Raw genomic sequence first — 144,179 nt, 5'->3', positions numbered from 1 at the left:
AAACAAACATATTTATAAAACAATGTCTTTTACTGCTCGGAATAGATAACAAAACAGATTTATTAACAGTATTTGCAATGTCTATGTTTGTCCTGCAATTCCTGATCACCGGATGGAATGATTTGATTCGAACGATTAATCGAAATATCTATATAGCAAAAAGACCCATACCATGTAATCTTTAATTCATCTTTTATGATGAAAATGATATATGGTATTTGCATTTGGAAAATGTAAAACCAGAGTTTACTCTCAATTTTGGAACTCAAGTGATCAAAAATCGAAATATCGTTATTTCGTAATAAAAACAAAAAAAAAACAAATGGCAAAACTTATTTCGGCACTGCCCTTTTTCGCTTCAATACACGCAATGATGTATGAAGATTGCTGTTGTTGTTGCTGTTATTGCCGCTAGAATTATCATTATTGTTGTTCTTCTTATCAAGGTTGCCAGCGAGAGTAGGATCGTAACGTTTGTTGTTATTGGTCACCGCAGTAATCCCTCCACTAGCAGGATCAAGCTTCATTCTTTTCTCCTGGCTTGATTCGTCGTAGCCTGAGTCATTTTCGGTCAGCCAAGGCAAACTGCGCATTTCCTCAATTGACACGCGTACATCTGCAGGCCGCATAATTTGTTTAATCAAATACTTGCACTCATCACTGACACAACGGTCCTTCGGGAAGGTGGGTCCGGCAGATACTTGCTACAATGGAAAAAAATCAAAATCATACATATGCCCTTTTCAGCATAGTTGTCCCATTCGTTAAAACACCAAGCTGAGAAAAACGCAGTTGAAGATTTTTTTGTCCTTGGGCTTTTATGGATGGGACAACATAGTTTTGGAAATTTTCTAAACAAAGTAGGAAACTTTTCGTATAAATTGTAAAGTGATGGTACTTAACAATTGATTCCAATGTCCAAAATGTCCAATGCTAATGGGACCGTTATGCCGCACAGGGCAGTCAATGTACTACCAATTCGATTGAAACTTACCTTGATAAGAAAATTAACATTATTTACATTGGCAAAAGGCAGTTGACCAAAGACCATTGTGTAGAGCACTACCCCAGCTGCCCAAATGTCGGATAGCTGCGGCTGATATGGAATGGATTTCAGTATTTCCGGACTGGCATACGCATGGCTACCGCAAAAGGTCTTCGATAGGACTGGCTTCATTTTAGAACCGACCGCAACTGATTGCATGTTTCCTCTGGCAAACCCAAAGTCAATCAACTTAAGCGTAAAGCTTCCATCGAAGACAATGTTCTCACACTTGATGTCACGATGAACGACTCCCATACTGTGGATGTATTCCACGGCGTTGAGAAGTTGACTGAAATATGATCTGGCTCGCTCTTCTGCTAGATATTTTTCTTTGCGTATGAGTTGCAGCAAGGAACCTTTTTCAGCATACTGCATCACGATGTAATATCTGTAAATGGACAACATAAGATATAATAAAGGATTAGGTACGCCGTTTCTCAGTATACGATATAACCCCAAGTCCCATGACACTGAATAACATAAAACCATAACTTCGACGACTAATTGACCTTGATTTCCTTTCCATTCAAATAAGACAGTCATCAGCAGGGTTGAAAAAATCACCAGCATTCATTATGAAATGAATGTTTCATCCATAGTGAACTTTGATGAATTTTAGTTATTTTTTTTCAGCACTGATCATACGTTATACATACGGACGTTAGGCATAATGGACGTTAGGCATAAAGTCATTAGGCATAATGGACGTTAGGCATAATATACGTTAGGCATAATGGACGTTAGGCATAAAATACCTTGCTGCTGTGCAACTCTAGAAACCTGCTTAACCTGTAAACCTGTAAACAATGCTTAAATTAGGCTTAGCGTTGAATAAAAAATCATACAAGTTAAACAAACATAGTTTATTTAATAAGCACAGTTTGGAATCCATTATTTATCATATCATAAGTGACGTATCTACATATTTACTTAGATCCATGATTAGTAGCGATAGTGGTTAAGTAATCTTACAATGAAAACGCAGCTTAGTTTTGAACTATATCTTGAAATCAATCGCATCTAGAAATAAAAAAATCACACACTTGTTGTAATATATTCTTACACACATATTGCAAAAGTCAAAGAAGAAAAGGTTTTCCTCAAAGAACAGCTCATGAAACAAAGAATGGTGAATTCTGTGATTTTTCATTCAATAACAAAAAAACAGCCAAGGTTGAATAAAATATGATGCCAAAGAACAGCTCATGAAATCAAGAATGGTTAATTCTGTGGTTTTTCATTCAATAACAAAAAAACATAGCTGCTGCTTCCAGGATTTCCTGCCATACTTTTCGATACAACGATTCTGATTTTGTTGTCATCAGAATGAAAACTAGCGGAACCGTCTGCTGATGTGAGGGAGCGATACTTCCATGAACCAAGGTAGCAAAGACTCATTTCAGCTAAAACAATGTTTTTCTAAATTATGAAATAATTAGATGCCATGATAAAATTTTGAATTGGTAGGATACAAGAAGAGGTTGCAAAGAATGTGTTTGACATATTAAACCTGTTTATTTCACTTCATGAGAGTCAAAATCAGCGATTTTTCACAAACTCACTCACTCACTCACTCAGCGATCAGCAAATCGCTGATTGTGACTCGTAGAAAGCAAAATTTACAGGTTTTATGTTTCCAACGCATACTTTGTAACCTCTTCTTGTAAGTTACAAGTAAAACATGCCATCATACCATCTTTTGGTTTTATTATTCCGAAAAACATTATTTTAGCTGAAATGAGTCTTTGCAACCTTGCCATGAACAGTGACGAGTTGCCGAAACAAACAAGGAACTGTGGCAAACGTACCATCTGTAACCCAATACTTTGCCTGTCCAAGACGTCGTTCATGAGTTCCAAAAATTAAGGCTCTTTCATTATTGTCACCGAAGTCAGCAATCAATAGACGGTCTCCATTATCATCCTTCTGGAATTCATCCGGTAGATTATGCCTAACGTCCATTATGCCTAACGTCCATTATGCCTAACGTCCTTTATGCCCAACGTCCATTATGCCTATCGTACATTATGCCTAACGTCCGTATGCCTAACGTCCGTATGCCTAACGACCGTATGCCTAACGTCGTGCACCCACCGAAAAGGCCTTGCAAGAAAGCTGATGCCAGCAACCACACGGAAAGATTGCTTCAGAGTAATCCGTTCTCGGCACTCCCCGAAGAAGCAGATATAGATCCAGTTGAGAAACAGAAAAAAGTGCCCCCACTGTTCACCACGACGAAGGAACTCGCGTTGCTCAGGAATGAGCTGGCTAAAAATCAAATCCATCCGCTCTTCAAGCTGTGCAGCACGGGGATCAAAATCTTGTGCTCGACGCTGGCGGATTACAACGCTGTTGGCACTTTTCTTCAGCTGAACCGGTACACTCATGACGTCCCTGGGAGTAAACCACTGAAAATGGTGATCCGTTGTCTTCCAAATCTTCCTGTTGCGGAGATTAAAGCGGAATTGGAGCACCTTCATCTGCAACCAATCAACATTTTCCCATTGCGAGTGCACTTCAATAAGGACTCTACCAGTGTGGCTGCTCTGCGGCAGATTCGCGCGCTGTTCAACATCGTGATTTAGTGGGAGCAGTATCGCCCTCGGCACCGTGACGTGACACAGTGCACTAATTGTCTGGCATTTGGGCACGGTACGAAGAATTGCCACATGAAGGCTAGTTGTGGCAAATGTGCTGGGGCTCACAATACTACCCCCTGCCAGAAGAAAGGAGAAGCTGAACCTAAGTGCGTGAACTGTGATTCCAACCATCTGGGCAGCGATAGGAGATGTCCCAAGCGAGCGCCCTTCATCCAAATCCGACAACAAGCTTCCACGAGGAACCAACCTGGTCGACACCGCAATAATCGTGCTCCTATTGTCAACATGTACACGTTTCTAGTACTTCCGACTCGTCGTATGGTCCCGAACCTAGCACCGCTTCCACTGAACCAGCGCCCCCCGTTGCGAATCCAACATCAGATCAAGCGGGTCCCAGCCACCGTTCAGTTCAGAATCGCCTCACTGCCGCTGCGGCCCAGCCGAGCCATGGCTCTACTGCCCCGGGATTATCGTACGCCCGTGCTGTGTCAGGTGAGTCAGAAGACAATTCTCCACTCACAAGCGACGAACTAGTGATCCCCGTCACTGAGGTGATCATAATCTTGCGCACCACCAAGACACTACCTGAACAGCTTCGTGAAGTTATACCCCTCGTGCAAAAGTATGGACCGTGAAGTCATCAAAATAATGGAACGCTTGCTCGCTTAAGAACAAAATCATTGAGATCGTTGATTTCCTCAATGAACATAGCATTGACATCGCCGTCATCACCGAAACACACTTGAAGCCGGAGTTAAATGTTCACCTCCCCGATTTTCGGCTCGTAAGGCTAGACCGGACCAGCTCCTGCGGAGGAGGACTGGCTATCGCATTAAGGAGAAATATTGGCGGTCGGCTGCTACCGAGTTTCCAGCTGAATATGATCGAAGCGGTGGGTCTGAAAGTCTCCACTCCTGTCTGCCCTATAACCATCATTACGGCCTACTGTCCCAAACAAGTCACCATCAGATCAGGGACGGGTCGGCAGCAGATCTGCGGAGAGACATCATCAGGCTAACTCGACGCCGTGAGAAGTTCATCATCGCTGGCGACCTGAACGCCAAACACCAGACTTGGGACAACAGTCGACGCAACCAAAACGACACAATCCTGAACGACGACCTGCAAGAGGCTCACTACACCATAATAGCGCCGGACTCTACCACCCGCTTGAGCCGGTCTGGCGTACACTCCACCATCGACTTCTTCGTCAGCAACATGGGAGACAACATCTCGCAACCTGTGACCCACCACGAGCTGAGTTCGGACCACTATCCGGTGGTGGCCGATGTGGGCTCATCCGTCAACCGATTCCAAGCTCCCCGACGCAGCAACCATCGCGTCAGCTGGGATCAGTTCCAACAGTGTCGACTCCACTGTCCTTCCGGAGACGCCTGAAGACGTTGACCGGTGTCTGCGTTCCATCGAGGAGGCGATATTCCGGGCCAGGGAACAACACGTGCCAGTGTCCAGACAGGTGAGCAATACTCTATTCGAAAGCAATACCAGCGTTCTGGCTCTGGGATCCGCTCTCTCCTAGATTGTGCAAAACCCTTTTGGAAACTAATCAAAATCCTTAAAAATAAGCCAAGACCCATTCCACCACTGACCCCACTGGATAATCCCGGCGACTCAGTGATTCATCTGATAACTCCTGAAGAGAAGGCTGCCACGATAGGTCAACACTTCGTCAGCTTATTGGAGTGTATGGCGCAGCGAAATAAAACACCACCGATTAGGTAAAGAGAACAAATTCAACTGAAGTTTATTGCAGGTAGAGCACAAAAGATAATACAAAAAATGGCACGTGATGTTTATGTCTACACACGGCAGGGTTGCCATGCCATCACTCCTCCTCATCACGAGCTGATCGAAGACCAATCCTTTCTCGCAGCATCTCCAACTTTACACGATTTAACGGCTTGGTCAGGATATCCGCAAGCATATCTTCGGATGAACAGTAGGTAACATCAATTTGATTGTGTTCGAAAAGGTCCTTTACAAAATGGAATTTAGTATCTACGTGTTTCGAACGTTTTCCGCTGGGTTGGCTGAGTAGCTTGATGCAACTCTGGTTGTCCTCAAAGATGCATACAGGCTTTTCCATCGGTTCATCAAAATCTCGCATTAATTTCTGCAGCCACAGTAACTCCTGGCAGCATTCGGCCAGTGATATGTATTCCGCCTCGGTTGAAGATAGTGCCACACAAGGCTGCTTCCTTGCGCACCACGATGTAAGACCACCACCAAGGCGAAACAGGTATCCAGAGTTTGACTTCCTGTCAGCAACGTTTCCGGCCCAGTCGGCATCGGCATAACCTTCCAGTCCTCCAACTTTACCTCCCAGTTCCAGTTGCAGACCACTAGTTGCTTTCAGATAGCGTAGAGTCCTTTTTGCTTCTGTCCAGTCTGTAATCGTTGGTTTGCTGACGCAGCGTCCAAGTATTGAAGCGGTGATTCCAATGTCGGGTCGTGTATTGACGGATAGATAAAGCAGACCGCCAACAAGACTCTGATATTTATCATTAGTCGGTAGCCTTTCCGCCTCCTCCTTCTGCTGAACATATCCCGGATCCATTGGTATGCGCGATCCTTTAGCATCTTCCAATCCGAATCTTGCAGCCATCTTGTCGATGTAAATCTTCTGATTCAAACAGAATCCTTTCTCAGATTTGGTAACTTGAATCCCCAAGAATTTTTTCACATCTCCTAAGGTTGTCAACTGAAACTTGCTGCTCAACACATCCAGAATTTCTTCATACTCCTCCTGGCTGCACGTACTGATCAACATATCATTGACGTACACCAATATATACGTCTTCTTCTTCTTCTTCTTCTTCTTCCCATAACGAACATAAAGGCATGGATCAGCTTCCGAAGGTTTGAACCCCATCCGCTTTAGAGTCTCATCCAGCTTACGGTTCCACATGCGGGCCGGCTGCTTCAATCCGTATAAACTCTTGCGAAGCAAACAAACCTCATCACCTTCCACGCCTGGTGGTACCTTCATGAAAACGGTTTCCTCCAGGTCACTGTTCAAGTAAGCCGTTTTAATATCTACGTGTTTTACCTCCATATCACGACGACTTGCGATGGTCAACAATGTGCGTAGCGTAACTTGCTTTGCAACTGGCGCGAATATCTCGTCGTAGTCCAGGCCGAATCTTTGCGAATAGCCTTGGGCTACTAGCCTCGCCTTGTACCTGGTGATTCTTCCTTGTTCATCCAGCTTTTTCTTGTATATCCACCGGCATCCTATGGGCTTCTTCCCCGGTGGTAGCTTGACGAGATCCTACGTGTTGTTGTCGTGAAGCGATTTCAACTCGTCCTTTATAGCGGCCATCCACTGCTCACTTTCAGCACCGGTTATAGCTTCCTTGTAACGCGGCTCGTTCGATTGTAGACAGACAAACTTACCGCAGGCCGCAAAACGTTCCGGCGGAACACCCTTGTTCATTCGCATAGAACGTCGCACTTCTCCGTTGGATTGCTCATCCTCAACTTCACTAAGCTCCTCCTGAACCGAACACTGTAGTATTCCTCCGAAAGTTCGTCGTTATCGTGAGCATCTTCATACGTGGTGGATTCCGAGTCATCCTCAAATCCTAAGAAATCTTCCTCTTCTTCATCCGATACAATTCCTCCTCCTGGTGCATTATACGGCTGGCATTCGACATTCCCGGATACGCATGAAAGTGGTGATAGCTCCAAAAACACGTCGTTTTCGAACTGATTTCCACTGCTCGAACCCTTCGCTTCTCTCGGAGGAAGGAATTTTGCATCACGACTAAAAACAATTTTGTTATTGCTCGTGTCTACGAATCGCCACGCCTTATGTTGCGATGAATACCCGATAAAGATCATCTTCACCGCCTTCGAATCGAGTTTGGTACGCTTTTCTTTAGGTACGAAAACATACGCCTCCACTCCGAAAACTTGCACCTTTCCGAAATCTGGTTTCTTGCCGTGCCACACTTCGAATGGCGTTAACTTGATTGATTTAGTAGGTAGCATATTCTGAAGGAAATTTGCCGTATTGACAGCTTCCGCCCAGTAGCGATAGTGCATGCCAGTATCGATTAGCATGCAGCGCGCCATTTCAACCAGCGAACGGTTTTTCCGCTCGGCGACGCCGTTCTGCTGCGGGGTGTAGGCAGTTGTAAACTGCTGCAATATACCTTCTTCTCTCAAAAACTTGATCAGCTCGATAGCACGGTACTCGTTGCCTTGATCCGATCTTATAATTCTTGGTGATTTTCCAAATTGTGTCTTCATACACTGCACGAAGTTCTTGATTGCGTCAACTGTTTCTGACTTCTTGTGCAGGAAATACAGCGTAGTGTACCGACTGAAATCATCGATTAGCGTCAAGAAATATTTATGCCCACCTGGAGTGACTGTGTTCATAGGACCACACAAGTCACTGTGCACCAGGTCAAGTACGCTTTTGGATTTTATTTTAGCCTTTCTGGGAAACGGGAAGCGAGCCATTTTCCTTTGCAGGCAAGGCTCACAGGTAAAATTGTGTGAACCGCTACCTACCTTTATTCCTGTTGCCAATTGCTTACTCTCGAGGATACGAATTGCCTGCCATCTCGGTGTCCCAGTTTTCGGTGCCACTCGTGGATACAATGTTTTACACAATTCTGCTCCGACGATGCATTCGCTCGTTCCACCATTCGCAAATGGTAGAGGCCCTTGTTTCTAGGTGCAACTGTAGCAACTCGATCTCCGCTTGCTACTATGCATCCCGTTTCGCCGAACGTGACTTTTGCTCTCTTCTGCACCAACTTGCTCACTGACACAAGGTTCATGTCGAGATTCGGAACGTACAATACTTCACTCAACACAACCTTCTTCTGTGTCGCATCTTCACCATAGCACAGCAGTTCGCAATTTCCGACCCCTTTCACTTCGGCGTTCTTCCCGTCAGCTACTGTAACTGACTTCGGAGTGTTCGCGCGCGGTCTGTCCAACGTTTGGAAATAATCTTGATTAGCGCACATATGTGAACTCGCGCCCGTATCAATAATCCACCCGTTTACCGAACTAGCACTCACGCAAAACAAGAAACTGTCCTCTTCCGATTTAGTAAACTTCGCCCTCGCCACTTTACGATCGGATTCACCGGAGCTTCGGACGTTTTCTTTTTGATTCTGCTTCGCGAGAAGTCTGCAGAATCGCTTCTTATGTCCCACTTTTTTACAATGGTGGCACACTATGTTCTTCTTTATTCCTTCCGTTTTCATTACAACTGCATCTGCTGGTGTTGATTCCTTCCGCTTGAGAACTTCGTTGATAATCTTGCCTTTGACCAGCTCCAAAGTCAATTCCTCATCCGAACGATTTTCCAGCGTCGTTGTGAGAGCATCGAACGAACTAGGCAGGCTTCGGAAAACGAGAACCACTTGCAAATCGTTCTCTAACTTGGTTCCCGCATTCGCAAGCTTCTCAAATAAATCTTCGAACTGCTGCAGGTGCTCAACGATATTATCTCTCTCGTGGTACTGAAGGTCACAAATCCGCTTCAGAAGTTGAACCTTGGAAATCAGCGTCTTCTTCTCGTGTTGCTTCTTCAGGTTGTCCCACACAGCCTTTGCGGTTGTAGTGTTCCGAATATGGCCGTGTTGACTCCGAGTCATCAACAATCCGATAGTCGCACGCGCTTTTTGATCTGCTTCATCCCAAGCAGTCAGCTCAGCCGCATTCGCACCGTTAGCCGCCAGTTCCGGCTTCACACCCGGCGAGACGTACTTCCATAGACCCTCTCTAACGAGCAGAAATTCCACCTCGAGCTTCCACGAATCATAGTTCTCATTGTTTAACTTAACAATGCCCGTTCTCTCCATTTTCACTAGCAAATTTCCGACTCACTCGCGAAAAATACCAAGCTTTTATTTTTAGGCATGTACTAACGCGCACGGAAAAACAAAATGGCTAACACTGGGCCCATAACCTATTGGAGTGTATGGCGCAGCGAAATAAAACACCACCTATTAGGTAAAGAGAACAAATTCAACTGAAGTTTATTGCAGGTAGAGCACAAAAGATAATAGAAAAAATGGCACGTGATGTTTATGTCTACACACGGCAGGGTTGCCATGCCATCACAGCTCCCATAATCTCGGACAAAACATTGTCCGCCCCCACGAAGCTGAGGTTGCTGAAAACGCATCCATCAGATTCCTAATATTTTTCCCGAGGAATCCGAGATTACGGCTGACGAACTGTTTGCCTATATCAAATCATCTAAAAACATGAAGGCCCCAGGTTTCGACAACATCCTTAATTTGGAACTCAAACACTTGAGTTCCACATTCTACAACCATCTGGCACTGATTTTTAATCTGTTCCTCCGACTTGGCTACTTCCCCTCGTGTTGGAAGTCAGCTAAAGCCATACCCATCCGGAAACCTGGGAAGGATCCGTCCTCCCCTTCAAGTTATTGACCAATCAGCCTTATATCAGGGTTATCAAAACTGTTCGAAAGAGCAGTCCATCACCGGCTCCTAACATGTGCCAAAGAAAACAACTTGTTACTCAAGGAACAGCTTGGTTTTCGGAAAGGTCGTTCGACCGTCCACCAGCTGACTCGAGTAACAAACATTCTCAGACGGAACAAGTCTGTGTCGAAAACATCTGCCATGGCGTTATTGGACGTTGGAAAACTGTTGGACAATGCCTTGCATGATAGCTTGGTGTTCAAATTGCAGCAGGACGGTCTTCCAATCTTCCTAGTGAAGATAATTAATAATTATCTATCGGACAGGACGTTCCGAGTCTCTCTGAATGGCATCACATCGGATGCTTTCAACATCGGTGCCGGGGTTCCACAAGGAAGTATCCTTGGCCCCATTTTATTCAACCTGTTCACCTCCGATATGCCGGCTCTTCCTGATTGTGGATCGTTGTCTCTGTTCGCAGATGACACATCCATCGTCTACAAGGGTAGGGTCATCGGAGCTCTGACTGCCAAACTTCAGAGAAGCCTGGATGTCCTGTCTGAATATTTCGACAGCTGGAAGATCCGTATCAACGCGGCAAAGACCCAGGTCATCATCTTTCCATACTCTAAATCTCCCAGACTTGTTCCGTCGGAGAATAATAAGATCTGCCTGAACGGCACAGTGGTGGAATAGTCGAAAGAGGTGGTCTACCTCGGCTTAACACTAGACAGCAAGTTGATTTTCAGGGAGCACGTTGATAAAACGAAAACCAAGTGTAACATCCTGATAAGATCCCTGTATCAACTCATCAACAGGGGCTCTACCCTGTCCCTGAAAAATAAGCTTGCTGTCTACAAACAAATCATCCTTCTCGTAATCGAGTACGGTATGCCATCACCTCAAACTCCAAAGGATCCAGAACAATCCTTAGGATGATCCTAAACAGTCCCCCGCGAACTAGAAATTCTGAGATCCACCTCCTGGCTGGAATTCAGACATTAGAAGAACGGAGAGTGTTTATCCTGGAAAGGTTCAGACACCTGTCTGAGATCAACTCATCAGATCATACGTGATCTAGCACGTTAGGTTAAGTTATACTCGTAGTTAGGTAGGTTATCACTGTTTTCAATTCAAACATTAAAGACCTCCCAAGGGGTATTCTGTAGATTAGTAGAAATACGTGAATACGTAAATTAGAATAACAAATTAAACAAAGATGAAGAGCCTGATAGGCTAATCAATTAAAATGTTCAAACAATGTAAAATCATAATTAACAGAAACAAACGTAATTTTACTACTAGTTCAAGTTTATGTTGTACATGGGAATTCCATAGGCCATAATAGGAAGTATAGCCATAACTGGTACAACTACCCTCCGACCGGTTTTCGAAAAAAAAATGTATGATGCCAAATTACTTTAAAATGCATCGGACGTCGAGATCTGGTGTCATCTAAAAAAAAAAACATTCTGCAATTTCTTCACCCATTCCAAAGGTACTGAAGAGTCAAAAAAAAAACTTCGTCAAAATCTCATTCATGTTTTCGTTTTTTCGTCAATGACAAAGATTCACCTGATAACAAAATTCACCTTGACAATGACTATTAGCTCAAATTAGTGACCAAATCAGAATTTTGAATATCACCGTGCATTGTCTCTTTTTTATCTCTATCGTCAGATTTTGCAACTTTTTGCATGTCTTATTGAGATCTTGAAATATGACCTAAGCTAGAGATTTTAAATTATTTTATTACATATTTTTTTCCAGGATTTTTTTGAGGATTCATAAACGAGTACTTTATTTTATAGGTTTTAAAACTTGACCGCCAGGTGGAAATAACATATTGTTGTATTTTGTACAACGCCGGAGTGCTCGTGTAACAAAAGTTGGCACGAGTATTTTTTTAATCTTTATTATAGGATTTTTAGCCTAAGGCTAGTTCATCTCTTTTGGCACGAGTACTGAAAGTTAATATTATGACAGTTATTTCTACAGCCCTAGTAAAAAAAACATGACGTGTTGAATGCCAAGTGATGATTATATGCTATGTGCAAATAGTAGCTGTGCATTAATATTGCTAAAAACAAAAATATTTGCACGATTTTTGCTTGTACTTATTACAAGTAACTACCCAATTAAAAATAAAAACGCCCTATGGAAGTATTTCAAAGCGTATTCTTGAACTGGATGTCCATAACGCATCAGTGTTAAACACTGGCCAGCCTGGGGAGTTAAAACATGTTATAAACCTATCTTGATGAGCTTTTTCTTGGCGATAATTATTATAACATGTTATAGCTCTGCAGTCTGGACAAGGCACCACACTCATGGACGGTGCATATTTCACTTTCTGGAGATGCATTCAGTTTAAACTTATGATTTATGCGTGTATTTTGAACCTTCACATTTTAACAAGAACATTCTAATGAAAAAAATGTGAACCACCATATTGAAGTATCACGTATTAGATGCTCGAGGTGATTTAAAATAATATACAAGTAGTTTGGAAATAGTTGTGAAAAGTTTTAGGACCATATTCTTAAATGTTCCATACCTAGCCTCCCACTACAAAAAAAATGTTTAGTCCCAGAAAGTAATTTTTGACAAAAAAAATGCGAGATCTCGACGTGTTATGCATTTTTTGGTCATTTTGGCTGTGTTCCATTTGGTGAATTTTAAGTCAAATATGACACTTTACCTAGGGGAAGTACAACTAGATCTGAAGTAATATTTGATGTAAAAATTGCTCAAATTGGTAGTTATTATAATTTTTAGTATAAATATTAATTATATTAACTGTCAAGCGGAAAGCTTCAAAGTAAAAAAAAAATAACAGTGTAACTTTAACGCATACACTCAATGACGTTGCACCGTTGTTGTTTATGTTTACTGCAGCTTTCTGTTTGTCATAATTGTTGCCTAGATTTTCGTTTTCGATAGCTCTGATCGATTTCGACTTCGGCTTTTCATGATAAAAACGGTACTGGACGTTCCCCCAGCAACAAATCTCTCTAAGTTGCATGCTCATGGCGAATCGAGCGTAATACAACCACGGAACCATCACTCAATTCCGTTAACAGGGGCGGCGTTGTCAATCGATTCAAGTTCCATCGGAGAACAGCACATTGGTTCACAGACGATTCGTGGAAATTAATCCCTGGGAATGGCCGATTATGTGCACTGAGAATAGCTACCAAAAAATGCCGAATTTATGAAAACAATGAGTGGATTTTAGTGGCGCGGTGGCCAGCAAGATCACAAAGGAATGACTTGCCTCTCGTGTGGAATACATTTTTGATTAAACGAATGTCAAATGTACACTTAAAACCAAAATAGTCAAAAACAAACAAAAAACAACTGTCAGACTAAGTATAAGATTCGCAAATATCACACATATTAAAAAATTTAATATTTCCACCATCGGTATTGATACTGATACTTGGAGCTGTCCTTCCCCTAGCACTTTACCAATAAATTAAAATGTTCGAAAATCCCTCTGCTGTTGATTGGCCGATTTTCGAGAAGGTGTTTGTCAAAATTGATTCCTTGTCGGTCAGAAATAAGTTTGGCGGAATAGCAGGATTATTTGAAAAATTTCCATTTGTTAAATTTAAGTGAAAATTCACCAAATGAAACACAGCCTTGGCATAAAAAAAACCAATCCGAAAACTGAAATTTCATGACGATTTTGCGCCACCCCTAAATCAGCCGGATGACAGTCCAATACAAACGTTTAAAAAATCATGATCCATGACGCGCTGCTTTAAGTAAAGCCCTACAGTAAAAGTATGGACGACTGTCACCACAAAACTGAAAAAAGCTGTTCCAATCGAGCAAAGCGATGCATTTTGACGGTTCGATTGGAACAACTTTTGACAGACGTCCATACTTTTACTGTAGGGCTTTAGCTTTAAGTGGTTCCCTCATAAAAATAATGCTAGTATGGAATATCATAAATGAAGGTGAAACAGATGACAGTCGAGAATAAGTTATTATTGGATGTCGATGGGCAAAAAACTATATCCAGATGTCAAACTTGGCCAGGTTAGATGGTGTCCGCGGATAACGGCCCACAAAAATAAAAGTTCTAATTTTTCACGGGCCAACCTCCAGTGTTGGAAAAGTTCACCAAAACTCACTATGACTCGCGAACTTTTCCCTTGGTGAACTTCGTGAAATATCGCGATCTTTTCCAACGCTGCCAACCTCTATATTTGTTCCTTTAGGTGAGAAAACTATGCTCTATGGTTGTAAGATGAGCTGGCGCATTTAGTTTGATTTTGTATGGGGAATTTGGATAAAATACATTCCAAAATGACACCCCTACACTCTTTCGATCATAAAAAGGTTTCCTTATTTTCGATTTTATTCAGATTTTCAAAACTTGTAGTTCAAACAATGAGTAAAAACTTTGCTGCAAACTGCATCATGAATTCAGTTAGCTTTATTGAGATATTCGCTTTTGAATATGAACATTTCAACCAAATCCCCCTGTTACGTAAAAAAAATGATGAAACATTCAGAGAGTGGTTATATCACCTAAATACACGAGTTGGAATGTTGACCTTTTTTAATGGGACTCTAGTTGATACGTTGCATAAGTTGCTTGTATTTTGTTGCAATAGGGTAGAGAACTACTTCGGCCTAATCGCAATGGCAATTGTTATAAATGGAGCGCGAGACATGCAGATGGATTTGGATGCGAAATTTTTCGTAGATTAATTCGCTTTTATGTGACGCCCCCTAGCATTCGAAGCTGTTCATTTTGAACCGGCACACTAAAATATTCTTGTACTTCTCCACCCGGCGCCATACTAAAAATCACCAACTGTATACACTGTATACACACTAAGATTATTTCACTGAAATCTGTGAAATTTTACCGAAATCTCAACAGCTGAACGTTCGGTAAACAGTTCGGTGATTTTTCACAGATTTCCTGTAATTTTTCACCGAATACCTGTGAAAAATTACAGGAAATCTGTGAAAAATCACCGAACTTTTTACCGAACGTTCAGCTGTTGAGATTTCGGTAAAATTTCACAGATTTCGATTAAATAATCTAAGTGTGTACACTTAGAAAAAATTACCGACTTCGGTAATTCATTTACCGAATTCTCAACAGCTGAACGGTCGGTAATGTGTTCGGTAATCGAGAACATTACCGAAAAATCTGTAAACTGAATCAGCAAAATTAGCTGTCAAATTTACCGAACGATCGGTAACGTTTACCGAAAAAACAAGCTTGATTTGCAATTGATTTTACCGGAGAACTGTTATTTTGAAGTCGATATGGAAAATGAAAATTACCGAAAAAGAAAAAAAAGATACCGATTTTTTTAAAAGTCTACCGACTTAAATTTAATTCGCTTTAATATTGTTTCAATGTGTTTTTCGGGTTTTATCAATTATACAAATTAAATACAAATACTCCGATGAATATTTTTGTTAAGTTCATTCAATGATGTCTCTGATTCACGGGTAGAACTTGCTTCATTGCATTAAGTAGGCATTTCATGACCGATGAAAAGGGTTTCCCCGAGTGGATCGTTTCCCTTCGTGGTACTTCCGGCTGGAACAAAGCTTTCAAGTGGATGCTTTTCAATGATATGGCGTTTTAAAGAATAGAAGTTTTTTTATCTTGCATCACATTTTTGATATGTACAATCAAAAATTGTGTTTGCCGGTATAAAATCTTTCATTTTTATGTGGTTATTGATGAAAAAACAAGCAACAGCATTGGCCATCTGTAACAATGGGTATTTATTTAGATAACGAAATATCATTACTTACGGAAAATATCTACGAATCGCTCATCTTGGTATTGCAGCTGGTCCATAACAGCCTCCATAATTGAACTTTTTATTTTTCACAAGTTTCCACTTACATTTTTTTTTTAAGAAGGTCGAAAATCACGATATGGTGAATTTGACGTTTCTCGCTGTGAAAACTACCGAACTCGGTAATGGAACGGTTTGTTTACCGAAACTTCAGTAAAATATTTCACCGAAGTCAGTAATGAAGCTGATTTACAGATCTGCCGGTAATTTTTTTTACCGTTTTCGTTGAATTGAAATGAAATCACCGAAATTCGGTAATTTTATTTACAGTTTTCAGCAATAGAGCGAGAAAATACCGAAACATCTGTAATTTTTAGGATTACCGATCTAAGACGGTATTTTTTTTACCGAACTCAGGGTCTCTGTTTAAGTGCATATATCCATGGATATATCCATGCTGCACTGGCTGCATATTGCTTGCTGTTTGTCCAAGCTGTTAACCATCAGCTTTAGAGTTGAGTTAAGATGACAATCAGAAATTTGGTAATTTAGATTTCGAGCATGATTCTCGCGCAGCGAAACATTTCTGATGGTTCTTTTGATGACCAACAGGCTCGGTTTGACCATGGAAAGTCTTGTACTTTTTCTTTGTCGTTCTTACTAGAGAGTTGTAGAGAGTTCAAAATATTGGGATGGGCGATGATGAATTCTTGCTGAACATTGACGCGGCTTTTTGGCACCCGCTTGAGAGTTTCGTAAAGTTGACGTTTGATTCATTGTTTTCAAAAGCAGGTACAGTAACCCTTCTGTTTATGCGCTAGGTGGTATCGTACACCCACCGCTATTTCTCTGCTGTACTTCAACCAATTACGCTGATTTTTTGTACATGATAGGTGTCAACTATAATCCAGATATCTACAGTTATCTCAGCTACATTGCTTGAAGGACAGTCGAGAAATAGATGCGTGGACAATACCACCCACCGCATGTATGGAGGGGGTGCTGTTTCTAAAGCAAGAATGTGTCTAAAGTTATGATTAAGATTTTTCACGGTTCTCCCAACAAATTCCCCGTTTTCTCGGGTCACCCTGGCGCTAAAGGATACTGCTAATTTCCCAACCCCGTAACATGCCAACGTAATAGTTTCTTTCCCGGTTCAACGTCTAAATAATCCTTACCTCAGGGTGGTTTCGATGCATTCGTGATACCGGATCAAATTCACGTGTTTAAGTTTCGTCACCAAATCGATCTCCCGCGGGAGAAACTTGGTCAGAACATCTTTGCTAGCTTTCTGCTTGGAAATAACCTTCACTGCAACGGTTTGATTATGCGTTTTGCTGAATGCTTTCTAGAAACGAAAAGAAAACTTTTAGGTAAATATATATATTTATTGATACGAGACACGAAATCTCTTATTATTCCACTATTTACCATGACGTTGGAAAACGCTCCGGTTCCGATCATCTCCTGCACGGTGTAGCCACTATTTTTCATCACAGACTCTTGACGTTTACGCTGATCTTCATCGTCGCTAACAGGCGATTCCGTCCGCAGAGCCAACTGAAGCTTCTTCTGAGTGTTTTTGGTCTTGGAATCCATTCTAGGACACGCACCAAAGTATGGAAATTTTGAAATTCGACCGAAAAATGTTTCACTAAGGATTTTTATTTTTGCAGGATTTTCTATAATTTTACAGCATTACGGAAAAACGCTCTATGACCTCGACTCAACAAACTATATCTACGCCACAGAAATGTCCGTCCGTTTCGTGAGCAGTGCTGCCTACTGCCTAGATTTTTATCAAATTCAAGCCAAACATTGCATAAAGTCATAAGTAACACAATAAACATCCCAGCACGGAAGGTTAGTCTAACATGAGTCTAACGTTAGTCTAACACGTTAGACCATTAGACTAACATTTGGTCTAACGTTAGTCTAATGTTCGTCTAATATTAGACTGATATGACACATTATGTTAGACGTTACAGCTCTTTTCGATCTAACATGTTAGTCTAACGTGAGACTAACGTTAGACATTTTTTTGTATGGCTGGTTAGACGACGTTAGACCACCTCTGTGGTGGAATTTATGCTCGTTTATTTACACTCTGCCATCCGAGCACGAAGTTTGACACTTCGCTCTCGAGCGAAGTGTCAAACTTCATGATCGGATAGCATCGATGAGCAGCAGAGTGTAAATAATCAAGCAGCAAAGTTATATTCCGATATTCATTTTGGTAAGAACAATTTGTATTCAAATCTTTTGAATATTCACAGGTTTTTTTTAAATTATAAACAGGAACCTGAGAGAAGTTTATGCAACGTCCTGTGGGAAGTTCTTGCAACTTTCTGCAGGAAGCTCTTGAAATTTCCAGCCGGAATTTGTTGCCCTTTCGAATGGGAAGTTCAAGGCATTTTTAATTGGCAGCATCTCCTGTATTTAAATGCTGAACCAACAAAAGTTCTTCAATAACAGAAGGATATCCCCAATCACCTGGAGTGTATTCCGGTCGAGGTTTGGAGCTTGGCTGCAGGAAGTTGCGAAAATGTTCCGTAAGAAGTTGCAAGAACTTCCCGTAGGAACTAGCAAGAGTAGGTTCTAGGATCATCTTACGGGGAGCTCTTGGAACATGCTACGGAAAGTAGCAGGTACTTTCTATGGAAAGTCCCTATAAACTTCCTTTTTAAGTGCTTTAAAACCTAATCCAGTTTCAGTTGCTGTTTAATAAAATGTTTTATTTTTAATTAAGAAAGTTTCTTTTGGTTACCTACATTGATGACGTCTTATGTTAGCAAAGAGATTAATAAACTAAATATTCCGACTTTTTACTTATTTTCTTAACCAATACAGCGTGGAAAAGCGCATATTTTTTTATAAAGCCACACTTGTTAGGGGAAGAAAAGACAAAGATCGTCTGAGTATCATTTTGTTGATGCTGTTTTTTAACTCTTTATTTGCTCCAAATTCCAATCAATTTGTTGCGTATTTCACATCAAACTGGACAAATATGCGCATTTTCACTCATTAAAAGTGAGATTTTTCGTCTAACCGTCTTAGTGTCTTCGGTGCACTTATTTCTAATGATGCAAGCAATAATAGCTCATGAGACACCAAAACGATTTGACGGAAACGTGCACTTTATCACACTTTTTGCATTTTTCGGGCAGTCCAGTTTTAGATGCAATTAGCAAGACATGCATTCAAGCTTTAACCTAGGTGCTCCTGCTCGTAGAGTAACTTACCAACTTATTTTATTATGATGTGTGTCACACATAATATGTTATGTTGTTATATATTATATTACTGAGTTACTGGGAAATTCTTAGATCTTCTGGAAAATACATTAAAATCGAAGAATTAATAAGAATTTCGTTTAACTTCTGGGAAATTCGAAGAACTTCTGTATAATTCCTAGAACTTATGAAAGATTAGTAGAAATTCTGAAAAGTTGGGAAATTTCATAAAACTTTTGAAAAAGAATAGAACTGCTGCGAAAAGTGTGGAATATCTTGAAAGTTCGTAGCGCTTCTGAGAACATCATTAAACTTCAGAGAAATATGCAGAGTTTTAGAGAAGGTCGCAAGGAAGTTTTTTTTCGTAGACTTTTAGAAAAATTTGCAGAACATCATGAAAATTCGTAGAGTTACAGAGAAGTTCGTAGATCTTCATACACGGATAGAAATCTCTTTATACCTTTTAACAAATATCTATTGCTGATTATTCATAAAATGTATAAGTCAACTAATAAGCAGACGCCTTGCGAAAAGTTAATGAAGATCATGTGTCAAATGAAATATATAAGCGGTCACACATACCTTTTATGTATTCTTATAGGACCTATGTGGTTTGTCTTATGGAATATATAAGGCTGATGTTTTGGGAAAAATAATTGATTTTCGTTTCGTGTATAAATTTGTATAATTTCAGGGAAGTCCGTTAATTTTCAAAGGAACTCTAAGTACTTTTGGGAAGTTCGTGAATCTTCATATACATTTTCAGAGCTGCAGGGAAGTCCGTCCACACTTAAACAGTATTTTGATGATCAGTATTTTTACTGGTCTTGATGTACAGTAAAATGTTCATTTAACTGAAACTTCTGTTAAAAACTATGAAATACCGATATACAGTATTTAAAAACTGTAAATCTGTAATGAATGGCAAAAAGAATTGAAAACAACAATTTAATTTACTCAATAAGTAATTAAATTGGTTGCTTTCGATAATTCAGAGAAGTTCGGTAAAAAATACTACCGAAAAAACGGTATTCTTCAAAATTTTACTGTGTTTTAATTAAACTGTTACTCTTAATTACCGAATTCATTTTGTAAAGTCTGCAGCTGTAATATCTTATTCGAAAAGAAAAAAAAAGTGGGGTTGTGTACAAGACACGACCGCATGGTTGACGCAGACTACGTTAAGCTGTGTAGTGAAATTCTCGTGCATGTTTTCTAGATATTGATTTAAAATACAGTAGAAATAACCTATGATTTCGGTCCTATGTACATATTTTGGATTTCCTACTCAGTAAAACTTGGTTAAATTCAGGACCTCATAAAAATGCGAGTACATATTTTTGGTTCCTAAATTACTATCAGATATGAGTAAAACTTTCTTCAGGTGATTCATTGAAGCATCCAACAATGGCTGATATTCCCTATCACTTCAAGATTTCTAGGACATAAATCTTGGACTGTTGTGACATCACTCATGAAATTGAAACTCCTTGTGTACTGGACTGCAACAAAAACGTGAAGTTCCAGTTTCTTTCCCTAATAAAAATTGTATGGTTAATTTGCTTAACGACGTGTTCTGGGTATCATCCAAACCATTTATGGAATAGTTCAATGATTTGGGTTATCGTTCGTTTATGGTTATTTTTTATTAGGGTTGTTATAAGTTTTGTGAGAGCTGATATCTGTACTCTTGAAATTTTTATGTGGTAATGTGATCAACAGCAATTCAACTTCAAAATGCTAAAGATAAATGCACAAACAAAAACGGAGTGCACAATTTTGCATCAATGTTATGCAACATTTTATAGTTGATCGAGATGATATCAATTAGCCATGAATCCCTCCAATAAGTTCTCGGTACATATTTTATCTACCGATTGAACAAATAAAAAAATACTAAGGTTGTGTTCCATTTGGAAAATTACACTTAGATTTGACCAGAATTTCAGAAGAATGTGTTTCAGAATTTTTTTCAGTAGCCGCATCCGGTTCGTCATGGTCTGCCTCTGAATAGTGCGTCAAGTTTGGATGAAAACACGTATGTAGAACACAGCACGCCTCACATGAAGAGCATCCAGTAGGCATCCAGTTGCTGCGTATTCATTTAATTGATTTGTATCCAAACTTAAAACGAAATAAAAACAAACCAAATAACTGCATGTACAGTTTCACTGTACAAATCGTGTGTTCCGGAAGGTCAATTATATGATAAAGTCGGGTTTACTACTTTCGTCAGTTGTCTTTTACCGAAAATTTGTTTATCAAATTACTGAACCATGTAATGAATGAAGGTAATGCAAATTGTTGATGATTTGATTACTGGGTGTCCCGCAAATCAAAAACCCAGTAAACTTCAACGACTCCGGTAATCTAAAATGAATGTGCAGGGAATTTATATATATCCAGATAAATTTTAAGAAATTCTCAGATCTTCAGATAAAATTGATGAACGTCAAGAAAGTTCATATAAATTAGCAGAACTTAAGAGAAGGCCATAGGGAGGCTCGAAGATCTTCAAATAAATTTGACGAACTTCAGGGAAGTCTGTATCTCGAGAGAAATTTGCAGAACTTAACTGCCCATAAAAGCATATCAGTCCCATCCGGAAAAACAGCAAGCCGAGAAAAACGCTGTTGAAAATGTATCTATCCCTAGACTCTAGTGAATGGGACAACCAAGTTTTGGTATTTTTTTTACCATATTCTCTTAACAAAACATGTGACTTTTAGTGCACAGTGTAAATACAGATAGTTTACAATGGATTCTTATAGATAACTCATTTCTGATAAAAAAAAAAATCCATATGGGACTCTTATGCTTTTATGGGCAGTTCAGCGAAGCTAACAGATCTTCAGGGATGCCCTAATGCAAAATACCATTCCCGAACCATAACCCATAATTATTGAACTATTCCACAAATGGTTGGGATGATACCCTAAACACGTTGTTAAGGAAAATAACCATACAAATTTTATTAGGGATTTCATAGAACTTTAGAAAAGTTTGCAGAGAAATTTTATGAACATTTGGGAAGTCCGTGAATCTTTAGCAAAATTAAAAGAACTGCACTGAAGTCCGTAGACCTTTTGAGAAATTTGAAGAATTTCAGGAAAGTCAGAGAATTTTGTAGGAAAGTATGAAGAACTTTTGGAAAGTTCATATGCAAGTTCGTAGAACTTCAGAGAAGTTCGCAAGTAAGTTCGTAGATCTTCTGAGAAATTTGAAGAATTTCAGGAAAGTCAGAGAATTTTGTAGAACCCCAGGGAAGTCCGTAAATCTTTAGAAATATATGAAAACTTCAGGGAATTTCGTAAAACTTAAAAAAATAAAAATAAACAGAAGTAGTTTATGAATCTTTAAAGAATTTTGAAGAACTTCAGGGAAGTCCAAAAATCTTCAGAGAAATTTGCAGAACTTTAGGAAAAATAAAACTTGCAACTTCAGGGAAATTTGCAATGCTTTAGAGAAATTAGCAGGGCATCTCGTAGATCTTCTTAGAAACTTGCAGAACTTCAGGGACGTCCATAATTCTTCAGAGAAATTAGCAGAACTTCAAATTAAAAAAAAAACATCAGGGTAGTCCTTGAATCTTCAGATAATTTTGAAGAACTTCAGTCTGGACATCTTCAAATAAATTTTCAGAATTTTAGGTAGATCTGAGACCTTTAGAGAAATTTTCAGAACTTCAACCCTAATAAAAAAAATACCATAAACGAATGATAACCCAAATGATTGAACCATTCCACAAATGGTTTGGATTATACCCAGAACACGTCGTTAAGCTAAATAACCATAACTATTTTATTAGGGTTCGCAGAGAAGTTCGTAGATTTTCAGAGAAATTTTAAAGGCTTTTGGGAAGGCCATGAATCTTCAGAGAAATTTGAAGATCTGCAGGTAAGTCAGATCTTAAGATAAATTTGCAAAACTTCAAGGAAGTTCACAGATCTTCAGATAAATTTGAAGAACCCTAGCGAAATTTACACAACTGCATCTTCAGAAATATTTGCAGAACTTCAAAAAAGTCTGTTAATCTTCTGGGAAAATTGCAGAACTTCAGGAAAGTTTTGCTAGAGGGAAAAATCAGAAATATTAAGAGAAATTTTCAGAATATCAGGAAAGTTCGAAAATCAATAAAAAGACAAAAACAAAAACCCGACAAGAATCGAGGAATTGATAAATTACTTTCGAACGTGGAGTTTGAAATTAACGGTTATTATCATTTTTCTTGTTGTTAGTCAGAGTTGTTACATACCGCAAATTATCATATATCCACTACAAAATGTTGAAAATGAAAAAAAAAAGAAAATTTCTGAAACGACATGCAAATGCTAAGTAACATTAAAAAAAGGGTTACTGAAAATTATTTGAATAAAAATTCCTGTTTACTTTGCCAAAAACTTTCAACATTTTTGGCTATGATTGTAAGCATACATATTAGAAAAAGATTAAAGTCTAACTATATTTAACTATTTCAATAAAAATGGAAGCAAAAATATAAAGTGTGACAGGTTACAAAATACTTTTAACGTTCAGGAATGAAACAAACCAGGTAGCTTCTAAAATACTTAAATTAATCAGACTATTTGTAAAACTACCCACGTTCATAAAAGTACTTCAAAATGTGCTTAAGTTCTCAAAAGAATATCTTCAAACAAATTTGGAAGTTCTCATGAGAATTTAGGTTCAATTTTATTTAAAAAAAAACACATCTTCATTTAGGAGTGGCAAAGACAGGTATCTTATATGTAAAAAATAAATTTATCTAATTATTTTTTTAAACTACCCAACTTCATAAAACTGCTGGCCTGAAGTTATCAGAAGAATAACTTTTGACAATCCTGGAACCACTTATGAGAATTCAGGTTCAATTTGATTTAAAACAATATTTCATTCTAGAACCACACTACCGTTCATACTGGCGACATCGCTCTGATGATACAACGAAACTCTACTCCAAGCTCCTCCCCTATTTCTATCCTTGGACAATGTACCCCTCTAACCTCGAGAAAGCCGCGAGTATTCGGCCCAACTCCTACTAGACATTGAATTAAGTGAATTATGTTACAAACAAAGAACAATGAATTACCGGCTCCGTAAAGCTAACGCGATTGAGCCTTACAAATAAACGAACTAGATAAAAAAAACTATTTCATTCAGGAATGGCAAAGACGGGTAGTTTATTAAACAGTTAAATATTTTTTTTCTAATTTAGCTGTTCATTGAGAAGGTCATTACCTTCTAGGAAGATCTCGAAGTGTTCAAAAGTTCTATCTACTTCACATGAAAAAAATAAAATCCTCCGGAAGTTCATGTATGTCTTTGAGCAGGCAATGTTTGAAAGTTTTCGGTGGTTCTTGGAAGCTCTTGTAAGTTTTCTGAAACTTGCACTTATTAAAATTTTCTCGGAAGTTCTTCCAACTTATCGTAGGTTCTTAGATTTTGTTAAAAGTTTTTGGAACTTCACTGAAATTCTTGATATTTCCAAAAAGTTCTTGGTATTTCTTGAAAATTTATTATGCTCTTTGACATGTCTTAGCTATCTGAGAATCTTGTTAATTAATAATTGGTTGGAAGTTTTTGAAACTTCTCGGAAGATAACTTGCAACCAGAAGTACTTGCATATCAAATATCGTAATGTTGGTGTAGTCGTTGTACTCGTCAGAGCTGTATGGTATTTTGTTGTAGTTCGTAAAGTTGAGCCTCTCAACTCCGAGGGGGTGTCACGAACGATCTCATCCACGTAGCAACATTGTTTATCGTTGTTCATGATGATACGGCCGTACGGACTGCGTGTTAGCCCATCGCTTCACACTACCACTCTTATACACGTTACGAAACACATCATTGACCTACAAGAATAGTGCTCATTAATAAGGAGTTGCAATTCAAATGTTCCAACTAGATCGCCTCACCTCCGTCAATTATGTTCAATTCCACTTTCCAGATCCCGGTTTTGACGCCGACGTCAACGAAGATCAAGTGTCGTGTACGTTATTCAGGTTAGGTTGTTAGAAACTATCACTACTGCATGGTGCTAACAAGTTTCTGAGTCACTTAATTGTTTCTGACTTTATTGCTACCATTAGTAGCGTCACCTCCATTCTGAATCTATCCGCCATATGGAATCTTAATCGAGAGGGTTCTTCGACTCGTCCCTCCGCTGTAGCTGAAGCATTTTCGAAACATTCTATCGTTTATAGTTGACTCATGTTGTGGTTCCTGTGTATCCACCATTGATAAAACTGGGAAACTACGGTGGTATTGCTCCACAATTTCGCCTGTTTAATGTCGTACACAAACTAGAAGGAATTTAATACCACCTGAAAAAAGGAAAATTTAGGATAGGATCTACTATCCTGGAATAAATAAAAACTAACCTTCTTGTGAATTTCTCTTCACGGTTTAGAATTTTGTTCTCCGTGTTAATGACCGGATCCCGGTTTCGACGCCGATCAGTAGCGTAAATACGTCGTCGCGACACATGTAATGGAAGTTTACTGACAACATCGGAGATTATCTCGACGAGTAGGTTAGATTCTGCAAATAATCAGAGGCTATTATAGAACATCTTCAGAACTAAAATCAAAATTACCTTTCAAAGAAGCACACAACACAACAGAAGTCCATTTGCACCCATAACAATTATTCCCACCTTTCCCTGCACAATTGATACTGACGGCTGCTGTTGATTAACACCCAGCACGTCTAAAGGACCGAAAGGACTCAAAACAGTCAAGTCTTCCACGAAAATCAAGATCCAGCCCATAGTTTTTGAACATGATCCGCACTGAGCTAGATGATACAAGATTGCTAGACTTTCCTTTTTGTGGCGGTGACGAATATACTTCAATCAGTTGCGGAATTTGAAGAACTGCTCAGCATGTCGAAAAACACACAAGGAACGATTTGCGTTAAAAACAACAAGTGGCCTTCCACACAGTTGTTCATACACGACCGGCCGTCTACGAATTGGAAAACTCAAGTCAATACAGATGGAACATTACGAAGGCTTCCCATTCCCACACTGCCCATAGGGAAACTGGCGCTCGTCATTAGGCAGGTGGTCATCGACATTGACGTTCTAATTACGATTAATTACAATCCCCGCACGCAATATGTGGCCCAGCCGAGTGAATCTTTCGATGCGAATATTTTTATTCTGTCACATCTGGTTTCTGGTAGAACACTTTGGAGAAGAATTCTGCGGTCCCATTACCAGCGTCAACTTACCGTATGAAACAACGTCGATCCTCAACGGAATGATTTTGTACTAGCTCCACACTCTCCTGGGGGCAAATCAACCAAGCATGTCACTATTTCCAGACGTAGCGTCTTCTCCGTCAAGTTACTCTCCGGATCCCACAGAAATTTCACCGTATCGTCTAGCACCAGATCAATGTTTTCAAGATGTGTGCCGATTTCCTTTTTTGCTGGGAACTCTACCGGCGGATACACTTCTGTCTCTACCACGTCCAGGTAAAACCATAAAAACACTCAAATTTTGAACAGCATCAAAATAAGAACGTATTTCGACGAATCTCGGATTGTGCTGGACGTAGTCTAGTTTCGACGGACAAAAGAAAACAATGTTTATCACTTGATTTAAAACATTTAGGTATACCGAAATAAACACTTCGAATGATTTCCCGGCGCCGGCATTCGCGAACCAATCACAAACCTGCTCGATGAACATTTCAAAAAGTACTATCTGCTTTGATCGATTATCTTCATTGTCTTTCTCTTTAGATAACCAATGCTATGCAGACAGATGCCGCACTTTTTTTACCATATAGTTTGATAAATGAGATTCTTATCTAGCGTCCAGATTTCCAAATACAACAGGGAAAGGTTTTGCAGCTGAGTTATTAACGAAAGAAAATCGATGAATTCATATAGGATCTTTTGAAATGTTTATTTAGAATGACAGTATTCGAGCATAAATCGACCCCACACACCAAATTTAAATCGCTGAATATCAGCAAAATTTTGCTGATTTTAGACTTGATGAAAGATCAGCAAACGTTCCAGCAAAATAATGCTGCTGAATTTTTCAGCAGTTCCAACTTCTGTCAAAATGACAACCTTTTACTGAAAATCAGCAATATTTTTTTACTGATCATTCAGCAATTAAAAATTTTGACATTTGGCTGCATTTTGCTGATTAAACAATTAAATTCAGTAAATCGAATTTGCGTTCACTGTATGAGCTTCCAGCTTCTGTAAATATACGAATAATAAAGATAAAATCGCCAGATTCCTTTTCAAGTATCGTTTATTAAATATAACCAGTGTCCTTACCTACATAATTTTATCTATTTGTAGTTTTTTTAGCTCTTCCCGAGGCTCTTCCTCCTCCTGCGGTTTGAATGGTGGTGTAAGAATGCAAAAATACTTGCAAATGTGATGCTAACAGTTTGACAGCTCTTTTACTGGGTGTTAGTTTATGTTAGCTGATGTTTTCAGTAAAAATATCGTTTGCTGTTTTTCAGTAAAGCATTGGATTGCTGGTCATGATCCAGCAATCCGTTTTACTGATATTGAAAACTTAAATTTGGTGTGCACATTCACCCCGATCGACTCGAGTCATGCAGATCGATCATCATGGTAACGTCTAACGTTGGTCTAACGCTAACATTTTTCCTTCTGGGATAATCGAGCAGTTATCTCAATTCTCGATGAACATTTCAAATGATCCTATCTGCTTTGATCGATTCTCTTCATCGACTTTCTCTTTTTATAACCACTGCTATGCAAACAGATTTCGCGCTAATTCTACCACATAGTTTGATAAAGGAGGTTTTTATCTAGCGTCCAAAACGTCAAATACAACAGGGAAAGGTTTTGCAGCTGAGTTATTGACGAAACAGAAATTCGATGAAGAGAATCGATCAAAGCAGATAGGATCTTTTGAAAAGTTTATTTAGAATTGGCGATGGCAGCTCCCCAAAAGGAAAAATGTTAGCGTTAGACCAACGTTAGACGTTACCATGATGATCGATGAAAATGGGTGTGTAGGTTAAAAATGAAATGTAATTTATTTTGAATTTGGAACAAATAAAGAGTTAAAAAAAAACGGAAAGGGACACAATAACTTTATTTTTAATTTTTAATTCTAATACCTAATATAATATACCTATAATAAATTATAATTACAGGAACCAGCGCAGGGCTGAAAGTCTCCTTACACACCCATTTTTTATTGCTGGAATTCAGCAATATTTTGCTGGATTTTGCCGAGCTGGAAGTTCAGCAATCCATCCAGCAAAATACTATTTGCTGAACCACCAGCAATTAGGCCCAAAGTCAAACTGACAGCACTTTGTTCAGCAAGAAATGTTTTTGCTGGAAGCAGTTCAGCAATTAATTTTGCTGGAACTCGATTCAGATTTTTGGTGTATAAAAAAATATGATTATTAGTCGCTTTCGAGGCTTATAGCGGTCATGTTGACATCGTGGCTGTTGTAGTGGGTTGATCCGGATGAAGAAATAATAGTACGATTCTTTAATTTAACTTTGACTGTTCGCTTTTATTTCCAGTTTTTTCGCCTCCTGTTTCAAACTCGCGTCCTCTCGCTACCACTCTCCCATACCCCTTCTCTCTATCTGTCTCCTTCTATCTTACTCTCTCTCTCTCTCCTGTAAAAGGTCTTTTCTCTTTCATGTGAACTGTTTCTTCTCAGGACCCTACAGCTGTCTTCATTCTCGATCTTTTCATTGGGGATCGAACGATCGATTTTGGACGGGGGTCCATCGGTTTGAACGTTGACCGGTTACTGGCAGCCGGATGGATGCTAACGGCATTGCACGTTGTATTCGCTGGTACTTCCAGTTGAGTCTCAGAAATCGCTCCTACCAGCTTTGTCGACCTCGTTTGGGAAGAACAGTCTTCATTTTCAATCTCCGCTGTGGATTTTGCCTACGTAAAATCGGAAACGAAAAGGTTACAATTTTCATTAATTAAATTAACAACCATTTACAGTCCCACTTCCATCTTGTTTAAATCCAGGTCGGGGTTTGTCTTTTTGTCGCAACCGATAGCTTCTAGATTAAGTGGAAGATGAGCTGTAGTGTCGAAAAAGACGATATGTACGTACTTTGCATTCATACGGGGAAAATTTACTCCCTTAAATTCCTAACCACTCACCTGAATATAATATTTCTCTCCGTTTTTCATCATTGCCTTCAATAAAAAAAAGAGGGTCGCACAATCCGAAGAACATTACCAATCGATGCTCACGTTTTCGCACTTGATCCGGATTGAACTTGCAACAACTAAAGAATAAAAGTTGAAAGCTAATAGCCATGACTTCTTCAAGATGCCTTTTCTTTAACCAAAACAAATCGTTTCAAATTGTAACTGTTATTGTATTTTGTTTCCAGCAATGGTATAATTGTAAGATATTCAGCGTGATAGGTGTAACTTGTTGTTAGTTGTAGTTGGTGATACAAATTGCTGTCTGCGTATAAATATTTCAACCAGTAAATTGTTGCGGTGATTGAAATAGGAAATCCGGTCTGCTTCAACCTGCTGCAAGGCTTTGCTTATTGTAAACTGTCCCTTTTGCCCTTTCGTAAACTGGGATATACATTGATAGAAACACGTGGTAATCCTATTTAAATCCTAGGTCGTAACTAAATCATTCTCCCGGTGTATACATTCTAACAAGGATATGCGGTATACTAAACGCTAGTTGTAATAAATAGTGTACAATCTATATTTACACAATGTTAAACGTAAAGTATTGACGTGCGAAAACTTATATACCGTCAAGTGCCATAATTCTGCTCAACGTCTAGTGTATCACGCTTCTTAGTTTTTGACAAAATTTAGCAGTATGTTGTATAAGTATGAGTGAATAATTCCGCTCTACATATCAAACTCAATTAAGCAGTTGTAGCTCTTTTTTTTTTAATTTTTCAAAACTGCGCAGAATTATGTAAATTTACGGTACAATAATCTTACATAAGTCAAGATAGTACATTTTTATTTTCACAATAGGAAAGCCAAAGCGAAATTTAATAAATTAATACCTGACGTAGTTTGTGCCAGTATGCTTTCTAATCGCTATCATAATTGATACGTATCTAACTAATTGAGAATCTTTGTAACGCCTCGGTCCTAAAATTATGAGTTTTTAGAGAAGCAGTGCTTGATTAAAGAAGAACCAGAGAGAGTTTTAGAGCTGGATTTAATTTTGAAGCTATAGTAGTTCAATAACTTAGGTTATCCTGGTTATCGTAATGGAGCCACTTTTGTAGTACTGAGGAATATTGATGATCTGGTTTGTGTGCCGACCCCGCGATGGCTGCCGTAGGATGTTAACAATTTTACCTATAAAAAAAAAACAAAAAAAGTGCAATCGTTAACAATTGCAGGACAAACTCGAAACTCGATGAAAACTAACCAAGCACATTCAACGTGTGGAAGTGTTTGTGTTTGAAGTTGATGATCTGTCGAAGGTTGGTGTTGGCGTTCCATCGTTTAGTGATCTCAGCAGAATTGATCGGTACCACTTCAGGAGTGTCGGAGAATGGGTCCAACTGGAGAAGACAAATTGTTAGATGAGTGACATACAATCGTTTCAATTTAAGGATCAATCTACCGGATAGTACTGCACATCCAAAGGCTCGTCGCAGCACGATTTAATAGCTTCGATCAACTTCCTAAAGTTGCAATCACGTTTCGACATGTACAGCAGGAACTGGGGGATGTTCATTTTGCCCGTATCTACCGTGTACCTCTCGTTGAAATATTGCCGTAGGACGTCCAGGTTTGGAGCGACTCCGATTCTAGTCTGTGGGGTGGATTAGTATCAGCTAGGCTTCTACGATTATGTTCATACCCGATATCAATCAATTTGTCTTAAGCCGAAGGCAACATATCAGAAAGTGACGCTGACTGATATAAATATAAGGTATGGAATTAAGGTGGCAAGTAAAAGTTGAATAGCCCGGAGAAGTTTTCAACCCGCATGATTATCTAGACCGGACTGGGAATCGAACTCATCGCCTTCGACTTACTAATACTAGACGATTGTACGACTTTTCCCCGAAAACCAGTTCCCCGAAAACACTTTCCTCGAATGTTTTATTCCCGAAATACGATTCCCCGAATGAACCAGTTCCCCGAAAGGAACGTTTTCCCGAAAACTATTTCCCCTAAAGAACTAGTTTTCGGGAAAGATACAATTTACACTGTGCGATCTATTTAAATATGATCCTTGGGTTTGTTACAACTTATCTATATGAAATTGAGAAAAATATCTTTGCTGAATATTGATAAACCGAACAAAGTCGTTCAACACCCTAGATAAAGTTTGTGGTTATGACTTGTTATGACATTTGGCGGTTTATCAAATTGATATCTGATTGTAATGAGCATAAAGACTGAGCTTTGATATAAAGAAGGGAAAATTGCGTCAGTTTCATCAAATCTTTCGCTGGTTAACTACTTGTATCGAACAATACCACAATACACATATCAATGTGTGTCGAATTAAAGTGGACTCTACACGACTGTTTGTATTGACAATAATCGTATTGTCAATGCATTTTATATTGACGTCAATACATCGGTATTGACAATATATCTGTATTCACATCATCAATATTATTGTCAATACTTTTAAGTATTGACAATATTTCTTACCGTGTGGGGTTCGCTTAAGACAATAGTTTGACTTTCGTTAAAACTACATGTAAAGGTCACACGCTAAGATTATTTCACCGAAATCTGTGAAATTTTACCGAAATCTCAACAGCTGAACGTTCGGTAAACAGTTCGGTGATTTTTCACAGATTTCCTGTAATTTTTTACCGAATATTCTGAAATCGGTGTATGGTGTTTTCTTCTTGCTCCATACAATTTTGGATTCGGCCTATAAGGAGTCGCAAATTGACTATAGCATGTATTGCATGGGGACGCATGGTATCTTTTATTTATTAGTATGGAGTTTTTTAACGTTCGTACCTATCCAACACACACACACACACATACATTGTATGCAATTAGCTCCATGGAACATACCAAGTTATACGTCAAATAATCAACTAAGATAAAAAGAAGGAAAAATTCTTGCAACAAACTAAATTTTCGCTTCTTTGTATCACAGCTCGTTCTTTAACGTTTTGAAGAATAAATATCTTACTAATTTATAAAACTGATATCTACCCAACAAACAATTGCCTATTGAAGAAACGACTTCTTGACGATTTTATTCCACTTCATGCTTAATAATACTTGTACTATTTTTAATAATAACTTCTGTTCAGGCTTTGTTCACACAAATCTGGAGAATTTATTCAACCACAACATCGAAATATTTGGTGTTGAATAAGGTATGTCTAGAAAGCTTTTATTCGACTTACAAAAGTTGTAACAGAGCTTATTCGATCAAATTTTTGATTATTCAGCGTTTATTAGACATCTGTACTTCCTTAAACAGCGATGGTATAAAGGTGTATATAGACGCTTGATTCTCATGTGAAACAATGTTTAATTATTACATCATTATACATTTATTAAACGATTATTCAACTACAGGATAATTAATCCGAAAATAAGAACGGCACGAGCAGGGTTATTCTCGTTAGTGATTGTTGTGTCACATTATTTCTGTCGAATTTATCACATACATACATACACACACATGTCGTTAAATGGGATTTGAACCATGACCTTCCGATCACCAGCCGCTTGCCTTGCCATCTGAGCTATCCTAAAATACATCATATGAGCAGCTAAATAAGCAATAAAAGCTTGAATCTGAAAACCTATCAGCACTTCCAGCCGTAACTCTAGCTAATTCAAGGAGATGTGAGAATGATTAATTCATTCATAGTTGTTTAACATTAGACCAACGTTACCTCTCCATCTCTCTAATTTCGATGGAAAGGATGTTATTCTTTTCTATAGATCTATGAATTGGTTGCCGTGAGTGATACGATTTATGATTACGATTTAATTTAATTAGGAGTAGAACATAAGTAAAAAAAAGGATTGAGGCTGGGATTGAACTCGCGACCTTCTACTAACATGGACGCATAGTGGTATAAGAGCTATTATGCTGACTGTATTCACCTTTATTCAGCAATATTGTTAAGCAATGCAATGGAATCTAGTAATGGAGCTAGAAAACAATTATTAGACGTATAATAAAGCATGTTATTAAATCAATTGAAACATTCGGATTAAAGCGTCAATGTATGTGCAAATTACACTTATTCAGTATGTTATTAGATCAAACTTCTGGTGTTGAATCAGGAAGACAGTCATCGTTTGTATAGATTTTAATAAGTATATTAATCAAATCAGAGCAATCAGTGGAATAAAGGCGCATCATCGATCTCAATGAGATTTTCTGAGCACATAATTTGACAACCCGTTTTATTCAGCATTGTACACTGTTATAAAGCATTTATTCAATCTATATGCTTATTTGTGACTCTGAATTGTTTTTGGGCAGTGTTGTGGAATAATGAATCTAATACGTCATTTATAAAGCATTTGCAAAGCATTCAACTAAAACATGGACGCATAGTGGTATAAGAGCTATTTTGCTGACTGTATTCACCTTTATACAGCAATATTGTAAAGCAATGCAATGAAATCTAATAATGGAGCTAGAAAACATTTATAAGACGTCTAACAAAGCATTTTATTAAAGCAATTGAAAACAGTCGAATTAAAGCGACAATGTATGTGAAAATTACACTTATTCAGTTTGTTATTAGATCAAATTTCTGGTTCTGACAGTCAACGTTTATAAAGCTTTTAATAAGTAAATTAATCATATCAGAGCAAACGGCTTAATAAAGGCGCATCTTTCGATCTCAATGAGCTTTTTTCAGCACATAATTCGACAACTTGTTTTATTCAGCATTGTACACTGTTATACAGCATTTATTCAATGTGTATGCTTATTTGTGACTGTGAATTGTTTGTTTATAATCGTAATCAAATTAAAAAAAAACGAGCCGTTAGGGGCCATACATTAATTATGTCACGCGAAATTGAGGCAAAATTAATCAATCACAGATTTCTACACGTCCCTCCTTAGGGCGTGACATAATTTCACCCCTTATACAAAGAAGAAAAATCGTTGTTTGTTTCAAGAAATGTTCCTTCTTTGTAGCACAGCTCGTTTCTTAACGTATCGCATAATATCTACCCAAATAAAAATGTTATGGTTAATTTGCTTAACGACGTGTTCTGGGTATCATCCAAACCATTTGTGGAATAGTTCACACATTTGGGTTATCGTTCGTTTATGGTAATTTTTTATTAGGGTATCTAATTGGTTTCATCAAAGAGATATCATTTTCCTTTCTTTGTATCACGGCTCGTTCTTCAATTTTATTTCAATGAGGTATCGCTTTGATAAATTAGTAAGATATTTATTCTTCAAAACGTTAAAGAACGAGCTGTGATACAAAGAAGGGAAAATTTTGCTTGTCGCAAGAAATTTTCCTTCTTTGAATCATAGTTCATTCTTTGACGTATAATATGGTATGATCCATGGAGCTAATTGCATACAATGTGTGTGTTTGTTTGATAGGTACGACCGTTAAAAAAAACTCCATACAAACAAAGAAAAGATATCATGCGTCCCCATGCCATACATATTAGTCACATGGCGACTCCTTATAGGGTGAATCTAAAATTGTATGGAGCACGAAGAAATCAATATGTGTTGAATAAAGACAAAAGTTTGACTTTCGTTAAAACTACATGGAAAGGTCAAAAGCTGCTGAAATAGGATTACACCGATTTCAGGAGCTTGACCTTTACATTTTGTTTTAACGAAAGTCAAACTATTGTCTTTATTCGACGCACATTAATATGTTTATTGTGGTATTGTTCGATACAAGTAGTTAACCAGCGAAGATGCGCAGATTCGGGGAAATAATTTTCTGGGAACTGTGCCATTCGGGGAATTGTATTGCGGGGAATTGTATTTCGGGGCAATAACTTTCGGGGAAAGTGTTTTCGGGGGACTGGTTTTCGGGGAAAAGTCGTACAATCGTTTGGCCGAAACGCTACTGAAATGTTTCGAGATATTGTTGTTAGCATTTTGCCAATCAGTGGTTTCACCTCGTTTCGGCTTGAGCAGTGCTACTGTATTTTTCCATTGGATTCTGGCAATGCTATTAATCTTATTGATATGTCGTCTTTGATAAAATGATAAAACCTAGCTACTTTTAATTGATTGTTGCTGCTTACCAGAGCTTCAATGATCGTCAGTTCTCCGCAATTCATAGTGTATATCGTTACTGTGTTATCAGCACAAAGCTGCAAAATATACGAAGATTAAATAATCCAGTCAGTTATGCAATTTTACTTAAACATACCTCTTGCGCGAAATCATCTGGCATTTCCTGTTCCCTCTGCTCTGCCTCCAGCTCGACACACAGATCTTCCATACTCTTTGATAAGCCCATGCTCGGTGGAGTTGCCTTCAGCTCGTTGATTTTATTTAATGCTTGCAGTACAATTTGCTCCGCTCGGACGCTCATTAGGTCCGCTTCCGAGTTGCTCGTATTCAACGACTGGGCCACATCTGCGAAGAAATCCCCCAAGTGCGTGGAGTGTCCTCCTGCTGCCCCGTGCTGAAGATTTCTCGAGTGGCAAGACCGACAAACTTTCTGCCGACTCAAGTCCTGTTTGGTCTGCATAAGCAGACCTTTTTTCTCCGTACAATCTAGACAGCACGTGTCCTCGTCATCATCAGCGATATACTCGGAATCATTGTAGTAAGGATACTGATATCGATAATCCATAGCACCGCTCCCTTCCGTGCACAGTTTTAAATCCAATTTAAGATTTTTAGAATTCCCCCTCATTGTCGGTTTGCTCGGTCCAGCCAGGTCGTAGTCATGTGCCTCCATGGTGGATTGCTGAGAATAGGTCGGAAGTTTTTTGGGAATCGCTCCAGTTTTTTTCATTTCTGTGGGCACCGTAGATACAACGACGGTGGCGGCTCCATCTGGTTCATCTAAAGGCTCACATTGCCTCCGACTTGGCGAATCTCTGCCAAAACTCGGACTTTTGAGAGGCGATTTGACTATATCTTGCCGAGAAATCCTTTCCACGGGTAACGGTGCAGGTTGAAACGAGCTGGCATCAATTTCCGGATGTTCAAGAAGATTTTCCAATTCCGAACTGGGTTCAGGGTCAAAGTCCATTTCCAAAAAATCAGTCTCATCGTCCGCGGGTTGCTCGCGATATTCTAGTACTGCCGGAGCATTATCGTCTCCTCTGTAGGCGTAGATGCAATCATCCGAGGCAGATCCGTTTTCATCGTCGGAGTAGATATTATTCGGCAGCAATATGATTTCCTCGATCAAACCATTGTCGCTAATGTAGGAAAGGTTTCCGAGAGAATTATTGTCGGAATCACCGTCCAGATCAGCTTCTTCGTTATTCAGTGACTTAGCTATTAGATCTTCGTTTGCGTATGGATCTTCCCTTGATAAATCTTCTCTTTGTCCATTGAGAAAGGATTCTTCGGATTCCGTTTTCGGAACACCGGCGACCGCTACATGTGTTGAGGATTCTGAAATTATAAAATAAAGAATCTGGTTAGTCAACGAAACCACAGACTTGATCTCCATCCGGTAAAGCATATGATTTAAGTACCGGGCCCATTGCTGCCGATGCGTACATCCGTATCAGTGCTCTTCTGTAGTGGCACATTTGCATGCGGCATTAGGTTCTCCTGCTCGGCAATATTGTTATTGTTGTTGAACTGGTTCTGATACTTGAAGGCGGTCGCCTTCGGTATCGCACCCTTGTTTACACTCCCGGTTTTTGCACTTGGCTGCTGGTAGCAATAATTCTCATTGTCGTTGTTGTCCATCATAGCGAGCATGCTAAAGCTAGGGACTCCCTACTGACCAGTGTCAGCGTGTTGTACGTTGATTGTGATGTAATATGAACTTCGTATTCTAGCAGCACCATACAACCTCCATTTGATCTTGTGTTATCACTTTTTTAGTTGTAATATTTTTATTCATCAGACATGGACATGCCACAGAATTATTCCTATGGAATCACTGTATTCCAACATTTGAGTGCAGGACCAACGCGATTTGTACCACAATAGCACCTTTTTCAACTTATGTATGTCCAAGATACCGAATTTAGCACTTTGTTCACCAAATAATGCTATTTTAAGAGCAAAAATTCACAATATTTTGACGTAAAATTCACATCGCTGTGCATCCGCAGTCATTTTAGTTCTACTTTTTGCGTGTTTAAGTTGTTTATCTGTCAAAATGTCAAAATGCATTCGGCTAACGATGCGGTTTCGGTGATGAAAGGGATCACTTCAACCCCTGATGCAGTTTGTTTGCTTAGATTTTTATTTATACAGTCGACATAATATTATTACCGACCCAGCAGGCGTCCAATTCGAAAAGACAGTTTACACACGGCAACCAACAGAAAAAATGGACTACCGTGGAGAAGTTGAACGAGAATCCAGAGGTGAAAACATTAAATATTTGTGTTGTATTGTGATTAGTGTTATCACGAGCTTTTGTGCCTATCATCTGTACTCGCAGAACAATAATCAAGCGGACCAGATATCCGATTTGCAACGAAATTTGGAAGATCTAATGGTAAGAAGACAACACACAGCAAAAAAAAATGTAATATCGATCGATGCAAGCTGATATATAAAATAATGATGTAATAGCAAAAAGCAGATACAATATTACATCAATGGATGTAATTTTGTTCGCAAAATCGATGTACATCGTGCAATGTGATATTACACAACCGATGGATTGACCTGGTTGCAGCAGTTTCGATGTAATATTCAACAACATTTTTTTTTTTGCTGTGCAGGCATGTACCTGTTTTGCTTTAAGATAAGAAGGATTTGTAATTTTTATTTAATTCCACTACCTTATTTGCTTATCCTTGACAGATACGTGTATTTCATATAGAATGTGCAGACTTCTTCAGTGTCTTGTACAAAGGGCCCATGCATTAATTATGTCACGCTAAATTGAGGAGATGTATTGCTTGTCACCACCTACCCCACCCCCCTTGAGCGTGACATAATATATGCATCAACCCTATACTGATAAAATTTCAAAGATTGTTTTTATGTGTCTCACACATGATTTTTTGCAATGTGATCAACAAATGATATCTATGTGTCGGACACATACTTAATATGTGTGCACATTAAAGCCATGTGTAACCACACATACTATTCATTTGACTCATAAATTCCAATGGCCGGATTCTGTTTATGTGTGATCACATCAAAATCATATGGAATTTCACATGGAAATTCGTCAATAAAAATGTGTGATTAAAAATTATACAACCATGATGCAACCATACCTTCAATTTCAGAAACATATATTTTCACCATATGGAGTTTCATCAGAAGAATCTACAAGCAGTAACCAGCATCATATTACTAATCGCAACTTTCGAGGCCAAGTGATAACTGAAATTCAAGAAGCTCGAAAAATTATAGACGTTTTGCAGACCCGTGTGGATTTCCTGGAAAAGATCAATTTCGACCAATTCGGAAGAACCGATTACGCCTCGGCTGACCTGGGTGGTAGAGTGATCAGTGTGATTCCAAGTCAGAGGAGTTCTCAGATATGGTCTTTCATTGAGCGCGGGTTGGGTATAGGCAGATTTAAAGTGACGAACAAACATTGCTGTATCATTCAGGTAGTTTTTTTTTTACTAAACGATTTCTTTTGGGTTTTTTAACTATGAACTATGTCTTTCAGAATGACTGCACAGGAAATTGTCAAGCATTTTATGGGTCATCAGCTGTTATAGTAATTAAGCTTATGGGGAAAGTTTTAATAGATGGTGTAACAGTGGAGCACACACCCAGAAGTCCTATTTCTGACTTGTCTAGTCAAAGTGCTATGAAGAAATTTTCAATATGGGTAATTAAATTATTGCTCGCATTTTGAACTTATTTTCATATGAATTATATTTTCAGGGAACAAATTCAGATTCCACAGGTTCTGACGATTTTTTCTTTGGAAATTTTGAATTTGACGTTCTAGCAGATTTTTTAGAAACATACAATTTTACTTCAATGTCATCGGTAGCATATCAAAAGCTCAGGATAAGTGTGCTGTCGAATCATGGAGCAGATTATACTTGTATTTATAGGTAATTTATTAGACAATATTTTTTCCTTGTATTTTATTTTATTAAATCATTTTCTATTACATTGCCGTTTCAGGGTACGAGTTCATGGTACGCTGATTCGTGAATAATTTAATTTATTTTAAAACTTACTGGTTTATCAATTAATGGCCCCAATGATATTTACTTATTGAAAATACACTTCATAGTTATTTTGCTTAACAAGGTGTTCGGAGTATCATCCAAACCATTTGTGGAATAGTTCTATCATTTGGGTTATCTTTCGGGTATAGTATTTTTTTTATTAGGGCGAAATAAAACTACTCAAAATTTTAGTTCTTTTATCATACATTTGGGTTTAGTATCTCACTCGCACTCTTTATTGTATGTATGTATGTATGTATTTACAATCCCACTCCCAATGCCTGGCAGTGGAAATAAGGTGATCTAAGAGACGTTTCTCAGTGGAACTGACAGCTAGAAATCAAGAGTGTGTGAGTGATCTGGTGTTAATGGTGCTGAATGTAAACATAAACAAAGCAGAAATTCATATGAGAATAAACTGCCAGTTCTACCGTGATCTGTCAAAGAACTTGGTAAACAAAAAATTCAGCTGATCGCAACTGTCTCGTGGACAGCCTTATATGGATAAAATCTTCTTGCAATCATGTCATATGATTGCAAGAAGCTTGAATCCGGGAGTTAAAAGGTGACAATTTAGATTTTACTTAGTTGGTATGATTAAAACACCCTGTTCTCCTAGTTTGAAGTAGTCAGAACTAGAAATCGATGGTAGATCTTACATCCCTTAACGTAACACGAAAAAGTGATCTACCCACATTACGAGGCGTCCATACTTTTACTTAGATTATTTTAGTAGTGCCTCGGTCATTTCCTTAAGAAAACTGTTCGGTCTGGGAAGGCACTTTCCCTTTCGGCAGTGGACTGTATCGGCAATGATTGGTGGAGGAGGCAAGCGTCGATCTAAATCGAACTCTTTGAGCTCTGAAAAGAGCTGGGGGTGGGTTTCAACGCTTGCTCCGAACCAGGGATGTGTGCTGGGTAATTATTCAAACGGCGAACGGCTACGCTAGTAACTACTTCATTTCTCTCCTCTTTCTCTCTACAAAGGTTTGCTTTCTTCTGCTGCTGATGCTTGCTCGTGGCCGGTCAAAAGGAAACTGAATTCAGTTTGCTTTTTTTTTTTTTTTTAGTTTAAATGATCTTTATTTTAGTTTAACTTGGACGATTACCATATAAATTTTTACTAAGTGATTTAATTGCTTTCTTCATCTTTAGGTATGGGCAAAATTCAAAATTTGTTTTACAGAATTAGTCCTAGACTTAGTACACGGTCGACCACCTTGGTGGGATTGGTTTGTTTTGTTTTTAGAATTTGAAGAGAAACTACTTAATACTACTATTTACAGCTTAAAACTAACCTACTCTACTATATACACTTAACCTACTATGTACAAATTGCTTATTAAAGCATGTTCAGAAAGATTGCATTTTTGAATAAATTTAGTTGTCATATCATCAATTTTGGAATCTACTTTGGGAATTTCTGCCTCTTGATGGAGGTCTGCTATTCTTGTGTCGAATGGACGATCTAGGATCATCCTCAACACTCTATTCTGTGCAACCTGGATTTTGTTCCTGTGGGTCTGAGCGCACGATTCCCACACCGGGGCGGCATAGAAGATCGCGGGGGCTATGATCTGTTTGTAAACAGCCAGTTTGTTTTGCCTTGAGAGGCGGGATCTGCGGCAAATGAGCGGATACAAACACCTAACCAAGGCGGAGCACTTAACTAGGGTTTTCTCTATGTGCGAGCGGAACAGGAGCTTCTCATCGAACAACATCCCGAGATAAGTAACATCAGTGGACCACTCGACCCTTGTACCATCCATTATTACGGTACAGGAGGGAGACGGTTTAAGTTTTAATGATTGTCTGTGAAGGAACATGATCGCTTGGGTTTTCGAGGCGTTGATTTTGATTTTCCACGTGGTGGCATAATCAGTAAAGGTGTCAAGGCATCGTTGGAGCTTGTTCGTAATTTCACGAGGCATCCTACCCTTGACAGCTATCGCGGTGTCATCTGCAAACAGAAAGAACACGCAACCGTCTCCTAGAGGAGGGATGTCCGACGTGTAGATGCTGTAAAGCAGTGGTCCCAGCAGACTCCCTTGCGGAACACCTGCTGGGATCGGAAATTGTCCCGAAAGGGAACTATTCAACGACACCCTGAACGACCTTTGCTGGAGATAGTTACGGGTGATTTTCACAAGGTATGGTGGAAAGTTGGAGTTACAAAGCTTGTATATAAGTCCGTCGTGCCAGACATTGTCAAACGCCTTTTCGACGTCTAACAAGGCCATGGCTGTGGACTTGGATACAGCTTTGTTACTCCGGATGTTATTCATCACCCGCACTAGCTGATGATTGGTGGAATGCCCCTTACGGAACCCGAACTGTTCCGGAAGAAGAATGTCATGTTCCTCCACAAACTTGTTTAGTCGGCTGAGGATCAATTTTTCGAACAGCTTGCTCAGCGCTGAGAGCAGGCTAATCGGTCTGTAGCTTGACGGTAGTGAAGGGTCTTTCCCAGGTTTGCGGATCGGGATGATTTTTGCCACCTTCCAGATGCTTGGAAAGTAGTGCAGCTCCAAGCATCTGTTGAGGATGGCAGCCAGCAGCGAGTGCACCCTCGGGCTGAGATTTTTCAACGCTAGGTTGAATATTCCGTCAAACCCGGGAGCCTTCATGTTTTTACTATATTTCAGCGCTGAGCAAATTTGTTCCTCTATAATCCGTTCTTCTGGAGGTACGGCACAAGGGGAGGTATCTAACGTCTGGACGCACTGCACAACCTGGTTCTCGAGTGGACTTGGGATTGTAGAGCCAAGCAAATGCGACTGGGCAATGTGCTCCCCAATTGCATTGGCCTTCTCTTCGTTGGTGATAAGCCGTTCGTCATTGACTCTAAGTGGTGGAATGGGCTTGGGGTGAGACTTCAGCACCTTGGCAACCTTCCAGAATGGTCTGGAACGGTCGTCCAGGTTCTGAACGAGCCGCCCGAAACTCTCGTTCCGGATTGAGACCATTCTGGAAGCGATCTGCCGATTCAGATCGACCATTTCGTATTTACGCTGCAGATCCCCAGTCCGCTGAAACTGGCGTCTACGAACATTTCTGAGCCGAATCAAGAGTTTGGTGTGGGAATCAATTGCTTGAAACTTACCCCTCACAGGAACTCGTCGAACGCACTCTTCGTCAGCCACGGATATGGCTTGATGGAGACCCTCCAGGGCCCGGTCGATGTCCTCCACTGTGTCGAGCGGTGGGTTGTCGTCGATGTGGCGGTCGACCACGCGTCGAAACTGGACCCAGTTGACTCGATGGTAGTTCTTCCGCTGGCACGGTGCAGGGGCCACGTTGTAGCCCAGCTCGGTCAGCACCGGTTGGTGGTCCGAACTCAGGTCGTTGACGGCAACCGGCTTGGCTAATCTGGTGTTTGCCAAGAACAGGTCCAGCGTCGATGGGTTGCCCGTCGGTGATGTGAAGGTTGGTTCGTCCGGAAACCAGACGGAATAGAGACCATGCTGGGAATGGTCGAATAGCAGGCGGCCGTTCTGGTTCTGCTGGTAGTTCCGCCAGGCCTCGTGCCGGGCGTTCAGGTCCCCTCCGATTACGAAGCGGGCATTGGTGCGGGTTATGATGGCAAGGTCGTTCTTGAACTGCTGTGCTGTACCATTGCTAACGGTACATTGCCGGGGGCAGTAGACAACGATGAACCGGACGTTTCCGGTCGATGTTTCCACCTCAACGCCGACGGCCTCGATGATGGAAGTGCGGTAGTGGGGTAGGGTGCAGTACTTGATGCCTTTCTTGATGATGACCGCGACACCGCCCCCCCTGGAGCTGGTGCGATCAAGCCGGACAATGCTGTGGTCGGGCAGCCAGAAGCTGTCACCGGTCTTGAGGTGGGTCTCGGTGAGAAGGCCCACGTCGATGTCGTGCTTGCGGAGGAAGTCTGCAAGCTCAATGTTTTTCGCCCCTACGGAGCGAGCGTTCCAGTTGGCAATCTTTATGGGTTCACGGTCCATAATTAGCGACGAAGGAGATGATAGCTTGGAGCTGTTGTGTTCTTGTTGCGCAGGTGCGCTTGATGATGATGGCCTGGGCCAACAGTGTGACGATCTCATCCGTTGACAGCGGAGAATCGTCTGTAGCTTCACCGGTTGTACCGGCCAATCCCGGAGCAGGGGGATCCGTCGATGGCCCGGAGGCTTGACCGGGTACTGCAGCGGCAGCCAACTGGGCAGCAGCCAACTGTTGGTTGAGCGGGAGCGGCGGCAACACTGGAATTGGCCGTGATTGGACCGGTGATAACGGAGGAAAGTTCTGCGCGTTGTTTTCTGGAACCTTCTTGCGACCGGGCTGGCTGTTGGACGAGGCCTTCTTCCGGATCTCGGCGTATTCGGTCCGCTTCGGACAGGCCTTACTCGTGGCCTTGTGGGCGGCACCGCAGTTGGCGCATGTGGGAGTGGCTTCCTCGATGCTGTCGCAGTTGTCGATCTTGTGGTTTTTGCCGCATTTGATGCAGCGGCTGGCCATGCGGCAATTCCTGGTGCCGTGCCCGAACAATAGGCAGTTCGAGCACTGAGTGACGCCACGGTGGGTGGGTTTATACCGCTCCCACTTCACTACGATGTGGAACAGTGTGCGTGTCGTCTGGAGATCCTTCACGGTTGTGGAGTTCTTCTCCAGATGGACCAGGTAGAGCTGGTCACGATACTTGATGGCCTTGCTGCGGGTCATCTTGTGGACTTCGACCGGCTTGAGGCCGTTCGCCTTAATCTCGTCCATTAAGGTGGTGGTGTCCATGTCGTGGAGCCCGCGCAGCACCACTTTCAGCGGCTTGGTGGCCTCGATGTCGTGGGAGAAGTACTCCAGCTTCATTCTGTCCAAGAGGGCCTGAACTGCGTTGAAGTGTTTTTCGGCCGGGACCATCAGTTTGTAGCCTTCCGTGCACCGTTGAATGGTGCAGCGAAGGCCCTGCTTAATGTAGAAATCCAGCTGCTCCCATAGCCCGGGAGGGAAGCCCTTCACATAGAAGGGTGGCAACTTAACTTTTTTCGGCACCGTCTCAGGGTCCGACTGCAGCTGGGCTCCGTTCTGCAGGGCGGAGAACGGATTGTTGCTCAGCAGCTTTTTTGCTGCTGATACGGTGGCGCTGCTGTCTTCAGGTCTGGGTCGTTTAGTTCCGGGAGGCCCCGGCTGCGGGTCCGCAACGCCTGTCGGGATGGGCAATGGGGTTTTCTTCTGCTTCTTCTGGGCTGGCTCGGTGGTCGCGCCGTCTCCTGGGAGAGTCTGTTTTCCCGGTAAACCGGCACTCGCGTTACCGCGCGATTTCTTACCCATGGCTGGGTCAGCGAGAGCGTCACTACACAACGCGGAGCTAATTCGACTTGCGAACGAACGAACAAAACTAGAGAGAATTCAAATCGACTGAACTGCTCAACAGTCTGGCAGCGAATGATGAATTCAGTTTGCCTAATGGGTGCCACTTTTATAGGAGCGCGCTGTCTGCGCATGGTGATATGGACGTCGCTGATTGGTTAGTGTTGTTTGTCGCTGTTCGTCAGCGGCGATTGTCAAGATGGTTGGTTCACTTTCGGCGGAGACGGAACAAAAACAAGAAAAACTTCTCGAATATGATTGAAATCGATGAAAATTTTACTCTATCTAGGAGTATTCTAATAGACTGAGTGAAACCTCTATTGGCGAATCAAAGCGAAGCCAAAACTGGTCATGCGACACCAATGTGCCTAAGCCACGCGACGCGACTCATGACATTTTTCTGCTGCAAACTATGTAGAAGTATTCGACGCTACATGAGCAAAAAGAAATATAACTTGGTGTCAAAGTGGAACCACTCACCGCACTTCATTTTCCCTAGACAGAACCATGTTGCAGTCCTGCTCAGAAAATTGCACCATTCGTCTTTGGTTGCTGGATACCTGGACTTGGTGACCGAACCTCTGTTGTGATCAGTCAGCTCTCACCTTTAAGGCGTTGATGTATGCTTCTTCCACATCAAGTTTAGCTACGTTGAAACCGAATCAAGTGATACGCATTTTTAATAGAAATTAAACGGTCGATTCAACCTCTGGTGGTGAATAGGAAAACGTCAAAAAGAGTGTTGTGAGCAGATTTTTTGCCGTGAGACATAGGAAGCGGAACACTTTTTCGATTTTCTTGATAAATTGATTGATCTGAGATGCTTCAACACTTGGTCCACAGTTGAAAAATTTAATTCTGTATGATCTGTGCAAGGATCCTCCTGGTGTTCAGGAATATGTTTGTTGAGAAAATGGAAAATTATTATAATGCCTTGGTGGTTATGATCATCCGGATTTCTTGTATGTGAATAATTTAGGTGCAAATCAGTTCAGATGTGTGGAAAATCATGTAGTTAGACAATTACTGATGGAAATTGGCAAGATTTTCAATGAAAAATGCTGTAATTTGCGTTGTAAAAAATCCTTATTTTGATGTAAACAAACGGTTTGGTTGATGTTTCCTCTCGAACTCGCCTGATGGCGCACTCTACATTGCTGGTGCATTAAAAATACCTATTGGCAAATCAAAGTTGCCACTCGTGGAGAATAGAAGAACTATGAGAGTGATGATGGTTTCAAAATTTTACACGGTGAGGTATACGAGTGCAATCTTAAAATGCTTTTATTTTGCAAATGGAGTATTTTATTTAAATTACCGGTAATCGAAGAAAGTGCGCATACCTAAATTATCGGTAATCATGGATTACCAATAATTAAAGTTAAATATTACCTAATTTATAGTAAAAATAGCCTATTTAAAGTAAAAAGTAACAATTTTTATCGGTAAAAAATACCGATAACTTTTTTACCGATAATCGTTGCTAAGAGTGTGGGTCAACCAGGTGAATAACGATTTAGCGAGACTTTTAAACTTTTTCACGGAACCGAATTTTGTTCATTTAAATCAAAAATATAAATGTTCATTCTATAAACATATGATTAATTCAAAATAAATTAAAAACATGTTTGCAACAAAAATATATATGTTTGAATTAAAGTCAAAAGCATGTTTATTTCAACAATATAGAATTTGGGTAAACGATTTTTAGCGTGCCCTGCCTTTTTTTTCCTTCTTGTTTTCATTCGGAAAAAAATGCCCCAATCAACTGAAAACGGCCCGCAACAAAACCGAAATCATGGATTCGGAAACCCACCTAGGTAAGTGTCTTAATAAAGTTCCGGCTCGATAAAACCGGAGGAACCCCAGCGGTATCGACGTCGCTCTCTCGTTTCTGATGCCGATCCTTTATCATCCTCCTCCACAACTGACGTTGAAAGAAAAACGAAAATCCTAAATAGATTTTGAATCTATTCCGGATCCTCCAGTCCCCCCTCCTTGAACACCGAACGTAGAAAGAGGCCGGCATGAGGACCAGCGTTAGAAACGACAAAACGACGCTGATATCACAAAGTTTCACTGGTTTTACTGAACTGAAACTTCCGGACACTCACCCCGACGGGTCCCCGCATCTCGGACCAGGACCCAACATCCACAGCTTACCCATAATCGCACCCGAAAAAGAGCAGAAGCTTAGATGCAGATCGTTTTTTCATCTCTTTGCAATCCATTTTTTTGCTTTATCCTGCTAATATAATTTAAAATTAAGTATGTTTCTTTCAAACATATAAGAAGCATGTTTAAAATAAACATATTTATTTTTGTTCACATACTTGTCAAACCAAACAAAAATATTCACGTTTATTTTCAACACGAATATTTTTAAAATAAACGTAACATTATTGTTGTTTTAAACATTAATATCACATGACTTCAAACATGGAATACGTTTGAAATAAACCTTGTTTATTTTTGTGGCCAGAACAAACTGAGTTTACGTTTAAATTTACCTCAAATATTTTTGGTTCAACGATAATTTTTTCTGCGTGTGTGTTAAATCAATGGGCGCAGTCGTACGGCCATAAATAGAAAGCAGATGGTATAATCCCATTCTGCGAAATTATCCTGCCACACACAATATATGAGTTAACAAGTGAAAGAAAAACTTTCAAACCAAAGATGTTATTTTTGTTTTGAATATTTTAATTATTAAAGGTACGAAGTTTTGCAAACTTTTTAAATTAAAAGTGAATAATTTTTATTATAACAATTTTTGTTCTTTGTGTGTATCTAGCACACATGCATCAATGAACGTTTTGTATTCCCACTAATCTGTTTCCCTCTTGCTCGAACTCGTTCGATTTAAATGGTGCAGTAGTGTGTGCCGATTAAACGTCAAAAAGCTCTATTTTGAAGGTCTGCACAGCCAATCAAATTTGAGTTCAGTTTACTCATAAATCGCAAAAAGTGCAGGTACTCAGCGATGAGTAAATTTGCCTCATGTTTTTCCAGGTTTTTTCCTGGAAAAAATCCGGAGTATGAGAAAAGTAAAGATTGGATTCTCTCAGTCTATTGGTAGTACTCCTAGACTTAGTAAAGTTTTCGTCAATTTTCCTCATTTTCCGGCATTTTTTGAGGATTTCTACAGGAAAACATGACGCAAATTTACTCATCGCTGCCCGCATAAATGCAAACCATTACTTGACTTTATCAAAAATTGTTTAAAATTGTTTATAATCCTTGCTAAACTTTAACTGAAATGGTTATGAAACTTTACATGAACGTTTGTGTGATAACGGCGCCGGTGGTGTAGTAGTAAGCGTGATTACCTCTCACCCCAGCAGGTCTGTGTTCAATCCCAGTTGGCGCCGCCGGGATGTTCTGAGGCATAATAACATCTCTGATAACGGGGAAGTAAAGCCGTTGGTCCCCGGTTCATGAGTTGATGGGTCGATAGGTAGGGTCCAGGTGTGGGAGCTGCCTTCCTGGCACGTTGGTAGCATTGGTGCTCAGCACGGAAAACAAGATCGACGGAAAAAACAAACCAAAGGAAAAAAAAAAACACCTTATGTATTATGGTTTTTTTTAAGTGAACCTTACAAATAATGGGTTGCTAAGAACCATTATCATTCCAAATTCTTGTTTTCTCCATACATTTTTGGAAAAGGAACTATATTGGAACCTTTTTCTTTATGATTTGAGAACTTTAATGGTTATGGTTATGGGAGTCAGTAAGGGCCCATGCATTAATTATGTCACGCTAAATCGAGCAAAAAATTACCACCCCCCCCCCCCCCCCTATCGTGACGTTTTTCCTATACCTAATGCATTGCTTGTCACAAAATCTTAGACCGCCCCTCCCCCCTTAGAGCGTGACATAATATATGCATCAACCCTAAGGTCTACAGATGGTTTTGTAACATCGATCAAAGTCCACATAAAGTTATGTGGAATATATCGCGAATTGGTTGCCTATAAATTAATGATAACTAATTCGTGATATATTCAATGTAAAGTTGACCGATAATACAAAACCATCCATGGATCTTACAGACTACCATGACCATTACCACTAAAGTTCTCAAACCACAATTAAAATGGTTATATAGTTCCATTTCCGAAAATGTATGGAGAAAAGCACTATTTGGAATGGTTCTTAACAACCCATTATTTGAAAGGTTCACTTCCAAAAAACCATAATACATAAGGTTGAAACTTTATCACACAAACGTTCATGTTAAGTTCGATAACCATTTCAGTTAAAGTTTAGCAGGGATTATAAACAATTTTTAATTATTTTCGGTATACCCGCATAAACTCGAACCATATAACTTGACTTTATAACGTGCGGGTGAGTTCCTGCACTTTTTGCGATTATGAGTAAACTGAGCACACATTTGGGTGATCTCATTGACCGTGAAAGTAGCTCGTGTGCAGGAAGTGAATCACGACTGTTGATTGCGCTGTCAGACTGTTGACCAATCATAACAGTCATTGATTGATGACGGCTGAAGAAAATTGAAATCTTTTAGTGTAGAAATCGTCGTGAGTAGTTTTGTGTATTTTCGTTGATTGGGAAACATTTTTATCTGCAAACTGTACAATTCCGAGTGTTTTCATGTGAATAAAACGGATAAAACCTAGTTAAACTATGGTGAACACGATGGAGAACTCGTATGCCACAATGTCAAATATATCACAGCACAGCGAAAGCTTCCCGATGCCAGGTAAGGGATGGTATTTTTCCTGCTCCCTCCCCCTCACGATCCGACAGACCTGTGGCATGGAGGAAAAAGATGTCTGGCAAAACAATGCAATGAATGTCATAGGCAGCTTTCTTAGTAATAATTCTCTTCTAGTTGTGACCCCAAAGTCGATTGGGAAATGCTTGCAGGGTCACCCAAATGAAAATCGCACAAAAATTATCAAATAAACCAGACGTGTATTATAAAGGTGATTTTGAATGATTGATTACGTTAATAGTTAGTTTTTCAAGAATCGCTCTCTCGATTGTTGTCATTGCCTTTCATGCTCGATTTGTATTCGTATGTACATACGTATTTCTACAGACTGCCAAAAATAGAATCCATTCCCGTCATTCACGGAGTTACAGTTAATTCATATCCACTAAACAAAACAAAAACGGTACCAGCCAGGAGGCAGGGTGGAGGAAGCAAAATAAAAACTTCCCCGTATTATTCACGGTACGCCTTAATAATATGCGCTCTGCTGGCCCAAAGTTAGTATATACCTCATTTTCTCTTTCTGTTCTACTGGCGTGTTTTGTGGAACGGAAGAAGTGGGCTTATCCGTGTGCGCATTATTTATGGTTTAAAATTAGTCGATGCCGCATCAATCGAGGTTTTAATCCATGAATGACGACAATTTGTGAACAAAGACTACATTCGTGAAATGCCTGCCTAGTTCTGTCGGGATTTTTTGAGATTTCTCCCAGAAGATTTTGAACTAATGATTATCGCTTTCATTTTAGAACTCACTCCAGAACAACAGAAGCTGCTTATAGAGTTGAGGCGAAAGAAACAGGAAATTTTATTGGAGATACAGGTGAGTAAAATACATTTTCTTTAATAAGCTATAATTTAACAAACCTGGAGTCATTTCTTTCACTTTCATATATAGAATCTTGATGAAAAAATTCTTATTCTATTGTGATTTGATCTTTCAATTTGATAAAATAACTAGCAAAGTTAAATAAAATTCAATTATTTATTGCAACGGCGAAGCTTAGTACAAGCTACTAAATCTTATTGTAAATATTACATCATTTTGATTAAATTGATCACAATGTGTCTAGTAATAGCAGTGCTCAAATCTATGACATAAATACTGATGCGAGACATTCAACATATGATTTACTATGATAATTTTTTTTTATTATTGTGTCTGAATAATAATCCCATGCGACTTTTCATCACTTTTGAGTTAACCTCACGCAAAGTGTGTATTTTTATCGTATTTTCAAAATCACGCTGAAAATGACAATTTTTATGGAGAACATGCATGCAAAACAATACCAAATCATGTAAGTCCGATATTAAAAGTAGGGTAGGACCTGGTAAGACGGCCACCCTAAGCTGAAAGTATAATTCAACCAAATATATATGAACATGTGGCAATAAATTTAGCCAATATTAATTTTTAGATTTCAATGAATTTTCGTTTCATCAGTGGTGCAGCACTTTTCTGTAACACTGACGTGATAGAATAAAAATCTAACAGCTTAAAAAAGGCATGCTAAGCACTCTAAATCCCGGGCTAAGATCGAAGGTCTAATTTAAAGTTTGCTGAATTTCTTTCACTAATTGAATCTCTCAGGTCTGAAGATTTTTTTTTTAATTATCGGACAGGTTTGGACTGAAGGTTCTCAAAATGCTATGCCGTTTCGCAGTCTTCATCAGTGTCATTCCCACTAAAGATTATCAAAAACTTAACCCCTTACCACCGATAAACCGACATGAATGACCATGCTTGGCATGCACAGTTGTACACAACAACTACTCATTTGTTAATAACTTTTTACTCAGTTGTTGAAATTGGTTTTTTCTTCAAAGTAATAGATATATTAGGATCATAGTTTACTGTAGATATGCAAAGAGTAGGTATATCTTAACAACGCAATCAAATGCAGTTTATTACTAGAATTACAATATACATTTTTTCGTATGTATAACAAGCTTAAACTCTATTCTATCCACTGCTTCAAAAAGAACTTTGTTTCGTCAACTGTGTGCAAAGTTATTAGCAAATGAGCAGCTTGTGACCAAAACTTTATATGCCAAGCATGTGAATGACCATACCTAGCAAAAACAATAAAATTTCTGGCCAAAGCACTGACATCTTGGCTGTTTTCATTTTGAAGACATTTGAAATTGACCACTTTGTCAAGCAGTTTTGGCGTGACTTTCTACCAGCGATTTCACAAAACTGGACCAACTAATTTCTACTTTTTTGTGAAACGCACAAATCTTGGCTACTTTTCTCGAGGTTCTAGAAGAAAAAATCTTAAAATAATGTTTCATTTCAAAGTTCGAGTGGTAGTAAACGTCATTTCATCTGCTCAAATGAAGTGGTTAATTGTGGAGACCTTTTTTCCGCAGACATTTTGCAGACATTTAATGATTTGACATTTGGAATCGAAGGAGAACTCCGAAGGATTATTTTTAAATTTCAAGCAGATATGTGTAGATTTTTGCTATACACAGCAAACAAAAATTGTAATATGCATCAACGTATTTCATGTTGACGTATGAAATATTGATGTAATTGCAAAAAGCAAATACAAAATTTAATCCATGGGTGTAAATTTGTTCGCGAATTCTGTATACACAATACAATGTAATATTACACAACTTATGGAATGATATATGTGCATCTGTTTCTGTGTAATATTCAACAATATTTTTTGCTCTGTAGAAAAGACGATTTTAACTTTAAAGTTTAAGGTCCTTCGTGATGTTGAATAATGCAAACAATGCTTAAAAAATATCAACATGACTTAACTGAAATCTTCTGTTAGCTGGATATCTTTTGAATTTCTGAGAGAATATCCAATAACGTATACAACTTTCCCTGAAGATCTACAAAATTCCCTTAAGTTCTTAAAGATTTCCACAACTTCTACGAAGTTTCCTGAACTTTTTCCAAGTTTACATTGTTTTCCAAGATCTTTTAATTATTCTACTAAGCTTTCAGAACATCTACGAATGCTAACCGAAGCTCCACAAAACTCTCAAATGTTCAACGAATATTCCTGAACATCTGAAATGTAAACTGATTTTGAACGAAATTAATTGATTTTTTTGTTTTAATTAAGATCTTTCACGAAACTTCCTAACCTGGAACGAAGATCCATGATGTTCTTAAAAGTTTGCTTTTTGATCTTATTCGAAATCCCCAGAGCTTATTCAAAATTCGCTGTACTTCAATTAAATTTTATGTTGTTCCTCAAATTGCTACGTAGTTTTCTTAACTTCCACAGAGTTTGTTGTACTTCTACACAATTTGCTGCATTTTTACGTTCCTCGTTGTTTTTCCGCAAAATTCTATGAAGTTTCCTGAACTTGTATGAAATTCCCTGAACTATTCAAAGTCAATTAAACTTCTACAAAATTGCTTGCATATCTACGAAGGTCACTGAAGTGCGTCACAAAAGTTAGCTGAACTTCTGCTAAATTTGCTGCACTTTTAGAGAGTTTCCTGAACGCAGTTCTACGCAGTTTCCTAAGCATATACGAAGTTTTCAGAACTTTTACGAAGAACAGAACTATTACGATGCCCCCCTCGCTGAAATTAAATGATGTTTCCTTAACGACCGTCATCCTTGATGACGATTTTTTCTAATAACACCTGGCATTGGTAGAATCGTTGATTGTGATTGCAAGTGGATTTGACGGGTTTTGTTTGTCGGACGCTTGCTTTTTGGCCTCTTCTTGTGTCTAACATGTGCAGAGGATCATTATAACGTCTAATGGTTTTGAGATTCCTGGTGGCGTGAAATATATTTGTGAGAATATCTTGAGATTTTAGCAGTCACGTTTTGTTTGTAGTTTATATTTTATTTATTTCATGTAATTATCGTAAATAATAGTTATTCAAAGCGCTGTGGATTATAAGATGCTCGATGACCCTCGAGGGATCGATTTTGCTTACTGAGCAGAAAATCATGCATTTAACCCCAAGCTCTTCCACAGCACAATAAATCGCCACCATCATTTGTATATTTGATATTAGCGTTAGCGTTAGCGTTAGCGTTGTTATGATATACTTCGTAGATTGGATACTAGCGACACTCACGTCTCTTCTGAAATTCTCAGTTAGATTACTTTCAGGAATAATGCTGAGGAGTAAGCATTGGTTCCAAGCTAAACAAGAGTAACAGAAGCATGACTGTCGCTATTCCCGGCCACGCCCATCTTTACCATAACTAGGGATAGGGAAGGAAATGTTGATGTAGTACTTACTTAACGAGAGGCCACCGACTTAGCGACACCCTCATAAGTGCTACGGAGTTGGAGGGTTGGGTAGGGTATTCGGTTAGGATTCACCTCAAGTTGGCGATGCAACCAAAAGTATGTATTGTTTATTTGTTGTTTATTTAATCTCTCGATAGCCGGCTATCGAAAGAACATATTAATTTTGTTTAGTGATAATGAATTTTAAGAGTCATGATGGAGAGCTTGGGATTAAACCCATGATTTTCTGCTCAGTAAACAAAAACGATCCCTCCAGGGTCATCGAGCATCTCAGAACCATAACGCTTCGCGACAATACAGGACTACGTTTTAGCTTGATATGCAAATAGTTTCCGAGGTTAATGTTCAATATCACAGATTTGACAGTTATTGTATTGCAGTAGTGGTGAGTTAGATATGAGATTTGAACAATAGGAATGAGAAACAAATAGCAGGGCAAAAGGTAAATAGAAAATTATCGAAAGAACACATCATCAGAAGCTCGTGCTACAATTAATTAGTCACTGGACAGACTTTAATTATATAATTAAGCTTATCAGGTAACACCTAAAGTTAAATACAAGTGAATTATACTAAATTGAATTAAATTTACCTAGTGATTACGGTGAATAGGCAATTGGATTTTCCAAGATTATTCTTAACCTAAAACTAAGCCTACTGACTGAAACAGGTAAAATTTCACTAGCTTTTGCTGTGAAAACTATGTTAACTTAATAATTCTTCTTAATCTATAGTACGGCTGAATAGTACGAGCGAACATATTATAGACAGTATAGGACTGCTCTTATAGACGCACACAGAAAGTATAAAGAGGGACTAAACGTAAGTAGAGTGTTGAGCGTATGATGTCAACATATAAAAAACTATAAGCTAAAACCGAGGCTAAAACATAACACAGTAGTATTTCCCCGTGATGTTAACTTAAGAAATTTTTCGCAGGAAAATAATAATCAACCGGATAGTAACACCCCAGTACCGGTCGTTTTATTTCCGGGATTATTATTTCGGAATTTCCCGAATCGTTGGCAATTTCCAACAAATGCATTTTAAAGTTGTAATGTAACTTAAAATGTTATTGTTGGTACTGAAAATGTAGTTAACGGACTTTAATTACAAAACTAAGGCTGTAATTAATGAACTTAAAAGGTAATTAAAGTTGTAATTATTGGGTTGTGCAACTAGTCGTAGTTAGCCTTGGGAATTATCAAATGTTAGCTACTAGCAAATATATTCAGTTCTATTTCACCTACTAACCAAGTCAGACGTACAATTATTAGCTCAGCTGTACACTCTGGCAATCAAGCAGAGTCTGGAACTAGAAGCCCGATAATGTGCTGAAGAAGTTCGGACTAACCCACACGAAATTTGACCCGTGCGTTTACACCAGCATCAGGAATGGAATGGTTTTGATCGTGGCCATTTATTTTTTTCAATATGGTAATTTTTTTTATTAGGGTAGTGGTGTGGAGGATTGTCATGAGCTAAGCGGTTTTGACATAACTTATCCTGCTAAACAAAATGGAAGGCACAAGTGGAGAGTTGGAACCATGGAGCGATTCTGCAACAGCATACTCTCCACTATTTGTCAGCAATCTTGGTTCAAGATTTATCATTTACTACAAGGCAGATGATCATCCTTTTGAAACTCATCAGTAATCATTCACGCCTTCCTACTCATCTCAGACGCAATGGGATTATAAATGATGATTTATGTTCCTGTGGAGAAACAGCAGTAGATCCAGACCATATCCTGTTTGCGTGTTCTAGATTTTGAAGATTTTTTTGTGAAGAAAGGGATTATTCCAGATGTTCATATGATTCTAAATGCTAGGGATTTGTATTTTGCAATCATTAGTCGATTTTATGATAGAATATGAAATTGACATGTAGGAAAATTCATATTATCGCTAGAACCACTTGGCCAGCTATGTTAATAACTGAAAAAAACAAACAAACAAGGATGTCAACGTGCGAAGCTGTATCAGCGGCTGTCCAAGAGGCTTCATAGTGGCGAGGATTATTTGATCTGTTAGGCAACGATCAACCAATTTAGGTACGATGCGACAATAAGAGTTGCATTGCCATCGCGAAGAATGGTGGGTACAATCCGTGAACAAACAGGAAACAGGGAAAACCACTTTTCTTTGTTTTTTTTTCAAGAACTTTTCTTCACTATAAAACGATAATTTGCATAGTTTTCCTAAGAGGTCGTTAGTTTTTTGGTCATATCTAAAAAACGGTAGGAGACACCATTCTGAAATTTTCACCAGTGAAAGATAAGAAGTTTGAAAACAATCATTAGATAATTTTTCATTACCCTGAGAACGATTTTTCCTGGTTTTCCTTTCGATTTTCCTCCACCGTGAAAACTTTCATGGAAAACATTTTTTAGATTATATATTTTTTATGAATTGTTGAATTTCCTTACCATTTCATATTTTCAAAGTCGCGTAGAGCTAGGGAAAATTTGAAAATTTCATCTATAATTTTTCGGGTAAATTAATCATCCTAAATTTTTTTGTATTTTATAAACTCTACCTGTTGGCAAAATTTCATGTTATTTTGAGACACTTCGACCCATTTTGTCCGATAATTATTTTAAAAAACATATCTGTATGAACAACTCTTCTCATTCCAAGAGCCGAAGTGACGGTTGTCACTAGATAAGTGAGAAAAGTCACGTCGTGGTTACGTGACTATCTGTGAAAATTAAATGGAGATTTACGTCACCACGACGTGACTTTTCTCACTTCTCGAAATAATCCCTAATATGTAACTAATCCCTTTAGAGTTTCCCTAGTAAAATCTTAAGATTCTTTTCGGTAATATTCCCTTCGAATTTGTTTCATAACACTCTACGCAATCTTGACAGGCCATACGTTCAATTATCCATTTATTGTTAATAAAGTTCACAATAATTCGCTAAAATTTCAGTTAATAATTCCTCTGACAAAAATTCCTCTAATTCTTTTGAAAAAATCCTCAGGTTCCCTTTGGTTTACACTTAAAAATTATCTTGAAGTTATCCTTAGAATTCTATTGGAATTTGGAATTCACGTCAGCATCATCTTGGAAAATTATTTCCTCTAGAGTTCCAATTTTTATTCTCCCAAGTATTGCCTCAGAATTCTCCTTAACATTAATTTAGAAATAATCTTTAAATTCCCTTTGAGTTTTCTTCAAAATCCTATCCAAAATATCATATCTAGGGGAAATGGATCTAATGTTGGCCTATGGATCTAAGATTGGGCCCACCACTAAAAATCTGCTATTTATCAATTTTAACTAGATGAAATTTTTGGGACTGCACAAATGGATATTTTTGGTCGCTTTTGAAAATTTAGTCGATTGCTGAATTTATGTATGGGTCCAAATTAGGGGCATTATTTAGGCCGACATTACATCCATTTCCCCTATATCGTATATTGGGATTTGGGGATCTTAGATCAGCCAATCTCCAATATTTTTTCTAGGCCTGCAAACATAATGCTCAAATCCCTATAAAAAAACGTTATATAGCGAATAAGACCAGCCAAATCCTTACAGTTTTATAAATATACGATTTATTAGAGAAACTTTCAGCCTTTGGCTGGTTCGCCTCTTTCTTAAGAATATTTTTCTCGTTGATATTATTCTAAACAGTAATAGTTCTATTAGATCCACTTACCTTATATTTAAAATGTAAAACTGCAACTGTTTGATCCTAGCGGTATATGTATTCACAGTATGTTTAAAACTAAAACAAATTGAACCGCACAACCACTAAGGTAGAATTCGAATTGCCAGCCCCAAAGGTGCTTAATAAAATTTCGATGTTATGACTCTTGCGAGAGATAAAATTATGACTGGATAGGGGTTAGCGGAGCTCTAGTTTTTATGGCTGATCGAAACGAACACACTTTGGGCGGTACAGGTTAATACCTTAGAGTAAAATTAAGCCTCTTTTGCCGGTTGTGGCAAAGTTAGTGGACACCGGCACTCGCACACAGACACTTAGCTATAAGTTTCCTCGAAACTACAACCGCTACGCTGGCAAGTCGATATCCTAGATTTGTTTTGCTCCCATAGTTGCAAGCTATCGAGCCTGCAATGACACCCATGGACGGTGGTTGGGACGGGCAATAGTGAAGGGGGTTTTCCGAATCTACCAGTCACGGTGGGTTATAAAGAAATGGACTTGTATTTTTAAATCAATCACAAATAAGACAATTGTGAACAAATATTTGGATGTAGGTATTCAGTCAAGTTTTTCCATCCCCAGGTCATTTTGGTTTTGAATGCTGTCTTCTCTACAGTGAGTATAGGTGGCATTATGCGTGGCACACAATATACAATTAATGCAATTGTTGTTAACACTAGAACAAGTCTACATTTCAGTGTATTAAATTCTTAACAGAATGTTGTTTTCTTGTAATGTGTCATACATTCTGACCTTTTCTTTAAAAAAAGTGCCAGTATGTTTACAATAAAAATAAAAATTCAATAGTATGTAATTTGGAAGGATTTAAAACTGGTAGGTACTTAAATTGTATTCATCATTACTATTTTAGCTTTACTGAACACATGCTTTACCAATGAATCATTATCATGTTTTGTGATGTAGTACAGAATATAATAATTGATCAAACGAAAAAAGAAAAAAAAAACCAAGTTGCTCAAGAAGCCAATAATTTTCAATTATCAAATATTTAACTTTCAAGGCCCACTGGGTACATATCACGAAACAGAGAGACCAAAACAAAATACGGTCTCCGCAGCGCACTGCATTGGGCTCGATTTTGAATTCATTTTTATTCTATTACTGTTTTTATTCGCACCGGAATCACAATTATTATTGCTTGCTTCCGTTTTTTTTTCACCGTTGCTTTGGTGTTTATTGGAGTTTTCTTTCTTTTATTTCTCTCCATTTGGCCTAGTCGAATGCCGAATGAAGGACGTTTCGTGAATAGTGATTATGGCTGTGTCGTTTCCTAACGGGGTAGTTCAACAGTGTGGATATTTTTCGGAGGTTAGTATTAACACGGGATGTGATTCAGCTAAAATGTTTCTGGATTTCCGTGTACACAGTTTGCACTGGTGGACACTCCACTTTCATTTGGTGTGTATATGTAGAAGCTATGGAAACGTAATATTTAAATGATGAAATGCTTCCTAGCCTTGAAAAAATGCTCTTTTACTGAGTAGATTTAAAGTATGGAGCAACTTCAAATTGGTGTATTTCTGTTAAAAATGCATAAAAACCCTAAAATGCTGCATCTGGAAGTTGAGTGTATATACAATGGTTGATATGATGAGTTTTCTCCGTTCGAATTAAGATTTGGCAAACCAAAAGAATAAACGAACATTTTTTCCTTTAAATATATGCATTGAACTACCAAAAAAAAAATTAGAAGATTTTTAAGATATGATTTTGACTGAAAGAAACGATTTTTGTTGACCAATTTTTGCGCGTTCCAGTCTTTACTGCCCTGCCCGTGTTTTTTTAGTCAGATAAGCGGAGCGACGGGCAAGCGAGCTTCCAAAATAAGCTTCTTTTAAAATCTCCTTAAGAAGCTTTTTTTAAAATCTGTTAAAGAAGTTACTTTTAGAAGCTTATTCTAGACGCTTGCCGGTCGCTCTTCTACCGAGACAAAAAAAAAAAAAAAAAAAAACACGGACAGGACAGCAAATCTGAGTAGCACGCAGTAAAAGAGAATTTTTCCGAGGTTCAAGGTCTGGGTGAACATTGAAATTTTCGTTATGACTTTTGAAATCCGCTGTTTGAGTACTTCCCAGACAACCAGAAGTCGTATAACAATGTACAGACAGTATCGTAAATTGCTACAGTTTAAGTCAAAATCGCATATTAGAATGGCATACCTCGCATTATGTTTAAGTTAAATCGTATAGAATGCAAATTTCCGACTTATATGCGATGACTCATGACATTCTTTGCATTCTATACGACTTGTTTGTTTGTATATATGTTTGTATATCACGAAAACAACTTTGAATATACGTGCATTCTGGTTGTCTGGGTTGACACTCTAATACAGTAATGTATACAAATTAATAAAATTTGTGTAGTAATTTATGATCACTTTTACTTTTTGTCTAAGATTCTATGTAAATTCTCCAAATTCATATTACTCTAGATGTTATTAACCTCAAAAGGTTCATTACCTTGAACGACTCGATATCCTAAATTTCAAGTTGGATTGCAAAACTTTTATCAGGCGAAAAAATCAGCTCATTGATGAAAGGAAGGTTGCAAATGATTTATTTAGAATAGATTTACAAACTTAAAGCTAAATATTCCTTTTTGGCTGAATAAGCAGCTAATCTCACCAAATATTGTTGCCGGACTTTGTTTGCTCAGTTGTTATAAAAAATAATGTGTTTTGCATTTCTTACTGAACTTCTCAAAAGTGTGGAATCGCTAATAAAAGTGCGGTTTTATCGTCATGGTGACTTCTGCGCACTTTTTTCGTTATGATCCAAGGAAAAAATGAGAAGACGACACCGAGACGATTTAACGTAAATGCGCTCTACGTTTTTTTTACGCGCGTTTCTACGTTACTGTAACGAAATATCGAGTTATTTTCAAGGTCTTAAGCATAAGGCTATTGATTGCTATTAAATTCCGGCAATATATTCTGTGCGTGTCAGAGCACAATTATTGTTTTCACCTTGCGCTCTAGCGCCATAAGCTATTTTTAAATGCCTACAGTGAACTATTCTGGATACGGCTCGTAAACAGAGATGATATTTTTGTTAATAGCCCTTCGGGTTTACATGATTAGTGTTATATATAGAGTGGCCACTGAACCTGAAACCCGGCAGAACCGGGAATCGAAAACAATCGAAAAAAACGGGAATTTGATTTGAATCTTCAATAAGTTTTGTTTATGCCTTTGTTAATCGGATTCTGGCAATAAATTCTAAGTCCGTTATTAGGAATATTTCTTCAAGCTCGGAATTCTCATCTTTCCCATAGTACTACATACTATAACATAAGTCTGAGATCTAAACAAATGAAAGAGTTGCATAAATTTGAAAAGTCCTTGATCTAAATCGGGCAAAATTTCGAAATGATTTCAGTGAGAATCGCTATTAAAATAATATTGTACGTTTTAGAATCATGAAAACTTATGTCAAAAATCTAGAAAACATCTCCATTACTTATCTTGGAATTCTCCTCTCTTGAAATTCTTATCTGAAATATATAGGAATTTTCCACAGAATTGTATTGCTCTTGGAATGCACCCCAGATTTCCCAAAATATTGTCTCAAAATAACATTGGGATTCACATAAAAATATCGTGGAACTGTTTCTGAGAATTTCCTTGAAATTCTTCTTGAAATGCCTTTGAGAGAATCTTTTTCAAGGAAATTCGAAAATCTCTATGGAATTCTTTAGAAGTTCTCCTAAGAATATCCTTGAAACTATCCTGAGAATTCGGTTGCCCTGGAATTCGCATGGAACTTTCTTCCGAATCTCTCTCGAATTCAACTCAGAACTGTTTGGAAATATGCTCATAATTCCATTTGAATTCTCTTTTTAGGATTTCTCTAAAAACTCTTAAGAAGTCTCCAAGGAATTCCCTTAAAACTAGCTTCAAACTAGGATAGATTATTTTTAGCTATCGAAAGAATTGGATTTCCTTGGAATTCTCCTCAAAATTATATTTGAATGATTTGTTGATTAACGGTTAAGCGATATTCAGTCGTAGGCTTGTTCGTTTCACGAAAAGATTTAGAAAATATCGCAAAGGATCCTCCTTGACTGAGTATAACGTTGTTACCGTGTTAAATAGTTGTTTACATGGAGAATTATGAATATCTATAATTTGATCATTAGGGATAATGTCAGGATCTTAGCAGTACCACCATTAAGTTTCTTGAACAGTTAATTCTCTTTGAGTTCTCCCCCTAATTCCCATAGAATGCTCCCTGAAGTTCCTTGAAATATTCTCTATATTTTCCTGCTATTCTTATATTATGGTTTTTTGAAAGTGAACCTTAGAAATAATGGGTTGTTGAGAACCATTACCATTCAAAATTCTTGTTTTCTCCATACATTTTCGGAAAGACATCTATATTAGAACCTTTTTACTTATGATTTGAAAACTTTAATGGTAATGGTTATGGTGGTCAGTAAGGTCCATGGATGGTTTTGTATTGTCGGTCAACTTTACGTGGAATATATCGCGGATTGGTAATCATTAATTTACAGCCCTGTGGAACCCCTGATGTGACTTGAATTGGCTTAGATGTTTTCTCGTTGAATCTTACAATTTGCTGGCGATCAACTAAATACGACTTAATCCAGGTGAGGAGCATCATCTCAATAGTCACTTGAGGCTAAATCTGGAATATCAATGACTTGTCTATATCTTCTAATTAAACGTGGATAATTTGAACTTTTATTTGTGTGGGACAGTCTAAATCTAATTTGCTATTTAATGCTTCAAGTTGCGTTCTGGATAGTGCTGATTAGAATTCTAGTTGAATTATATGAATTTATTTTCTAACGAAAGCTAAAGCTTAACAAAAATTCTCTGTCACAATAATTTGCATACAAACACGACTCCTCTGATAGTAACCGTACCTCATAGAATTTCCAATAAACAAACCAATTTACGCTTTCAAATTCAAACCCAACACTCAACGATTGAAGAAGCGCCGAGTGAACCATAAATTCCACTCCACCTCTAGAGTTTTGTTGGCCTCTGTTTTTTTTTCCGTTCTGCGGAAGCGGAAGGCGGCGACACATACCAGCTAACCGCATTTCACCCAAAAGGAAATGAAGCAATAACCAAAGGCGAACGAAACCATATCACTTCTCCTTCTGCTTTGCCTAATGCTTTTATTGGTGCATAAAACTTTCACACCCAAGCTTTTCTTCTCTGATTGTGATGATTATGAGGGTGATGGGTGGGATGACCTGGGTGTGGAGGGGTATGTTTTCGTGTCTATATGTCCGATTGCTACCATCTTTCTGTTTGCCTTCGTCTTGCACATGGAACTTTTGCGTCTTGGCTTTCGGTTTCTAAGATGTCTCTGTTTACTATGGTGGGCGTTGGAATCTTGTCGTGAGCGTGCGAGAAGATATACGTGGTGGAAACCCGATACTTTGGAGCCGGTGCAACTTTTCACGCTCTCACACGGCTCTCAGTTTCTTCATCCTGGACGGCTTGAGATTCACGTTTTGCTGGCTGATTCTGTTTCCGGCAGGCTGGCTTCCAACGGTGTAGTTTTATTCGGTTTAAAATATGATAAAGGGCAACTCGCTGGTGCATGATCTGGAAAACACAAGGTTATAGGGTTTTAACACTTTTAATCGCTATTTTGATATTATAACATGTTAATAAGTCCGTAGTCTGAACATAGTTCAAACTTGATTTCAATTTATCTAGTTCATAATAATTTCAATGATTTTGTAAAACTTATTGGTCTTTCTGTAAAGACAGTACCTACATTAGGCATTACTCAAGTTTAAAGCTTTTGAGTTTTTCAGTGATGGAAAAGTTCGCGAAAACTGACTATGACTCGCGATTTTATTTCTTGGTGAACTTCGTGAAATACAGCAAACTTTTCTAACACTGGGGTTTTATAAGCTGAATGTCTGAAAATAAAACATGATATTCTAAATAAAAATATGTATCGTGAAAGTTTTAGTTTCACTTCCGTAACAATAACAGTTCTGTAGAATTTTAGTCTAAGGTAAATTTATTGAATGTACAGTTTTAATCAACTTTTATAGAGACTACTATTTCTTCTAGGTTTTATCCTTCAGTCATTTGACGTTTAGTCTTCGTCATCTGCCTTATTGCGTTTCTAGTGGAACTATTGTCTGTTTTCAGCCACAACTCAATGAACTGGTAATCTAAATCAGCATCCTCAACTAATCTAATCTAATAATACAAACGCAGCCAGTACGAGAAAGCATCCTGGAAAATGATTCGGTCAGATAACGCCTAAACATTTTTCTTGTCAACATTGATGTTTGCAGCATATCTGAAATATGACACAAACATCAAAACGGCCAGGCCTACTGCGTTGCATTTGCCGCGAAGATAATTCTGTGAAATGATTCGAGTTTTAGTAAATATATTTAAACAGCGATGCATTTCGTGAATCTAAAGGGGTGGAAGGATGCGTGGACATACCGTACCAAACGCTCCGAGTAATTTATGAGTATATTTTACAATCATATGTGATCCTTTCCTTTATTTAACGTCGGTCTCTGTTCCGCAATCTAGTGCCAATCACCGACGGACATCGATTGCCATCCATTGACGGCAATCGAATGTGCAAGGAAGGCAGCTTCCACACCTGCGTAAGATATCGCACCCATTCAACGCACATGGGCCGGGACCAACGGCTTTACTTCCCTTCCGAAGGAAGACGTGACCAGAGATTTTTATGCCTCAGAAAAATCCCACCGACCTCGGCTGGGATTGAACCCAGACCCATTGGGGTATTAGAAAGCAGTCACGCTTACCACTACACCACCGGCGCCGGCTGATCATATGTGATGTAATGAATGGTTTACATAATATAGTATAATTGAAGGATCTCACCAAATGCCTACAATGTTCCCCAAATTCCTAATCATAGATAGGGTAAATGTTGGCTTCGGCACCCATTGACTGTTTTCGGCAACCAAAATTTAAACGTTAATTTCACTATGTTTTCCCATCAACGCACTTCCCTGAATGTGTCCAAACGATTGTTTAGCCTTTCAGCTTCAATCTGATTATATTTGAACGATCGAGCAATCCAGTAGTGCTACATTTTTCTTCAAATAAAGCATACGCACTACAAAATGGGGTTGATTTCGAGTTGCCGATAATAGAACAGCTGGTTAACACGCAGTTCTAATGGGAAGGTTGCCGAAGAAAAAGAGGCTGCCGACCATAGTCACACTCACCTGAGAAGTTTGGAGCGTTGTAAAAACGCTTTCAAAACGTTTTGAAAAATTCTGTCGATTGGAATGGATAGAAAAGCAAGCATCAGATGAATGTAAACAAACAGACACATCATACATGTGCGTGACGCTGAGAAAATGCTAGTAGAAGTGCAGACGCTGCTTAGATTGACGAGAATACGTAAATTCCCCTAGAAATGGAATGATCTCATCAAAACTGGTCTGCTTGACTGTGATCATCAATGATCTAAATCAGCATCCTCAACCGGTCATTTTTTATTGTAATTGATTGGAAGTACCATATATCGTTTAAGTAGGTATTTTAAATATTTTTTTTCAAACTTCATCTAGAAAATTTGCTCCGTCAATAAGATAGCGTCTAACAATCTTCCGGGTACGGTTCATGATTTCTTCCGATCCATGGATAGATACTCCCCTTTCCTCATTGCCTGCCTTTTGCAGTATCATTTTCTACTTCTCGTTGTTATGCGGAGCAACGTGACCATTGACATTTTCCAAAGAGAGTCAACGAGAGTGAGAGAGGTTGCAGATGGGTGCGGGTGTTGTTTTGGTTTTCCGCATAAAAGGTAGAAGCTTTTCAGCACATTTAAAGGAACACACACTTCCTGGTCGCTCTTCTCCTCGAGATAGGTAAATGCTTTTGTTTTCCATGTGCTTCCATGCTGGGTTTCCTTAATGATGAAAGTAGGTACATAATGTTTATGAATGTTGATAAAGTAAAAAACGTTTTGGGATACTTGGGGTCGATTCAAAGGTAAGGAATAGAATGTTTTCAATTTAAAAACATTCATCATATGAAAATCTCAATTTGTCATAAATGTTTATAAAAATTTTGCATACTTACCATTACAGCTCTGTTTTTAAACATTTGAAAAACTTAGGTAGTGTCCTATCAACACAGATATATTTTGCTTCTTATATTGACATGCAAGTAAATTGTACCTGTACCAAATTTCTCAAACATTGTAAGGTAGCTATCATACCCGACGTTCCCCGCGGGCGTTGCAGCATAACAGTAGAATACTTTGTGTGCCATGCGATGACGACAAACTTTGAGCTTACTATGCGACCCGCAGCGAGCTAAAGCTATCGGCGCTGTTTTGCGACCTGAGCTGGTGAGCGGGTGAGCTAGCAAAATTCGTTGCTCTTTAATACGTACAGCACAACGTACCTACTATCTTGTATATAATAATAAAGATGTATAGAATACTACGAGATAAATTTTCCTCATCACTGTTGATTACGATACGCGCTAGAAAACGGACACGTATTGACCAGGGTGGTTCGTTATTGTCCTGTATGAATGAAGTCCGGGTTTCTCGATCAGAAGGTAATACTTAGTCAATAATAAGTTCATAATATTTTTTCCGATAATCACAACATGTTATTCATTTTGTAAATCACAGTTTGAAAACAAATTTATTTAATTTTATTTTAGCGTCGTACACATACAATTCATAGGGTTTTGTATGTAAATTAGGTCTATGCTCCTTATTTGGACCTATTGCTAGAACACATAAAGGTACAGCTATAAGACAAGACCATGCTGGAGGCGGCTGGGTTCGAAGCTCGGTTCAGTCTAGGATTTTTTCATGTGAAACATTTTTCGACTTCCTTGGGCATATAGTATGATTGTGATTGCCACACAATAATACACCCAACCGGAAAATGTAAGATTCTATTACAGATTTGCATGAAAATTTGCAGTTCTTTGCTAACAGATTCTGTAATGTGGTTGCCGGAAGATTTTTTTAAAATAATTTTGTCATTTTTATGTTAGCTTATTTTTGGGTCAAAGTTTATTTCCCCAAATATATTGCGTCGAGAAAATCATCTCGTGAAGCTTTTATACATAAATTTTCATTCTGGGAAAACTTGCTTGCAACATCTTGTCATTGTTTTTGAGTATTTTGGAGTATTTTGGAGTATTTTTTTTCGTCGATCTTGTTTTCGGCTCCAATGCTACTGAAGCCAGAAAGGCAGCTCCAACACCTGGACCCTACCTATCGACCCATCAACTCATGAACCGGGGACCAACGGCTTTACTTCCCTACTTCCCGAAGGAAGGCGTGATCAGAGATGTTATGCCGGTGTCTATTTTGGAGTAAATTGTAAGCGATTACCATATAGAGTTCTAATCAGGGATTGTCGGGAAGCTCGCACACAGCTAAAAAAAAGGTGCGCTATTAGTCTCATGCACACTAACTAATCCAAACCTCCACCGTTCGGTAAATTTTGAACTACAGAACTGTTCGATAAAATTTTGAAAATCAGTGAAAATCTAATAATTAGTAAATGTATTCTGAATTTGTACAGACTTCTAAAATTCTATCGACTTCTGTGATCTGAATTAAGTGTGTACACTTGATTTTTTTAAAGAACAAGAAACCAGAGAGAGAGAGTGCGCAAAATTTTTAGAGGCGGGCAATGTGGCTTGGTGGGCACAAAAAAGCACAAAGAGAGCTCAAAATTAGCACAAGATGAACTCACAATGTAAACATAAGCAAAAGTTGAGATGTTTTTCCTCTGTTCGAGACATAACACACTGTGACCAGTTATTTGATCTATTGTGGTATGTCCCATATCTTTAATTTAGTGCATTTCGTATTACTCCATCACTATTGAGAAATGATGAATTATTCGATCCGACTCTAATTGTAAGGCCCCGCTCTTAATGCCCTCCGGAGTGTTGGAACACCCTCCAAAGGCGCATCCCTTTGTCAGTCAAAAACTGATTCCTTCGCAACAAAATCAAGCAATAACACCGATAACGGCCATGTATCAGAACCCTAGTCTTAGCCACTTCAAACTAGATAACAACGAATAGGAGATTAGAAATCAAGTAGATACAAAATACCTACCTAACTATTTTTTTCATTGTTTCAAAATCATCCTCACTGGACAATGTTGAGTCTTGTAATTATCAACAAGGCATAAACAGTAACAATGACTAAGATGTGTTCCTTTGATTACAACACAATCCTGTTTCCTTAGTTTGAAATAGTTCAGATTAGGCTTCGGTGTTAGATCTTAATGCCAGTAACGCACCACGAAAAGGTAAAGGGTGTACGGAATCAAATTGCATCACGAGAAAAGATTCGGCAAAATTCACCCATTCAACCGATCATCTTCAAACTTTCAGGGAATAAAAGAAAACATATTATTTAACTTTTTCCATGTTCGTTTTATTCAATTTCATTGCCATATCCAAATACACTGAAGTCTTTTTTTACACGGTTTTTTTTTACGCGGTTTTTTTTACACGGTTTTTTTTACACGGTTTTCCACGATTTACACGGTACGTTTTTAACGATTTCTCGACAACGATACATCCTATCAACAATTGATTCCAATCACATTATCCGTTTCAAGCTATTCGTAATCGAATGGCATACTTAAAAAAAAATCACAATTTTTGGTGTAAATACAGAAATTTTTAAAATATGTCTATATGGACCATATCATGCTTTAAGGTGATACGGCACGTCATGCAACAATGGCTGTCCCTAAAATCATTAAATAAACGTATTATGGTATGCGTACGAAAGACATCTTCCTACAAAACAGTAAATTACTAATTACATACCTTAAAAAATGGGCCTGAATTGTATGAATAAGATCTGGATACATATTTCAATACTTTGCCACCCAAATATTGCCAATTCATTCGCTCATTGGTAATATTTACATTAAAAAGTACGATCAGCGGATTTTGCTCTGCTCAGGGCATGAAATTTCAACAACTGTTTTCACTAGCTTTCACTTCTCAGAACCACACTAAAAACAATTACGACACGTGCTTCTACAAGTACTTTCAAGTTAATTCACTTTTAAAGACGATATTTACTTAAATAATATCATTTGCATCGTTAAAAACGCGAGTCGCGAATAATTTTGCAAATTGAAACTGTTTTGATTACCTTTTTTCTACACACCGTATTACGGAGGTGTGTGTAAGAATCATCTTTCATCGTATCCAGTGTTGTCGATTTAATTGAAACATAGTGTGTAAAAACAATGTTTTTATTGCTTTTTATGGTACTTAAACTGGGTGCAATTTAGAAACCATCACTTAAAAATGTTTAAAACAATTTCTTATTTTGTTTCTCAAGGCAAAAAAATGATATTAAATTATCCTAGAAATCTTCTATAGAAAAAATATGTGTCGTTCTGGTTGCACTGCTCGAAGCCATCAGCTGATATGCAAAAGGCGGCAAAGGATGATTCAAAAACAAAAACATACACGATAAGAAAAAATATCCAGCGGCCAGTTCATTTTTGCCTACTTTTGACTTTGAGTGGGTAGAAACGAATTGTCAGTTCCATACTAATTGAAAACAATCAAATAAAAACTCTTCGACCCACATTACCTACTTTTGGCCTCGCTTTTGGCTTCCTACAATATAGTGCCGAGATTTGTGAAATTAAGTCATTTTGGGATCTTTTTTCTTACCGTGTACCTGGAGGTTTGAGCTCTGAAATCACTTTTGGACAGGTCGTATGTAACCAAAGTGTGATGTTGAATCAATTAACTTCTATGATGACTTGACATGTTGGTCTTGGAGGCTAGGCGCAAAATTGTTTTCTGTATAGGAAGGGGTGTCCTGGGAGGTGGTAGGTCGATAATATTGACAAATTGAATGGAAATGTAGTGATAGTCTCTGTTACACATTCGACCTAATAATAACGAACTCTAGCAGCTATGTTTACGGTAGTTGCGGTAGTGCATGATGTACACTCACACTACTACAGCATCAATGATAATCAATTCACTGACACATAGAAAGGAGAGAAAAAAAGCAAAAAAAGCGTGACGTATCGTATCACCTTAATTACAAATGGCATCAAAATCCGATTTTTTAAAAACATTTAAGCATGCGAAAAATCAATCTCGTAGGTTTTTTTTTACACGGTTTTTTTTACACGGACCGTATCCCCCGTGTAAAAAAAGACCTGAGTGTACACGTACTTTTCTCTTAACATTACTCATAAGATCTTGTACAACGTTTGGACCAACTTTTTTTTTGTGTGGAAATCTATGTTTTCTTCATATCTTCCTCTGATTTCACTTCCTTAGGGTGTTTTCGAAATGCCTGCTACATGATGGGCCAGTACTTCTCAATTGCTCGCAGTTCCGGTGGTTCGGGGGATTGAGATGCTTCCGCACGAAATTCACCTCCTTGACCTTGTACAACTCCAGAACATCTTCCGAGTAATGACACAAGGCTAAATCCGGCCAGAAAAGCGTAAGACCAAATTGTGTGACCTCAGCGAAGTAGACGCTTTTGAAGACATTCCTTAAGGTATACCTGCACATTGATCGTCCCAGTGCTCCGCTTTCCACACGAACAAATTGCTTGCCAAATCATGCATTTTTTGGCAAACCTTGACACCTTCTGCTTTCTGACGTCCTCAGGGACATCGAACTTATGATGAGCAGTGAAGAACAGGAGCCCCGAAAGCTGCCGGATGTCTGCTTTTACATACGTCTCGTCATCCATAACGAGACAATGCGGTTTTGTCAACATCTTGGTGTAAAGCTTCCGTGCACGTGATTCCTCTACCGTATTCTGTCGTTCATCGCGATTCGGTGCCTTTTGTACTTTGTACGTGTGTAGTCCTACACGCTTTTTTTCGCATCTTCAAGATCAAGAAAGTTGCAGTTTCATCGCCACATCTCTAACTGAACTGTTTGGATTGCTCTTGAACGCTTGAACTACCCGCTTGTGATCTTTTACACTATACGGAGATCCATTTTGGCCACTTTTGTTTCCTTCCGATCGATGGTCAATCGTTCGTTGTACCGATTTAAAATACGGCTTACTAAAGATTGTACCATTCCCAACTTTTTGTTTGCACGATGAGAGAGATCCGGATTTTTGAGGCACGTGCGCAATTTTTTTTGTGTCGTTGCTGTTATGCGGACTGCACCTTCGCAACGATTGCACAGCATAGAGATGAACTAAAAATCTCTATAATAAAAATAAAAAAAGAAGATTGCACAGCTGCTAGTGAAACTTGCACAGTGTAGACAATACACATTGAATTAATTTTACCCAAAATTTCAATATAAAATACCCAAATGGGTACACACTACGAAAAAGTCGTGTAAATTTCCGTTCCCTGAGATCGACACATGTAAGCGGCCCTTTAGACATAAGAATCAGTTGAAAGAAACTTGAAAATCAATTCATTCTTTCCGTTGAGTTGCTTATGTTTCGGTATGAGATCACTTAATTTTACGCTGTAAAAGTAGTTATTTCTAAGTGTGTAAAAAGTTACAGCCATTCAAAAATGATTACATTTGATGCCGTATACATTCGTCTTCTGCTTCTCTGTGAATTCTTTTTAGAATTCTCTTTGAATTCTACTTCCCTTGAAATTCTACTTACAACATTGGATTCCACGAATAAAAATTCACTTGCAGTGCTCCTCACAAATGCCTACTGTGTTACCTGACTCATAACGAATATACAGTCATCGGCATAACAAAGTGCTCACCTCTCGTTATTTCAACAAACGCTTCGTAAACACTTCAACTGTACAAGAGGAACTGTTGTTATATTTTTTAAATAATGATTCTGTCATATTTTATGAACTACACATATTACTTTTAGCGGCGCGTGTAGTGGTAGGAAGCAGGTCTGGGTTCAATCCAAGTCGGCGACGCATGGATGTTCTGAGGCATAACATCTCTGATCACGCCTTCCTTCGTTGGTTCCCTGTTCATGAGTTGATGGGTCGATAGGTAGGGTCCAGGTGTGGGAGCAGCCTTCCTGGCGTCGGTAGCATTGGTACTCAGTACGGAAAACAAATCAAAGAAAAAAAAACATTTTACTTATACAGAATTATTAAAGATTGATTTTATAGAAATAATTGTTGTTGAAGTTGCCATAAAATTATGTAACATACAAAAGTGCCCAGTTTAAAAAAAAAAACATTATAAATTTCAGTAATACGCATCAGGAGACCCATCGATTGATGATGTTTTGACATCTGAATACAAAAGGTTTGATCTGATGCGTTTTTGTTACACGTTTACAATGCTCCGAAGTCATTTTTGTTCAAATCATGGAAAATACGATGGTAACGAAATCAATTCCTTTGTGTATCCATAAACTAGTAATTTGAGACGTGGAAAATGGCGAATCACAGCGGGTCATCACAGAGAAGTAATGTATTAGCAAAGCAGCCGTTGGAAAAATCTGTTTAAAATACAAAACGTTTGGATCAGTAGTGGATCGCCCCGGCAGAGGCGGGAAATGCATAAGGGATGCAATAATGGACACCAAAATCATGCGGGAAGTTAAGAAAAACCCAAAGGTTACCATCAGGGAAATGCAGGAAACCCTCGAGCTACCAGTATCCGATCGAACTATTCGCCGGAGGATCGCAGAACATGGATTGAAGAGTAAGTTTGCCCGGAAGTTGTCATTCATCAGCAAAGTAAATAAAGCCAAAAGACTTAAATTTGCTCGGGAGCATGCAGATAAGCCGATGGAATACTGGAAAAGGATTCTGTGGACGGATGAGTCTAACTTTGACCTTATCCATAACAAAAGACGTGTCTATGTATGGCGCAGAGCAGGAGAGGAGCTTCAGGAACGATATATCCAAGGCACGGTGAAGCATGGAGGAGGTAACGTTATGGTTTGGGTATGTTTTTCTTGGGCTGGAGTGGGAATTCTGGTCAAAATCGATGGAATTATGACAGCAGATACGTACATCAACATTCTACGCGAAAATCTCGAGGTTTCCTTGATTAAAACAGGTCTGGAAAACCAGTTTGTGTTCCAGCAAGACAATGATCCAAAACATACAGCAAAGAAAACCAAGTTGTTCTCCTGTTCATGCCGCATTAAACCCATGGAATGGCCTCCACAGAGCCCGGATCTGAATCCCATCGAAAATTTATGGGCCATTCTCGATGTCCGTGTCGATAAAACAGGAGTCACCAATAAGCAAAACTATTTTGCAGCTCTTGGGAGAGCCTGGGAAAATCTGGATCCGCAGCATCTCAAAAACCTCGTGGAAAGTACGCCAAAACGCTTGTTAAAGGTACTGAAAGCAAAAGGAGGACAAATCAATTACTAATCGCCGTACCATGCTTTCAATTCAAGCATAACATTTGATAACGGCACAAAAGCATTTGTAAACAAACTTTCTAAGGCCCTTTACACGCGAACCAAAGTACGCCCACGCAAACCAACAACATCATCAGATAGGGGCAACTATCACCTTTCCGAAAATGGTATTGGTTTGCGTGGGTGTACTTTGGTTCGCGTGTAAAGGGCCTTAGAAAGTTTGTTTACAAATGCTTTTGTGCCATTATCAAATGTTATGCCTGAATTGTTCTTAGATGAACAATCTTTCAAGCGGGCACTTTTTTTGCCATACTGATTTTTTAGATCAGTAATTTTATGGAAAATGAATTTCCTTTTTATTTCAGTGTTTTCGTATGACACTTAAAAAGAACATAATAAATAGTGATTTACGCAACTATTACCAGGTCTTTACTTCTTTCATCATCAACATTTTTGAAAAAATTTGAAAAGACTACCAAGTGGGCACTTTTTTGCCGATGACTGTACTTTCTATCCGCTTCGTGGGAATATATACCTCGTCTAAAACATAGCATAATTGTTTATTGTTTATTATAATCATGATTTATCTAACAATGTTTTGTCTTAATAAATAAATGTATGTAAAAAATTTAAACTTGGAAAGTTACGACTCAAAATCAAAGTAGGCATAAGCGTCATTAAACACATTAGCCACTAATATTTTTGTCAATTTCCAAGTGTTCATGGTATTACTATTCCAAAAGTTTGCATTTTCATGAGCTTTTTTTTTTAATCGTGTATATTTTTCCCATAAAGACGTTACGTTTCTCAACAACTTTGTCTCAGGCGTCATTTCGATCAGAAGTGACGTTTTCGTTCTACAATTTAATGAAAAGTTGCAGACGCCATTTTAAAATAAAATTAGCAGATCCAAAATGGCAACATTTTTGAAAATTTGTGAAGTTTCAGTGGCCTATTTGCAAAGGTTGAGCCAATAATTATTTATGTTTGTGCTATTTGGCCTGGAACTGTTTTAAAGCCAAGCTGTCTATAAGCTTTGATCAAGGCGTCATTGTAGTGTGGTTTTTGGGTCAACTCACAGTCTAGTGTAACTTCCAAGTCCTAAATTTGGCTACGCTTGCCCGGAAATGAAGTAATCAAATATAAGGGGATTTTGTTTGCGATGGAAAGAGATCACGTTGCTCATGTTGATGCTGAGTGTCAAGAAGCTACGGGAGCACCAAGTATGCATAAGATCCACAATCAGCGTTGATCGTAAAATTAGACGAGTTCGTGTTTTCTCGGATAATACTTATATTCGTTATAAGTCAGGTTACACAGTTAACTTCTCCTCACAATTAGTATAGATTCTAGTCAGCACTCTTTTGGAATTCTCCTCCAAATATCTTTGAAGTTGTGTTGGAATTATTCTCACATTTAATTGTATACTTCGAATAAATTTAAGGTTCGTATTCTCCGTAGAAATTTCTTGAAATCGTTATCAGAAATCCATTGCAATTCTCTTCTAAATTATAGATTTTTTTTATTTTTTTTATTATTATTATGGTCACTTTAACACTATTGAGTCATTCGTGACTTATCCGGGGTTGAAATTTGAATTCGTGACTTTGGCGTGAAAGGTATGGATGTGTAGCACTACACTGGAGCCGTCCAAAAAAAAATGAGATTTCAAAATTATCACCAGAATTCTTTTTGAAATTTCCTCAATAATTCCTTCAGAAATTAACCTTATAAATTCCTATGAGTCTTCATTAAAATTCCCATTGACTCCTATTCAGGGTTGCCTTGGAATTCTACTCAAAACCTAGGTATTGCGGACTAACTCAATTGTTTGTCAAGTGGGACCCAATCCCGAGCAGGAGAAAATAACTTATTAAGATCAAATTCATTTATGAAAATCGCATTAACTGGTAACCTAAATATGTTATTCGAGCCTGATACAAGAGGTAAAATACCAAATAGGATACCTCAAAAATGTTCTACGAATAATGAGCTAATAAATAATTTAGTTATTGTAATAACTAACGGGTAACGGATGCTTTCTTTGATGTCATAATACCAATTTTTTTTTTATTTAAAAGGTCGTCTAATACCAATTCGACCAAAGTGCTAAAAATTACGATATTAAAGAAAAAATAATATTACCAATTCAATCACTCTTTTAGGTGGTCTTGTATAAAAACTGAAAGATCAAATGTTATTTTGGTATTTATTTGTATTTTACAAAATATTTCGGTAGCTGAATCATATCAAAAGAAGGTTTTATACCACAAGCATACCAAAATAAGGTATCATACCACATTTAGATTTTCATATTTTATCTGTTCCTGGTCGAGATGTGAACTGTCAAATGGGAGTCAAACATTCAGAAGTCATAAATTTTAGTTACTGTTGTTATCTTTCATCAAGTATTATCAATACATTTTCGTAAAACATTATTAATTGTAAGATGAACGGCAGAAACCAGCAGATTCAACACAGTTTGGATGGCTTAACTTAGCTGGGTTAAATTTCCAATAAAACATACTCTGGTGAAACAAGAATGTAAACAATCTTTATTAGAGTCATTGGGGCTAGAGCACTACTAGCTCAGAGTTTTTGGTGGGATTCAACTGAAGAAAAGCAAAACAATGAATGTGTTGTTATACAATTTTTAAGCAATTATTGCAAAATAAAATCGATTAAGTCATCCGCAGTACCCAGCTCAGAACTACCTGCCAAGATTTTGTAAAATTTCCAATTTTAACATCTGTAAAAAGTATTCATATTCCAAAACCTAAAGAATACCGGTTAATACCTCAGAATTATAAAGATCAATATGTAAAAGATAATAGCGAGTAAAGTACAATTGATTGCAATTATTAGATATTTCGGAAATTTTTTCAACTAAGTACTTTTCTTAAAAAATCTGCTCAAATCAACATTTCCTTGAGTAATGATGAAGTTCCCTAAATATTGCAGGTTTTTCTAAGTAAAATGAATTTTTCAGAAACCCTGCTAATGGAAATTAATCACTTTTTTGCTCTTATGAGTATTCCACTAACAAGGCAATCCATAACTTTTAGTTGCATATGTATTATACAAGTTTCTATGTTTTGGCGAATCTCCGGTCAATTTAGGGTACTTTGAAGTTTGAAAGTTGAGTTTACAGATTGGTGCGACATGACGTAAGTTTTGACGTTTGGCATTAGCTAAATAGTATTCGTAACTTTACTTGGAAATCTATTAAGAATCCGGATCAATTAATAGGGTTAAACTTAAATTCCTCTATTGTTCTAAGAACAACCCCACCCGCCTGGGGATGCTAGAAGAACTTTAAGAGAGGAAACCTCTGTCCGTATACATTTTAGTATGTATAGCATCGCGCCAAGTTCAATGTGTTTTGGTTTTTTTCTGCTCACTGTCGTTGACTTTGCTCTGTGTGTTTGTTTTTATTTTTCTTCTCACACACCGACGGGTGCTGCTCACTCAACGCGCTCTCCCGTCTATCCGTGTCGTCGTCGTTGTCCATGGTTTAGAGCCGGGGGAAGTCACAACAAGAGTAGAGTACCTACACACAACGTATAGCGCCGTAGTACCGCCGTAGTCGTCGTCGTTCATCGTTGATCGGTATAGTGGCTTTTCCTGTGTTGTGTTGTGTACAATTGTGTTGTTAGCCGCGTACGTCAGGCCACTAGCTTAGGGTATATTCTCAGTTTTTAAATAATTCGCGAGATAGAAGGTCGCACAAGCTATCGACTATCGTGTGCGATCCGTTCTTTTTGCGCGGAATTCGCTAAGTCGGGCGCTGATAACGTCTGTCGTGTATTCTATATCGTGATTTGTTTGTCACCTTTACGGATAGTGCAGCACTAGTGGCGAAATTTAGGTGACACACTATGTTAATAAAGCTTGTGCCTTTTAGCTGTGAATTTATCAGTAAGTGGGAAGCTTAGCGATCCGCCCACGTGTACGTTGATTCATGTACACATATATGAAAACCATTCTAGAGGAAGTCCATCTACTACAGCTATAGTATAACGAGGATGTACACTAGAATTTGAGGAAATGGAACTAAATGTGTCTCGTAGTGTCATCGGGTGTTGATTGAAATGATGTGCTTTTTAGGTGATGAAAATTATAAGCCGCAATGGCGCAGTTTCAATCTACAAATGTGTATTGTGTCTGAAATTGGTCCTGCCGGTTGAAGAGCCGTCAGGTTTTCTGTGTCGGGATTTTGTGTGATTGTGCTACGGTTGAAATAAATAAAATGTGATGTCAGTGTCGGTTCAAACAAAGCGAAATAAGAAGTATCGATCTAACGGAAGAACGGTGAAGATTGTTTCAATTGCCAGTGCTGGCGGTCTCGATTGACATGTCCAATTGAGCTAACAGTACTTAGTTTCCTTGAGCCAATGGATGTGCGAAGCAAAAATGTTCCTTCTCAGAAAGTGCTAAAATTACTCATTCAGCCTGGTGCGATGAGTCACATGCTCACATGGCTCGAAGATAATGATTATCAAGGCAGATTGACACAACGACAGTTTACGGTGGTGTGAATTCAGTATGCAGTATTTCTCAATTTGACGCTGCGTTGTTTAAACAAAATCGTCACATCACGTCATCATCGGTCGGTGGCAATTTAAACTGCGTATATGTGGCTGCTGGAGGAAGCAGCAATTCGAAATTGCCTTTCTTATGAACGAGGAGAACGAGTAAGGAAGACATCCAAACAAACAAGCTCCATTCAGATCGTAAAAATACACAGCTCGTGCGATATCGTTTGCTGAAATTGATGTTGTCTCGTTGGGAAAGATACTTCATCTTTTTGGAGCGATCAGTGTAAATATTAGTCGGAAATTTTGAACGTTGGCATTCTGTGTTTTAAAATTTGCACATTCAATGATGAATAAATATTCGTTTACGTCTGTAAATTTGATCTAATTAGGGGAAATGGCTCTAATGTTGGCCATGGATGTGAGATTGGGCCCATCGCTAAAAATCGGCGGTGTAGCACCGGTGTAGCTACACCGCAAACACGAAAACGACATATGTGTCGTTAATATTGCGGTCGTATAATAACTCCCGAAATAAATCTTATTTGATCAATTTTCCCTTAGCAACCAAACCAAACCAATAGTAGCCATTTGTGTTGTTCATATGAGCTAAGAAAAAAAAAATAAAAGTAAAAAATTTTATTCCATGAGCCCAACCTATACATCCAAAGGTCAACATTAGAGTTATTTACCAATCTTCTTTGTTTCTTTCTTAACTTGGTAAACTTAAAGTTTGATGATACGTTCATTTTCATTCATTGATACCTACTTCGGAATTTTAGTAAACATACGAAACAGTACAGTAAATATGCTCCATTTTATTCATGGTTCATTATGTATTTACACGCATACAATTGGCATGAACATCAAATGTGAGTGAAGATTTATGTCATTCTCTGCATTTTTATTTTACAGCAAATGTAATGGCAGTTCTTACAGTGAACTTTACTGCCCAAATAAGCATAACAGTCACATATTTGCTTGATTTTCCATTCTAATGGAATTGTTATGCGTTTATGAGTAGTTTATTGAACAAGCATTTTTTTTTTCAGAATACATAATTTCGTATAAAACCTTCACAAGATGATTATCTAGCCCCGGTGTATTGATGAAAACAAACTTTGTTCGAAAATTTTGCTAACATAATAATTATGAAATTGTTTAAAAAAATCTTCTCGACCACATTACATACTCGGTTGATTACAAATACTGTATAATTTTTATGCAAATGTTTAATAGTATCTTACATTTCCCGGTTGGTTGGGTGTTTGGAATGCCTATAGAGTGGTCCATGAATGTCAGAATCATGTTTGATGGATTTTTTAGAAAGCAAGCACAAAGTAAGGAATTTTCACGGTATACATTTTTAAAAAGGTTTGTGCCATTTTAAAATTTGACAAATGCTAAATAGCCGCAAAAAATAAATAGAAACTTACAGGTAAACCATCGATTTTAGGGAACTTCTATAGGAAATCAGTTAATTGAAAGATGTTACAAAATTAGGGAGTTGGGAGTAATTCTGGACTCAAAGTTTGGTTTTGTTGATCATTTTATTACAACAATACATATCATATGATAGGATTTATCTATTTTAGGATTCACATACCTTCAACACATTTTCTGTACCTAACTTCTCGAATATTGCAGTATTGTTTGGACTTCATATAAAGAAGCTTATTTAAGTCGTATAGAATCAGTTCATACACAATTTTTGTTTTTCGCTCTTAGAAATGTAGGCTGGACTTCATTTTCCCTTCCTTCCCATGAGTTACATTGTATGTTAATTAACACTGAAAACACTGAAGAAAATAGTAATGATCTCTTTTGTTCATGGCTGCCATCGGAAATTGGCTCCGAAGAAAGCATTTTCTTTGTTTTGCACTTCTTCAACTGCTATGCATGCTATCATGGTAAGCAAAAACAGTAAAGAACTCAAAGAAGACGTTAGCTGCTTGTTGTATTTTATTCGGTCCTTGCGCCGCACGGAGTGTACCACTCATTGTGTGGATCGCTTGCTCAAAGATAAGTTGGAAAAGAGTGTGCACCTCAAATGGGAGAACCACACACTCTTTGTCGAGTGTTGTGCGATGCATGCACAAAGTTTATTTGTAATCGCTCTGCGGTGCATACCAGCCCTGCTTTTGTTAATGATGTAATCTCACAGCGTATGCATTTAGAAAACTTATTAACAAGTTTGAATTTTCATGCACCATCACACCTTTTAAGAATTTTTAATTTATTTCATGTTTTACCTCAAAGAAAAACTTATGCAAAAACTGGACCAATCAACAAAATGTCTTTAATAAATACTGAGGGATTATTGATGTACAGTGCTGTTCGATATAACAGCAGTGCATGTCGATTTTCATACAAAATGGTCAACTTTGACATGATGTAACTTTGTTGTCTTCAATAGAGCTGAAACCTTAGTCAGAGAACTACAAATATGTTGAATTTTACGATTACAAAATACCAAATTTTTGGAAGCACCTACCGGAGAATGATATACTAGGTAAAATTGTTTAAACAATCCACACCCAATTAACAAATGTACACAATAGTTAAAATGTTTAAAATATCTGCATTACATAAATTTACAAAAAAAAAATTAGAATTTCATTTGGAAATATAATCATTAATTCTATTTAGATTCTCCATAATTTTTTTTTTAATCCTCCCAGAAATTTTTTGAAGCTCCTTTAAAATTTTAAACTCCTAGAAATTCCCTTGCAATTATCTTCAGCATTAGACTAAAATTCTGTTAACAGTTTTGTTGAATTCTCTTCAGAATTCGATTCTCTTGAAATTATTACCCGTATTCTCTTAGAGCTCTATTTGTTTTTATTAGTGTCAACCATGAATTTGTATTTTGTGTGGCAAGCATAATTATAGACTTAATGCCCAGGGAAGTCGAGAAAATTTCCAACCCGTAAGATTTCCTAGACCGCACCGGGAATCGAACTCCTCCACTTGATGCGTCTTGTTTTAACTCTCTCAGCAGACATCAACTTGGTTAGACTTAATCTTTGCGCATTTTTTAATGTTTATCTAAAAACTTCTTTCTGGACCATTCTCGGATCAATAGTCAAAAGGTCGTAAGTATTTTTGTAACTACAGGATTTAAACGTCGATTTTTGGAAACTGCTAGCTCACAGCGCAAACTAACATCAGGAAGGTTAAAATGGCCTTTACCTGTTGGAGGGAGTCTTCAACGAGCAACCCTTTGCTCTAAGATTCAAACATGCAAGTTTTGATTCGATTTTGCAATGACTTGTATGATTTGTTCTAGTCTATGCATTTTTTCAATCTCAACAAGCATGATACAAGGATTTAATAATGGATCCATCTTTTATAAACTAGATTGAAAACTATTTGACTATATCAATAATCTTGGCACCTTTTTAATGTAGAATCAGAATATCCGGAGAGTGAAATTTCACTGAAAGTATGTGCGGGGTAAGGAATGGAAGAACAATATTAAATGAAGCGTATGTATACACTTACGAAAAGGCGCTGTATTTAATAAACAAGTTTCATGATTATTGTTAATTCAGATTAAAAACTTTATGGCAAGCAAGAATCGTGATGATTACTCTTATGAATTTCTTGAAGTACTGAATCCATTCAAAAAATCCAATATGTAGTGGTTTCCTCATTCTTTAGGTTGCTCTTATACCTGAGATTGAGATTACTGAAAAACTAATAACATATCACCTATATTAGTACATTTTTTGGCAACGATTTCTACTTCTCATCAGTGGATGGAAAACTAACACAACATGCATGAGCATGCTATCAATTGATGTTTGATCGCTTTTTATGAGTTGTAAGCTGAAAAGATTGTTTGGCTTTGCATGAGAATCTTAAGCGATTAAGATTTGCTTGCCAAATTTACACGCGAGCTTATTTTCTCCGGAAGGCTCAATGAATGAGATTTGAGAATGATTTTCCCAAACACTGCCCCGGGGTAAAACGCATGTTGTGATTTTTCGGGTAAAAATGCTGGTTTAAGTTCTGAGCCTTATTATTTGTTAATTAACGAATTCAATATGGAAAACCTGTGAATCCGCATCGGGCTTTTTACCCAGGGGGATTTCGGACTGTTTTTCTCTATTAGATCCTGCTTAAACCTGGGTATAAGTTTCGAACCGTCTAGGCCAATACAACAATACATCAACTGGCTATCTAATTTGGGTGGAGTAAATCAGTTGAAACTCAAATTCCATCAGCTCCATTTGCAAATGATACGGTCATAACAAATGCAGAAAACAGGATTGTTTGACACGCATAGCAACGCACAGCACAATGATTCAATCCTTCAGCCCAAGGAGTGGGATCGTTTGAAATCACGGATTACTAGAAAAACTTGCCACGATCAATCAATGGGAGGAGCCTAAAACTGGTACCATTGCGTATATTGGATTGTGTAACTAGTGCATATGCCGTAACTGGTTCACTTACCCTACCACCAAAGAGTTTACTTCCCTTCCGAAGAAATACCTCAATAACCTCGACTGGAATTGAACCCAGACCCACTAGAGTGAGAGACAGACAAGCTTTTCACACAACAATCAACGCCGTTATTATTAATCACATAATCGAGCAGTTTTGGGACGATCTTCTACCAAAGTTTTTAAGAAAATAAGGCTATAAAATTAAAATTTGACATACTCAGCGTGGTTCTAATAGAAATAATCTCATCCCAAGTAACATTGCATGTTTAATCAAGGTTTTAAGGCATTCTACAAGTCTAAATCATGGACTACAGAACACAGGTTTTTTTTTTTTTTATTATAGTCACTTTAACACTCTTGGGTCATTCGTGACGTGTCCGGGGGTGAGATTTGAACTCGTGACTTTGGCGTGAGAGGTATGGATGTTAACCACTACGCCGGGGTTTTCAATTGCTCGAATGATGTGATCCATTCCAATGTTATGTATGGTGTTTTGAAGCATCCAGTATTTTCTTACTGCATTGAATAGACACTGCAATCCAGAATTACTTGCCAAACTAATATCTTGTTGGACGATGATTAGCCGAGGCGAAGTGAGTCTTTGACAAATTTCAGTAAACATTTTCATTTCAACAGTGACAACGTAGATATCTGCGAAAAAGTTCAAAATGTAAACAGTTCCAACCGGAAGCATCTGCACTCTAGTAGTATGTACACTTCGGTTTGTGTGTTTAGCTCAGTGATCGTCAAACTGTGACCCGCGGGCCTTGTGGAAAAAAAGAAGATAATTGCAAATATTTCCTGTCGAACTAAGAAACTTAGTTCGAGTAAAGCATGCATCATTGTATATTTATTGGCTAGTTAAGCATTTTCATAATAAACCATAAACGAACGATAACTCGAATCGTTAAATTATTTCACAACAATTAACAATTAATGGAAATCAGTCAAATTTAGCTGAATTTTAAATGTGACTAATTAATATTGTGAAATTTGGTATATAAAACTCTATTGTCCCCCTAAATGGAACTGATTGAGGACCCCTCCATTAGCTTGAGTTGAAGGGTTTATATGTTTAAAAAAAAAAAAAATGAATGCGTGCAGCAACGTTTCCTGTCTGTCTCGTCGAAATCGTTATGAATCGAAAATGTTTATTACCGATCGATTTTCGAGACCGCTACACTCTTGTCCTATCTATATGTACATATGGATATAAGCATAATGTAAACACTATGATGTTATCTTATTTAGTTCTATGGTAAACTTGTGTTCTGTCTGTGCTATAAAAAAAATCCTAGCTTTTGGGAAGAGAATGGCAGTGTGGGTGGTGTGCTCATAAAATGTATTGTGCACAGGCGTGCAAAACATATGTTTTGTCGTTTCGGAGTGCTCTTTGGTGTTTAATATGGGAAGTATGTGTGTCTTGGTGGTATAGGCGCATCTACCACATTTCACAACGAATCTTGCATGTGTCGATAACGGCATAACATGCACTGATAAGAGACAGCTGCAAAAAGTTGTCGATTTCCTGTACGATTGTATGGTTAGGTCGTTTCTTCTGCCGTTTCCTTATCGCATTCAGTGCCATTTTCTTATCTCGGTGGTAACGCAAACCAGAGATGCAAATATGTTCATACGAGGTAATGTTGCTGTCGACCGCACAGACGATTACTGTAGAAATCTTTATCAGTCATTTATTTATTCAAAATTGGATTTACTTTATCATATACGTTCGACTAATTCATTAATCAGATAAGATGTGGACAAAAGTTCGTCTGATTGCATCCAATTTTAGAGTAGTACAAACCATTTTAATCATATGCATAAATATACACAAAATCATTCGATTCAAAAACGAGTAAAAATAGTCTTGAAGCTTGGTCTAAGAATCTAATTCATTGGCAACCTCAATGTATTTAGACCTTTGTAAACTAAAAAAAAAAATGCAACCAATTCATATAAGTGCCAGGTAAATTACTTTCCAATACATTTAACATAATATGCTATGTCGTGCGGGTAAACAATTTTGTTACGTTCATTGAACTTTTATTCCACCGAGGCTGGCAGGAAGACTTCACTGTCACAGCTAAGATTATATGACAACATACACAGGTACCCAACCCTTGTATGTTTGAGCAGGCAACCACTGACTGACTGGAAAGACGTATCTATCGTCGTTTTTCGTTATGCAGCATAATGTTTTCCTTAGAAGAGCATGGTGACATAGTGTAGAGACCATTATTCGAAGAAGGAGGCCTTTTTAAGATTCCTGAAGCGTGCCAAGCGATTGTTTGGAAGATGGAATTTACCATGCCGCTATGTTTTACTTCTTCTCTACGTAGGAATGACAGTTGTACAGTTTAGCTTTGAAAGGATGCTTGCATTGATACCCATCTCGGTAAGTAACCGGCGAAGGCCGGGAAGTTTGTCACTGGATAATCCTATTTGAATAGGCTCAAGTATTGCCAGCACGACGTTATATTTGTGTGTTTGCACTGGGACTGATTCTTGATGGATTGACTGCCTTCTGACTATTGATGAGCGAGCAGTGAATGTGTGTCTCTCGATCTCTGGGGTGTCACATAATAAGCGGTTTGTACACACATATGCCATTCAGCTGAGGAGGGATTCTTTTCTTCTGCTCTCTTTCAACAAAATGCCACAAGTTATTTGATATGACCTAATCTGTTCAACACTTATATCTGCCTGTATGTATTTCGGATGCAATGGAAGGGAGGGGGCAGTTCACGTTTGAGCGAATGAAATAAATTATCATAAATAAATGTCGGTTTTGTTGAAATTGTGTCACAATGATTATGACAGAGAAGAACAAGAATAGTCAGGCTACTAAGCTTGCATCCTATTGAAATATTGAATGTGATATTGTATCGATGTTGCAGTTGTTCTATTGTATGAAAACCTCAATAAGTAACTGAATTGTATTGTATTTTAAAAGGAGACACACTGCCTTTATCTGAAATAAGACTGAATAGTGTTATCACGTGTTCGTCAACCTAAATCCTGACATCAATCCTTGGTATTCTAAATATAGGTGACAACTAATAATCCACATAGTATGTATAGCGAAGCGCAATTCCTCCATAACAAGCCATAAATGATCATTAAAGAGATAGTGTTGGACCATCTTTGCTCACAAATAGAGGATGACGTACACCTCATAAGTGCTACAAATTCAATGCAGCGTTTAGCTTTTATTTTCTCAATTGGATTCAATAACTTCAACAATAATGGCACCGCGTGACCCTGCAGTACTGTGGAGTTACTCAATTCGATTGAATTTAATTTTGTTGTAGTCGCTAAAAGCTACTAGAGCGTTTCACCTTAAACAAATTGTCTATTTGTTTATTTGTTGTCACCCGTCGTTCAGGCGTATTGTGAGTGAAACGAAGTGAGGGTTCGATTCCCGCTTCAGCCGGTGGATCTTTTCGCAACTCGAAAATTTCTCTTCTAGTCTACTGGGTGTTGTATGTTGTCCGTTGTATAGTGTTAAGTCTAAGCAACCAGCCACCGCTTGAACCCAGCCACCACTTTGTAGCTGCGCTTTTACCGACTGACGGTTATTTGTTCACAAAAAATCCCGTGTAAGGGGCTATTCAATAATTACGTAAGCATTTAGAGGACAGGGAGTGTTTAAAATTGGCTTATGTTTTCTTATATTGAAGGGTGGGAGTCTCTGAAATATGTTACCTATGCATGAGCGGATCAAATGTTGAACACATATTACGATCAATGGTTAAGCGTTCTCCAAAACGTTTTATGACACGATTAGATTGCACGATTCCCAACATATTTTTAATAGCACGATGTTAAAAATTTGGGTTTTGAGGTACGTGTACACACTGTTCTTCCGACTTCATTTTAGTAACGACTGAATATCTGTCAATGAAACTTACAAAGTGTAAACTGAACTAATTTTACCCAATTTTTAAAAGATTTAAGCTCAAAGTGTTAACATTTAAGTGGTATGCTCCAACCGGTACTATCCTCGGATTAAATCCCTATCTCAAATGTCCGGCTGTTATGTTGTCGACTGTCGACGTCGATGTTAATCAACACGGTCCTTAACAAACATTTGGCAGGGCCTGTATTAAAAGTTAATAGTTGGAGCTTACCGACATTAGAGTCATTTGCAGGTAACATAATTTTATAGTGGACTCTCTGGTATGGTATGAAATTAGTTCCTTAGTTTGTCATAGTTCCAATCCGTTTATTTGCTGATAAGTATGCAAAGAAGAAGAAGAAGAATAATATAAGCACAATAAAAAGAAGATATTCTCACCTTATAGCGAAATAAACTTTGTAAAGAACGAAAAATGTTAAATTTATGATATAACCAATTAGAGAACCACTAAAACCAAAAACGGGCATACCTACCCTACTTAAATATTTTGAGCTGAACAAGTTTGATATAAAGCACAATTTGATCCACCAATGGTTTCCATTCCATAGAGCACTTTCAAGTCTCTTAGAAAGCCAAGTTCCAACATACCTTTGAAGTTTTTAATCAACAGTTATCAACATTTATTCAACGAGTAATGTATTTCACCATGCGTTTAGAGAGGTGTCTGAAATAATTTGACACAACATAAGATTGTTATCATGTACCTGGGACCCATGCCAGCTTGTGGCCCTGGCTTTAGCCTCGCTTAGCCTAGCCTTACCTTTGAAGCGACCCTGCTGATACGCCTTAGCAGTGATTAGCTTTTTTATCGGTGGTATATTTTGGCTTAGTTATTTAACGGAAAACTAGGGGAGAGAATACATAACCTACATTTACAAACACATAACCTAATCTAATCTTGGGGCTTCAGATAGTTGAATCCGGCGGATTTAATTGTTGGCTTGGTCAAGGCATTTTCGGGTTGGAATTATTTTCGACTTCATTCGAGTATCGATGTGCTTGCCAACGAATACAAAAATGGTAAATGTGTAGAAAGGTTTCAATTGACAAATAGAGCAAATTGCTATACTAGTCATGGTACATTTTTTGATTGTCTAAATTAAAATACATAAAGAGAGCCGTAAAATTTTGATAAGTATTCTTAGAGGGCATCAGAGTCAGGTAAGAAGGCTGTAAGTAACAACATTATCAAAATCGAGTAAATGATACTAAAACAAAGTTCAGGTGTTTAATGGCTAAAGATCAAAAAGTGGAAAAAGCTAAAACAATGGGTAGTGAAAATTATAACTTTTGCACGATGTTTGCAGACATAAGTAACTAGAACACGGTAAAATAAATAGTGGATGAATGCTTTTATTTCGTTGCATGTCTGCGTTCTCTTGAAGATGTTGCGATGAGTATTCTATAACTCGGTGTCGAGTTATAGAGCCATAATAAAAAACTAATTGCATTACTATAGCGATGGTAATTTCCTATGGAAAACACAATGTTCAGGAAATTTAAAGCACCTTGGTGTTATGACTAATGTATGAAAATTAGATAAAATTTAATTCCAAGTTCAAATTGAGTCATTCTATGAGAGCAATCGAAAACGAAATATGCAGCTTAAGTTTAAATGCTTGTGAAGTTTTTTAAATAAATAATTTAATTTAATTTTTTTCCTTGATTTGTTTTCCGTTGATCTTGTTTTCCGTGCTGAGTACCAATGCTACCGACGCCAGGGAAGCAGCTCCCACACCTGGACCCTACCTAAGATGTTATGCCTTCGAACATTCTGGCGGCGCCGACTGGGATTGAACCCAGGCCTGCTGGGGTGAGAGATAATCACGCTTACCACTACACCACCGGCGAGGCTTAATTTAATTTTAGTTTAGAGCTGTCAAGAACATTTAAGACATGGTCATGCATTGTACTCCGAACCGTATGTATTCAAACAGTATAGTATTACAGCAGCTTTATAATACTTTATAGAACTTTATTTTTTGTTTAGACTGAGTAAATTATGTTGGTTATCACAATGTGGAAGATTATTTACATCAATGAAATCTAAGGCCGTTTTGAGGTCATAAACAATGTTGTATAATTGTTTGAGAATAAATTCGACTTACGCGGGATCACCTAAGATTTTCTATAGTTTTAAAGTAAGAAAAATTTGCAAACTACACAAGAAAATCAATCAGTTGTCTCTCAAAGTGGCTCAGCCACTTAATAGTTTCGGTACTTTTGTCTAAAAATCAGTATCACCCAAAAGTAACACCGTTTGAATAGCAGTAGAGTAGCTACAAAAACGTAGCCTTTGCCACTCTCCAGGCTAGAAGTGAAGACCAATTTGAGTTTTCAAGTGTTACAGAATTCCTCTCATGCCATACAGCTTTCACCCCGCAATTGTGTATTGCGAAATGTATTTATTTGATCCATAGATCGCCCCAATAAAGATAATAATCGTCTTTAACTATTTCTTATCATTGAACATCAACAAGTACAAAAGTACAAGTTCGAGAAAAAAAAAATATTTCAGAATGAATTGCCAACCGTATTTTCGTTAGGCCACACATAGGATCTGTTCAAGCATTTATGATCTTGATTTTGAATCGTTCGCCGCTATTTGGATTTTTTTTAATTTTATTTTTATATTCGTATTGCGTAATACAAAATCAGACGATGACGGCGACGGATTGAGTTTAGCACCCGAGCAGAGAAATTAGATCTGCTAAAAAAAAAGTAACGCGCTATAATTATGGCAGACGTTATTTATGTGAGACCATTGTAGGCACGTCCCGTATTTCGTTCTTTAATTTTCTTCTCACTTGTCTGCCAGCTATGCTACGATACGATATGTAACCGTGTTGGCGCGCTGTTGCTTGTTCGGAATGAAAAGTTCTTGCTCATCTTTCAGTAATTTGGTAAATTTAATTAAAGACTCATTCTCGCCACTGACTGGGAACTGTTGAAACGTTTGAGAGTAAATGACCAACAATTGCTGTTTTCTCATTTGCTGATGAAAGCTGGTGCGAGTTCAAATTGGTTGCCAAGGGTTTTTTCACTGTTTAGGTGAGTTAATTATTTTTATGTTCTCAGAATCGGAACAATGCCTTAATAGCATGATTTAATAATGATGTTTTTATAGAAAAAATAGGTTCAACGCACGAGCTATTTGTTTTATCTACTTGAATGGAACAAAAACTTATTATCGTAGGTCCGATGACTGTTGTTTGTGAGTACAGATTAGTAAGGAATACAATGTTGTCAACATTTTGTGTAACTGCAGTAAATACAAAGGACAAAGCTGTATATGGCTTATCCTGAAATTTGCATACGATTTCTCAAAATCTTTATCAAAGTTTACCAGTTGTGGTATTGAATTTGCTGTACTAGTTATGTTCTTCAAACTATAGCTGTGCATTTTTTAAATTACGATAAAGTCGTCAACATAGATACTGCTCCTATTGTCGTTTTACCATGTTTAAAGGTTTTAACGTTAGCATAAGTCGATTTTGTTATAATCAATGTTAAGCTGTAATCATCGAGCATAGTTAAAAGAACAGAAAAATGTACTTATTTACATCCATTGCAAGGTCGTATCAGTAATTATGTATATGTTGTGTAATAAAAATGAATGACTGAAGCCATCCTATAAATAACCCTGTACCGACCTTCTTGTGTTGATCGGCACGGGGAATCGGTTAGCAACCGGTTAGGGAGTCATACGTACACACAACCTCCAATGAGGGGAGCCAAGCATACCAAGAGAACCGCAAAGTTGAGAATATAACAAAACCAAAGAAATATAATGCTAATGTAGTTTTATGTATGCATTCACTTCGAGAGGTTAAAAGCTTTGGAAGTGCCATTCCATGTACATAAGGAAGGATTTTGTTTCACTCCCAGCAAGGAAAGTTTCCCAATCCGGAAGGGATAAAACAGGGATATACGATAAAGAATATCGTTGCTGATTTCAAAACAGAGTTGCGAGAAGAATGCAACATAAGACAATCCATTGGAATCTCATACAGAGAAACGGAATGGCTTTGCTGAAGATACTCATCTTTTTGTGACTCAACAGTGACGTCGATAAGTTCCATCAATCGCATATTTAAATTAAATACACATTCTTAAATCCGCGTTAACTGCAGTAGTAGTGTTGAGTCAGAGGAGTAGTACATTCCTCACGCAGTGGCGCTTTGCGAGACACATAAGTCAAGATCAAGAGCAATGAAGACGGCGACATATAGGTGATGACCGGTCGTTGCCTTCGCCAGCTCAAATGATAATTGATTGCTAGTTTGCCCTGTAGAGTATGCGGGCTGCATCTTAGCTGCATTTTATTATCGATCGCAGACTGTCGCAGTAGTGCAGTGATTGCTTTGAACGCGTGGTGATGAATGTAAATTGGCCTCCATATTCAATTAATGTATCAGTACAGGAACAGAGAAATTTCTGTATTATATCCCTGCAAATTATGGAGCATGGGGAATGACACTGACTATAGGTTTAGTGTTTCTTAGTTTGCATCCTTGGTATTTTATTGCACCGCTAAATCAATATCAATTGATACTATTTTTGCAATTTGATACCCTTTTGGATGATTATCGACCAAAGCCACAGAGTTTATCAAACCGCGAAGTGGTAATTAAAATCATGATTATGTTGATTCTGTCATCCACACTCAAGTAGCTACAATGCGTTTAATTAGTCAACATTCCGCTTTTGACCTATCAGCCCGACGGTGGTAGGACAATGTGAGGTTACCATTATTGTTTGCATGAAGCCCAGGAGATTAGCTATTAGGGGCTCTTCATAAACTACGTAGACCATTTTTGAGAGGTTTCAGATCCCCCTCCCCCCCTGCGTAGGTTGACAATCGCTCATACAAATTGTTGGACATTTGAATGGACCGCAGACAAGTACCAACTCCTTCATTCTAAAATGTTTACGTGGTTTATAAACAATCCCTTAGCTGTTTTAGTTTCCAGAATATCAACTACCGCACAAAGCCTCTCCACAATTATATTGAGTGCTGTTTCTGTTCGATGCCACCACATCGTCGACATTATCTGTCCTTACCGCCGTTGTTTGTGGAACCACCAAATCCACTTTAATGGCTGCAAAATCAAAAAACCCACCTTTGTTTTAAATTTGTTGCGATTGTCATTTCACTATACCTACATGTTGATGAAAGGATTAATGTAAGGGAAATGACTCTAATGTTGGCCTATGGATCTAAGATTGGGTCCAGCGCTAAAAATCTGCTATTTAGTAATTTTATCTAGATGAACGCGTCATTGAGACGGTACTAATGAATATTTTTGGTCGATATTGAAAATTTAGGCGATTGCTGAATTTATGTATTGGCCCAAATTAGGGGCATTTAAGCCGACATTACATCCATTTCCCCTATATATTTTCAGGGTATATCGTTTATCAAATCTGCAACGAACACCCCAAGGCAAGACCCGTTCAAATATTATGTAACACAAGGAAGTGAAGTTTTGAATACCCCCCACCGCCTCGCCACGCACTAATACATGGCGTTTAACGCATTGCCTGCCCGAGCAAACTAAAATAACAACCTGATATAATCTAGATAACAAGTCTAGGTATATTTTTTTCAGTTGTTATCCAAATAAATTAGTTATAAACCTTGATTAATTTTGTTATCAGTAGTTATCTTATCTTAGAAAAAAGTAATATTTGTTTATGAATGATGCAAGATTTGGTTCAAAACTCTAAATATTATCCACATGGTAAGTAAAAATGGTGCTTCACACCGGTAATCATATTTCAGTTGTCAGCCTAGTGTTTTAATATCAAATCGATAACATAATTTGAAATTGGTTGGCAAAATTTGCATACATCACAAGTTTTTTTTTTTATCAATAATAGTAATAATTAGTTATTTTTATGATATTCAACGAGCATTTTTTGTTATAAGTTTTGTTATGTTGGCTGTTCATTCAACCACAACGATAACATATTCACTTATCAAACCTTGATTACCGGGTATCAGAACTTGTTATCAAATTGGTATAAAACTTTGCTCGGGAGACTACTCTCATCTACTCTTGCGTTACGTAATATTTGAATAGGCTTTCACTGACTTGTACTGACATAACTTGTCTCTGTCTGCACCCGAAAGTAGGACTGACAAATTTAAACTCGATTCTTAAATACATTTTTCGGTAATGATCCTGTGTGCTTGATCGTTACTATTGAATTAATTGCTGCCGATTACTTGCACAAATTACACACTAATTCCATTATATAGACCCTGTCGGTGGCTACGTGTGGAACAGAGACCGATGGAAAATAAACAAGAATAAAAAAAAAATCAAATATTAGAAATTACGTTGCCTTGTTCATCCTTATATATCATTAGCAAATGGCAGTTGTTTTTCTGATGACTATTGTTGAAGGATACACTGAAGTCGCTTTTTACGCGGTACAATGGTCCATATTTGAAAAAAAGTTGGCGTTCTATCAAAATTATATCTCAGAACCTATCACACATACTTATTTAATATTTTAATGATTAGATTTCACGTCTTATTTTTTGTAAAACACCAAATTATTAGAGACTGTGTTGATACGTATGAACTCAATTCTGATTTCGCGTGATTTAATTTTTTTTTATGTTGCCCTAATACAGAATAGGTACAGAATTATTAATTTTTCGTTGGTTTTTTGTAATTTTTTTAAACAAGTTGCATTAAATTTGGTTGAAATTTGACATCACATGATCAAAATTTAGGCGAAAAAATCGTGTAGAAATAGAATTGAGTGTATTTTAATTATTTAGTAAACAACTTTATTGCTCATTGAGGTCAAGTACGCTGTATGATTTTGATGCTCATCCAAATTTTATTTATTTATGTGTAGGCAGTCAAGGGTAGTTTTGTTACAATGATAGTTACAATTTATGTCTTACTTCTAATAAATATTGTATACAAAAAGACTAGACTAAACAGTTTCTGGTTTAAATTGTATAACTTTTACATTTTCTTATTTAAAAAATAGTATTGCTTCAATTTGTTTTTCGTAAATAGTTTCGCAATGATTATTAGTTGTCATCATCTGGTTTAAAGGTCCAAATTTGGCATAATTTGTACGATGGTGTTGGCCAAACCATTATTTTGGAAGTATTTAGATTGAGATTCCAAATTGATTTTATTTTATAATTACGTAAATTTGTAGAAATGAATGAAACGATGTATTGATGAATGCATGAAAAAGTAGAAATATTTGCTTTAATTTAGTTGCTCAATCTTTGTCCCACGGAGATTTTTAAGTTATTTTATGCGTAAATCTGTACAGATACTAATCATCTGATTATGTGCATTTAAAATCATTATGGTATTGTAGAAACAAACGTTGTTTCTTCCAAGAAATAGTAAATACCGTATTTCTGTTTTCTATTATTATTATTAAAAAACTTACACATCTAAAATCGTTTTTAGGGGCTTCCATTAAAATACTTATCATCTCATCTCAATCAAAACGACAAATTTGTAAATTGGTGTCTTCAGTAAAGTTTCTGGATATGATGACTTCTACAACTTAGGGGCCACAGATAGCCTAATCACGGTATTACCGATCCGAAAATCTTTCGGTTTGAAAATGTGCTTGACTTCCCTGTGCATAGAGTACCATTGTGCTTGCCACATAGTATACAAATTCATTCATGCATTGGTTGGCCTAGAAAGCTCTCAACTTTGGTACTGTATCTAAATCACCAAGTTGAGAATTAGTAAAACGTTCGGTACAGAAACTTAAAAAGCCTAGAAGAAGAAAACTACAACCCTACAACTTTGTAGAACATTGTACAGTCTGAGTATTTCTAGAATAAGTTTTATAAAATGCAAAATCAAAACTAGTGGTAGCTCGTAGCTAGCACTGCTAATGTGGCTATTCATAAACTGAGTAGACAGTTTTTAAGAAGTTTCAGATTGTCCCCTTCCCCCTGCTGCGTAGGCAAAAGTCTATTTTTTTATTTTTATAGACCGTTGACACGCGCTAAATTTCTCTTTATCGAATTTTCGATAAGAAAAATGTTATGACGATAGCCTAATTATAACCTGGGTGTCGTAAGGACTGGCTCTAAAATTTATGCTGCACCTGTATTGTATCGCATTTTCGTCAATGTTAAGATAACAACGTTATCCACTGTCAATTGACATCTACTTTCATATTACGTGATAAAACTACGGACTTTGATCATGAAAAATGTGAAAACAACATCAAGTCAGTTTGTCCCATTAAGCATATCAGTTCCATCCTTAAATCGTCCACAGGTCAAGTTACAGTTCTGCTTTTTGGATCGCCATATTTTTCGCTGATATAACAAAACATGCAAGCTTCATTATAACTGATTTCAACTTGAAAAAAATTACATGGGAATTGTACTTCGTAGCTTCAACTGCCATTTTTTCAATGCCTACTTTTTCCATATGAAACTGTTATGGGATTATAGGTAGTGTTTTTTTATTAAAATATGTCGTAATGATCGCATCATCAAGTGATACTTTTAAACTAAAAATTTGCTTGCAAGAATCAAAGAAAATATGAAAGAGTCACGATTCAATTTTGTGAAAAAAAAACTCAGGCTGGCAGTCTCCGCATAACTCCAAAGTATCATAGCCAGAGTTAAAGCTTATCAATAAACTTTCGGATCTGGATTATTTGAAGTTGTTCCAGTAGGCAACATTTGACTGCCTTTCTGTATTTAAGATATTGACACAGATTTACACTAGCAAGTAAATATTTCACACAAACTTTTTTGCATTGCACTGCTAAAAGATTAATTAATTCAAAATTTTTGCTTATCCTATTGAAAAAAAACAGAAAGAGGTTCAACGTTTTTTTTTAGTGCATACCATTTTCCTGAGTCGCATCTCTTGAGTTTGCACCTCCATATAATTTTACAAGCATAAAGCATCATACCTACATTGTAATAGCTCTGCAGCTCTGCTATGAAATACACTTGCATTCTTAATAGTTTATAGGAAAGTTTGAACATACTGAGAGGTAAGCTTACCTCTCAGTATGTTCAAACTTTCCTATAAACAATTAAATTGACTGCAAAGTCGCTAAACCGTAAAATCTTGCATTCTTACATATAAATAACCTCCAGTATATTTCAGTATGCCGGCGGTGCAAATTATCAATTTTCGATACAATTCTGCGTTAAATGAACTGTGAAAATTCAAATTCCTGTGTACAGACACACCTTCGTATCCACAGCCGTAGAGAATACAGACATGCAGAATGTGGGTGTTTCTGGCTACCAGGCAGTGTTGTGGCCAAAGGGCTTGGTTTGCTCGGTTCTCTACTAACCAGATCACGATGACGATGGAAATGAATGATACGCAGGCAGATAAAGGTTGAATGTGCCTACCACAGAGTATACGATGAAGTTTATCGCTTTACCATATCGTACATATAAGGGCGAAGTTGCCGTTCAACATTTATCGGATTAATAATTCATAAATCGCGAAATTAATTTTTACTACATTTAATTTATTCAATTACATATGTAGCTGTTAACTGAATCATGCTTGTACTAAATTAAATCAGTTTCCATATTTTTAAACATGTATTTGCAAATGCTACAATATCTACTGTAATGCAGTTGTTATTCCCCTATTTGACCTACTTCCTTTATCGGGCTCGCCAAATTTAGAGCCGTTTTATTATGCACTTAACCTACATTCCATTCTCATTCGTCCACTGATACTCTGTTTTGTTCTTTTGCCTCTTTTCAAATTAGCAAACTTTTCTGGTGATGGGCAGCATATTCTGTAACGTTGTTCTGTGGTACGAAGGCACATAAATAGATAGCCGCCAACACTCGGACACTCTCAACTTTTCCTATAGAGCATTTCCAGCCCAAAACGCAAACCGGTTGGTCATGAGTGTTTCCGATTTGAATGAAACATTTCTCACGTGTTCGCTGCTACTAATGGTTGCATTTTTCATTTAAATATGATTTTTTCCTCCAGAGTAACTTTTGAAAAGGGCGTATAAAAAATGGATTATTTTTTTTTTCAAAAAATCATAACTTGAAAACTATTGATCTGATCAAAATGACATATCAGAAGAACTTTTAGGTAGTTAAATTATCTTTGCGGAAAAAAAACACTGAAAGAAAAACTTAGTAAATTAATATTTAAAAAACGTAAAACGATGATTATCTCAAAACACCCCCCCTTCGATCTTTATAAATTTTTTTTTGCAAGAAAACTGAAAAAATGCCCTAATATTTGGTGAAGAGTGTATGCTGGTAACTTTCTTTAAAAAAAATCTATAGTTTTTGAAATTTTTGTTGGTTTTTACAAGTTGGTGAAATTGCATATTTTTTAGTAAAATAGTAATTTATTTGGATTTTACGCATAATTGTCAAAAACTTTGCATATAAAAACTTTTTTCCTAAGTCCAGCCGTTCTCAAGTTAATGCAATTTAAAAAAATAATTTTAATAATTTTCTACATTTTGGGCCATTTTCAAATGTTAGTCGTGATGTCCAGCAACGAGATGTTTTTCCATGAATATATATTAAAAACCAAACAATTCATTCTCAAATATGGTAGCTGTCAGACTTACCCGTTTCTATTTAGACGCAGCGGAAAAGAAACAAGTTTATAAGTAAATACTCTCAAATATACCCAAATAATCAACAAACCCACTCATGTGCCTTTTTTCTGTCCTCTATTAGTTGTATACCTGGATAGAATTGTGTATGTCATAACAGAGGCTCAAAACATAAACAGGTAAACAAATATGTTATTAAACCTGTAATTGAGATAAATTCTCTAGGTACTTCTCTGACGTATACCATATTGTGCCTTAAGAGCTCATCCCGCGATATCACAACTACATAAAAAGGCACCCCGTGGAGGCTTCTTACACTCACAATTAAAAAAGTTAGCTATAATCAATTGTACCTAATGAAGATAGGTATAATGTCAACATTGTAATTATTCTGCTACATATATATATATATATATATTGGGACGTTCTTCACCTGTTCTGTATCCGCTGATTTGCCGCAGATCCCGCCTCTCAAGGGTGAAAAAACTGGCTGTCTACAAACAAATCATAGCACCTGCGATCCTCTATGCAGCTCCCCTGTGGGAATCATGTGCACAGACTCACAGGAACAAAATCCAAATCACTCAGAATAGAGTGCTGAGGATGGTTCTTGATCGTCCTTTCGACACTAGAATAACAAATTTACATGAAGAGGCAGGCATTGCCAAAATAGATTCCCGAATTAACGAAATTAAGACTAAATTTGCACAAAAATGTATTTTATCAGAACATGTATATAGTAGTTGTAGGTTAGTTTTAGTTGTAAATAGTAGTTATAAGTAGTCTCCTTTTTTTTCAAATTTTAAACAAACCAATCCCACCAAGGTTGTCATTCTTAAAACAGGCCTGATAGGACTAAAAACTGTAATTAATAATAATTTTAATTGAAAAGGAACTAAAGCTGAAAAGACGCATCTGTGTCACTTGATAAGGTATACATGTAAACCACACAATACAAGAAATAAAGATCATTTAAGTCAAGTTCTTCACCTGTTCCATTCAGTTCATCTCTCTTAGCGTTTCAAGTTAAAAAGCAAGTAGTTTTTTACGATGGATAACAATTTCAAGTGTTGTAAACCTCTACCTAAATCAATTTCAAAGCATGACACAGTAGCAGTTCAGTTGTTTATCTCAAAATTATTAGAATTTTTAAAATCGCAAATAACAGTCCAAAAGTGTATTTTTATGTTAGATAGAGCAGCATCACAATACAAAAACATAAAAAAATTTGCTAGCCTTTGTGGATTTAAAGATAAGCATAATGTAGAAATGGAATGGCATTTTTTTGCAACTTCACACGGCAAAGGTCCTTGTGATGCGATTGGCGGTACCCTTAAGAGAATGGCAACCAGAGCAAGTTTAGCTAAGCAACACGAGCACCCTATAACGAACCCTAAGCAACTGTACGACTGGGCAAATAGTCGTAAAGAAGATCTTCAAACAAAAATGTCATTTTGTTATGTTTCTACGGAAGAATACAAAAAGGCTGACACGGAATTTGATCCAATTTTTAAGAAAGTGAAACCAATTCCTGAAACTCGAAAATATCATTGCTATATTCCAGTTTCAAACAACCAAATTGCAGTAAAAATATTCTCTAATTCAAACGATACACCCAAATTATTCAATGTATTCAAATAATATGAGTTGTAAAATAAAATAATAAATATATACTGTTTCTTATCTCAACAAATCTTTCATTTGACCACATCAACGTGCTTCTCTTCCGCTGCCTCTAGATAGAAACGGGTAAGTCTGACAGCTACCATATCTGAGAATGAATTGTTTGGTTTTTAATATACAATCATGAAATAAAATCTCGTTGCTGGACATCTCGACGAACATTTGAAAATGGCCTAATATGTTGAAAATTGTTATAATTATATTTTTTTAATTCGCATTAACTTGTGAACGGCTGGACTTAGGAAAAAAATTTATATATGCAAAGTTATTGAAAATTATGCGTAAAATCCAAATAAATTATTATTTTATAAAAAAATATGCATTTTCATCAACTTGTAAAAATCAACAAAAATTTAAAAAATTATAGCTTTCTTTTTAAGAAAGTTACCAGCATACACTTTTCATACAATTTAAGGGTATTCCATCAATTTTCTTGAAAAAAAAAATTATAAAGATCGAAGGGGGGGTGTTTTGAGATAATCATCGTTGTACGTTTTTTAAATACTAATTTACGAAGTTTTTTCTTTCAGTGTATTTTTTCCGCAAAGATAATTTAATTACCTAAAACTTCTTCTCATATGCCGTTTTGATCAGATCAATAGTTTTCAAGTTATGATTTTTTGGAAAAAAAATAATCCATTTTTTTATACGCCCTTTTCATAAGTTACTCTGGAGGAAAAAATCATATTTAAATGAAAAATGCAACCATTAGTAGCAGCGAACACGTGAGCAATGTTTCATTCAAATCAGAAGGGGTCGAGACAAAATTGACATTTTTTTTAACGATTTGAGCTAGAAATGCTCTATAGGCTTATTTAACGCTTCGTTGCAGCCGTTCTATTTTAAGGGTCGTTTGTTTTCGGGGTGTGCAAATAAGGAAGCATGTCGGGATCAGGACACGCAGCAACTTTCGCTGCTTTGACTTTGACAGTGAACTTTTTTCCGTTGGGGCTTAAACTACTAGTCTCTTTTTTATGAAGAAACAAACCGATTGACTCGCGTGTTTAATTTGACTACAGGTAGGAATTATTTTGCGTAGAACATTTATTCTTTTTCGCGAGGCTGAACTCATTTTAAGAAAGATAGGGTTACCAGCAATATGACTTTCTGGTTTGAAGATGAGATCCAGTACATGTATGTAGGTTTTGTTTTACGCGTGGTAGCACTGAATCAATCAATTACACCGATATTGACCATGCATCAGAACCCTAGCCCTAACCACTTCCAACTAGAGAACAACGAATTTAAGATTAAGAATCACATAGAAGACTAATCCATTTTTGCCTTGTTTCAAGATCATCCTCAGTGGAGCAACTCGAATCTTGTCACTATTAACAAGGCATAAAAGATGATAAAGGCTAATGAAAGGAACATTGCAAAATCCTATTCCCCTAGTTTGAAGTAGTCAGGACTAGGTTCCGGTGGTAGATCTTACATCGTATTCAAAATTATTTAATTATTTTAAATTGTATTTCGTACGATCATAGTTTGGGACTTCTAGTTTCATAGTCTGTGTAGTTTATAAAATATGTTGTCGGTGAAAATAATCTATTTTTTTTTTGCTTAAACGGATCCTCGGTTAGGATGGTACAAAATAACACTTTTCCATAAACGTTGGAGGCTCACCCTCCAGTTGGTAGCTAAGTGTGTTACAAAAAAACTTTTGTGGTATGGAAATTCTGAAAAACGTGATTTAGAAGTAGCACCGATGAGGTTTTTGAAAAAAAGCCCTTTTTTCATAGCCATTTCCGAAAAAGCTTCTTAAGTATTGAAATTTAGTGTAAGCTAATCTTAAATTATTTTTTCTTTGTTAAACACCCTAAAGCATTTCGACCCTCCCCAGGGACATGGAGGTTGACGGTACTGAAGCAAAAGGCTATGTTTAGTCTCTTTATATCTGCAACTATGATGATTTCTCATAGTGAAACATATCACCTTCATAATGCTTCAGTATGCCTCAAACGATTAATTCTTGGTTGTTAATTGAACTTCCATGATGGAATCAGCTGCTCCATACAGACTGAGCAATTGTGTTTATAGTATCAGATTTTTTCGGTAAACAGAGGAACTGATATTCTAGTACAAATTACACATAACATTTTATTAAAATTTTATTTTATTTTTGCGTATCATTTTTGTTACAGTCAATTAGCATACGATTCAAGAGATTCAATTTTTGTTTCGCGTAAAATTTCTTTTTTTTTTCTTTTCACTTGTTAGCTTTCAGTTTATTTTGAAACGTTTAAAGTTTTGGTTTTGTTTTTTTTTTGTGATCTGTTAGATTTCCCAGTTTGGTTAGAAGTTTCGAAGCTAAAAGAAATATAGGTAGAAAAAAGTGTATCCTGAAGAATAGCTGTGTGAAATACTTTTGTGAGAATATCTTGTTGAGACCATTATTAAGACTTGTAGAATGCTTTAAAACCTCAATAAAACTTGCAATGTTTCTTTGGTGTAGTCACGTTTTGTCTGCAGTCAATATTTTATGTTATGTTTTCCATTAATTATCTTAAATAATAGTTATTCAATTATAGATAATTCAGCTATATATAGGAGTAAATTCGATCATTCGGGTAAGATCTTTCCTTTTTGTTTGTTTACATTTTATTTTAAACAGGATTGGAATTAAAATTGAGGAGCTCGGCTAGCTTGACCGCTACCACTTTTGCTTACTGAGTAGAAGATCGTGGGTTTATTCCCAAGCTCCTCCAAAACAAAACAATTCCAACTCCGTAGCATCTACGGGGGCGTCGGTGAGTCGCTGGCCTTCCGTTAATTAGATGTTACATCAACAATATCCTTCCTTTCCCGATAACAGAGAAGATAGGCGTGGCCGGCAATGGTAATTTATTGTCATGTTTTTCCTATTCTGAATTCTGATTGGAGAGCTATTCATTCCCAAATAGTTTTCCTTAAGCAATTAGAATAAGAAAGTTAAAGTAGAAGTATGACAGTTTCCAGTATGCAACCTACGAATTACTCCATTACAAACGCAACTAACAATCTCTTTCAATATCTTTTAACTCCTTTTTCATTGACGGTGTGATGACAAAACGAGGCCATTGTTCAACGATACAATACTAACTTATGCGCTTTTCACATAAAACCTACCCAAACCTTTTCCTTTCTACAATCCCTGAGCAGCTGGTTTACCACAAGTGTACCTCGCAGAACTTTTTTAACCCCCATGGGTAAAGATGTTGTGTTGCTCACTCCTCTCCCCTTCCCTGGTGTATTATGGACGGTGTGAATATTCACATCGGTGTAATGACCCCTGACCCCCTTGTACATCATAAAATGACATTGAAATTTTAGCACCCTAAAGCATTTCGAATTAGCTAAAAATGAGTTTGATCTTAATATTGATAACGAGAAGCACCATCTAGGATAAAAATAGAAACAATACTAGATAAAGCTTTGAATTGAATTATAAACTTGATCACGAAGCAAATTAGGTAATTATTAAATGTTTTTATATTTCAGATTCAATAAAATCAGTTTTTTTTTATTTTCACAAATTTCACAATCATATTTCCAGAAAATCGTAACTAACGAGCAAAGATAGAAACGTTCTCTTTTTTGTATATCATGAATCTTTTATTATTTCCAGTAATTTATAAAAAAAATTCAACACACATACATACACATCTTGCATGCCGAGACTAGTTTCTCTTAACCCCAAAAAATGTGTGAAAAGTAATATGGGGTAGGTTTTTACTAAAGTTTGCCAAATCTCAGCAGAATAGTTTTCTAGATACAGCTAAAAAATACCACTAATCTAACTGAAAAATAGTATCCAGTTGATCGAAAGCAAATTAAATTGCAGTTTTAATTTGGCATTAAAATAATTGATATAACTTCATTACAGCCGGAGATATTTGTATTTTAGTAAACAAACTTTTATATGATGAAATCTCCTTTTTTAGCTGTATCTAGAAAACTATCCTACTAAGATTTTTTCTGACAACATTTTTGGATTCAGCGCACGATTTTACATGGGAAATGACCATCAGCGTACAAAGTTCAAATATGCCTGTGTGTTGACTAAGTCGGATGCTTGCTGTCTGTATTCTATTCTAGAGCAGCATGTGAAAAAACCCCTAGGTACCAAATATAAACAATTACTTTAAGCAACTGGACAAAAGTATATAACCTCGTGATTTTGATTTCTCCCCAACAAAGTTCAACGAGCTTTAGATATGTTATTGATCTCTATTCATTAGATCTTGTTTGTTATAGCTGCATTAGGCGTAGCATTAGACCATATAGGAGAAATGGCTCTAATGTTAGCCTATGGATCTAAGATAGCTAAAAATCTGTTATTTATCAATTGTATCTAGATGAACGCGTCATTGGGACGGTAGTTATGGATATTTTTGGTTGCTATTGAAAATTTAGTCGATTGCTGAATTTATGTATGGGCCTAAATTAGGGACACTTAGGCTGACATTACATACATTTCCCCTATACATTTTTTTCCGATAATTTTGCATTATCCCATTTGAAGGACCAACCTTCTGATTTCAACAGCGTCACTTGCTGTGTAAACACACGCTAATTCATAATAATCGCTTGCAAAATCAAATGCATTTGCTTTCCAATTAATGGAACAATTTCCCATCGTTCACGTGACCTCTAAATGCGGAACAATTTCCTGCAATTGCACACCATCAAATCAATGCAGCTTGTCTCGATTTTTATTAAATTTAAACCCCTTTATCGTCTCTTTCTACCGACCCGGAACATAACAGCCGTTACCGCTAGATTGCTGTGCTGTTAAATGTTGCCATGGTGAATTAAGGATTCACGGGTGTTGTAGGTGTGCAAACAAGCGAGACAGGTTCAGGAAATATCCGTGTACAGTTTTCACTGATTTCCAAGGATGTTCGGACACGGAATGCGCGATCCTATCGCGAAGGTACGCTCTGCCTTGCATGAGTTCATGCAATAGTTTAGTATCCATAAAATGCACTTGGGATTCGCAAGTGTTACTTTTGGTTGCATTTGTGTTATGATGCCTTTGACCGTGAATTTTTTATTTTTGATTCCGGAAACGTGATTTGATTTAATTCATCGATCAGCTGCTGACAATTGAAACAATGTATCAATAAATACTTCTGGCGTAAATAAACAAGCAACGTTGTGGAAGTTTTTGTTTTCAGCGGATCCGTTATGTGCTCGGGTGAAAAACTGTATTAATCGAACCAAATGAACGATTACGGAAGGACAGAGGAAGAGTCCCAGGAGAATTTAAACGATGAAGATTCCCATCGAAGTGCGGTATTCGACAGTCGTGAGCCAGAAATAGCACAGTACCAGTATATCGAAATGTGAAGAGATCGTAAATCCACGCAATGTGATCGAGTTTATTGTGATATAAAGTGTATAAAGATCCCAAAAATAAACAAATATTCGTTTTGTTGTGTGTTGTTTCAAGTGTGGTAATTAATTTAACAAAAGAGCAAACAGAAGCCTGAAAATGTTCTTTTCATCGGCTGTGGATGCTAAGAAGACTAACTGGTTCTCGTCACTCCGGCGTCAACCAAAGGGCAAAAAGACAGCGCTGGACGCTGAGCAGTTGACGCAAAAGAGCTGTGTGGATCTGACGTCCAGTAATTTGTATAGCGGTAACAACTCTAGTCAGTTGCCAGAAGCGGTCGATGACAGTGCAACGGATGAACCGTTGTGTAATCCCGCCACTGAAAGATCAATTTGTACATGTGAGTGGGTGAAAGTAAGTCCGTCGCCATCGTTTACGTCCAATTCTCCTGAATCTTCCACAAGTCTTACCTCAGCCACAACGGCCACAATTAGCACAACAGTGTCGAGGAGTCTAAGGGAGAATAACTATCAGCCTCTGCCAACCGCTTCTTCGGTAGATAATCTCACAAGTGATAGCGCTAACGATCTCAAGGATATCGCCTTGTCAGCGGTGAATAACACCAGTAGTCTCCGGAGAAGACCGAAGCGGAAAGAACAACTTTATACCTCAACCACGGTAACCACTGTGACAAAAACGACGGTTGTGAACAAACAGAAAACCTACCGCGTGGGTTTAATCTTTAGCGACAGCGGAGAATTGTTGAATAGCACTCTTGACCTACGACAACTATTCGAGGAAAGCAAGCAAGCTCAACTTATTTCTAGCGAAAGTGATAGTGGGAATAACAGCATTATTAAGGAAGAAGTCAATAACAACTGCCGAAAGGATTCAAAGTGTCAGCGACAGTTTAGCATTCTGGACGACAGCAATTTCGACTATATCGACGATAGTGCTGACTTATTCAACCGTAATTACTCGGGCAACAATGTTGCCATTCATGCCAATTCGGCCAGCTCAACGCCAAAAGTCCTTAGGAAATGTAATAACTGCAAAAACAAATCTAATCTAGTCTACAAGAGGAGTGTTAGCTCGCCTCATCGTAAGAAGGTAAATTAGAAAAGGAATGACTTCAGTCAATAACACTTCCGTTTTCCAGCATCCGCCATGCGAACATATTCAATTAGCTACTAATGTTTGCCCCAATTTGTGGCTTTCTTTTTGTTCTTATTTTTTCTCAACAGCAAATTAACGATGAACTGAATGAAGTAGAGTCGGAGATGAGAGCACACGAGAACAAGGAAGAGAATAAACATTCCAATAAAGATAAGCAGATGGCATTAGGACGTAAGAAGTTCAACATGGATCCAAAGAAAGGTATGCAATGAACCCCATTTGTTTAATTGACTGATTGTGATCAACATGGGCTCAAGTAATTCTCACATTTGGACTAGACGGGGTATAATCAACTTCAAAGCAATTTGACAATTTAATCATGAATGATAAGTTAATGTTGTAGGGGAAAGTGGGGCAATTTGGCCACCTTAAGAAAATCATCACTAATCATACAAAATTCAGTGGGAAGTTTGAATGATGTTTAACCAAATGGATAGTTTCAAGCCCTACTTACATCATGAATACAAATTGAATATTAAAAGTAAACTTTTGAATCTTATGAAAGAAGATTTGCACTATTTTAATTGTCTTGTGAGCGAACATCAGATTTTTGTTTTAGGGTTATCGTTTAACGGGGTAACATTAATAGTTTTTTAAAGTATTTTCTTAATATTTTTTACAGCAATGAATGTTTTTCAAATTTTATATTTTAAAAACAAGTACTGAGGATCCAAGAGTTAATTCGTTAGTAATATGTTGAACGAAAATTAAAGCATTTGCACTAGTTTTTTGGTTTTGTGACCGAACTTCAGTATTTTGATTTGGGGTTACTTTGATAATGCTCGATGAATGTAGAAAAAAAAATTAGTGAAACTCAAACAATTTAGTTCATTAAATATGAAACTTTGAATGAGTACATAATCAGAAAACTTCATAAGCAATAAGAATACAACATTGAATTTGTGATGGCTGTATCGTTTGAGTGCATTTTCAAAAAGGCGAAAAACACGAAAATGGTTTTTTTGATATTTTTGTAAAATTTGTAGCACATACTATATAAAATATATATACGATATCAACGGAAATACCCTAAGCTACAATATGGAACCAATGTTTCTTATTTGGAAAAAGCACAACTAGTAAATTTATTCTTTATATTATACTATCAAAGTTACCCGCATTATCAAAGATACCCCGTTTTACGGTACTTTGATAATACTAGATGAATGTAGAAAACCATGCGAGAATCGCAAACAATGTTGGTCAAGAAATAAGAAACTTTGAATGAGTATATAATCAGAAACATCATAGGCAATAAAACAATACAAGAAAAATATGTAAAACATACTACAAAAAACTCATTACGATATCAAAGGTAATACCCTAAGCTACAAAATGGAACTAATGTGTCCAATTGGGAAATAGTGCAGAGTGCAAATTTAATCATTATATTCTACATCAAAGCTACCCGCATTATCAAAGATACCCCGTTTTACGGTACTGCCTATTTCGGGCTTTTTCAGTTTTGTTAATGACTGATTTTTTTACCAAAGCAGCTGCTTAAGGGGAAGCAGACCGCTCCGAAAAAAAAATTACGTTTTGATTTTTCTAAAAATATTGAAAAAAAGTATCAAAAATCTAAAAAAATCACATTTTTTTCTAATTTTTTAAAGAAAATTCACGTGCAAAAACATGTTTTATAAGTCATTATGGCATAAAGCTGGACTCAAAAAACCACAAAACATCAACTTTTCGGTTTTTCTGAGAGTCCAATTTTTTTTTCATGATGGGATAGAAAATTTTTTTTTTGCATGTAATTTTTGACAAAAATCTAAGGAAGAAACTGATTTTCTTGGATTTTTGATAATTTTTCCCAATATTTTTAGAAAAATAAAAACGTACCGAAAATATTTTTTTTTATTTTTGGGCCGGTGAGTTTCCCCTTAAGAACGTTTTTTCATACGATACAGTTATATTTATGAAAGGAATAATGCAAAATTGAATAATTTAAGTTGAAATATAAGTGGTGCTCATATTGCCCCGAATGAACTTAAGGGGAAGTTTACCGCTACGTTTCGATTTTTCTAAAAATATTAGATATAAAAAATCTAATTAAAATTTCTAATTTTCTTAAGAAAATTCAATTTTTTGTTAGTCTTCATGGCATAAAGTTGGACTCAAAAAACCAAAAACATCGACTTTTCGGTTTTGCTGAGAGTCCAATTTTTTTCATGATGAGATAGAAAAAATATTTTTACATGCAATTGTTGTCAATAATCTAAGGAAGAGACCGATTTGCTTGGATATTTGAAAAAAATTCCCAATTTTTTTTAAAAACATAACGTGGCGAAAATATTTTTTTTATTTTCGGGATGGTAAGCTTCCCCAAGTAATATTTTGTTAAGAAAATCTTTAATGTTTATTAAAAACTAGAAAATATCATCGTGTCATATAAGAAACCAATGATCGTTTATAAAGCTGCTGAAGGAATATCAACGATAAGTTATAAGAAACTGCTGATAGACCTTATTCCCTCCCCATGGACATGGAGGTTGACGGTACTGAAGCAAAGGGTTATGTTTAATTTCTTTATATTTGCAACCAGGGGTTGAAACAGTTGACGTTTTTTACTACACTCGCTTCGTTGTCGTGCGCGACAGTCTGTTTGTATTCGAACACTCATGCTCTACCGTCGCCTCTCTCACACAACACGAGCGATAGAATAACATTCGAGCAAAAAGAAAATTATCAAATAACTATCATATGACATGTGTGATTTCGCTCTAATTCCTCAATTTGGTATAAATTAAACCATTTCTGATCAGAAATGTTATTACTAGGGCATCATCGGTTGCTATTTTCAGAATTCACACAAGAACAACATCAGCAGCTCTTATTATGAGAAAAACTAAAATACATACATTCGTGACGGTCTTCGGCGACAGTGTCGTATGACAGAGCCTATCATATGACATTTTAGTTTGGTACTGTACTATGATAGCAAGTTTTGCAAGTGTCGGAGGCAAAGGAAGTCAATTATCACAGAAAATGTGTCGACTACCGTGACCGCTTACAAGACTGTTTGCAACGATGATGATTTCCCATAGTGACACATATCACCTTCTTAATGCTTCAGTATGCCTCAAACGATTAATTCTTGGTTGTAGAACTTCCTTGATGCAATCGGCTGCTTCATGCAGACTGAGCAATTCTGATTATAGTATCAGATTTGTTCTGTATACAGAGGAACTGGGAGGGCTTATTAGAAACTTCTCACCAATAAAGTAATGACCTTCTAGTAAATTTTGCATATCATTTTATTAATATTTTATTTTATTTAAGCATATTATTTTTGTTACAGTCAATTAGCATTAGCATACAATACAAGAGATTCAATATTACTTGCTCGGTTTTGCGTAAAATAATCAATATGTATTTTGCTTGTAATTACCTTTGAATTTTTTTTTTTTTTTTTGATTTCAAAATTTTTCTAGTTTGGTTAGAAGTTTCGAAGCTAACACATGTCCACAGGCTTAATAGAAAGATAGACAGACAAAGCGTATCATGAAGAATAGTTGCATGCAGGGTTGCTTCCACTCACTTTCTATAGATGAGTGATTTTCGGAGTTTTGAATTCGTTAGATGTTGTAGTGGGGGTTTGTGTTGTTGGATGCGGGAGGAGATTGGAGGGCGGGTGTTTGACGCATAGAGCCTGTCAATTTCGCTTTCAGAGTGTCGCAGTCAGCGGTTTTATGATTCGTGAGCGCTCGCGATTCGTAAAATAGTTGATTGTGACTGCCAGTGGATTTGGCGGGTTTTGTGTGTCGGACGCTTGCTTTTTGGCCTTTTCTTGTGTCTAACATGTGCAGAGTATCATTATAGCGTCTAATGGTTTTGAGATTCCTGGTTGCGTGAAATATACTTGTGAGAATATCTTTTTGAGATTTTAGTAGTCACGTTTTGTTTGTAGTTTATATGTTATTTCTTTCATGTAATTATCGTAAATAATAGTTATTCAATAATAGATAATTCATCCATATATTCAATAATAAATTTACGAATGACTATAATTTGGATACCTAACAATTGGACAGAATCACTAGCAAGAATAGGTTGTGTTCGCCTTCGAAAATATCGATTCGTTTTTTCAGGGTTGTAGTTTTGGTTTTCATCAGTGGCCCGGCTCTGATTGTGAACGATTTAGGTAGTATTTTTAGGTAACTATTTAGCTTTTAGCACAACTTTGCTACTACGAATCCACAAAAGACATTAAATTGGAGGCGGATTCTGGTACGGAATTACAGGCTGCTATTCTGAGCAACTTATCTTCATAAAATTAAAAATTACATTTAGGTATTAATTAGCAAATATGAATAGTAGTTAACTTTAACATAATTTTGATAAAACAATCATTTCATCCAGTTCACTTTAAAACAAACAAGTATGAAAGGAGATTGCTTAGAATAAAGATAAAAGTAATAAGCGCAATATTAAACGACATTAAATTTGAATCTGATACGGTAGGCCATATAACAGAGTCGATAGCCATTGCAAATCAACCATCTCTACCTGCTTATTTTCCTAACTTTCACTATTATTGCTGTTACTCTGACTATCCCCTATGTTCAACAGCTTTCCTTACTATCCGGTATCATAAACAGGATTCATTTGACCCCTGTGGTTATTATTTTGTGATTCCAAATCTATACCTCTACCCTGGTGCAGTATGGCCCTATGACCCCCTTCTGTGCTTGAAAATGAAAATGAAAATGAAATGAAACTGCTGATAGACCTTATTTTATGATTCAGAAATCTTATAACAGTTTTGACATTTTGAACTAGTCTAACATTTTTCGAATATTTACTCTAGAGAAAAGTATTTTGTTAGACTTAAATTAAATCGATAGTTGAGGTAGGCTTAAAGCATTAAGGCTGCAACAGATTTTTTTTTTTGTAAAATATGTTTAATAAGTTGATTTTTAAGTAAGTAGCCACATTACCCCCTTGGCCATATTGCCCCACTTTCCCCTATATAGATACTTCTACAGTAAAAATTTGTTTCTTCGTGTACCGTGACATGCCCCATAACCGTGGCAAAATATTGATGTTTATTGTCAAACCCACGGTATTAAATAAGTGTGGAATTAGGGCAGGCAAAAAATAAATTTAAATCAGTATAAATTTTGTAGTAAGGAGCTAAACCAAAATCTAATGGTATATGTATTTCCACCATCTTACATTATTTCTTAACATGAGATCTACTTACATGCCTATCCATCGCGATTTTGTTATCAGGTTGGGTTCGTTGACTCAAGTTTCATCTTGATAAATAATGCGGTCATAGTTTTGGCATAATTAATTGTTTTTTATAAATTTTTTATTTTCATTTCATTTTGCAGCACAGGGTAGGGCAGTTGCGCTCTTACTGCCCTACCCTGTGCTGCAAAATGAAATAAAAATAAAAAATTTCTAAAACTATGCATATTTATCAAGGTGAAACTTAATCCAATGCCGATATTAAAGGAAGGGTAATGGCTGACGCGCCATATGCAGGCTACATTATGGGGAAGGGATAATGATTAGATGGAGGCAGGTGGTTGGAAGTTTTTTGGATTGAGTTGGCCACGATGCTACAAAATCATAAAAAAATGTGTAAGCTGGAAATAATTTGAAACTTGAATGAGTTATTTAATTTTATATGAATTCATTACTGAGAGTTCTGCTCTGCTTTGAATCAAATTTAAGAATTATATAAAGATGCAGTAATGCATACTTATTTAAAACTGATCATACTTCTCTTAGCGCCTCGCCTAGATTCTTTCGAATAATATCCATAGTTGATTTATCCTGAAATTGATAGAATCATTTCCTCTCACAAATAACATAATATGTTATTGTTGTTAAGGCAACGAAACCAAAACAAATAAAAAGATTTTAGTAGAGGGGGAATAACAAACCAAGTGTCAATATAACCTAATAATATTAATGATAATATTAAGCTATCAAAGTAAAATAATAATAATAAATTCGTTGAACCGCGTAAAAACAATGTGTAAAAAGAATAAATAATCAAACCGATAATTTTTAAACCCTCGTCCATATACCATTATAATAACCCGAAGCGGTTCAATTGAATATCCTACTCCACAAAAATCAGTTTAAAAAAAATAGATTGGTCTCACCCGATATTCTTGAAATACTTGCCATTTCCAGACATCGTGTTGTTAGTTTTCTTGAAGGTCTTGTGCTTAATTCGTTTTTCGCTTCGTATTTCTACGAATTTACTCTATTATTTAATTAAAAACGCTTCCCGCCCAAAAGCTCTAGACCGAGTGCAGAATCTTTTCTATGATACCTTCCAAACGTGTATACTAGACTGATGCAAAATTTGACTTTTTCGCTCCACAGTGCTTAAATGGTTTCAAATCGGGTCCTGACTAGCCTCCCAAAGTTACAACTCATTTGGTTAGAAACAGACTTCGCACAAGCCATTTGAGGTTTACATGTAAATTACTATGGGAAATCTCAACTTTTTGTTCATTGCCTTCTAGTCTTTTTCCATATTGAGCTGCGAAACAGATCGACAGCCATTCTTATAGAAAATTTTCTCAGCTACAACTTTGCTCAAGATCGTTTCTATGTAAAACGAGACAAGAAAAAGTTATTAAATATTTAAGAGATTGGTAAACTTATGACATGATCAAGCAGCTGCTCTGTAGGCAACACTGTATTTTGCAGTGTGACATAGTAGTCATGATTTTTGTGTCCTATTCAACGCCCCAGAAACACCAATGTTTCCTGCTGAGCAGTTGATTGAGCATGATCATAAGACATCAGCGCATTGAACCATTGATAACTTTCGATTCTTGCATTTAATCAAAAAGTGGTCTTGAGCTAAGTTGTAGCTGGGAAAATTTCTTACAAGTAGAGTGGAAAGCTTTAGAAGCAGACCGATATGGTGAATTATTAGATAGACATGAACAAAAATCTTGGTTTTACCATAGTAATTCCCATACAAACTTCAAATGGTTTGTGCCATCTCAGTTTCTCACCAAATTGGTTCAAATTTTGAGAAGTTATTCAGGATCCGATTTGGAATCGTTTAAGTATTGTGGAGCGAAAATTTCAAATTTTGCATCACTCTAGTGTATACCCATAGAAATAAATCAAATTAAAGAAAGGATTGATTAAAAAACAGATGATTTCTATTGTGACTGAATCCAGCATTCCTTCTAAAAAATATAATGCTGTGCTTAATAATTTATTATTGTTCAGAGCAAAAAAATTACGGTGATGATTAATCTGTTAAAATGCTTTTTCAAGCGGTTGCCCAGTAAGCAAAAACGGTTGGACTAGACAACGGAGCCTTTTACATAACAATACATTACATAACCAACGACTATTTTTCATGCCCGGTGACATAACAAATTATTCAAATGGAATGATGTTCCGCATCAAGCACACGTAATATTTTACCGAGAAATCAATTTTTTCGCACAGTTTCGACCGACGATCGACGGTTGGCTACGTACTGGTGATCACGACGACTGCTATTTACAACCAATGACTTCATCGCAATTATGGCATTAAGAAAACTATAGCAACGAAGGCGTACACATAGAATGACCTCCTCGAAAGGCTCAACATCGATTTTCGGTCAGAACTAAGCAATACGGCACAAATATTGCACATCTTGAATCATGTTTAAACAATTACTTACTACGATTTGAATATTTCCTCGAGAGTTGCTTATTTTTTTTAATATCGCTGGTAGAAAGTCACGCCAAAACTGCTTGACAAAGTGTTTCGTTCATGAAATGAGCTATTGTTGCTACAATAAAGTTATCACCTTCTAACTTCTGGGTACAATTTTTTTACTTTGATAACAAATTGTTACAAGTAGATGTTTTCCATAATGCCACTGCCAGACAGTGGAGTTGAATTGGATCTACTCATATGTACACATAATGCTCAATGATATTAAGACTAATTGTTTGTTAATATTCTGCACGGTCCCGCATACTACTTCTTATTTTTAGTGAATTCATAGTCTTCTACTCTCTATGCAATAAATGTTTGTCAACACTTGAACTGGTTCCTACAGTACTTGGCGAAGTTAATGGTTCGGAACCACGAAGAGGAAAATTGATCAGGCAGAAACAATTTGATCCACACGTATCTCTTCTCTGTCTACCGTATGTTACTCGGTCGTCATCGTTCAGTCGGTCGGTCGGACGATTGGTCGACTATGGCAAGTCATGTTGATTAAAGGCATTCGTTCGATAAAATCGAATTAACCCTATTGAAAATGTTGACATGAATGAGCATAAAGTTCATTCCGTCTGCAGATATGCCCCGGGAAGAAGGGTGCACCGTATAATGTATCTCCATTGCTCCAGCGCTGGTTCTTGTACCGGTCGTGATATACAGGCACTTATTCCCGGACGATCGATTCATCGGATATAGAAATGGTTTCGTTTGTCACTAGGTAGGTCCTAGTTGTTTGTCTTGCTGGAAGGTACTTTTTTCACTTTGCTTCGTCCATTGCATTGATGATGCTGTATCCCTGAACAACACAAATGTGAAAAATAGGAGAGGGTGAATGGCGCTTGTACTTCCTGTGTGCATGTCACACAGAAGCTATTGAATTGGGTCGAACACATATTCGACCAGGCAGCTTCAAAGGGTTGCAACAAGGGAAGCTCTTTGTATATGTATTAAAGTAAGAAGTAGTTGTTTTTATATTTTCAGCTAGCTGATGTCCCTCAAGATATGTTAAAGTATTTCAATTGTGAAAAACGATTTAAGAATTCACGCCCAATTTCACACTCAATTTTCATACATAACGAATGTGAATTATAAATGGGTGCGTTTTTGGAAATAATATAGTCGTTACAGTTGAACACTGGAAAACCCTAGCTGGATTTTACTCTCGTTATACGTTCTACATAGTGTCGGAAGTAGCATGTTGTGATCCCGATAAAATGCAGTGTTTGGGCTTGGCACTTTGCTCATTGTAGTACTTGTTTGGACGATCGTCATTCGTAGTGCTTGATTGTAATGAAAGGAGCTCGGAGGACTAGTAGCGACCGTACATGTTTATTATAAATGTTTTTTTTTGCATAGAAGAGAACGTGGAACATTGCTATTGATAGAACTCGGTTGTAACCGTGCGGAAGAGAGTGATATTCTCGGTAAATATGACGTATGATTCTCGATTTTGGTTCGAAATCAAAGTTTACTCTTTCCGGAGACGTAATTTCATTTGAATAGCTTCATGTTGCAAGGATTAAACGAGCCTCGGTTGCAGTAGTTTGCTGTGGTCCAATATCGGTCGCTTGTACTTACTGAGCTGAAGATCGTTGGTTCAAGCCCAGTCTCCTTTACATTTCCTTTTGATAGTTTTTTGAAGTATATTCTAAATATGTTTTACAACAATTTATGATCTTCAAATATTATTTTCTTAAAACAAGTACTGTAGATCCTAGAGTCAATTCGTGTGTAGCGGAAATTATTGCATTCCTAGATAGAGCTCGAATTAGGGCGTAACAGCTTTTGTAAGCAATTACTTCTAGAAAGTCAAGGCGTAGGCGAGCCAACATAATCATCGGATAGGGGAAGTCTTCCGCTACCCGATGGCGTTGTTGATTTGCGTGGGCAAGGTCTTTCTCATAGGCCATGTCACATGGTGACGGATTCGATAGATAATTCATTTTTTTTTTGTTTTTCAACTGTTATCGGTAGACAAACCGTTTTACCAAGAAGCGATTGATTTTTTCTTTAATATTTTTCCTGGAAGCTTATAGAAATATCTAACAGCATGCTCCATGCTAAAAATGTTATTTGCCCTAGTGACAGAGTACTTGCCTCCGGATGATTTTGTTAGTAAAAAAATAATCCAGAATTTATGGTTTTACAAGAACAATATCGACTTCATTTTCACTTTGGGACCCGAAAGGTTAATGATATTTATCAGAATTTCACATAAAATTTGTTTGATCACATATATGTCATATAGATTTCATTGGGTAAATTTTGTTCATGTTATTTTGTTGAGCAATTTGATGGTTATGTGATCAAATGAAAGTAATTATGTGTTTCTCGAGCAAATTTGCCATTACCAGTGTGAAAAAAATGTAATAGTTTTGTTTTTCTTAATAAGCGCTATAAATATTTAAACCCGCATTGATTTTTTTTTTATTATTCTTATTTTACAGGCATAGAATTTTTATATGAAAACCAACTTCTAAAGACGGACCCACAGGATGTAGCCCAATTTTTGTATAAAGGAGAGGGCCTAAACAAAACAGCTATTGGTAAGTAGAGTGTTATCTTATCTCCATGGCCGGAACATGAACCTGAAACTACCTAAAATCCCACTTTTAAGGATATCAAATTTCATGATTAATCAAACCTTGATCATGGTCATTATAAAAGGGTAAAGTAGGGCAAGACGGGCCATTTAGTATATTTATTAATTTATTTGTTTGTCTAAATAAACAGGTTTAATACAACCCCCATCTTGTCCCGTAGTACTGGGAATTGTCATTGAAAGTTTTCACGCGATATTGACCGAATTATTTTTCACATTTTCATTGGAAGAATTGATTATCACATAAACCTTTGTCGAAATCTCATTCAGCTTTTCGTCAATGATAAAGATTAACCTGGTAACAAAAATTGTAATTTCGTGCAATCTTTTTCACATTATTGTTATCTAGGCAGTTCAAATTAGAATGCTAATTCACTTTGACGGCTCCATGGATTTGTTTTGCTAAATTCATATAATTTCGTTAGAAATGTAGATGTAAACAAAAACTGCACAATTGTCAATTGACATGATTTCCCTTGAAGATGATCATTAGCTCGAGTGAGTGACGAAAGCTGTTTTGTCAATATTGCCGTGTACGATCAATATTTCGCAGCACTGCCCGTGACCCATCTTGCGCCACTTTACCCTATTTTTTATTGTGCCGGCGATCAGCACATCTAAAGACTATTTTGCTTTTTTTAACTCTTTACTTGTTCCAAATTCAAAATAAATTACATTTAATTTTAACCTACAGTAACATACCAGCCTTAAATGATATGATATATATCTAAGTGTTTTTACATTGTTCATGCCCTGGCAATTCATTATTTTAAACAGGTTTTCTAAACCTGCATGTCAGTATAACAATTCACATCTTAACACTAAAAACTAAAACTAACTCTTATCTAAGTATTAAGGAAATTATTCGTTGCAATTGAGGATTGTAACGAATTTTCCTGAAATTATTAATTATTTTGTTGGACATTTGTTATAAAGTCTCAACATTCTAAATACTAGTACTGATTCGATAATTTGAATCATTCAAAAGGAATTAAGTGCTACCATTTTACTTGAAAGTCCTGCTCTCGTAGCTTCCTCCACTGTCGCTGTCTGGTTTCTTTGGCTGAATTAGTCTCTCTCTGTCTCCTTCGCTTGGCTTGCACAGTTTTTCTATCTTACTTTCATTCATATGCATTCACAATTGCTTCATGCTTATAGAAAAAAAAAACAGTGATGAGCACTGTGGAAAAACGACTCAGAATTTTTAATGAATTTGACAGATTTTTGATACTTCAGTTTCGCCGTCTGAGAAACGTTTGAAAAAAATAATGTACAGTTTTTGCAATTTATATGCTCTGAGGGAGAAGTTTGTTTATGCCAACCATACTAACATGATTTCCATACAGCTTATCAACGGGTGTTTGCTTTGAGCACATATCCCCAGCAGACGGTCGTGGACGGCTAAGTTTACCATCATCTCAAAGCTCTTTTAATGTAGTTTTAGATGACCACGTATGCACCTATCTGCATCAATGAAAGATACACAAGTCCAAAGTATGTGGAAAATTGAAGAAAATTTCTCAATAACTCATCGTATTCAAATGATGCAGGTATAGTATGTTCGAAAAAGTTGTGTATTTTAGTTTGACAAACAACTTTGTAGAAAATATTGAAGACCTAAAATAAAAGAAAATATGTGTTTAGGTAAAAAAAAGTGTTTTTGGGGGGCCCGTCCTCAAACAACCCTCTCTATCTCGATTAGGGTGAAATATACGACTTTCATGCCTTGAGCAAAGTTGTTTGTAACAATTTATTAATCACAAAATTCCGAAGATGCATCATACAGGGTGGCCAGTGAATTTTCATTTTGAAATTCCCGGGTTTTTCCCGGTTTTCTCGGTTCAAATCTAAAAAAATTCCCGGTTGTTAATATTCAACAAAAAAAAACGAAATTGAACGCATTTTTAAGAACGTGTTGAAAAGAATTTACTGAAGGGATACAAAAAAGTGATTTAAGAAGATTCCCAAGATTCTGGGGCTTTAAAATTTGTGTAGAGTCTGAAACTAGAACTTTTTTTTTCCAAAATTTGTGATTAATAACAATCTTCGTAATGCAAGATTTGGAGAAAACAATAAAAAAAAAGATCACAGTTTTGAAAAAAAAAAAAAAATTGTCACACTCTGAGACTTGGAAGCATTTTAAGGATTTAACAAATTACAGAACAATCTATAGAATCTAGTGGACAAACCCTGGAGTTTTTGTAAAATTTAAAATTTAGAATTCCAGAATTATTCTGACATGAAATCCTTAGAAAATGTGTGATGAATTTGGAGAAGAATGCAAGTTTTAAATTAAATTGTTATGTAATTTAAGAAGATTTAAAAAGTATTTGTGAAAAACAAAACTTTGCGGAAAATTCCTTCGTGATTCTGAGATATGTATGGGGATCGTGAGGAAAATGACAGATGAATTTTAAGAACTATTCCAAGATAGTTATGATCAGAATTCAACAAGAAACTGAGTTCTAAGAGTGTCCTGGCAATAATTTCAACCCTAGATTCATCACAGAACTCCAACAAAATTGATTGCAAAAAATTTGCTGATAATTAGAAAGAAATTCTGTTTCTAAATAAAATTTCGAAAGATTAAAATAAATTTTTGGAAAGATTTTCAAAGGAATCAAAGTCTCCGGATTGGCTCAAGGGAATTCTAAGAAGAATTCCAATTAAATTCTTAGAAGGGGTTGCAAGGAAATTCCAAAAAGAATTCAACTATAATTATTACGCGGAGTGTTTCTGGTTTATTTTAAAACAATTTCAAGATAATTCAGAGCAGAATTCCAACTTAATTCTGGAATTCATATCATGAGAATTTTGAGCAACGAAAAATTAAAACCTCGGAAAAGAATAATTCAGTTTCGGTTTTTACAAATTTTTGTTTCCAAAGTCCAGCATCTTCAATATTTTCTTTTAAGGACCATGCACTTTACATCTGTAATTGAAATGACAAAAATCCATTTGCAATATTGCTGAGTGATTAAATTCTAAAAAACTAAGACGGGAAACTGAAGAAAATTATGCAGCAAATAGAGCAAGACATTTATTTGGTAAAGGATCACTCTATTTTAATGGTTTATTCTAAAATTCTTGTGTAAAAATTTGTTCCTATGGTATGGTTAATTTATTTTTCCCGGTTCTCTCGTCGAATTCCCTGTTTTTTCCCGGTTTTCCCGGTTACTTTTCGAATTTCCGGATATTTCCCGGTATTCCCGGTTTGTTGGCCACCCTGATCATAACATACTTTGCTGAAGACGTCATTACTCTTAATCCACTCTACACGGTGCTATTAATTAAGAGCGTCGAATGGACTTTCAAACCACTGCCAATTTGTAGTGAAAACTTAAATTTCACGAAGTTCAAAAGTTTCGTGCGTAGAGCATGGAAGGTGTTATCTCAATAAAGAGAATCTTTTCTTTCTTGGCATTAAGCCGGGAAAGTTTACTAGATTTTTTTCTGAATGATGGATCATTCTCATCATCCGTGAGCAAATCAAATTGATTGCTCAAATTAGCAGAAGGGGGATCAAGAGATTGCCCTTTTTGCGCTTAGGCGCCATGGCGGCAGTAAAGCGTTTATCCAAATCGACTTCCAAGCAGATTACTATAAGAATCTGAAGGATCGTTGAGGAATTTTCCAAATCGATATCCAAGCAGGATTACCTCGGGTAGGATCCAAACAAGGACCAATTAGGAATAAGAGTCGAAAAAGGTAGAAAATTTACAGGTATATTGAGCTGAAAAGTGCTGTTTAAATTTGTTGTAGCTTTAGGTAGCAGTAACACTTCCTTCAGCAAAAAGCAAATAAGCAAAAAAGCACGGTAAGAGAGCACGATCCGCACTGAAAAGCTATTTTGCTGATTTTTCCATATTGAATATTATCAATGACCCACATTGACATTGGATTTAATATACACTGCAACGTAAACTAGTTAATATAAAGTGAATATTAGTCCGATGTATTGCCACTACCAGCTTAGGAGGAAAGCCTCATTAATAAAGTTAAATAATAATAATAATACCAGCTTAGTAAATCTTGATGATTTACAGTCGGTTCATTATGTTTCCACCTTTTAATAAAAATGTTGAGAAAGTAAACCTAGTTTCAGAAATATCGAGTCATATTAAATATTTCTTTGAAATTGATGGGTTCTTCTGTCCCATCAAATAATATGAAGTAACGAGTGGCCGCGTTTTTATATTCCTGGAGTGCATTTATCAGGTGCATTCGACTGGGGCTGTTGCAATCGCCTCCCGACTGATGAATATTATTAGCCCTCTCTGCAAATGCACGAAACCGACCGCGACCGGTGTAGTGGAGATGAATAAATTAAACCGATGCAAGTGCAGCTATCATCACACCGTTTTCAACAATTCGCTTGCATTTCGTACACCATCACCCATTTATAAACGGCCGTTGTGTCGTAGCCTGGACACTATCGAAATGATAAAGTATTTCCAATGCAGTCAGTATGTGGAACGAGTAATTAATAATAACCGCGATGCCATTCACTTCCACTGGGATTCCACTCGTGGCTTGGTGGGATGCAACAATAAACAAAAATAATTAATACTCGGTTGATAAAAAGTAATTAAAATTTTACAAATTATTTCATGTTTTTCAATTTGTTTGTGGTTTGCACTTGTGAAATGTACAATAAACCATTCGGATATCTGATGTTGTTGTGTTACAGAAATTAAGCCACGAAATAAATCCATCACTGGGAATTCGCGTTTGGTTTGTACGCCAATGAGTGTAATGTGCTTTTTGGTATATTAATTTTTCGTGACATACCTTTTACCGATCTGTTGTATACCTTCATGAGTATTGAAACCTAATAAATCTTGTATTACCTTTCTTTTCAGGCGATTATCTGGGCGAGAAAAATGACTTCAATGAGCAGGTGCTAAAGGCCTTTGTGGATTTGCATGACTTTAGCAACCTAATTCTAGTGCAAGCATTAAGGCAAGTACTTGTACTAGCGTTATAACTTTTCGAAATTTTACTAATGACAAACAACATTCTTGTATTGCAGACAATTTCTATGGTCATTCAGGCTACCCGGTGAAGCACAGAAGATTGACCGCATGATGGAATGCTTTGCACAGCGTTACTGCCAGCTCAATCCGGACATCTTTACCAACACTGATACATGCTATGTGCTTAGTTTTGCAATCATTATGCTAAACACGTCGTTGCATAATCCATCGGTAAGTTTTTGTTTCTGTTCGGGGACTGCCTCCCACGTAAGCAAATAACGTCGAACAATTTCTCTACGCTTACTTACGGTCTTGGAATTCGTAATGTACGCAATGTGCATTTACCCTGTGGCACAGCGGCAGGGATCACGCAGCCTTACATGTGAATAGTAGTACATGTTCAATACATGTTGTCCAGGTCCCGTTTAGTTAATCTCGTCAAAAGTGAAGGACGGAAACATAATGAAGCAACATGTTTTGAGCATGAGCATGATTGACCGCCCACAGTTGCTACTCTTTTATTGCCAAATCAGCTGTAATTACATAGAGAACCAATAGACGATACTCTGCACTTCCACGAGGAATCACTGGGATGTTTGGTAAGAGGGTTGGTTTTGCAGCAGGGTTCGTTTTTTTATTATTAACGAAGTCCCTAACCTGTCCCTGGCACTGGTATTACCATAGATGTAACTCTAAGACCAGCAGGTCCCGAAGAAACGTGCTCAACTTTCTGGCTCAGCTCGGGTACTCTCTTCGGTCCCAAGCTAATCGATGCACCCCTCGAAACATAGGAAAATCCACGAACCTCTCATTTTATCTGTCAAACTTTCATAGCGAATCAAAACAAACATATAGCTAATTCGTTTATTATCGGGGTTGGAACCAGTTCCAACCCAGTGCAAACCCGCAATTTTTGTCAGTGCGAACCTCAACCTGAGCTAGGTTTTAAAAACAAACGAGCAAACTGACAGGTAGACCAAATCTTGATACCCGATCCAGGTTGGAACTGAATAATAAACGAATACGCTAATAGTGTAGAACTAGAATTTCGACTAGAATGGGGTACACTTATATGATGTACTGAGACCAATAGACTAGTCACGTAGTGAGCTAATTTAAAACCGTTAGTTTCCTCCGGTTGGTATTACTATCTAAGTGGTGATCTGACCAACACAGCTTCAATTATGGTAGTTCTATTATCTCTAATCCATGTGCCTGGCATAGTACATCACGGAAAGCGTGACAGAAAGTGCTCGAACAGACGTCATATACACCGACTTGTCAGTAGTAAACCATAAGCTAAACCATACCATCGTGATTGCCAAGTTACATATACTTGAGGTTAGCGGCAACCGCTTGTGATGATTTCGTTCTTGTCTCATTGATCGACAGGTGAAGTCACCTGGACCGTTGAATGTGAATTCGGTCATCAAAGGAGAACAACTAAGGCATGCAGATGATCTTAAAATGTATTTGCAGATCCGCTCTATTGATGTCTGTTACTTCCTTTAATGTCAGTTCGGTCTTTGCCAGCTGGTGTAATTTGAACCGAATGTTGATTAACCGCAAAACAAATGGCTTATACAAAAAATGTAAGCATGCATTTATTATATCCTATGCAGAAATTTCTTACGGAAAACTGCAATGGATCAATCAAAATGCTGAGGTTTTGACAGATTTATGCTATGGCTATAACAGTATTTTACATATGATTGTCCATATACAGTAGTGCCAAAAGCATGCTGCGGTGGGTTCAAAACTTGACCATCTAAATTGAGCCATTGTAGTTCTTACTACATTCTGAAGTGAACGAGCAACTTTTACAAGAGTAATTTTTTTTCGTACAAAATCTTCATAAGATAATTTTATAAATTTATGGAATTTGTATTTGCTTCATAGCTAAGATTAAGTTAGCACAATTATTTGAAAAGTTTTTCGATTCGACAACTACTACCGAATCTGGTAATGTCGTGAATCGACACATAGTTTATACAAAACTGTAAGAGAAACTTACATTCCTCGATTGGGTGTATAAAGTGTTCAATAATCACTATTACACGGAAGAAAGAACAGATGACATTTGACTATTAAATTTTTTCTGCACAATAATCTAACGTGCAGGGCTGTTACAACAGGTGCGGATTTCGCGAATTTCGCGGATCTCGCGATTTTCGCGGATTTGTCGCGGATTTGAACTTTCAGTCGCGAAAATCGCGGAAACATTAAATGATGTCGCGAAAATCGCGAAGAGACTGATGTGCTGTCACAAAAAATGTGGAATTCATTTGCTGTCATCATGTTTGTTCATTAGGCTCTCAATTTTTAACCGTTTCGAACCAAACACGCTGCAAATAATCGAGAAATGATCTCAATTCCATAAGTCACACCGGATTTACACGGAAATTTCCTGAGGTCTATCCAATGTGAGACATTTTCCTTTTTTTTACAATATGAACATAGTATTTTTCGTTGTCAAATCATAAACGAATCGTATATATGGGAGTAATTTTTGCATGTATATCGGATATTCTAGGTTCTCCAAATCGTCCTGGAGTTCAGGTGATTTGTTCTACTATATCAACCAAGACTCCAATAGTTTCTGTAGTATGGAAATATGTCCAAACAGATTCAAAGTGTCTATGTGGATTGTACCCGACCTATTGCTACGTATACAAGATGATCTGAAATCATTCTGGAGATCAGATTATTTTTCTATTAGATCACCTAAGACTAATTCAATATCTGTAGTATCGAAATATGCCCAAACAAATTTGCAGTGTCTATGTCGATCATGCCAATCTATTTCCGTGTATGCCAAATGTTCTAGGATTTCCAAGTCGATATTTCGATAACACAGATATTATCCTAGTCTTTGTTTATTTAGTAAAACCAATCTTCTGAACTGCTGGACGAATTGGAGAACCTAGATCATCTGGTATACGTGGAAATAATTTAACATTATCTGTATAGACACCATGAAGCTGTTTGGACATATTTCGATACTACAGACTTTATCCCAGCTGGACGATTTGGAAAACCTATAATTTCGTGACCAACAAGTGTGACTTATGAAACTCTGGTGATTTCTCGATTATGTGCAGGGTGTTTGGTTTGAATCGGTAAAAAGTGAGAAAACTAGAGCCAAATTAACTGCAATATTTAGGACAGAAAAATACGTCAGAGACGCAAAGGTAAATTTTCAAAAAAAATTGCATTTCAAATGAAAATGAATTATTAATTTTTTAAATCTTGGCCGGTATTATTCAATAGAATCTCATAATGTAAGGGTATTTTATTATGTTCATTAATTACTATGAATTTATACTATACATAAATAACTGAAGATGATACAATGTTATTTTTTTTTAATTTTAAAGGTTACAAACGATACTCCTTTAGCTCAGTCGGTAAAGGCACAGCTACAAAGCAAGTCCATGCTGGAGGCGACTGATTCCCGTCCAGTCTATTAATTTTTCTAGTTGGAAAATTTCTTTACTTTCTAGGGCATAGGATGGTACAGGCATAGGAAGCTCTCAATTAAAATGTGAAAGTACTTCAAAGTTGAGAGCAAGCAAAAATCTAATATGCTATAAGCAATAAGCTTGAAATGCCATGTAGTAGTATGCAAATGCTATTTTTAGTCAATGAAAACAGTTTTTTTTTTGTCGCGGATTAGTATTTGAAGTCGCGGATTTCTTTTGAGAAATCGAGGATTTCGCGGATCATATTTAGAAAATCTTGTAACAGCCCCGTAACGTGGGTAGATCACCTTTTCGTGGTACGTTACGGGATGTAAGATCTACCACCGATTCCTAGTCCTAACTTCTTCAAACTAGGGGAACAGGATTTTTCAATAATCAAAGGAACACATCTTAGTCCTTGTTACTTTTTATGCCTTGTTGATAGTGATAAGTCCTCGGGTTGCCTGGACCGAGGATGATCTTGAAACAAGGAAAAAATGAGTTAGTTAGTCTTCACCTATGTGATTCCTAATCTTCTAATCGTTGTTCCCTAGTTTGAAGTGGTTAAGACTAGGGTTCTGATGCATGGTCATTATCGGTGTCATAGCTTGTTTTTGTTGTGAAGGAATCCAATTTTGACTGACAAAGGGGCGCGCCTTTGGAGAGTGTTCCAACTCCGAAGGGTATAAATAGCGGAACCTTTCAGTTAGAATCGATTCCGTGCGATGAAGGCAAGAATGACAACTGTATCAAAACCGAATACTTCATCATTTCTCAATAGTGATGGAGTTAAACGACATGCACTAAACTAAGGACACGGGATATACTACAATAGATCAAATTACTGGTCGCAGTGGTGTTATGTCCCGAACAGAGGAAAAAAAAACAGCCCTGAACGTGTGAACCACGTTAAAGATCTGGGTGTTGTTCTGGATTCTCAACTTACTTATAATACATAGTAGCCTGGATTTTTTGTATCCTATTCTTCGCGCCAAGTATACCAATGCTGCCTGCTGAGCAGTTAATGGAACATGACATTTATAACAATATCATCTTCCTAATTTAATTAATAATTGATTATTGCGCATTTTATTCCAAAATAGACTCTAGCGCCAAAAATAATCCATCCGATTTTTTTTTTCGATCAACACAGTAAATTTAAAAATCACCTTTTTGAATATAACAATATGCTACATTTTTTTTCTAGTAGAGCAAAAATTGTTTTGAGGGATTATGTTCTGCTGTCTAGAGTCCAAACTCCAACAATGATGCGAGAGAGTTCAGTGCGTTCAACACCGTTTTCTTCACCCGTTGGTCTTTCATACACGCATATACCCATGTACGACCATCATATCTTTGCCAGTTGATCGATCTGGAGTTCGAACTTGTAGAGACACTTCATCAGGACACTTTACAGGACAGAATTGTTCTAGGAGCAAGTTAACATTACGTCCAACGCCATGCGTTATGCTGAGATTGCCACTTCGTCAGACAAACTATGGTATGAACGGTCAGGTGGGCTGCAGCGAGTGCAGCGAGAGTTTTAGCTATATTCGTTTTCCACCTGCCATAACAGATGCTACGGAGACATTTTTTTCATATTTATCCGACACAATGAAGCGTGAATGATCGTGTGTTAATCTTGCCATCTTGCCCCATTTTCCCCTATAGTGCGTAATCAAAGAAACCCACGAATAATAATGCATGAATGTGCAATGCAATTGAAATTAATTGATACGTTTTCATGGGTAGTCGCCTGTCAACGTATCTACACCAAACTTGGAGGAACACATTATATCAAAATGTATATCCTGTCACAAATACATATGAACTTAATCATTAGCATAACATTGAGCCATCTGCTTTCACAGTACTAGGATTTGGGAGGGATTACCTATCTCAATTCATGTCTGTAACCGGCCTTCACTGTTCATTGCACATGATGAGTTGAGCATACAGTTGTTTATTATCGAGTCCTACAACAAGTGTTTTCTATATTACAGGTGAAAGAGAAACCAACCGTTGAGCAATTTATATCGATGAATAGAGGCATCAACAATGGAGGAGATTTACCGAGAGAATTGCTGGAGGTAAGCGTGCCACTGAGTAATAAGATTAGTATAGACAGTTTAATTAACGAATTGCTGTTTCGAAGGATAAGTGAGATTGGTTATGGGTTATGGGATCGGAGGCTAAAACTGCCAAGAGAATGTGTGTGCATAATCACTTTCAGCTTGATTAATAATTTGGTGGACTGAGTATTGATTCAATTTATAATCAGCTAATGGAAATATTCCCGTTTTCGCTCAAAACGGATTTTCCATACAAAAAGAAATGTATGGAAAACCCGTTTCGATCGAAAACGGGAATAGTGATTATCTAACCAAAGTCGATCAATTGTTCATAAAGTTATCACATTTGTACATTTATTTCAGTCTCTGTACGAATCCATCCGAACAGAGCCGTTCAAGATACCCCAGGACGATGGCAACGACCTGATGCACACTTTCTTCAATCCAGACAAGGAAGGCTGGCTGTGGAAACAAGGTGGACGGTATGTATTTTCAATCCCTCTAATTCGTGAGAAGATGGTTAATCTTTCATTGTTGATTGTTGCCCTCAGATACAAATCATGGAAACGAAGGTGGTTCATTCTGAACGATAACTGCTTGTACTACTTTGAATATACAACCGATAAGGAACCCAGAGGAATTATCCCACTGGAGAACATTGCGGTAAGTTTCGAAAGATGAATTACGATAGGTTTACCATTACAATGCATTTTTCATACAGGTACGCGAAGTGCAGGACCGCAGCAAGCAGTTCTGCTTCGAGCTGCACGCTAGTGGTGGAGCGGAAATCATCAAAGCATGCAAAACCGATTCCGAGGGTAAGGTGGTCGAGGGTAAGCATACGGTCTATCGCATGTCGGCCGCCAGCGAGGAGGAACAGCAGGAATGGATCAAGTGTCTCAACCAGTCCATCAGTCACAACCCGTTTCACGACATCCTAGTACAAAGGAAGAAGAAGGCCCTCGCAAAAAGTTAGTTAGCGCTGTCTTGTTTGAAAAATTAATTCACCTTTAGTTTTTCAACTCTCACCGAATTCTACTAGTACTCACACCGACTGTGGTTGCTCCATTTTAAGTGTGCGATAGATGCGATTGCGCAAGTGAATCTCAATTGTTTGTGTATGTGTGTATGTGTGTTGGACATTAGGAATGTTTGCGTTGTGCAGTCATGAGCGCGTGTGATAATATTACTAAAACTGATCAACTCTAACTAATTCGTTCTCGACAGTGATGATAGTGCGACTATTTGCTAGAGATTGTATCCTCTGAAAATCAAAACAAAAATTTAAACTAATTTTCTATACACACATCCTTCATATCATACAACAGACGTCATCATTGATTAACGGTACGTTTTCACGTGCATCCATGTATACTTGTACACATGTTCGTTTTCTGTTAATTTATATATTTTCACCTTAGAATCCATTAAACCTAGTATAATTTGTAATTATATCAAGAAGCAAAGTTGTCTGTTTTTCCTTCGAACATGTAAAAGAAAACAAAATACCTAGGATAAGTTTTAGTTGAGCCTATTTGGTGTTGTGTTTAAATTTTGTTTCTAGGTTACTAGGAAGCCATTCTCGTCCTTCAGCAATTTGCTAATATGTTGTGATAGTTTCCAACAAAGTCCACCCTAAGAGTTCGTCTCAACTTTTTGCTCTTTTGCATTAATTACTCTCCTCTCCAACGTTTGCAAATTAATCGCACAGGACATCCACAGGATTATCCACAGGTAATGAGTCTATGCCACTATCACATACGTACCTAGGTATGTGTTCATTATGCAATGACACACTGAATATTGTTTTAGTTACGATAAACAAACAATCTATGTTTGCTGTTTAATATTTTTAATTAAACTACAGCATCCATGTTTGATTTGTCAGAAAACAACGCCACTAGGAAATTCCAGTAATGAAAGTGCACATCCGTAATCCAGCCTTGCGGTTGGCTTCGATGGAGCAATTTTCAACCACCCATCTGAATATGTAAATCTCTCTTCCAGCAGTTAGTAGGTCGAATGATATTGATTCAATAATAAATACGGGATACCAGCGCAGATAATGATGATTGAAATTCGATGTCGGAATCGAGGAAATAAAACAAATTGTACCAGAAGCAAACCAACGAGTCGCGTAAAAAAAATCGGGCAAATCCTGGCATCGGCACACCCACCGAGAACAACCCCGCGTTGTATATGAAGAAGGCTGGGAAAAATTCAGCAAAAACACACAAGCAAAAAATAAAATATCCTCTTTGTACAATTAAACCGACACTTAAAACGGCCCACACGGTCACTGGCACATACCCCTATATCCGATGGAATAAATTAAATTTAAATCTGATCCCATCTCCATTTTCATCAGTGCAGTTCTTTTCCTCTATGTATCTAGCGAAATTATTTTTTTCGCTGAGTTTCTAATGAGTCGTTATGACCTATTTGTTCAGTCTTTTGCTTAGGCGGGGAAAAATCGCTCTACCACGAACGTTTGATTTGTGCAATTAGTTAGTTTTGTTTGTGCTAGCTAGGTACAACATAATAGAGTATGGTCCTCAATTGGCAGCATTTGGTTATTTGTAATTTGCATTACAGAATAAACTAGATTGGAAAACATGTCGTTGACGGATCGTGTCCTTAGAGAACTATCGATATCAGTGTTTTAATTTAGAACAGACCTTAAGAATTTGTAGAGTCCGTACCCGTCCACTCCATAGATGCATGTCACCAGCCCCGCTGACTGCGGAGGCTCTACAGGTCAGCTTCCACCTGGTCGATTCACCTTGCCCGCTGCTCATCTCTTCGTCCGGTCCGGTCGAAACTTTTTCGAAAACTCTTTTCATTGGATTTTCTTCCGACATTCGTACTACGTGCTAGTCCACCGTAGTCGCCAGATTTTTTACGATGTGGACGATGGGTGGTTCTACGAGGAGCTGGTTCATTCACCTCCTCAGTGCGCTCCGCCGTGGATGGTGCGCAAAACCATCGTTTCGAAATCACCAAGGACGCGTTGGACTTCCACGAGCACAGAATTTATTGAAGATCGCATCACCACCAATCTGAACTCGTAGTGGGAGGCTAACATTATATTCTCTTGAGCCTCTTCACTTCATGTATTTCGGTCTTCGACGCGTTGATGACAAATCCAATCCGATTCGCTTCAGCCATTCCGTCATCGTCTCAAAGTTCCATGCCTCTGTGCTCTTCTGACCACATAGCAGACACGAAAGCTCAAATTACCTTACCGTAACCCTCTTCGAGATTATAAGAAATTCGAGTGTCCTTGAAACTCCGGCAACGCTCATCACACGATGCATCGTCGCCTTGACCAATCGCGCCAGTTTATCCGAAATCCATATTCGTTCAAAATTTACCATAGCTGGTCTAAAGCACGTATGTTGACTTTCTGGCGCTATGTCCAACAGTAGGCATGAAAGACTATCACTTTGTCGCAGTTCCTTGCGTGTATCAAGTAAAATAATGCACAACACTGTGCACCATCCATCGTAGCCTTCATCAGTCTGGTCAGTTTCCCGGGCAAATTATTTTCGTCCATAATCTTCCATAGCGGCCTTGAAATCGATAGGTGGGTGCGTAGGGACTTGATATTCATGACACTTTTAGAGGATCTGCCACAACGTGTAAATTTGGTCTGGGTTTTTATCCTTTATAGCGGTCCCTAAGCTTTTTTTTTGCCCCCTATCAGTGTGCCTCTGAGCAAAAGAGATGGCAACGAATGGGAGCCAAAATAAACCACCCAAAAGTGTCGAAATTTACGGGTGAGAGAAGAGTGCGGCAAATCTTCGTGGACTGATCAATTGTCGGTCTCTGTTACGGAATCGTGTGCCAATCATCAACGAGCGTCGATTGCTAATTGGTGGTTTATCACCGATGGCAATTGAGTGCCAGGGAGACGACTTCCACATCTGGAATCGATCGAACCCATCAACACATGAGCCGGGACCACAACTTTACTTTCCTTCGTGACCAGAGATTTTTTTGCCCTCAGTAAAATCTCAACGACCTAGGCTGGGATTGAATCCAAACACACACAGTCGGCGCCATCAATATTTAGTCTATTGTCGAGCGTTCAATTGGCTTGATAACTACCCATAATACTGATTGCTAAAGGGCCACCCACATTAGATCCGTTTGCGTTGCGTTGACGTAAATTTGACAGTTAGACAATAGATTTAGCTGTCACTTTGCCGCAACGCGTCCGATCCGGATCTAATGTGCGTGGGCCTTATCGGCGATAGATGAAGGAAGATGATCTGAGAAAGCACGTTGTAGACCGCGTTGAGAATAGTGGCAACTTTGTATATCGGATATACTATTTCGTCTTTTCACTATTCCGGTAGCCCTTCTGATCCTGACTGTCAGTTGGTGTCGACAAGTTGTTGTTCATTAGTTGTTTGGTAGTATGCTTTTAGCTTCACTTGTCGTGGACAGGGTTGATTCCTCTCTTGCTATAAAAAATGTGTTTCGGAATTATGAAATCATTAGATGTTAAAAGCAACTTACATACTAATAAAAGAGAAAATCGACGAAGAGAATCAATCATTACAGTTAGGCCCCTATGATTCTGAACGCTAGAATTACAAGGTACCTGCGAGAAAGTCGAATAAAGTGGGAATTCGTTTTTATGTGCCCAATCGGTATTTTAATGTTTTCTTGGCCGCGCTATTCACACATGTATGCCAACCCTGAGGCAGTGTAGAGGAGAGTCTCAGTAGTGCTGGGCAGGGAGTACACGACCGTGATGTCGGATTATCGAGTCGTCGGAATAACGAGAGCCGGATTAGCGGGGGAGATTGTAGTTATTATAGTTTTAGCCACTTTCTATTGGCAAATCAAAGTTGGCCCTCGTGGAGAATAGAAGAACTAAAAATGTGATGATGATTTCAAAATTTTGTACGGTGAGGTAGAGGATAGCAAATTTAAAATTAATTTATTTTAATTGTAATTCTATAAAATCTGGTTATTGCTACGTTAGTAGAAACAATATCAAGGGCTACCCAATAGACATATACAGGGTGCGTGACAAATTTTTGCAGTAAATTTCAAATAGTAATTTCTCATGCTTGTGCATCATGATTTAGATATATTTGGCAGCACTGGATAGCTTATACTGTTAGGTGTAAGATTTAAACAAACAATGTTGAGTAAACGTAAAGATGTCGAAACAAGAGAGCAATCTGTCAGCCGTTGTCGCTTTGTTGCGCGCCGGAGTATGCATGAAAGAAATAATTCGGTCGGTAAATGTGTCTGAAAGAACAGTGTATAATATTAAAAAAGGCTTGGGAAAGTGCTCATACTGCTAATAAAGCACAGAAATGGCTTACGGAATATATTTCGTAAATTTGGGAGGAAGAAATTTGGGCTCCAAGCAGTCCCGATTATGCATTATTTTTGTATAGGGCGTCGTCCAACGGGATACCAATAGAACCCCTCACACCACACTTAAGTCGCTAAAAGCTAAAATCAAGGCAGTGATGACATCTATGAATCGAAACATTTTAAAACGTGCATACTGCAGTTTCCGGAAGCGTCTAACTACAGTCGTCGAAAGGGAAGGCAATTTTTTTGAATAAATTTACTTACAACTTCCATATGTTGCGAAAGAAAATAAATCGCACAAAATTCATTGCTAGAATCAAGGTTGCAAAGACTCATTTCAGCTAAAACAATGTTTTTCTAAATTATGAAATAATTAGATGCCATGATCAAATTTTGAATTGGTAGGATACAAGAAGAGGTTGCAAAGAATGTGTTTGACGTATTAAACCTGTTTATTTCACTTCATGAGAGTCACAATCAGCGATTTTTCACAAACTCACTCACTCACTCAGCGATCAGCAAATCGCTGATTGTGACTCATAGAAAGCAAAATTTACAGGTTTTATGTTTCCAACGCATACTTTGTAACCTCTTCTTGTAAGTTACAAGTAAAACATGCCATCATACCATCTTTTGGTTTTATTATTCCGAAAAACATTATTTTAGCTGAAATGAGTCTTTGCAACCTTGGCTAGAATAACTAACTGGTGTATTTTTTCTCAAATATGCCATTTACTGCAAAAATTCGTCACGCACCCTGTAATATAAACAATTTAATTTCTTTTCAGATTTTTAGTTGTGCAGATAGATTTCAACTTTTCTACCATCGTAGCAGCAACCAGATCTTTTAAAAAATGCTCCATTTGCAAAATGAAAGCATTTAAGGTTGCACTCGTATATCGTCCGTGGAAAAAATGAAACCAATACTGCCCATAAAAGCATAACTGTCCCATATGAATAGGAAATCAAGCAAAGATGGGACAATTATGCTCATAATAGTACTATCAGACGTGTGAAAATCGATTCTCGCTCAGGGAAATCAAATGGCAAATCTGTTACCCACCCCCCAGGAGCTCAATTCCATTTTGTCAGTCTATCATCCCCAGCACAGGTTAAATGATTGATTATACAGAAATTTGCCGGTTGGAAATCAATTAATAGGTGCGGGTGCACAGTTTTAATCTCGCGGGGTTCACGCATGGAAAATGACAGTAACAAAAATAAGAGCGAAAATAATCGAGCCGTGTCGATTCGTAGAGGGCCGGGATCCCTTCGCAATGCGCCGTGATTTAATTGAAAATACTAATTAACCGGGTGTAACGAATTAATACCAGATTCAATGCAATTTGTGCGAAATTGATTTTTACCTCGTGTCAGACGCAGATCAGACGGATTTTAATTTGCATCCTACACAGCAGAGGTTACGCGTGACATCACTGAACGAATATTGGTCCGTATTGGATGTTTTATATGTTGTGTTACTGTTACAAAGGACGAGAATCGCTTCAAGTTTTTTTAGAGCAGGAAATATTTTATTTACATTTGAGAAACCCACCAGATCTGTGATATTATGATATAAGTTACATGAATGTTGCAAATTTACTGTAATCATTGCGGGTGAGCTGAAGGAGGAACAGGACCTCGCCCCGCGTATGGTCCAAGTGAATTTAGAGTTCATTAATTTGTATTGTAATGGTGAGTATAGCGGTCAGAAGAACACTGAAATGAAACAATAATTAGTACGACAGCTGTTGATTAGGTATTGAATAATAGGTACATCGATCTTTTTTTTGTAAAGGAAACACTATGCACTGGAGCGCAAATTAATGGAAATACCTTTTTATGCAAACATTGACTATGTAGGTATTTTGATCGATAAAAAACATGAGTATATTTTTTTTTCCTCGAGATTGCATCATCTGGGCGGTTTTTGTCACATTGCATTGTTGCAGCAACTTGATTGTAACTAAAACGATTTACGTATAATTTTTCACAACTGGTATGTTGCAAGTGTACGATCTTTTAAACAATAGATTTCTTCACCTGCGCATAACTCTTAAACCAGATTTACTTTGGCGAATTTTCTAAAACTTCAATCTTACTTATTTTAGACGCATAAATGCAGACTGCAAAAACGTTTCTCTTGATATTCTAAATTGATGCGTCGAAAAACTGAGTTAGAAATTTTCAAAAATGTACCAAAGTAAATTGCACCTTGCGCAGGAGAAGAAATTGTGCATCAACGGTGCTTTCGAATAGAACAGCTAAGTACCTAAATATTGAACCAAGCTTCCAACGTTGGGTGATCGGTGTCGAGGTTTATAACACTAGTTTATAGCATATTTGAACTTTGCACGCTGATTGCCATTTTCCATGTAAATGTAGTCAGAAAAAATCTCAGTAGGATAAAAAAAACCCTAAAAAATAAGCTATACTTTTAATTAAAAATTCACAAAGACTTAACTAGAATTTTTGCATTGTCACTAAATCAATCATAACTTTCACAAATTCCAACCGATTTTCCCATTCATATTTCATTTTCTTTGGTTTTTAGCTGGCCTCATGGCACAACATCTACAAACATTTTATTGTGTTTTACCATGCATAAAAACTTAGCTGAATTTATGTTGGAAATATGTAAAAAATACAAATTAAACAAATTATTAATTAACAACAATACCACTAATAGCACTGACAAATGGTGTTCAGTTGTTCGAAATCATTTTTAGTCAATTTTAATTTGATTTGTTAAAATATTTGATACAGCTTCATTACAGCCGGAGATATTTGTATAGTAAAAAAAAACTTGTTTTTTCAAGTGGAATTTCATATTTTATCTGTTTCTCGAAAACTACTGAGATCCTACTGAGATTTGTTTTGAGTACAATTTTGGATTCAGCGCACGATTTTAGATAGTCTAGTTATTTTTTTTAAACTTTTATTTGTAAACTAGTGTAATAGGCTTTACAAACAGGCATCAATAAGTAACGGAAAGTTTATATTCAGTTAGTATGAAGTTTATTTGCTGCAGGTTAATAGTCTCCTTCCTTCCCCATGGTAGCACAGATGATCCACAACTTGTCGGTCCATCTGATGTTTGTCATAAAATTAAATAGTCAGTGCTTATTTAAGCTTGTCCGTGTGCTCTTTATTCTCGTCCATATGCATTATTGAGAATGCAACTGAGCAACTATTGAAAACAATTGAAATACTATTGATTTAAACCAACACTTTTTTAAATCGATTCGATAGTTTTAGACTGTATGGAACATCTCTTGTTCTAGAACTTTTTTTCAAAAACACATTTTGCATATCAAAACAACGAAAAACCGTCTGGGAAGTCGAGTCAAGTACGAGTGTCAATGGAATATTTCAAACAAGCCTAGATTCGTTGAAGTCTAATCGAGATAACTGATTCTCAACGTAGCTTAAAGCTTGAAGGTAAGTTTATAACGTCAAATTTTATAGCTTTGATGACCTCTCGTAGATCCTGACTTGAGTACCTTCATCTGGTGCATAAGGCGATACTGATACTGATTTCATTATTGAGTCTTCAATATGAACCCCTGGGTCTACCTTTGCCACACTGGTCTTTCGGGGTCCGATTCCGAACATTTGTCGAGTTAATTTCCTTATTTAGTCTGACAATGTCTGATATCGTCTTCTCAAGACATCGACGATGGAGGTCACGGTACAGGCACGGTATTACTAAGCTTGGCATAGAAAGTTCTCAATAAATAACTGTGGCAGTGCATTTAGAACACTAATAGCGAATTCGTTTATCATTCAGTTCCAACCTGGATCGGGTATCAAGATTGGGTCTGCTTGTTTTCTGACAAACGTCAGTTTGCTCGTTTGTTTTTAAAACCTAGCTCAGGTTGAGGTTCGCACTGACAAAAAGTTCGGTTTCGCACTGGGTTGGAACTGGTTTCAACCCCGGTAATAAACGAATTCGCTATAAGTATAAGCGTGATTGCCTTTTACCCCAGTTCAATCCTAGTCGGCGCCGCCGGGATTTTCTGAGGCATAAAATCTTTGATCACGCCTTCCTTCGGAAGGGAAGTAAAGCCGTTGATTGCCGCTCCATGAGTTGATGGGTCGATAGGTATGGTCCAGTTGTGGGAGCTACCTTCCTGACGTCGATAGCATTGGTACTCAGTACGGAAAACAAATCAAGGAAACGAAAAAAAGAACACTAGCTTGACAAAACTAAAATAAAGAAGAAGGATTCGGTTTCGGTTGAAGAGCACCTGTGTTCAACGCTGATGCATATCACGCCTCGCTGACGTATAACATCACAGATTACACGTTTGCATTGAAAATCTGGTTTGATCTCCAAATATTTCGTTTACTCGCACAGGTAGACCTCTACTGCCCAGGGATGGAAAATCATTTACATTCATTTCGTGCATTCATTTACATTCATTTGCCTCTAACTTTTTTCATCAACAGAATATCGTTAAATGATTTTTGATGTTTTTGTAGCTTTTGTTATTAGCTACAACTTTTGTTCATAACTAAAATCTGAATCTCTTATGCATGATGAAATAGAACTGGCAGAATAGAACTTACATTCACAGAAAAACAATGGTGGGTTCTAATCGCTCTGATTTATCATGCATAGGAGATACAGATTTGAGTTGTTTGCAAAAGATGTAGGTAATATAAAAACCTACAAAAACTTTAAACACTATTTTACGGAATTCTGTTGATGAAAAAAGTTAGAGGCAAATGAATGTAAATGAATGCACGAAATGAATGTGAATGATTTTCCATCCCTGCTACTGCCTATAATCGCATATCAGTCCCATATGAATTTTTGTCAATTTTAAGATAACGTCGTTATCCACTATCAATTGGCATCAACTTTCATATTAGGGGAAACAGTCCTATTGTTGCGGTACGTTAGAAGCGTCTCCACGTAGGGCCTACGTGAAAAAAACCATAGAGGTAACTCTAAGACAAGAAGGTCCCGAAGAAACGTGTTCAACTTTTTGGCTCAGCTCTGGTACTCTCTTCGGTCCCAAGCTAATTGATTCACCCCTCGAAACATAGGAAAATCCACTAACCCCTAATTTTATCTGTCAAACTTTCATAGCAAATCAAAACAAACATAGTGTAGTACTAGAATTTTGACTAGAATGGGGTACGTAATCGATTTGCTTGGGACCAATGGGCTAGTCAAGTAGTGAGCCAATTAAAATCGTTAGTTCCGTATTGATTGTTGATAAAACTACGGACTATAATTATGAAAAATGTCAAAACAACATCAAGGCAGTTTGTCCCATTGTGCAAAGTAATCGCATATCAGTCCTATCCTGAAATTCGATCGTCCACAGGTCAAGTTACAGTTCTGTTTTTTAGATCGCCATATTTTACGCTGATATAACAAAACATGCAAGCTTCATTGTACTGATTCCAATTTTTTTTTTCCTTGATTTGTTTTCCGTCGATTTTGTTTTCCGTGCTGAGCACCAATGCTACCGACGCCAGGGAGGCAGCTCCCACACCTGAACCCTACCTATCGACTCATCAACTTATGAACTGAGACCAACGAAGGAAGGCGTGATCAGAGATGTTATGCCTTAGAACATCCCGGCGGCGCCGACTGAGATTGAACCCAGGCCTGCTGGGGTGAGAGATAATCATTAATCACGCTTACCACTACACCATCGGCGCCGCTGTTGATTTCAACTTGATAAAGTATCAATTAATTGATCATACAAATATTTACATGGGAACTGCACTTCGTAACTTCAACTGCCATTTTCTCAATGCCTACTTTTTCCATATGGGACTAATATGGGATTATAGTATTTTTTAATGTAGAGGGCACCAGGTGAGTTCGAGAGGAAACGTCAACCAAACCGCTTGTTTACATCAGAATAAGGGAAAAATCCTTATTCTGATGTGAACAAGCGGCTTGGTTGACGTTTCGTTGACGCAAATTATAGCAATCTTGCCAATTGCCACACACAAGAAATCCGGAAGTTCATAACCACTAAGGCACTATTATAATTTTCCATTTTTCTCAACAACTGAACCCTAGCAGGATCCTTGCAAAAATGATACAGAATTAAATTTGTCAACTGTTGATCAAATTTTTGAGCATCTCAGATTTCCTAACCACGGAATCCATGGGCACTAGGGTGGATCAACATTGCTCTATCCCCAATAACTGTACCAATATTTAACGAATTTGGTTATGATCTGCATTTGCGGGAGAACCTAAATGAGCTGCAAATCATTTTTTTTTGTTCTACGCTGAAAGGAGAATTGTTTTCCACTGAACTCGGTCCTGAGTCAATCTGTTCCAGTCGCTCTAGACGTGAAATGACCTAATGTTCTCTTCAACTGCAAAAAAACCAGGGTTTACAAGGTATGCCTTACAATTGATAAATTCTTTAGGGTTCTCTGTTGAATACAGCTGAATACCATCTTCGCTTGTCACTCATACAGTATCCAGTCACATGTCCAGCCCACCAAGGCCTGCCATGTTTTATAAGCTTAACAGCATTGAATACGTAATTTGAAGCTCAGCGTAATCAATGTCGACTTCTGTTTAATAAAGGTATGGATTTTTATCTAAACTGATTATTTTGAAATGATTTCAAACTTACATAACTAAGCCGATTTTAATGGTTGTTTGGTTAATTTCAGTTCCAGTGTAGTAGTTTTGATTGGTTAACATTGATCAGTTATTAATTACGGTCCCTCCTACATCAATATCAGTCGATAACAGCAAAAAACATAAAAGAAAGAAATCATATTGCGCATTTTGTAACTACTTTAGACTCCTGTACAAAAATAATTAGTAATGAATTCGAGCACTAGAAAACTTTATGAAGTTCAATATTTTAATTTAATAACCAGTGCGCAAATGTTACTGAGTACTTATTATTAGTGCAGAAGTCTAATGAATGCGAAATCTGCAATATTTGGAAAAATAAATTTTAATGTCGGTGAAAGTACTCGTCAACAAACATAACTGTCCCATTGAAAAAAAAAATTAATATAAACAAATATGCCTCCCAAATATGTAATACCAAGTTGCTTCCGATTATCGAGAAGGAGAATGTCAATAAATGAGCAAAATAAGACATCAATATTAGTGTACGTTAAGTCAAACCACAATAATGCTAAACTTATACACACCGTCAACAGGATATCATACAAGTAAGCAGCCCATATATTGTAAAGGTATCGCCTTCCACCCAGTGTGTAGGATGAGAAACATTTTGACCTATATTTTGACGCGTGAGAATTTTTTTTTTGTCTTATTTTCAAAAGGATGAGCTTATTTCTGTATTGTAGACAAGCGGTGAGAGCTGATGGAATAGAGCAGAAGCGGTTGGGAAAACTAAAACGGCAACCAACGAACGAGCAAAAGAATACGGGATTTTAGTTAGACGACTTATAAAATGAAATAATGTTTAGCTAACTACTTTAGCCAAAAGAGAGAGAAAGAGAGCGGGAGAGAGAACCATCAGAAACGGTTGGAAAGTTTTTAAACAAATTTAGTTGAATATTTGTTACGGAAAGCGTGTTGAAGTCTTCGCGTGAGTGGCACATGCATAGGAAGCATAGCAAAAACGAGAGGCCAACATTTTACACTACAAGAGCATTGTTTCATTAATTATTCGTAAAACTAATCCAAGCTAATGTAAGACACATTTTTATCGATAATATATCACCGAGGAGTGAACGTATATCCATAAGTAAAAAGGACTTTTAGATGCAAATGTATGTACCGAGATGGCGCGAAGAAAACCAACTAGCTGAAATGTATATTATTATAATATTCATGATTAATGGAACAAGATAAAAATAGACGATAAAAGCATTTTTTACCAAAAACAAAAATCATCTGCATTTGTGTGTTTTGCTTTGGCTGGTTCATGTCCTTTCCATTTAGTGATAGATACCTATCGAGAACATGTGCCTGCCATGTTTCACATTACCTTATCCCTTATTCCACAGCTTCGACTAAACGCCAAATTCTTAATTACTAGCGATGCAGATTCTGAAAGTGAATATTGGCCACCTCACCCGTCAGTCGCTCGGCTCGCACTCGGTAACTAATAACAGTCAAAATTCCCTCAACCTGAATTGGAAACTGTCCCATTTGTTTGTTCCCCGCTCGTTGCCTTTTGATTAAGCCCATCTACCTATACAGAGTCGCAAGATGATCAAGTTGAGCGAATATACCACAACCTATTCTACCCATAAAAGCATAACAGTCACATATTTGCTTGAGTCCCTAATCTAATGGGACGGTTATGCGTTTATGGGTATTATAGTGCACACATAGAACGACGCCTGACCGTGTGATTTATCGGTGTAATCTGCCTATCTTGCAGGAATATTAATTCTAATCTTCAATTGGCTCACCTGCTTTGGGTTCGAGAAAGATCATGATGACGAATGCAGGAAGAGTTTGACCGAATACCAACTGTCAACAGCTTGAGGTTGTTGGTTAGAACCACACCGCAGAATAGCATCGCACCGATTATTCCAATTCTAACCTGTCCACCAGATGTAATATGATCTCGCTAGAAGGAGCGTGGGATAAATGCAATTGTTAATTAGGATATTTGTCTAAGTAAATGTCCCCTTGTTTGTACAGAACGAAGCTGTTTCATCCACTAGTGTTATTATCCAAATAAACAAGGAGTATGCTTTTTACTTTTAAATTTGCTTGATTATGTGTTTTTGTTTACAACAGTAGTTTAGGTATATTTGCTGTTTTTGGTGTTTTTCCTCACGAGTTAAATTACGAATGCTGTAAAAAAAATGTACAGCACTGTAGGAAGACTGATTTAAGAGGCATATGCCGAAGTGAAGTGAGGTATGCCGAAATGGTGCTACACCCTATGCACACTCAAAAAAGTCCACACGTCTGATTGAAGGGTTTAAACACTTGATTTTCCATATACACAATCATATTTAATTTAAGTGTATTTCACCATGGTTCAATGTGTTCTACACGTTAATTTCTAGTGTTTCAAACTTTGCAATGTTGATAGTCTTTCTCTATCAATTCAAGTATATTGCACATTGAATCACATTACTGTTCAAAACATATGGATGGAAGTGTTTTGCATTTCAATGCTATGTGAATTGCAAGGTTCTGCAAGGTAAACACCGAAAACATGAGCTGTGAAACAGAGTGACTTTCAGCCAGCGGCTGGTTCGTCACTTCAGGATGGTTTTGTATTATCGATCAACTTTACGTTGAATATTTATATCGCGAATATAATTCCTTTTCCGAAAATGTATGGAGTAAACATGAATGGCAATGGTTCTTAACAACCCATTATTTGTAAGGTTCACTTCCAAAAAACCATAATACATAATATTAAAACTTTATCACACACCTAGAGACAAACCAGCCCAAGGCTGAAAGTCTCTTTAATAAAGAAAAAAAAATCTTTATCACACAAACGTTCATGTACAGTTCCGTAACCATTTCAGTTAAAATTTAGCCGAGATTATAAACAATTGTAATGGTTCGCATTTATGCGGGATCACTTAAATGTGTACACAGCAAATAAATATAATATGTATTAACCATTGTTATTCATGATGAGTTATTGAACGTCAATGCTGGTAAAAGTGAATACAATATTATACTCATCAAAATTATTTGTTTTCAAATTCTGTGTACATCGTACAGCGTAATATTACACAACAACCAATGTGCTGCTGTTTGGATGTAATATTAGACTGGTCCCCATTTATACGGGGGAAATTTTTTATATTTTTTTCAAACGGGACAACTCCCGTTTTTATGGCCATTAGGTAAGAATATAACTCTCTGGAAATTTCAGCTCATTCGGATGTAACACGAGCTTCCCCTTTTGATTTAAAATTTATATGGGGATATTGGTTGAAATGTATGGAGAAGCAATATTCCTTCACTCTTTCGGGCATAGAACTGGTTCAGCAAACTCGATTAAGCTCAGAATTTCAGCACACGTTGCTTAAACTATAAGGAACAACTTTGCTGAAGACAGCATCACGATACAAGTTAGTATTATTGAGATATTAATTGATTATGTGCATTCTGCTCGTATATGGCGACAAAATACAGGCAGCTTATGCTTATTCACATTTGATTACCACTAAAAATAAAAGTTCATATTTTCCACAGACAAACATCCACGCTCGTGTCTTTTGGTGCGATTATCTCACATTAAACACTATTGAATTATTTAACTACTGCTGTTCCAAAACTAATCTAAACTTTCATAGAAATAACACTATTGCTTCGGTTTGATTAGCTCCTACTTCATCCGTACCTCTGTAGACCGATATCGTATATATGCGATTGTATACAACTCGTATCTCACTTATCGCACTTCACGGCAGGCAGGTCGCGAGTACAGCAGAAGCCCAGTGGTGTCAACACACCCCAGCCCGTAACTCCGGTACACTGCCTTCAGTAGTTCCAGATTTACCTCCTCGGACTTCCAACACTGCCAGGTTGGCTACTTCGCTTCTGAATACGCCTGTGCTCGTTTGCACGTCCACGTGCCGTTTGATTCTATATTTTTTAAAACGCTTTGTTTGTTCCAAATTTAGAATAAATTACATTTCATTGTAACCTAGGTGCTCCAGCTTCTACAGTAACTTCCTTAATAAAAATTACCATAAGCGAACGATAACCCAAATAATAGAACTATCCGAGAAATGGTTTGGATGATGAACAATTTTATAAGGGTTACCAGCCTTAATTGTTATATTTATGTTTTTACATTGTTTCTGCCTTGGCAATTCAGTATTTTAAACCGGTTTTCTAAACTTGCATGTCACTAAAACAATTGACATCTTAAAACTACATCTTATCTAAGTATAAAGGGATTTAATCGTTGCAATTGAGGATTGCAACGATGTTTGCCTGAAATTATTAATTATTTTGTTAGACATTTGTTTTAAAGTCTCAACATTCGAAATTTTATGTACCAACCGGTGGAAACTTACGATTTTAAATTGGCCTATCGGTCCCAAGTACATCGATGAACGTACCATAACGTACCCCATTCTAGTCAACATTCTAGTACTACACAATGTGTGTTTTGATTCACTATGAAAGTTTGACAGATAAAATGAGGGGTTCGTGGATTTTCCTATGTTTCGAGAGGTGAATCGATTAGATTGGGACTGAAGATAGTACCAGCACAAACGAAGTGACAGACGGAGCGGTGAAAGAAACTGCTATTGCAATTTTTCAGTGTATCACATGGCAACACTACACGGATAGAAATCTCCTTATAACTTTTTGGCAAATTTCTATTGCTGATTATACATAAAATGTATAAGTCAACTAATAAGCAAACGCCTTGCAAAAAGTTAATGAAGATCATGTGTCAAATGAAATGTACAGGGGTTGTGAGAAATATAGGGTACTAGCAAAATTTTGTCCAACTTTGGACTGTTATAACTTCGTTAAATATTGTTCGATTTTCAATCTTCAAGAAACATTCGACTAGAAAACTAATCAAATTTTATGGTGGGGTAATGAAAGTGACCATGGCTACCGGATACCGGAGATATTCCGGGTTTTCTGAGGGCATGTCTAAATTGCTAAATTTGTGATGAGTTTTTCTCAGAGTGTCCGTTACTAATCTGTGTTTTTTGTTCATACGCCAAAAATAGAACCATTTTTAAAGCAAATGACGTACCAAGAGCTAAAATCGACTCAGAATCAACCGAGATATGGCCATTTCCCTGGAATCGGTCCTGAGGGAGGGTTCTGAGTGCGGTCAGTTCTTTCATTCACTCAAAACATGCCATGTGACACCTCTTTCTTCATGGTTTTTTACCAATAGGCTTTCTATAGACTTTAAATGGAGCATTGACCACATTGGCCACTTCCGGAACCACCGGAGTGCCCTCGGGGGAACCTGTAGTAGGGGACAAATTCATTTTTACAAAAATCATGCCGTGTGACACCTCTTTCTTCATGGTTTTTCATCAGTAGGATTTCTAAAGACTTTAATTGGACCATTGACCACATTGGCCACTTCCGGAACCACCGAAGTACCCCCGGGGAACCTGAAGTAGGGTACAATTTCATTTTTACACCAAAACATGCCATGCGACACCTCCTTCTTCATGGTTTTTCATCAGTAGGCTTTCTATAAACTTTAATTGGATCATTGATCACATTTCCCGCTCACTGAACCACCAAGAGGCCTCACGGAAACCTGAAGCAGGGGACAATTGCATTTTTACACCAAAGCCTTCCGTATGGCAGCTCTATCTTCACGGTTTTTCATCAAAAGACTTTTTAAAGACTTGAATTGAATCATTGAATAGATTGGCTGCTCTCCGCACATCCGGGATGTCTCTGGGGGAGGGATCCCTTTAGCAGAGGACAATTACATGCTTGAACCAAAATGTGCCGTGCAACAGCTCTTTCTTCATGATTTTTCATCAAAAAGGTTTCTGTAGAAGTGGATTATTGACCATATTGGCCAGTTTCGAAACCATCGAGATGCCCCCGGAGAACCTATAGCAGAGGTCAATTATATTTTTACACCAATACATGCCGTATGACAGCTCTTTTTTCATTACGTTTTGCAACATGTAAGATGTGACGATATGAAAAGATATGCAAAGATATGAAAAGTTTCGTATACACCGATGAAAGTTCAATAATAACATTGAGAGAGATTTTTTCGGAAGCAAGGATTAGCCTTGGACTAGTCTGGGAATTGAATCGTACGGTTTATGAATTGTTTCAAAAGGTATTTAATACCAATCGTCAATCAAAAGTTTTTCCAACTTTTTAACAGACGTCGATGGTGGGAACACGCTCCTCACTCAAATGGGAAGCAACGAAAAACAACGCATTTTACTCCAGGGTTGCATTTTAGTTCATCCTTACATAATATTCAAATTTTGCTTTTGTCTGTGTTCATGTGACTATACTCACACGCTGCGAGTATGTAGTGAGATCAGATTGAAAAAGAGAAAGAGACAGAGATGCATATTCATTCTTTGCGATTCGCTATGAAAAATGTAAGCAATGAACATTGCGACCAAGATAATCATAGCATAGCCTTGATGTTGACTTGCATCTGTATTAGTATTTCGAAAATCAGCTGATAACCTGTTTTCCAGTTGTTGTGATCCATTCAATGCTATAGAAAGCCTACTGATGCAAAACCATGAAGAAAGAGGTGTCGCAAGGCATGTTTTGGTGTAAAAATGAAATTGTACCCTACTGCAGGTTCCCTGGGGGTACTTCGGTGGTTACGGAAGTGGCCAATGTGGTCAATAATCCATTTAAAGTCTTTAGGAATCCTACTGATGAAAAACCATGAAGAAAGAGGTGTAACACGGCATGATTATTGAAAAAAATGAATTTGTTCCCTACTACAGGTTCCCCCGGGGGCACTCCGGTGGTTCCAAAAGTGGCCAATGTAGTCAATGATCCATTTAAAGTGTATAGAAAGCCTATTGGTAAAAAAGCATGAAGAAAGAGCTGTCACACGGCATGTTTTGGTGTAAAAATGAATTTGTTCCCTACTACAGGTTCCCCCGGGGGCACTCCGGTTGGTCCAAAAGTGGCCAATGTAGTCAATGATCCATTTAAAGTGTATAGAAAGCCTATTAGTAA

The 144,179-nt window shown here is 37.4% G+C and overlaps 4 protein-coding genes across 8 annotated transcripts; 2 read left to right on the top strand and 2 right to left on the bottom strand.

Annotated features, from left to right (window-relative positions):
* Positions 1–33: 33 nt before the first annotated feature.
* Positions 34–17,639, bottom strand: LOC135701721 (testis-specific serine/threonine-protein kinase 3-like). Its single transcript, XM_065222584.1, has 4 exons — positions 17,303–17,639; positions 17,050–17,219; positions 995–1,433; positions 34–704 (listed from the first exon to the last, which is right to left on the bottom strand). The coding sequence occupies exons 1-4, from the start codon at positions 17,468–17,470 to the stop codon at positions 333–335; spliced, it is 1,149 nt and encodes a 382-aa protein (XP_065078656.1). The 5' UTR covers positions 17,471–17,639; the 3' UTR covers positions 34–332.
* Positions 17,640–29,451: 11,812 nt separating this feature from the next.
* On the bottom strand, positions 29,452–37,352 carry LOC135701694 (uncharacterized). The gene is made up of 6 exons (XM_065222548.1): positions 36,746–37,352; positions 35,458–36,662; positions 35,330–35,398; positions 30,711–30,902; positions 30,513–30,648; positions 29,452–30,439 (listed from the first exon to the last, which is right to left on the bottom strand). Exons 1-6 carry the CDS (start codon positions 36,975–36,977, stop codon positions 30,327–30,329), a joined length of 1,947 nt encoding a protein of 648 aa, XP_065078620.1. The 5' UTR covers positions 36,978–37,352; the 3' UTR covers positions 29,452–30,326.
* A 205-nt stretch (positions 37,353–37,557) lies between these two features.
* spag4 (sperm-associated antigen 4) lies at positions 37,558–39,372 on the top strand. Its single transcript, XM_065222714.1, has 5 exons — positions 37,558–37,728; positions 38,477–38,806; positions 38,869–39,033; positions 39,090–39,265; positions 39,339–39,372. The coding sequence occupies exons 1-5, from the start codon at positions 37,558–37,560 to the stop codon at positions 39,370–39,372; spliced, it is 876 nt and encodes a 291-aa protein (XP_065078786.1).
* Positions 39,373–49,257: 9,885 nt separating this feature from the next.
* On the top strand, positions 49,258–139,180 carry step (cytohesin steppke). Of its 5 annotated transcripts, none has more exons than XM_065222583.1 (11): positions 49,258–49,437; positions 50,202–50,275; positions 104,460–104,592; positions 114,549–114,647; positions 119,566–119,665; positions 119,736–119,910; positions 125,144–125,230; positions 125,576–125,694; positions 125,764–125,875; positions 125,934–126,183; positions 138,913–139,180. In XM_065222583.1, exons 1-11 carry the CDS (start codon positions 49,362–49,364, stop codon positions 139,017–139,019), a joined length of 1,332 nt encoding a protein of 443 aa, XP_065078655.1. In that variant the 5' UTR covers positions 49,258–49,361; the 3' UTR covers positions 139,020–139,180. The 5 variants fall into 5 exon arrangements, with proteins under 5 accessions (XP_065078655.1, XP_065078653.1, XP_065078654.1 ...); XM_065222581.1 differs by lacking the exons at positions 49,258–49,437; positions 50,202–50,275 and adding exons at positions 76,371–76,588; positions 103,058–104,325; XM_065222582.1 differs by lacking the exons at positions 49,258–49,437; positions 50,202–50,275 and adding exons at positions 76,371–76,638; positions 103,058–104,325.
* The last annotated feature ends 4,999 nt before the right edge of the window (positions 139,181–144,179 follow it).

This window comes from Ochlerotatus camptorhynchus, unplaced genomic scaffold (assembly GCF_037179485.1).
Source record: "Ochlerotatus camptorhynchus isolate MF236.1 unplaced genomic scaffold, CSIRO-AGI_Acam_v1.1 ptg000176l, whole genome shotgun sequence".
Lineage (NCBI taxonomy): Eukaryota > Metazoa > Arthropoda > Insecta > Diptera > Culicidae > Ochlerotatus > Ochlerotatus camptorhynchus.
This window is presented reverse-complemented; position numbering and strand designations above follow the sequence as displayed.

What these genes read in the sequence shown, in the direction of transcription:
- LOC135701721 (XM_065222584.1), bottom strand. Translation starts at nt 17,470, where the DNA reads ATGGATTCCAAGACCAAAAACACTCAGAAGAAGCTTCAGTTGGCTCTG. An exon ending in GAGCGTTTTCCAACGTCATG is followed by an intron (nt 17,220 to 17,302) that starts GTAAATAGTGGA and finishes TTTCGTTTCTAG; the next exon opens with AAAGCATTCAGCAAAACGCA. An exon ending in TGCATCGAAACCACCCTGAG is followed by an intron (nt 1,434 to 17,049) that starts GTAAGGATTATT and finishes GTCCATTTACAG; the next exon opens with ATATTACATCGTGATGCAGT.
- LOC135701694 (XM_065222548.1), bottom strand. Translation starts at nt 36,977, where the DNA reads ATGCTCGCTATGATGGACAACAACGACAATGAGAATTATTGCTACCAG. An exon ending in CATCGGCAGCAATGGGCCCG is followed by an intron (nt 36,663 to 36,745) that starts GTACTTAAATCA and finishes TTATAATTTCAG; the next exon opens with AATCCTCAACACATGTAGCG. An exon ending in CAGATGATTTCGCGCAAGAG is followed by an intron (nt 35,399 to 35,457) that starts GTATGTTTAAGT and finishes TATATTTTGCAG; the next exon opens with CTTTGTGCTGATAACACAGT.
- spag4 (XM_065222714.1), top strand. Translation starts at nt 37,558, where the DNA reads ATGGACTACCGTGGAGAAGTTGAACGAGAATCCAGAGGTGAAAACATT. An exon ending in AACATTGCTGTATCATTCAG is followed by an intron (nt 38,807 to 38,868) that starts GTAGTTTTTTTT and finishes TATGTCTTTCAG; the next exon opens with AATGACTGCACAGGAAATTG. An exon ending in TGAAGAAATTTTCAATATGG is followed by an intron (nt 39,034 to 39,089) that starts GTAATTAAATTA and finishes TTATATTTTCAG; the next exon opens with GGAACAAATTCAGATTCCAC.
- step (XM_065222581.1), top strand. Translation starts at nt 103,375, where the DNA reads ATGTTCTTTTCATCGGCTGTGGATGCTAAGAAGACTAACTGGTTCTCG. An exon ending in ATTCTAGTGCAAGCATTAAG is followed by an intron (nt 119,666 to 119,735) that starts GCAAGTACTTGT and finishes CTTGTATTGCAG; the next exon opens with ACAATTTCTATGGTCATTCA. An exon ending in CTGTGGAAACAAGGTGGACG is followed by an intron (nt 125,695 to 125,763) that starts GTATGTATTTTC and finishes TGTTGCCCTCAG; the next exon opens with ATACAAATCATGGAAACGAA.